Here is a 144,179-nt window from a genome sequence, read left to right as displayed (position 1 = left end):
AGGCAAAAATTGTATTACTTCCCATTTCTATAGTACTTTTTTTTTTTAATAGTATGTAAAGCACTTTCATGCCCACATCCCATTCAATCTTGACAACTCCTCTATGTTTATAGTGCCATTATTCCATTTTACAAACAATAAAACTAATGCCCATGGGGTTAAATAACATCTAAAACCAAGCAACTAGTGAGTATTGTCTTCAGAATTCAATCAGCCCTTGGACTCCAGGTCTGGTACTAAATCTCCCCCAAATCTAAACTCTACAAAGCCCCTGCTTAAAGACCACATGGCATTTAAGGGCAGGAAGGATGAGTGGAGAATGAGGCAGTGTTTATTGTGTTTGCCTATATTCATTACAGCTGGCAACTTTTGGGCATATTAAAGATCACTGCAGCTGCTGTGGGTTCAGACAGAAATCTGTGATCCTATTAATCTAAAATTCATGAAAGTTAGAAAAAGTTGCAATGTCTTGGTTTCCAAACAAGGTGAATTTGGTGTGACCCACTATAGTCCACTTCTCTCCATGGTGGAGAAATTAGCTGCCTTCAATTATATACAAGTCTGGATGAGCCGAGGAGCCAGAGGTAAAGGAAGCTCCTCTGTCCCAGAAGCAGGTTATTTGTTGGAGCCAGCTGCTGACTTTTTTTTTTTAACACCACAATCAGCTCCATGTCTTGGAAGATAAGAGCAAGCAGTCTCTGCTCTAGGACTGGGTGTCATGGTCCTATTCTTTTTTCCCTTACAGGTCTGAGACCACGCCTGGATCCCTCCAACTGTGCCTTCCTCCCTCCTCTTGCTGATGTAGACCTCAGACTCTGGTTTCCACCTGGCCTCGTGTTTCCCTTGGTGTCTGCATATGGCTCCTGTGGATCCAGCGTCTCCCATGGCAGATGCCTAGGTGTGTCCATGTGCACTGTTGCACATGGTCCTCACAGTGGTCCTGAGAGGAGGGTGTTGTTATGCAGAGTGGCAAGTTAAGGTTCATAGGGTTTTAATTTGCACACATCAATCCCACAGCTCATAAGTGGAAGAAGCACAAATTGAACTCTGGGTTGGCTGCCTGCAGGTTTGTTGCTCTCCCTAGCACACTATGTCAATAGATCCCGTCATCTTACGCCCTTCCTGGGCTTGAACCAAGGGAGCTCTGGCCCTTCTGGCTCATCCAGACTTCTGGTCTGGCCTTCTCCTGCCCTGCTGGGCCTTTGGTATCCACCTCTTGGTATGATCCCAGATCATATATTTCTATCCTAACTAAGGAGACTCCTCTTGCTAAGTAATAACTCCTTAGAACACTCTCTGCTCATTCTCAGATGCAGAAATTTCAGTGATTTGTCTGCTTTTCCCTGGCTTTCTTTGGCATCTATACGTGGAAGGAATAATGAGGGAAAAAAGTTCCATCAGTCAAGTTCATGGCCAAGCCATAGATACCTGTATGGAGGCCTGAAAGAATATGAGATGATCTGGGCCCCTTTACCCCCATGCCAAGAATGGATTCCTCATTGCATGTGTTAAGGGTAGAATCACAGGCTTCTCAGAAACCACTAAAAGGACCCACAATATCCTGAAGTCACTTTGAACACAGGCCAAAGATTTAGTGCAAGATGCTTCCTTGCCCAGCGAACCTCTTGTGGCTCTCTCTTGCCTGCAGAGAAGAGTCCCAGCTCAGCCTGGCAGTGAAGACCCTTCCTGATCTGATTCCTCCCACACACTCTGATCAGCAGAACTGTTGCCCCAATCCCCCTCCCACCCCCATGTCTAGCCCTCCTCCTTCATGGCCTCTCTTCTCTTCTCCATTTCCCCAAATCTTACCCATCTTTCCAGGCCCAATTCAAATGTTGCCTCATAAGTGAAGCTTTTCCTTTTGACTCTATTTTGCAGATGAGGAAACTGAGGATCAGAGGGATTAGGCAATTTGCCTAAAGTTGCACAGCTAGACTGGTGAAAACAGATTTGAAACCAGGACTGTCAGACTCCAAAATCAAAGATCTTTCCACTAAACCCTAAACCCTTGTGAGGAACACACGGTATGGCATATCTAATGCACTGACAAGTACTAGGTGCTGAAGCTCTATTAGTTTCCCTTTCCCCATCTGATTGCAGGTAGGAAGCATAGGATGTGCATCTCCATATCACCAAGAAGACGGCTGTGCACGTACAAGGTGTTCACGTCATCCCCTCCAGAAAAACCACAGTAGCTGGTAACATCCCATTTAAATGCGTTGTTTTAGTTTGCTAGGCTGCTTAAAGCAAATACCATGAAATGGTTTGGCCTGAACAATGGGAATTTATGTGCTTATGATTAGAGTACGAGAAAACGTCCAAATCAAGGCATCATCAAGGCATCATCAACGCAATGCTTTCTTCCGGAAGACTGGCTGCCGGTGATCCTTGGCTCCTTTGTCACATGGCAAGGCACCCGGCAGTGTGTGCTGCTCTCTCCCTTCTCTTCCGGAGTTATGTTGCTTTCAGCTTCTTGCTTTCGCAGCTCTCTCTCTCTGTATTTAACCCATTGATAAAGGACTCCAGTAAGAAGATTAAGACCCACCCCGGACCATGCTTTAACTGAAATAACCTCACGAAAACCTACTTACAATAGGTTTACACCCACAGGAATAGATTAGCTTTAAGAACATGATTTTCTGGGGTACATAAATTCCAAACCACCACATGCATTGCTCCATTTAATCCTCACCACCACCTCACAGGTTGGGTAAAATTATCTCCACTTTCAGAAGAAGACTGTGCTCAGAAAGCCCACTTGAGCTAGGCATTTTTCCTACATTACTGCCAGCTTTTGAACAACCATGTGAGGTATGGCTGGTTATTTCTATATTAAAGATGGCAAAATTGAGGCTAAAAGAATTGAAGTCACTGATCATTGTGGGATTAGAACCCAGATCTGACTATTTCCACATGGCCACACTGCTGCCAATGATTGTGTTATGAGATTTGAAACCCTCCAGATTGGGGCTCTGCTGACCAACGGCATCAATCACCCATGACCTCTGTGTGACCTGAGTAGGTTTATGGTGTTTCCCCCAGTGGTGGAATGAGGGAGGGGCTGGGAAAGGAGCAGCCCCCATTCTTAAGGAAGACTGTGCGAGGAGCAGCGGCTACAGAAGAGTCTGTCCGTGTAGACTCAGGGACCCAGACTCTGGGCTCTGTGGGGTGGGCTGGGGTGGAGACGGAGAAGCTGGTGGAGAAGGGGTCATGCCCTCAGCCAGGAACCTTCACCAATTCACTCCTACCATCCCGGAACGTAAAAGGCAGGGGCCCTGACTGGACCCCAGCAAACAATTTCCGGTTTCCACTCCGTGGAAAGATAAACAACAGGGAAAGGAAGGCTTCTCTCTGCACTTCCCTTTGGAGCAAGCATTCACTCAGAAAATGGGGAACGTTGTTGTCTAGGGAAACAGGCCCAGGGCGAGACCAGCAGGGGCCCTTCTGCACAAGGAGCCTACAAGGGTGGGGTGCAGGGACACCAGTGAAGGGAGCAGATGATCCGGTTCAATTCTACAATTACTGGGCAGTGCTCTGGGAACCCAGGGGTGGGGGTGAGTGAGACACAGACCCTGCCCTAAGGTGCTGACAGTCAGGGGTGGTCAGTGAAACTATCCAGTACTCCATTCATGTACGTTGACCTTCAATAAACATTGATGGAGTTGAATTGCGAAGCAGAGAGGAAAATAAGATGGCATTGGTGGTATAAACTAAGCCACAAGGACAGTGCCACCTCTTTAGAGCCAGGAGAGCTGAGAGAGCTTCTAAGAGGAGAAGGCAACCCTCTCGACTTGTCACGGCTTTGTGGGCAATGAGGCAAGTCCCATATGATTTACGAAATGATGAATCCACCAGGAATCCCAAGACCCAGGAAGGAGTCTTGCCTTGTTACTAGCTGTGTGTCACGGGGAGCCTCCATTTCCTTTAACTATAAATTGGGGATAATGGTAACAAGGATTTATTAATTATCATTTATTCTTCATTCAACAACTCATTTTGTGTGCCACATGGTACCTTCTAGGCTCTGGGAATACAATATTGGGCAAGACAATATTGTCTAGTCTCTCTTTCAAATGAGAAGAAGCAGAATGTAAAACAGCAAACAAATAATAAACAAGATAGTTTCAAGTAGTGATAACTGTTATGGAGAATGTAAACAAGGTAAGGAAAAAGATATACATATATAGAGAAAGACAGAGAGACAGAGATAGATAGAGACAGAGAGAGAGAGAGAGAGAAGGGGGGTGGTGATGTGAACCTGCCCCTACTGACTGTCCCCCACCCCTGCCCTGGCAGGAGACAGGACAGAATTCTCTCTCCCTTGGCCATATATATTTAATGGGTTATTTGCCCTTTCCACTCTGCTGGGCATGAAAGTCTCCCTCCCGGTGTTTTTTCTGGCTGTCTCTACCCTTTTCCCCTCCCCTAGCCCCAAAGGCACAAAGCAGCTGTCTTGTGGTAGTCATAGCTTGGCTTCCTTCCACCAGGGCTGTTGTCCCTCCTTCCAAGGGGACTAGGTCACTGTACAGACAGAATTCCCAGTGCTGGGATGGCTGCTCTGTTACGGAGTCACCCATCTCATAGCCCTGGCTGTAACCATTACTCAAGTCAAAACTCAGGAGCAACCTCCACAAAACCATCGTGATCCCAGTCTGGCCAGTTCTCCCAAGCCTCCCTCCCCACTCTTAAACCAATGCCCTCCCATCTGTACCCTTCCAAGAAGCACGAGAAGCAAAAAGAAATCTATGGCCACCGTGGCTGTGAGTTCTTGGCCAAGTGGAGTATTGGAGGGACAGAGGGTGGTGTGGAGGGTGGGGCTGATCTGGTTTATGCCCATGGAGGCTTTCTGGAAAGTGAGAATCTGAGCTTGGTTTAGAAATTGCAAAATTGCAAATGATATGCTTTGGTGGTGGAAGAGTGAAGGAGGATGGTGCCCTGGAGATAGGAGAAAGAGCTGGGAAGCACAGAGGGGTTCCCCTGTGCTGCAGCAGAGCCCAGGTGGGACATAGGTAGGAGGGGAAAGGCAAAGCAATAGCTCCTGGAATTTGCTGTTTTGCAGCAGGGTCTTGATCTGAAGGGTGGCGGGGGTTTGGATAGCTAGAGCAGATGGGAAAAGCCTTCTGGCTCGAAGGCAGCAGCTGCTCCCTGCTCCTGATTTTTCTCTTCCTAAGGAGATGGCATCACAGCAGCCTCTACTGGGTGGGCTTCCAGAGGGTACAAGTGGACGTCAAAGGGTGGAGGCCAGCAGGAGGCCAGCAGGGGCTGGAGCCATATTAGAATCACTCAGTAATAGAACTGGAAGAAAAACAAAAGAACATCTAATTCAGTTCCCTCACATTCCAGGTTAGGAAGCTGAGGGCCAAAGAGGAAGGTTCCCCTCTAAGATCACACCAGCTTCCAAGGGGCTCAGTTGCAACTTAACCCAGGCTCTTGGCATCGAGCTTGGTGTGTTTCCCTCCACGCCTCTCATCTACTTTGCACCTGGCAGTCCGGAACCCAGCGTGTGTGTGCAGACTGAAGGACAGAGAAGGGGCTTTGTCACCATTCTTCAATGTCTGGCAGAGGCCCTGGGCCCACGTGGTTTCTCAAGGAGTTGGAGGAGGATCAAGACTTCCCATATTTGTTGTAAGAGAAACTAAAGTCATCCAGTCCTTGTGGTGTTTCAGAGCTCAGCAAATTTTCCGAATGTGGACAATAATACTCAGCCCACCTAGCATCTTAGGGGTGGTGCTGCTGAGGTAGACAGTGCTTTGCAGACCTGACTTTCTTGGCTGAGAAAGCAAAAGATTGTCTGCCCCTCCCACCTATATCCCACCTGGGCTCAATCTTTATGTGAGTCTTCTGAAACACACATACTTCTATAAGCCTCATTTTTCTTACCTGTATAGTAATAAATACCCTTCTTACACAATTTAGTTACTAGAACAAAAATAAAATGTATAATATGAAAACTACATAGTTCTTCCTTAACTCTGAAGCTGTTTATCCAGGTAAGGTATCATCATTGTCATCAATTACCATTATCATCATCATCATCATTGCCCAGGGGAACTGAGGATGTACATTGTCTTGGATGTCATTATGCCTAACTCTGCCAATTACCAAAGGCCTTAAGCTACTAATAAAGATGCCGATCAGACACCTGGACTGTCCACAGTCAGAACTTGCACTCCAAACAGTTTAACCAAGATGACTGCCCTGCAACCAGTACATTCTTAGTAAATAGTTATTGCTTGGCTGACTAACCTCTCCTGAAGAAAGGACCAAGAGTAGCTAAGGGTAGAAGTGCTAGGATTTAGGGTTCACAGTTAGAGGGTCTTGTACCCACCACAGGGATCCTGCAACAGTGGGAGGGTCCCAGGTAATATGCTCCTTGTGAATATGGAGATCAGCTATTCATATATACAAGGTCATTATCAACCCAAGGGGGCCAGAGTTCAGAGAAGCCAGTGCTCACCAGGGCTGGGGCAGTCAAGACAGCTTTCTGAAGGGGGTGGCCTTCTTACTTGTAATGGCAGGTGTGCCTGATGCCCTGTGGTAGATTGAATTATGTGCCCCAATTTAGACACGTTCTTAAGTTTAATCCATATCCCTGAGGGTGTGAACCCATTGTAAACAGGCCCTTCTGAAAATGTTAATTTTAGTTAACGTGTGGCCCAACAGAATGAGGGTGGGTCTTATTCTGGATTATTGGAGTCCTTTATAAGCAAAAGAAGCTCAGACATAGTAAGAGAAAGCCATGGGGGAAGAGCCAGAAGCTGCCCAGAAGAGAAAGGAGAGAACATCAAAAGGTGAGGATTTTGCCATGTGACATGAGACAGAGACGCAAGCCAAAGGACTCTAAGGATTGCTGGCAGCCAGCACCAGGATGTTACAGACTTTGGGGAGAAAGCATCGCCTTGCCAACACCTTGATTTTGGACTACTACTAGCCTCAAAATCAGGAGTCAATAAATTCCTGTTGTTTAAGTCAACTGATTGTATGGTATTTGTCGTAGCAGCCTGGTAAACTAATACATCTCCTAAGCAGGAACAGAGCCACAGTCTTCCCAAGATTCCTTGTCCATTCAGCTAATGTGTGATGTAAACCATCTATTGCATAAAAAGCCAAGTAATTTATGATATATTTTCCATCTCAATAGAATAAATCCCACATTTCTGAAAAATGAAGCTTTACTTGGCCGTGGCTGCAAGTCTGCATAAAGGTGCAAGCAGCCTTTCTGTGACAGTGAATCTGCTCAATTAAAACGTTTAAAACACAAGATGGGCATCCCAGTGGCTTCCTCAGCAAATGATGATAAGAAGGCTGACCTAGCAGGGCCCGTAACTAGGCAGCCGGCAGGGCAGCCATTGGTGGACAATCACATGAGCAGAATGAGGAAGGCTGAGAAGTCAGGGACTCCCCCCTAGTGCCAGGCTTGGGTGAAGGATGTGATGTGAAGTCATCAGTCCAGACTCTGGTGCTCCTTGATGGAGGGTGCGGCGGGACTGGAGACGCTGAAAGCAGCATTGGACACTCAGCATTTTCCAAACCTCAGACCTCAGACTCAGCAACTGTGCTGGATGAGTTTGCAAAGAGGATCGGGAGACTCACTTTTGGATAGGAAAGGAAACGCGACCAATTTTTAGAGCAGTGAAGCCCTGCTTCCCTCTGACCCTCTCACTTATTTTCACTTATTAGATGTGCTCTTCTAGTCACATGGCTTTAGACCCAGAGGCTCCTCAGATTGAAGAGTTCTTCCTTTCATTGCATGTTTGAACCAACAGGCCTGTCTGAGCATCAGAGAGCTCTGAGGCTGGGAAAGAACCCTGGGCAGCAGGTATGGAGACCTGGGTTCCAGCTGGTTATAGTAGAGACTGCCAGCTGTTCACCAACTCTACTTCCCCATCCTGGGCCTCAGGAAGATCTCATCTCCCTTGTGATGGATTTGAATTATGTCTCCTAAAAAGATATGTTCCAGTCCTAAGCCCTGGTACCTATGAGCGTCAGCTTATTTGGAAATAGGGTCATTGCAGATGAAATTAGGTAAGTTAAAATGAGGTCATACTGGAGTAGGGTGGCCTCTTAATCCAATATGACTTGAGTCCTTATCAGAAGGAGAGAAGGGACATAGACAAACACGGAGAAGGTGGCCAGGTGACAACAGAAGCAGAGACTGAAGTGCTGTGGCTGCAAGTCATGGAATGCCATGGGCGGCTGGCAGGCCATCACAAGCCAAGAACACTTTCTCCCCTACGGACTTCAGAGAGAGCGTGCCCTGCTGACACCTTGGTTTCAGATTTCTAACCTTCGGAACTGTGAGATAGTACATTTCTGCTGTTTTCAACCATCTGGTTTGTGGTCCTTTGTTATGGCAACCCAGCAAACTAAGACACACACTCTTGGGTCAGGGCCCTGTGGCTCCTGGCCAGTGTAATATGGGGGAAGCCATGAGCCTCACTTCCAGGCTTGGCCATTCAATGGCCCTTGTGACCCCCATAGCTCTCTAGAGTTCTTGCTTGTCCGTCAGTGGGATGCAAAGGATGGCAGTGCCAACCCCTGGAGGCAGCAGATCCTGCTGATCACCTGATCCACCAGGGCTGTGGGGGAGAACTACTTGTTCTGTTAGGCCACTAGGATCTTGGGTCATTGGTTGCAACAGCATCTAGCGTTGATCGCCCTGCTCTTGTCTTTACTCACTTCAGCCTGGATTTGAATCCGGATTCTATCACTTATTAGCTGGGTCACCTTGGACAACAAACCAAAGCCTCTGCTTCTCTATCTCCAAATTAAATATTACAGTTCTTATCTGGTAGGATTACTGTGGAAATCAACATGAATGGCAGTTAACACGACTGGGCCTACAGAAGTTCACAGTAAATGCTAGGTCCTCCCCTTCTGCTCCACCACTCACTGTGTGACCCAGGCTGGGTGCGTAACCCTTGTGTTTCAGTGTTTCCTCACCTGGAAAGTGAGATAATTTTTGCCATGCCTCCATCTAGGGCTCTTGTGAGAATCTAACAAAATACTGTCTGTGAAAGGACTTCAAAATAAACTAAGAAGTGCTGTTTGAATATGAGGGTTTATTACCATTTTTTAAAAAAAGGCTTGGGGGAGACCTCATTTCCCCAGTAGTGGGGACATCACCGTGAGGCATAGGGATGTAGTCATCACTACGTTGAGTTTATAAATCTGGTAGCTACAGCCTTGAAGTTTGCGTGTTGGCTGAGACGGAATTGATTTGTGGAAGTCTCTAAGTGTCTAGACACCCCACACTTAAAACAGCTGAAACGACAGCTTCTTATTCCCCACAGTCACCAGGAAAGGCCTGCTGCTCTCTATCAGTTTGTTTTGATGTGCTTCTTTCCTCACAGATGTGTGGTCCTTCTCAGTGTCTAACCCCAGTCCTCCCTGCTGCCGGGCAAGCCTAAGCCTTAGACGTCCCGGCTCCTGGCCTGAGTCCTGGCCGTGTCCCTGTCATTGCTCATGACTGTCTGTCTCCAGGTGCACCTGGATCCCTTCTCGTGAGCTTCTCCCACTGAAACAGAGTGGGGGATGCAGACATTTGGGGGGAGTGGTACTCTTGTGATTTTTATTACAAATTCCACAGAGTTCAGGCCACAGGGGTCAGAAAATCCCTATCACAGGGTCGCAGGAGCTCCAGGACCAAAGTGGGCCCTAATGATGCGGTGGGATCAGGGGCCGAGGGGTCAGGGGGTGGGGGAAGATCTGGCAGCACTGGCAATCCCCAAGCCTGAATGAATGGAAATCCCGGCGGAAACACCTGGTGGTAACGGAAATCCAGGACAACTTTTATTATCCCTTTTCACAGGTCCATTCCGACTGCATTGGGGGCTTCCTATTTCCTCTGCTGGCACTTCACACTCATTCATAACAAGAAAAGCCATTGTGCTCCTGAGTTATGGGCCGAGGATCCCAGTGGAGCTGGCATTAAAACACACGGGCCCCAAGGCTTATTTTTAAAATTGTATTCCCCGCTGAATTACAGGTTCTTATTTTTTCCTCCCACAAAGAAAACTTCACAGGATAGATTTCTCCCAACTGGGAGGGTGCAAAGTAACCGTTAAACCTGTTTCTGTCTCCCTTCTTTGACTCTCATCATCCTCAGGGATCCCAATAATTGGAAAGGGAGCTCCCATTGGCTTCAGTTCTAGGTTCTCAAGCTGGCTTTACCTCCACATTAGCTAACTGGTTTTGCGTGAGGTGTTTAACCCAATGGTTCAGTTCTCATCTTCCTCAAGTGCTCTAGGGTTTCCTCAGAGCTCTAGGGTCGCTCTTAGTTCCCAAATGCTATGAACATGAAGACTGCACACTGAAGACTCTTCTTCTCAGATATGGCTCAGGGAGAGGGGCCTCTGCTTAGAGAAAGCAACACCAGCCCTGCAGACGCAGGAGTCGGCCAGAGCTCCAGGAATCAGAGTTTCCCACACAGATCCCTCATCAGGCCGCCATGATGAGAGGAAACCTTCAAGAGTGAGAGTGGCTGGAACTCAGGCTCCATTTTTGAGTCAGATCCTCAGTGAAAAGGTATCCTGTCTTTGGTAACAACCAACAGATCCACAGCCCCCATTGTGCCAGTGGATCAGCTCCAGGGCTGTCCGTATCCTAGACTCTTCTCCCTTGAGAAAGACTCCAACAGCCCTGGGTGTTCCACATGGCCATGACTCAGTACATGGCCGACAGTCCTCATGACTGTTCCTTAAATCAATTTGCCAGCTAGGCAGCTCATAAGACTCACATGCAAAAATCTATATTCAGCAGAGCTCTCCATGGCCAACCTAACTAGAGCAGATATTTGTATATTTACGTGTTTGTTTGTTAGTAACATCTCTCCTGCCCCAAACATGAGGAAATGAATTTGCCAAGGGAAACCCATGGCCTTCTTTTCTGGGTTTCAACGATCCTGTCTTCCGGATCTCACTCACACTCACTAAGTTCTTCTCTCCTATTTTCCCATGGGAGGGAGAAAGGGTCCCTGCCTTGGGTGGGCGATCCTCACTCAGTTGCCTTCCAAGTCTGATTCCATGATTGGAGAGTCCCTTGGGAATGATGCAGCAGGCTCCATGACTTCTGGGTTCCCCTGTAATCCCCCTTAACCCAAGCAGCCAGCAGGGGACTTACATGGGAATCTTATGGTAACTTGACATTTCTTACTTTTCTTTGTCTCTTTTTCTTCTCACTCACTGAGTTGCTGGTAGCTAAGGGAGGGGGCGGGGCACATGGACTGTAAACTCTGGAAGTGCTGAGCTGGGTCTTATTCCCACTGTGTGCCCAGGGCCTAGCAGCCTGTATACTGTCAAGGTCTCAGTAAATATTGAATGAATGAATGAGTGAGTGAATATGTGAGAGAATGAATGAGGGGCAGTCGTGTAGGGATAGAGAAAGTAGGAAGAAGTTGGGGGTGGTGGGCCCTCCATCGTCTATGCATCACTGTTTGGCAGATCACTGGAGAGGAGCAGCTCTGTGTGGCTGTGGGACCTGGACTCACCACAGGTTCTGAGAAGGGCCCAGGTTCTCCTGTCTCTGTCTTGTTAGTTCTGATCTGGGGGTTTGCTAGTTGGGGGAGCACTGGAAGTGAAAAGTGGAAAAGAAAATAGACTGGTTGCTGCAGCCTTTGTCCTAGAGCTCCAGCAGATCTGCTTAGAGCCAGCCTCAAGGTGGGAAAGCTGGGCAAAGAGTATTCTTGTAGCCAGGCAGGAGTGAGATGGGGAGAACAGGGCCTGAGTCTGGGTTCCAGCTCTGGTTTCTGTGACCTCTTTGAAGGGGAGGAGGGTCTGACATAACTTCTATGAATTGTGCTTCATATTTTACCCACTTTATTTTGTCATTTTGTCAACCAAAGGATGAAAGTCCTCCTATAGATATTAATATTCCCATTTACTTAGAAGGAAATTGAGGCTCTGAGAGGTTGACTTGGCTCTAGGTCACACACACACACATTTAGGAGCTGAGCCAAAATCCCAGTCCTAGTCACTCTAGCTTCAAGGCCCCAGGGCCAGCATTTCCCCCAATGCCAAGCTGCAAATGGGGACACTACTATGGCTCTGCTTTCAGTATAATTGTAAGAATCAAATAAAGTCACTCATGCGAGCATGTCTCGTGAGCTGCAGAGCAGTGCTCTGGGTGCAAGGGTATCTTAGGGTGAGTCCCATCTCAGTCTACTCATCCGACTCCCACTCTTGCAAATCCTGATCGTCCTCCTCACTATGAAACAAAGGCCTCCTGGGGAAAAGCAAACCAACCAAAAAGGAGCCTGGAGGTGGCTTTGAGAGAAGGGATGGGATTGTGGGAGGAAACAGGTGCATGCCCCTGCCTGGTCCTGGGTACAACTTGGGGCTGTAGCTACTTACTTTGGAAAAAAAAACCAGGAGGCTGAATTGTAGCCTCCCTGCCCCTGCTGGGCCCTAGTGCTTTCCTCGCCTCATGTGGGAGCACTCCAGCCACTTGCAAGTGTGGGAGTACACATGCATACACATGAATGTACACACACGGCCACAATGGGAAAGGGAGGCTGCGGCAGACTGGCTCTCCGTCTCTCTCAGGAGTCTTTGCATTCATAGGAAGCCTTTTGTTGACCTTGAGGAGTGGCCTCTGAGGGTCAGGATTAGCAGCCTTTCTGAGAGTCATTAATCCCCAAATATCCCCTACCCCATATGTCCCTCCCCACCCCAGCCAGACCACTTTTTTCAATGCACGATCCCTCTCCCAAACATGGAGTCTACCTTCACTCAGCCAATTTCTGTCATGTCACAGATACCATTACCCTTGTCCTCAGGCCCGAGACATCAGCCAAGGTCTATGGATGGTCAAGGCTGTTCATGGATGGCTTCAGGCAACCCACAATACCAACAAGCTGTACCTTGAAGAGAGGGGTAAGGTGGCAGGATGGACTTTACCAGTGAATGTTCCAGGGCTCTCTTTGGAGGTCCAGACTTTAGACCTCAGCCATTCTTCAATTTCAGAACCCACTGCCATTCCTTTGTGTTCGTTTGCTCTACTTCTTGGGCCACTGGAATATTCACAGAATCAGATATCTCCTGGAGATGATCTTAGAGAAAAAAACAGACAAAATGCTCCCAACCCATGGACAACTCAGGATGGACAGCCCAGCATGTGAGGGAACAGGGCTGCTGAGCTGTGTGCTGAGCACTTACTGGATGCTGTGGGGAGCATGGAGGATTCTATTGAGTTGTGGGCTCTGTCAGGGCAGGGATGTCATCTCTCTTGAATCCTGGCATACACTCAGAATGCATGAATGGAAGCTGTATTTTGAAAACTTTCACTCCAGCTATGGAATGGAAACCTAAATGTCAGAGGTAGCTCAGAAACACTTGGGGTATGACACATCTGTTGGGGGGGGGGGGTAATGGATTGCAAAGGGGAGGGGGTGTTTCTGATTGCTGCAGAGTGCAGAAGAAAGAATTTTTCAAACCCTTTAGGACCCATCACAGAAGGTTCCTTGGGGGGAGTGAGCGGAAGCCTGGCCAGGAAAAAAGTTAGACAGGTGGGCCAATGGTGGCCCGGGGAGTGGGAGTGCGATGGGGCAGGGAGAGAGCAGAAAGCTCCAGGGAAGGTATGTGGCTCCAGAGAAGGAGCAAGTTTTGGCTGGAAGCCCCAGGCAGCCCGTGGATATACCGGTCTGGAGCCAGGGGTCCAAGGAGAGGAGGTATGAGGTATAGGAGGATCAGCTTAGGGAAGAAATGAATCAAAGTACGCAGGGTTTTAGGGAAGAAGAGCAAGGAAAGCAGGAGGAATAGTGAGGAAAGTGAGAGAGTGAAACTGAAGAGTCCTTGAATCTTTGTGTCTTGTTTTCAGGATGCTGAAGTTCTCCCTGGATTGCCCCTTCCGTCTTGCAGACTTGCCTCCAGTAGCACCCTGGCAGGTGGTCAGCCAGCCTCTGTTTGGACATAAGAGTGGCAGAGCACTACCCCAGGAGTCCAGAGTCCTGGGTTCTACCCCTGGCTCTGCATGAGCTCCCTGCCAGGCCCTGAGCTGGTCACAGGTGAACCCCAGCTTCCCGGCCCTGTGATACCTGGTCTCGATGGTACCTAGGTACCCCCTGGCTCCGACATGCGAGGAGTGAGGCTCTGCTGCCAGTGATGGGGGCTCCCTGCTTTCCTCAAGCTGCACACCCCACTGCTGATATGGGGGAGCATCTCTATATTGACCTGAAATAGGTCCCCCAGAAGTTTCTCCCCTGCTCCTAGTTCTGCCCTTTAAGTTACTCAGAGTAAACCCGACCCTTTGCTCCATGACAGCCCATGATATATTAGGAAACCCCATCATCTGTGGGGGGTTGGGGTATGTGTGTGTGATAGCCCCACGGTCTTCTCCAGGCACTTAACTGCTGTGCTTCTGACCCAACTTCCAGACCTCGCATCAGCACGTAGCTCACTTCTGCACTTGCCCTGGTTTCTCCATGCTTGAAAATGTTTGTGCTTCATCTGGGCAGCTTCCTGTGGTTGGCAAGATGTTAGCCCTTTTTCAGAACAGCCCCAGTCCCTAACATTCCAGCCTCTCTCCCACCCCTACTGCTCACCACATCCCGGAAATCTCACACTCCAGCATCCAAATCAGAGCTCCCAACTGCTGCTTCTTGCCCACACCCTTCCTAGGACCGTGTGTTTCTGTCCCCAGAGAACACGTGAAGCTGGGCCAGGTCTGGGGCCTGCCTGGCTGCAGGCTGGTGGCCTCTGCTCCTGCCGTTCTCGCACTGATGCCAAGGGTTAATGGAGGACCGAGCCAGGGAGGCCGGGTAGGAAGCTGGCTCCAGGGAAAGGGGAAGGATATCTTGCCATTTTATCCGGGTGACAATGCTGAAAGTGAGCCAGTTGGGGGAGGGGGCTGGAGGCCAAAAAACAACCATCCCCAAATAAAATTATGAATGGGCCGAATCCACAATAGTGAAGGGTGTGGGGGGAGGGGAGGGAACTCATTCCGCATGTTGACAAGCAGCAAGGTCACGGGCCTCCGTGGCCGCCGTAAACAGGGGCTCACAATACCCTCCTTTCCTCCGAGAGGCAGCTCCTCTCCCGGCCCCGGGTCCCCTGGGTCCCCGGCCGCCCCTGCCTCTCATCCTTGCGGGAGTCTGTCACTGAAAAGCCGCTGCTACTTCCTCAGGGAAAAGTCCGGCCTTTTGTGCGCCTTTATTTCCTCCCCCTGTGGGAACCACTCTGGGTCTATCCACATCTGCTCCAAGGCGTGTTTCTCAGGGGGCCCAAGGTGGGAAAAGAGGAGGGGTGCTGGTTGCAGGGGAGGGGGCCGTAGCCCGTCCCGGGGCTGGGATTGTCATCACGAGGCCTGAGGAGGGAGAACAATGAGGGGACCCCGCCCCCTCCCCCATCCCCCAGCCCACAGAGGTGCCTCCGCCACCTCCGGACGGGCAGATGCTGGTGCGAGCTTCCTCTTCCCACAAGCCTGCTCTTTTGTGTGTATGTTTATTGGGGGGTCAGGGGAATTCTTTTGTTTGCTTTTGCTTCCCTTTTTTTTTTTTTAATTTTTTTTTTTTTTTTTTTTTGGTTTGGCCTTGGGCTTGCCCCAGGCTCAGGAGTCTGGAGAGGGCAGTGCTGCCAGCAGGGACAGAGCCTAGGACTTTCCGAAGTGGCCAATGGGGTGTTGGCGTGCGACAGGCTGTGTGCAGAGGGATCGGGTCTGGGTGAAGAGGGAACTCTGTGAGGGCATGTTTTGGGGGCTTTATGAGAGGAGGGGAATAAGACGCCGGGACTTGGTCACCAGACACTTTATCATTGGGTAGAACCCAGCCTTGGAAATGCATGTGCTCTCATCGGAGCAGTGCAGCTATGAACCCAAGCCAGCGCCACACAGATGACAGGTGCCCGATAAATATCCGACATGTGGGCGGGCAGGGACTGGGCCCAGCTCTATCTGGGGGGAGATCGAGAAACAGCTGGGATACCTTGCAGTCAGGTGGATACCGAGTGACTCAGTTGCTCCTTGCTTTCATGTTTGCATTCCAGGAAATGGGCTGCAAGGAAGCGCTGCCAACTTTCTTGGCTGTAAATGCTACGCTATCTGCTCCCGATGACTGCAACAGGCTTGTTAGATTTGCCTCAGAATAATTAAGGGAACCCAGAGAAGTTGCACACCTCAGAAAGAAATGCCTTGAATTTGGTGGTTTATGATCTCTGAGTGCAATTCTAAGTGCCTGGTCCCAGGTGAGGCTCAGGGCACAGGGAGACCCAGATATGAATAGAGAGAGCTCCATTCTCTAGGAAAGCCCCTGGGCCCCCAACAGAGGGCTATCGGGGTCAGAAGGACAACGGTCCCTGGTCACAAAGGCCAGCCTGATTCCCCACCTGAATTTAGGGCATTTTTTCTACCCCTAACTGAAACTGGGTGGAAGCCCATATGGAGACTGATGTTTTCTTGAGCTCATAACCAAAAAGACCATGAATTAGCACGTTAGGAAGGCAGAGGAAAAGGCAAGCTTCCATACTGGGCAATGTTTCAGAGAAAATTCTCAGGAATTACCCTTGAAAGAATTGGGTATCACATGTGGATGAAATGAAGGCCTCAACTCCGTTAGCTGAAGTTCCTCCAGCTACTGAGAACGCCTCAATTCTTCTTCTAGGGCGGCGATTCTTAGCCCTGGCTGCACAGTAGAGTCAGGTGGGAGTTTAAAAACAATGCCAGATGGTCACTCTGGAAAATAGTTCGTCAGTTTCTTATAAAACTAAATATGCACTTGCTATCCAACCCAGCAATCATACTCTTGCACATTTTTTCCCAGAGAAATGAAAACTGTTCACCCAAAACCTGCACTTGAATGGCCATAGCAGCTTTATTCATAATAGTCCCAAACTGGAAACAGCCCAGATTCCTTCAACATGTAAATGGTTAAACAAACCGTGCTACAGTCATACCACAGGCTACTATTCAGCAATAAAAACAAGGAATTATTGATTTGTGCAACAACTTGGAGGGATCTCAAAGTTGAGAGTGGGAAAAGCCAATCTCACTCATACTTCATGATTTCATTTATATAAACATTCTTGAAATAACGATATGATAGGGATGGAGAACAGATCGGTGGTTGTGAGGCATGAGGAACAGTGGTGGGTAGGCATGGCTTAAAGGGTAACCTTGTGGTGGTGGTTACACAGCTCTACATCGGTGATAAAATTGCATACACACACACACATGAGTGTGTGTAAAATGGTGGAATCTGAATAAATTCTGTGGGTTGTACTAATACCAGTTTCTTGGTTTTGATATTGTACTATTGCTATATAAGATGTCACCAGCAGGGAAAACTGGATGAAGGGTACACAGGATGTCCTGTACATTATTTTGTAACTTTCTGTGAATCTATAATTATTTCCAAATAAAAATTTAAAAAACACAAAAATGAAACATGCCAGGCTTCATTCCTACCATTAAGTCAAGCACATCCAAGACAAAAAACAAGGCCAAGCCTGGAGGATATAAGCCACTCTTAGATTTCAACTGTTTCTTATTTATACAGACATGGAAAAGAAGAAGCCAAAGGTGCCAGCTCTAAATGAACCTCTTCTCAAACACCAGAAAGGACGACACCAAAACCAAAGGGGCTGCGCAACTGCAACGTGAGTTGTGGGGTGCCCTGTTGGTGAGGGGCCAGTTCTAGCTAGCAGCTAAGAGCTTTTATAGTCCATAGCTCTATTCTGAGGGCACAGGGCACAGAGCCACATGCTCATCAGTACCTGAGAGAGGAGGAGAAACTCAGCCTCAGATACCTGGGGGCAGCTCCTCCCAGGCCTCCCATCCTCTCGTGCTCTGGAGGGTCAAAAGGTCAAAAGGTGTCCTGCCCAGACTCAGACCAGGGGTGTTTCTAGCCTTTGCTGTGAAGACCTTGGCTCCTTCGGCTGCAGGGCCTCCAGCCCTGGGGAACGCCTCAAGTCTGCTTCTAGAGCAGTGACGGGCGGAGATGTGCAAGGTCGCCAGGGAGCCATGGGGAGCCGTTCCGCCTACAACTCTCTGGGATCTAGTCTGGGCATCCGTATTTTTAAAAGCCTCTGACAGGAACCTGGGGTTGAGGCCCCCGGCTCTAGATCCCAGCTCTAGATTGGCATGAGGATTTGTGTTCTGTTTCTGCCTCTAGCCAGCGGCACACGCTCAGACGAGTCAGTCACCCTGGAGGGACCTCAGTTTCCTCATCTATGAAAGAGTGGGAATGCAGAGCCTTAAAAGAAAAACCATTGGCTCTAGGATTCCAGACTTGCTTCCTGGGCCACGTGAGCACCTGCTGTTATCAGACACCTCTCCTGAGCTTTGGCACAGTCCCAATAGTGGCAGTGCTTGGGACATACAAAAGGCACATTTGATCACCATGGGTCCTCAGGAAGCTTCCTCCCAGATGTGAGATGGAAAATGAAAACGTATTAAGAGAGGAAGTGCTTTGGAGGGAAAAGAACACCTGCTAAAATGTGCCTCAGCTGTGTGTCTGCTTATAGCAATTTCTAGAGTAACTCTCTCAGAATGAGAGAGTCTTTTGCATATACACATCCACAGATCTAAGGGAAGAATACCACATGGTTTTCATCTGTACATGGGAATAAATTAGAATGGTGTCACAGATACTAGCTTATAAGCTTTCTCATTCATTCATTCAGTTTATTCATTTGTTCATTTATCATTCATTTATTGAAACCACAGATGCTTAAGATGTGTCTCATCCTAATTTGGTCCTCCTTCAATCAACTTTCAATTTCTTATTTGAAACTGCATGTTCATTTTGAACTCTTGGTCCTCCAGAAAGTGTACATGTTGGTCTGATATTAATTATCAGAGCTTGAAATAATAAGGAAATAACCAAGAACAAAAAAAGTAAGGCTAGGAGCTCAGTGGTGGGAGGCAGGGAGCTGGGCCAGCAGTATTTATGAGGAAAAGAGTCAGGGCATGTGCCTGTAGTCAGCATCTCTGGAGCTGACGAGAGCAGGCGATGTCTTCTGAATGCCTCTGTCAAACAGCTGCATTTGCCCATGCCATTGTGGGATATTTATACACGTTACATGAAGAAAGGCCTTCCAGGGTAATGAAAATTTAGGGAAAGTCATATTCTACCTAGTTGAACAGAAGCATTTTCTATAGAACTTTCTGGAAACTTTACATGCTAATGTGCATTATGAATCTCCAAGATGGGAATGTGGTCAGGAGTTTTCTAAACGTATATGAACACGGAGCACCTCAGGGGAGCCGTGGTCTGTGGTACCCACTTTGGAAAGAGCTGCCGGACGCTAACAACAGGGTCTGTTGGAAAACAAGAGGGCTGACCCTCCCTGGAAGAAGTCAGGCCCATGCCAAGAGCAGACAGGGGTAGGGGACAGGTAAAGAGGAAAGGGGACCATCTGGGAGGTCTTTGTAGGATTTGGAACCAGGAGAGCCCTGAAAGCAAATGGGGGACATTCCGTCAACCCTAGAGGAAGAGGCCGCTGCTGCTCCCAGGCTCCTGGGGGCAGCCCAGCTTAGGGTGAAGATGGACTCAGGGGGACCGGAAGAAGAGTGCAGAAAGAGCCTGACGAGAGAAGGGGCAGGTCTGGGTGACAGCAGAGACATCCCCAGCTGAGGACTCGTCTAGACTCATCACAGGCAGGACGAGCCCTGGTTTTCCAGATGGAACCAGACAGAACATCAGTCACCTCAGCAGTCAAAATAAACCATGGACATCTGCCCCCTAGTGGCAGAGAAAAATGTTACGTGACCCTGGATTTGAGTACTGCAAATCAACATTTTCACATAGTTTAATTTAATCTTATTTCATGTAAGACATTTGCTGCTTAATTACGAAAGAGTTTTTGGTCTATTACAATTTACCACACCAGTATTTTTTTTTTTCACACCAGTATTTTCTGAAATAGTGGCACTTGTTCCCAGAAATCCACCTCCCTGTTCTAGGACCTATAATCCTTCCTCATTTAGTTCATTGGAATCCCCGGAGTCCAAAAAACCCATGGACCCAAGTTCTCGTGCCTCTTGTGGGGTACACCCACTGGTGTTCTTCTTCTCATTCAAAGCCTTCCTGGTGGATAAATATATGTTCCTAAAACAGATGTCTGAATTAGGGGAAGCCCTTCTCGGGTCCTTTTATCTCCTTGAAAATTGCCAAATTGTAGTGGAATTGTCAAAATATATTTTTACTGCAGAATGCTGGGAGTTTTTGGTTCTTCAGATTTTAGTTTTAGTCCTTTGCCAGCACGCTGGGAGCCATTGCATGCGGTTGGCCACTAAAAGATATAGTTTTCCTCCTTGGTTTTGCCACAACACGAAACTCTAGCCAATGATGGGGAACTTGCTCTTTACCCAGCCTTGCTGAATCTCAAAGAGCCACCTCCTACTCCAAGTCCCTATCACTGAGCTTTAACTAATAATCATTCATTAATGCGTTTATTCAGTGTTTTAACTGCAAGCTTACCAGGGGTCAGCTACAGTGTTAGGTGCTGGAGAAAGGCCAGTGTTTTCTAAAGGAGGACAATCTGGTAGCAAATGCAAACAAGTTCACAGGTAGTTACAACTTGTATCTTAGAAGCCATGCTAGAGGTGTACATAACTATGGAGGCTCATAGAAAATGCAACCAACAGGTCTGGGGGCTCGATAAAAGTTTTCCAAAGGAAGTGACATCTCAGCTGACAATTAAAAATGAATAGCAAAGCATGCAAAGATCTGGGGAAGAAGAGGAGAGAACGCTCCCGGCAGGGAGATCCTGCAAAGACCCATAGTTGAAAGGAAACCTGAGCTACCTGGGGACCTGAAATCATGGGTTGGAGAGACTAGAGGCTGACCTTGAGTGGCATCTTATGTTCTCCGTGAAAATGCAGGCAACTTATGGGGTAGGTTTGAGTGAAACTTAGAGAGGTCCTACCTGTATTGGCCAAAGTCTTCAGGGTGGACTTCATTTGACCATACCTCCTAAAAATCTTTTGGTCCAGGGGTAACATGGGACTTGGTAGGCCACATAGGACTTCCCCAGACTGTACTTCTGAAATGGGAGATTTGGGAGGGTTGACATCGATGGACTCTCTAGATGCAGTCTAGACGGATAGACCAAACACACAGTCCTACAGATGGGCAAGCCAAAAACATCCTTGGAGAAATATGTGCATGTCTGTGGAAGTAAGAAGTGTGGAGTAAAAACATCGGGTTTGGGATCTAAGACACTAACTCTCCTATACCAGCTTCCTCCCCTAAAATTCCATGACTTTTTCCCTTTGTGGGCCTTGGTTTCCTCATCCATAAAATATGAGAGTTGGACAGATAATCTTAAGGACACCTCCAGTCCAAACATTCCAGAATTATGAATCAACCTCTTATCAACATGCTCTTTCCTCTCTTCCCTTCCTCAGCACAGCAGAAGGGCTGGCACTGGGTTTCTGTCATATTCAACCTGCCTCCTGCACAGTGTCTCTGACATCCATGTCCTTGCCAAGAACTTTCTGTAATGAGCAGGGTGATGACAGCCTGCTGGGGGCTGTGTTTTCAGGAGCTGCAACTGAGAAGCTGATATCTCTCTGACATACACATTGCACTTTGAGCTGCTGCTGTTCTCATTCTACTGCAGGCTGGGAGAACAGAGAACCAGTCCCAACCTTCCTGTAGGCTCTTTGGGACAGTACCATGGAAAAAGGAACTAGACTCCTGGCAGGTAGGATCCTAGGCACAGCACTGGGATCGCAGAGCTGCCCCAGGTGGGGCCCACAGGCTCTTCCACACCAGCCTGCCATCTGGCTCCATCCTTCTGGCTCTCTGTGGGGCTGGTATGTGCCCCAGTGGGGGCTTGTCATGCCTCATGCCATGCAGAAGCTCACTACCAAGGGCCAAACCAATCTGCGAAGAGGATTCCTATAACTTGATCGACTTCCTGAGGCTAAGTGGGAGTGGTATGGTGGTGGGGTATCTCCAGCTTATTAGAGAAAGGTCAGTAAGATAGGTGGATGCTATCTGCAAAATACCAGGTAGGCATTTGGGCAGTTCGGGCAGTTTGTCCAGGAGGGACTGGGAGGCCCCTCTGTGAGTGGTTGTGTGAAGCACCAGCACATCTGCAGAAGGCTATATCTAGAGGCAATTTGGACCTCAGTTTCCTCATTTGTAAAATGAGGATAATAATTGGACAATAATGGGGAGAATAACTGTGAAGTGGGATAGGAATTAAATGCCCATGAAAGTATCTGTTAAAGGGGTATATTAGTTTCCCGTGACTGCTGTAACAAATTACCACGACTTGGTGACTTGAAGCAACATACATTTATTCTCTCACAGTTCTGGAGGCAAGAGTCCAAAATCAGTATCACTGGGCTGAAATCAAGGTGTCAGCAGAGCCTCACTCCCTCAGAGGCTCTGTTCACTGCCTCTTCCAGTTCGTGGCCCTGTCACTCCAGTCTTCAAGGCCAGCATCTTTATCTCACTCTCTGCTTGGCCTTCACAGTGCCTTCTCTGTGTGTGCTTAAATCTCCCCCTGCCTCCCTCTGTAAGGTTTCATGTGATTGTGTTTAGGAGATAATCCAGGATAACCTCCCCATCTCAAGATCCTTGGCTTAATCATCTCTGCAAAGACCCTTTTTCCAAATAAGGTAACAGTCACAGGTTACCAGGGTTAGGAACTGATATCTTTGGGGGTCATTATTCTGCCTACCACAGTGAGGATACTATTACCACCTGCTTCCCAGAGTTGTTGTGAGTGTTAAATGAGGTCCTTGAAAGTACCTGGCACTGTGCCTTAGGCACTCAGGAATCATTCTTTGGCTGTAAGGTGCAGGCTGGAAGGTGTAGGGCCTGAGCTGCACCCCTCACCCCCTTTTAGCAAACAGGGAGGCCAAGAGCGAGCCAGTTCTGGGATTAGGTCTGTCCATGGAGCGACATAGGGGCTGAAGAAACTGAGCCCATAGTTGGTCCTGGCCTAGGAGGCCCAGTGAAATGGTCCAACCAGTGGGGAACAGACAGGGACCAAGGAGAAGACAGGGACCTTATAAGTCCCTGCACAATGGCCCTGCCTGGCCCTCAAGTTTCATTTCCCAACTGGGGTTTAAGCTAAGCAAGTGACCCCTTCTCTACAACAATTTCAGAGCTGTCAGGATTTCATGTAAAATCTGGGTGCAGAGAACACTTTGAGTTAGGTCCTAGATGACAAAGTTGAAAATTCTGGGCCTCCACTGGCAGCCAGCATGCAGTGCCTGGGGGATCAGCTGGTCAGACCTTCTTACAGTGGTGATGAAGGGGCCGAGTTCTGCCATCAGGGCCCTTCACAGTAGGGTTGGCCTCATCAGACTGGGTCCCAGTCCACTGGCTCAGATCCTGGTGAGGCTGCTGAGCTGAGCAGGGGACATGCATCTTCAGGGGCTCTGACTCAGGGTTGGGTGGTTGCTGGTTGCTGTTCCATGGTTAATGTGGGAGGGTTGGGGAAAGGCCCTATATCCAGGGATATTCTGTGGCCTCTGGGATCCTGCTTTGGGTAAGGGGTTTTCTTAAGGACATAGTTGCCTACAGGTGATTCAGTATCAAAAGATCAGGAGTGGTGGCTCTTGGTTCCAGGACTCTCTCTGAACATTTGGGCATCTAGGAAGATCTAAGAAGCTGCTGGGATTCTTTGTTCATCTGGAAGTGGCTCACAAGCCAAGATAATCCATTCTGGAAGTTGCACAGACCCCTTGCTATGCTGGGCATGGGGTGCTCCAACCCCAGGGAAATTCCAGCATTTGGGAATTTTCCTATAGTTGGGTGGACAGCAACTGCTTGCTCTTGTGGGCCCTGCTCTGGTTTCTCTGGGTTCAGGAGTGCTATGGGGTCTGTGACGCCAGCCTGCAGGTGTGTTCTGACCACACTGGGGTGGGAGCCCCATGCTGAGGGAGGCCAGCAGAGGTAACTCTCTGGGCTTAGGGTACCCTGTAGAGGTCAAACCTGCTGAACTGGGGTAACAAGGGCCCTGGACTTAGAGGCTCCGGTCAGTGAACAGGGAGCTCAGGAGGTTGAGGAGCAAAGCTTGCCTTAGCTTAGGTCCTCTCTAGGTAAGGACAGAAGACTTTTTTTGACCAGTTGCCTTGACCCTAAGAGACAATAAGACCTGATTTTTTTTCAGGCCTATAGGCAAAGGCTCATGGACTATTTTGGGAAAACCCCAGTACAATTTATCATTAGTGAGTTGGGGAATCAGACTGGCCCCGTGGCAGGGCTCCATGGAACTTGAGGTTAACTGGGACCTCACCCTTCAGTCCTGGTGGAGACCCTGGAATCTGGCTTGAAGCTCTAAGGCCTTGGGAAACATTAGGGCTCCTGGAGACAGGTGAGTCCAGGGTGTTGGGTTCATTGGGACAGAAGATCTTCCTTAAGAAAGGTTAAATCTCAGCCAGGAAAATGTCCACGGCCACTCACAGGGGATGCCAATCACCCAGCTTGGGTTCTGCAAATTCTTGGTCTTTCCTTTCAACCTTGAGAGAGCCTGGAGTGTTGGGATTTTAGATGAATTTAGAATTTCTAAAGAATTTGATAGGAGTTCAGTAATTTTCTAAAAATGTAAGCTTTTCTGGTCATGGGATCTGCCTTTTTTTGGTATTTATTATTTAACCTATGTATATTAACATACCACTTACCTTTTGAAAGAGTTGTGGTGGAAGGTGGGTTGGCTAGGAGTAAAGAGATGATTTTAATGGCCAAGAAGGCAGACTGAAAAGCCAGAGATGGAATCGTCAGCAGTCCAGGGCCTTTTCCAGGGTGGGTAGCATTGCTTCTTTAAAGCACTGATGAAGGACTCAGAACACAGACCTGTGAGAGTTGATTACCACTGACCATCCTCCGAGAATGGTGGAACAGGCCAGCAGGTCAACTTGCCCTTGCCTCAGTGTGCATCCTGTCTGCTCTTGGCTACCTCGGAAAGCTAGAGGCAGCCTGGCTGACTCTCCTTCTCCCCTCCCTCAAGGCATAGCTTTCTCACCCATCCAGGTGCAGATGCCTGAAATCCAGATTCTTCCTTGACATTCCCCTCTCCCTCAGGAGGCGTTTACAGTCCATCACTAAGTCTCATCAGTTTTACCTCCTAACTAGCTCTTGACTCTATTAACTTCTGTCCACCACCCTAACTGTTCCACTCTGCACCCCCCCACCCCCACCCCACCACAATCCAAGCCACCATCATCTCTCCTGGACCACATCACAGGCCCTTGACTGAGCCACACACATCCACTCTCAATCCACTCCAAAATCTTCTCCCTACAGAGCCTGAGGGGTCTTTTCCAAATGCAAATGTGATCATCTCACCCCCCTGCTTAACCTCTTCAGTGGCTTCGCAAAACTTATAAAAGAAAAGCAAAACTCTTTTTGCCATGGCGTCCTGGGCCCCCATGGTCCACCCTGCGCAGCCCTCCAGCCGCATCCCACCACACCTGACCGCCCTCATTTCCTCTCTGCTCCGGCTGCTCTGTCTTCCAGTTCCTTGGATTTGCCATGATCACCTTTGCTAGGAGGACTTTGCACATACCATTCCCTTGGCTTGGAAGGCTCCTCCCTTCACTGCTCTCCTTCTTAGCTCAGCCTAAATGTCACTTTCACAGGATGCCTTCCAGGATATTCCACTCAAACCAGATCACCTCTTGTCTACTCTCGTCATCCCAGCTCTCTCTCCAGCATCACAGCAGCATGCTTCTCAAGCTGCAATAGTACCTACATCTGTGTGATTGTTTCATAGATGTCTGGTTCCTCCATAGTCTATATAAGCTCCACAAAACCAGGACCACTTCCTTTGGCTGACTGCTCCATTACCCAACACCTAGCCACAGAAGGTTTTTGTATGAAGCACTATTGTTTAGTGTAGGCAGGGGTGAAAATGTTAGGGGAAAGGGCAAAGGGATTAGGTTAATTAGAACTCAACTCTGTCTTGGATTCATCTTTTAAAATAATTGCTGGTTTCCTTTCCTGATGATAGGGTAATATGTGTTAATTATAGAAAATGTGGCAACCTCAGTTGGAGTAGCTGAAGGCCTAGAGGGCAGCCCTAGTTGAAAAGACCATTGAGCAAGGGCAAAAGGAGACCTCAGAGCCCAGGGCCCTAGGGTGGGAGACCACATGCAACTTGGGACCAAAGCTTGGGTAGCTACACAGGACTTGCATTTTCCTGGGCAACTCTCAGCAATTTTATGGGTTTGCAAATGGCCCAGGAGGCAGAAAGCCCATCACTGGCTACTGTGTGACCTTGGACAGGTTATTTAAATCCCTTTGTGTCTCAGTTTCTTCATTTGTCAAATGGGGATAAATACTAGTGTCCATTTCATTGCGTCATGGTGAGGATTAAATGAGGTTTTATACATAGTGTTTAACAGTGCTCATTCTGTGTTCAATATTTATTATTTATTATTATTATGTAAATTATTATCCAAGGGTTCATTGCAGCAGAATCCTGAATCCCTCTCTTGCCGTGAAATATAACCAGTCTAGTCATAATCATGAAGAAGCCTAGTTTTCCTCATCAGGGCATCTTTTCCTTTTGCTAGTAATCACCTGAATTGTCATTATTAGGAAGGGAAAAGGAACCCTTTAGCAATAACTTAAGGCTACTCTTATCATAAAGCACGGACATTACCAAAATGGAGGAGCTTTATTTGATTTTCCCATTCATCAGCACAGAAAAAGGCCTTAAAGATTTTGAACTTGTGACTATGTCTTAGGAATGTGTTTTATGCCTGAAAAAAAAAAAAAAGATTCATATAGAAGAAAAAGAAAAGCACAGATTTTGCAGATGTAAGGCATGGGATCTACGTGGCCCTCATTTGATAGCTTTCTGAGTTCCTTCCTTGTAAAGTGGGACAGTATCTTTGCTCTTTCAACCAAATGCTCAGTAGATTAGAGTAGGAAGGTGTTTTCTGGAGCCCCTCCACCATCTCCCAGCTTTGCCCATGACTTCACTGTCTCAAAGAAAGGGGGCTTTCCCAGAAGGTCCAACCTTGAGGACATTAGTAACTGAGAAATGGGCTCCCTGGTTTAAATCAAATAGTCCCCACTCTTTATAGTAGGAGGGAGATGAGGAGCTTCTTCAAAACCAGGAGCTCCCAATACCTTTTCTTGTAGTGCTTGAAGATATTCCCTTTTGCACAGTTCACATTAATGCTCACTGAGGCAAGGCAGGAAAATGAGCCCTTTCCCCCAGTATTCTCCAGCCGTTTTCTGCAGTGCTTCTCACCACTCAGTCACTCCATACTTCTCATCACTCAGACGCTCCACACTTCTATCATCCAAACATGCAATCGTTTCTGTCATTTAACAGATCCTTTGGGCAGGAACATTTGAAGGCAGGGATTTTGCAAAGGTTCTGTTTTTGGAAGTGGCTTGTGAGCTGCCATCAAATAGACAAGTGGGTTCCCAAAGCAAAGGGGAGCTAGAAGTGCTTTATAGTGAGGATAGGATGGGGACTTCACACAGGACAAGTCAATAGTGCAATTGCTTTGGGGTGGGGACATCTTCCTGGTCACAGAGAGTCCTCCAGGCCGGGGCAGGGTGAAGAGTCAGTTCCATCATTCTTAACTGTACACGCCAGCATCTCTCATCGGTACGTCCATCCGGTCGATCAGCATTGGGAACTGAAGCCCCTCCATGAAGTTCCCCCGTTTTGAACAAGATGACGGGCAACCACACAGTCATGGGAAAGCCTCTTCTCCATCCTCTGGACACCCCTGGCTCTTGGTTCAAGCCTCCACTGTGACACTTATGTCGCAGTGCTGCCACCTTCTGCCTGGGGTGCTGCTGTCAGCGATTCTGCTCCCCCAGTGGCCTTTGAGCCCCTCCAGTACGGCAGAGCAGCTGTACACAGTGCACTTTGTGTCCCTGTGTTTCCCAGCAAGCAGAAAGGCACATAACACTCTGATTCAATAACAGAATAAATGAATGAAGGTGTGAGTGAATGAGTGCATTGTAAAGCCAAGGGTGGTTGTACCTCCTGAGTTCATTGTCTCGTAAGGAGTCCAGTGTGCTGGATTGCTTCCTCTGCCTTTTGACCTTCAGCTCTGAAGCGTGACCTTTGTGACTGGTTGAGCACAGACTGCTTTTAAAGGATATCCTTCCAGTGCCCTTGGAGACCAAGGAAGGGGCAATTGGACTGGTGCTCAGAGCCCCCATTTTCAGGACCCTGTGAACTTGATCTGAAATCACTAGATGGTAAAGGGAAGGTGATAGCAGTAGGGAATTTCATAGTGGTGCTGGAGGGAGGCTGGGCCCTTTTTGGCTGATGGGGCAGGAAAAAGTCTAAGTGGGAGGAATTGGGATTGTTGGTTGCAAGTCATCTGAGTGTGAAAGAAGACAGGAAAATGGAGCCAACACCTTTCCTGCACTCCCCACCCCTTCCATAAACACACAGATGCATGCGTACTGATCTGCACAAACCCTGTCTTCTGGGAAGAGGATCATGTGATAGACAGGCTAAATGGAAAACTGTTTCTGCAGAAGAGGTTAAGACAGTAGAACTTAAGATAACATATCCTGGGGTAACCGGAATTTAGATCTAACACAGTTGGCATTAAATAGTCTTATGGGGAACAGGCAGGGAAGAAAATGCAAAGCTGGGTGGGGAAGCTGCAGGTAACATGACTCAGGAAGTGGAGAGGTAGAAGTTGGGTCCCCGTGCCCCAATTTTCTCCAATAAGGCCTAAAAATGGTGTCAACTGGGAGAGTGCTGGAATCTGCATCTGTTTGGGAAATCCCAGCTATAAAATCCCAGGACCCAGAATCATCCTTGATGTTTAAGCTGAGGAGAAGCAGCCACCAGGTGGCACCAAACCAGAGCCAGGACTGGGACAGAGCTTCACAGTGCAGCCACCCAGGGAGCTCGCTGCCTGCTGGCTGCCCAGGCTCACTCTACTTGTTTCATGGCCTTTGCAATAACCTAACCGTGCATTTTATAAGCTTGGCTTTCTCAGACCACACTACAGCATTATGGCAGGGTTTTGCTGTAGCGAGATAGTATTGAATCTTTATGGGTAAGGATGATCCTTCAGATATCTAAAATGCCTGCAGTTTTGCAAGTGCTTCCCTATGTGTATATCACTGCAGCAAGACTGAGGGAGAACCTGGGAAGGGATCATTACCTCCATCTTGCAGGTAAGAAAGTTTTAGCTTAGAGAAATCACAGAGAGAAGGGGCAGTTGGTTGTGCTTTTGCTTTGTCTTGCCCCCGTATTCTTTCTTCTCCTTATTTATCTCCCTGCTCCCTCCTTTCTCCCCCTCCTAGACTATTGCTATGGTCGGTTTCTTAACTGTGCTCTGTGGCTCTGCTGTTCCTTCCTCCCTCCATCCACTTTCCAAACAACAGAAGGATGTGATCATGTCACTCCTACTCAGACCCCTCCAATGGCTCCCTAGGGCTGCTCCCCGTGCCTTTCGGAGTCCTAAATGATAGGCTCACCTGGACCTGCTCTGTCCTTCGGCCCAGCTTTGTTGCTCTTGTCCCATCACTTCCAACATAGCAGTTATTGTTGTTAAATCTATATATTACACAAGGTATTAATTGCGGGTGTTTATTTGAGCAGTTTATTATTCACACATTGGGCAGCATCCAAAGCACAAGCGGAAAGGAGCTCCACTTAGAGGGTGGAAAGTCAGAGCTTACATAGGGCAAACACGGAAGCAAGTGAGGAAGTGCTCTGATTGGTTGATGTTAAGTTTCCATTTTACTGGGCGGGGGGGAGATCTTACAAAGTGAGGAGCAGCTATACACTAATGAGTATGGTATGCTGTCCATTCTGGTAAGCTATCTCCCTGAACCCAAACAGGCTTGTCATCAGGTGTTGCTTATCTGAGATCCTGTAGAGTGCATTCCATTGTTCCACTTTATGGGAAAGCCCCTGCAAGTCAATTGTTCTTTTCTTCTGGAAAATACTTTCTCTGAAAGGGGTCCCTCCTGGCAATGCTTAATGCAGGTGACCATTTTATTTTACTTAACATTATGGTCATGTAATTATCTGTCTATTTCCCTGTCTCCCCCTCTAGACCAGGGGCCAGCCATGTTCCATAAAAGGGTAAAGGGCCAGATAGTAAATATTTTCAGTCTCTGTTGCAACTACTCAACCCTGCCTGTATAGCACTACTTTATAGCAGGACTTACATGAATGGGCATGACTACATTCCAGTAAAACTGTATTTCAAAAACAGGCAGTGTCGAGCCCTCTATCATGGGACTTGCCCTTATGAGGCTCATTACTGCAAAGGAGAGGCTAAACCTCCTTATAATTGTGCCTAAAAGTCTCCCCCTCAGTACCTCTTATTGCTCAGATGTGACCCCTGTCTCTAGCCAAGGCAACTCAGCAGCTGAACTCACTGCCCTCCCCACTATGTTGGACCTGACTCCCAGGGGTGTAAATCTCCCTGGCAATGCAGGATATGACTCCCAGGGATGAATCTGGACCTGGCATCATGGGATTGAGAACATCTTCTTGACCAAAAAGGGGATGAGAAATGAAATGAAATAAAGCTTCAGTGGCTGAGAGATTCCAAATGGAGTCGAGAGGTCACTCTGGTGAGCACTCTTACACACTATATAGATAATCTTTTTAGGTTTTAATGCATTGGAATAGCCAGAAATAAATACCCGAAACGATCAAACTGCAACCCAGTAGCCTTGACTCATGAAGACAATTGTATAACAGTGTAGTTTACAAGGGGTGGCAATGTGATTATGAAAGCCTTGTGGATTGTACTCCCTTTATCCAGTGTATGGATGGATGAGTAGAAAAATGTGGACAAAAACTAAATGAAAAAATAGGGTGTGTGTATGGGAGGGGGATGATTTGTGTGTTCTTTTTTACTTTTATTTTTTATTCTTATTTTCACTTTTTCTAGTGCAAGGAAAATGTTCAAAAAATAGATTGGGGGGATGAATGCACAACTATATGATGGTACTGTGAAAAATTGATTGTGCACTTTGGATGACTGTACGGTATGTGAATATATCTCAATAAAATAAAATTAAAAAACAGGCAGTGGGCTGGATTGAGTCTGTGGGCGGTAGTGAGCTGACCCTTTTCAAGACTTTGGGCTCTGTGACGACACGAGGACAGTCTCATTGACCACTGAGTACCCAGCACAGGGCCTGGCACATAGTAGGTGCTTAATAAAAAGTCGTTGACCAGGAGGGCTGTCTGGAGTGGGGCTCAGGACACTAGTCCCACTCTGTTTTGCCAAAATCAGGATTTTGACCTTCAGATGCACCCTCCTTGTGCTTCCTGACTTTGAGGCATCCACATTAGGGCGAGCTGTAGGGCTGCACTCCTGGCTCACGAGAGGGAAGGGAAGGCCCCAAATGAGCCAGCCCCAGAGCAAGGAAAACTCTTTGTCACCTCCCACTGTCTGAGTGGAGCCCCAGCACCAGGCTCCCTCATGAGCGTCCATCAGCTACAATGGGGACCCCAAGCCCCACCTGCGAGGACAATTCTGGGATGGCAGCCATTGGGAGGGTGGGATCCAGTAGCTGCTGGACAGCTCTAGTCAGGTGTCAGGTAAGGAACCTCTTCTTCTCACTGTTCAAGGCCATGTCTGTCTGCTCCGTCTCCAAGCACTCCTCACTTGGAGAAAAAATTTTCATCCCAGGCACCTGGAAGACTTCCTGTATGAAGTCACTCTGCCACCTCGTGGCTACATCTGGGAATTGCAACTTGCTGGAGCCAATCCCACATAAACTGCATTTTCCCCTCCTTAAAAAAAGGTCTCCCCAGCTGCCTAACCAAACTCTATTCATTCTGCAAAGCTCTGTGAAGCTCTATTTTGTAAAAGTTTACTGATACCATCTGGAATGCTCTTTTCCCACTTAGTGGCATAGTTCTGTCTTCACTTCCTACCCTCGACCTCCTTACACACCCAGCCTTCTTTCCCAGTCTTACCCTTCTTTCCTGTCTCCAGTGCACTGTCCCCACCTGTCATATTCGGTAGCATCTGTTTGTTTATTGTCTGTCTCCCAGTAAATTGTAAGCTTTCTGAGGACAGACAGTTTTGTTCACTGCTGTTTCTCCATGCCCAGAACATACAAGGATCTCAAATATGATGTTTGATGAATGAATGAGCAACATCAAATACACACCAGCAATCTTTATCTTCTTGAAACACTTCATTCCTGTTTCAGGTAACTGTATTTCATCATGTGCCATCTTGTACATAGCTTCATGTGGGTAAATCCCATACTCCCACCTGGTTTGCAAATCCCGGAGAGGATTATGCATGCATTTTTGTACTGAAACAGAAGCTCAGTAAATAAATATTTCTTTATTATGAATACTATAATATTAATATTATTGACAGCAATCCCTCACATTTATATGGTTTATAGCTTCTATCAATTTTCACACTTGGTTCTATGAAAGATTAAAAGCAGGAATTACTAAACCCATTTTTATATAAGGAACAGGGCTCAGTAAGGTAAATGATTGCTCAAGATCACACAGCTCCTGAGTGGAAGTGCCGTAAACTTTTGATTCCAAACTGAGCATTCTGTTTGCTGATCTCTATGATTAGTATCCAGATGGGGAGACTGTCCTATGGATGAGTTTGGGGAAAGGTGACATTATACTGTGTAGGAGGGGATCTGGGCAAAGCCTCCCATGGCCCCTATCAGGCAAATGTCACCTCCTTTCTCCATGGACCTATGGACTCCTCTGAGGTCCTGGGTGCCCTTCCGCCTGCTCGGAATTGCCAGTGTCTCTCTGAGCCACAGGTGCCAGCTGGTTGCACATGACTGGCATAGGAAAGGGCAAGGTCCCAGGACAGTGACGCCCAGACTCCCAGCAGCCTGAGAAGTTCCTACAGGCACAGCAGCTCACTGCATACTGCACTGCTTTGGCGGCAGAAAATTAAAATCCAGAGCAAGAGGCAGGGGCTTCCCTTGTAAAAGGAATGATTTAGGGCCAACATCTAGAGAACTTTCTGTACACATGGACAGAGGAGACAAGCACCCACAGAATTCCATTTCAGAGGAATAAGACGTTCTCCAAATTTGTCCCAATTTACTGATGTCCGACACTCATTCAATTCACTTTGGGGCAAGTGTCTTCCCAACCCTGGACCAGGACTTGGACCAGATCCAAGAGTAAGATTTCACAGGAGGGTTCTCTGGGATTTAGTGTCCCCATCTCATGAATAAATAGATCAGGTAATCTCTAATAGGTCCAAGAGCTTTTTAATTCTCTTCAGGTTAAGATGTTTTTTTCTACAAACAAGGACATTGTCTTACATATCCACAACACAACCATCAAAATTAGGAGATTAATATTGATACACTACTCTCACCTAATCCTCATACCCCATTCAGGTTTCACCAACTAGCTCAACAGCATCTTTTATGGCAAAAGGATCCACGTGGCATGGCACGTTGCCAAAAGTTGCCACTTCTCTTTAGTCTTCTTCAGTCTGGAACAATTACTCTATCTTTCCTTGACTTTCTTGACCTTGACTTTCATTCTTAAACAGTACAGTCTAGTTCTTTTGTAGAATGGTCCTCCATGTAGGAACTCTGATTTCCCACATCTGCTCGTCCCACGGCCTAGACCCACCCAGCCTCGGACTCCCGCTCTGCCTGCACGCTTTCCTCACTCTTCTGGGCTCCGAGACCCCACACTGGCCATTCTTCCTCAAGGGTGTCCTCCTCATCCTGCACAGACTGTGGTCCCTGTGAAAGTCCTGCTCACCCCTCTTGGGTTCTGATACCCAGATCTGGGACAGTACGGCTTCCCCCCACTCTCCAACTGAGGCCACCTCCTTTGCTCCACCCCACACAATGGTTTTAGGAGTGAATTGTTCAGGAAGGGAAGGGAAGGGAAAGGAAGGAGGGGAGGGGAGGGGAAGGGAGGGGAAGGTGGTGGCTTAAGATTTGGATCCCTGAGGAAATACAAGTCCTCCTGAAAACTGTCTACTTAACTGGGGATGAAATGCCTGCTGAATGGCTGTCAATAAGGAGGAATAGAGGCACCAGGAGGTGTCAGGAATCCGGAGGCGGCGGCGGTGGTGTTGGAAGAGGAAACAAGGGACTGAGGGCCCTGGGGACAAGTCCCATGCATTGCAGCATTCAGCAGAATCTGGTGTAGGGTCCAGCCTTGGACTCCAAAGGTAACCACACAAGGGCAGGATGGGGATGGATTCAGAAGCAACTCGACAAAACAATGCAGGCTTTAATGCACAGGAAGTCCACAGGAATTAAAACAAGGGTGTGGGGCTGTAGGGGCATTGTCAGAAGCCCAGTCTTTAGGTGAAGGGATGAGGGCTGTGCTCCAGGGTGCACAGCCCAGAGAGTGCCCGGACCACCGCTCCTATCTCCTGGTGTCCCACACTGGGAAACCATCCTGCACTGGGCCGTGTTCTGAGGCAAGTAACCAGGACGGCAGCAATTGTAAAATTATAAATAGGAGACATAACTGAAGGTGCTGGGGATGGTTAGTTTGGAGATGTCAAGGCTCAGCAAAGACAGAAGTGTTGTCTTCAAACACTCACCCCACTGCATGGCTCCCAGGACCAGCGCCTGGGGAGCATGTGGGATCTACAGGGAAGCTGATGAGGCTCAGCATAAGGACTTTGTTCTATTGGCCAAAGTAGCGCAAAGACGAGACAGATGGTGAGTTCCCTGTCACTCGGGGTATTCAAGTTGGACAATTAGTTGCACAGAGGTTGACGTTGAGAGTTTCAAGGGGATCCGATCACAGGCAGGGATGGGGGTCCAAGGAAACAGCGAGAATTCGGTAACACTGCAGGTCCTTCCTAAAGCTGAGGTCTTGTAGTTCAGTTTTGCCTGTGATGGTCATTTAGTTCTCCTGGGTGTTTACCATGTGCCAGTCTTTTTTTTTTTTTTTTTTTTTTCTTTTAATTAAATTCAGTTTTATTGAGATATATTCACATACCACACCACCATCTATGGTGTACATCAACTGTTTACAGCACCATCACATAGTTATGCCTTCATCACCTCAATCCATCTTCAACCACTTTCCCTACACCAGAAAGAATCAGAATCAGAATAAGAAAAAAAAGTAAAAAGGAACACTCAAATCATCCCCCCATCCCACCCTATTTTTCATTCAGTCCCTGTTCCCATTCTTCCACCCATCCATCCATACACCGGACAAAGGGAGTGTGATCCACAAGATTTTCATAATCACACTGTCACCCCTTATAAGTTACACTGTTATACAATCATCTTCAAGAGTCAAGGCTACTGGGTTGGAGTTTGATAATTTCAGGCATTTACTTCTAGCTATTCCAATACATTAAAACCTAAAAAGTGCATACAAGTGTCCATCATAGGGACCTCTTGACTCCATCTGAAATCTCTCAGCCACTGAAGCTTTATTTTGCTTCATTTCACATCCCCCTTTTGGTCAAGAAGATGTTCTCAATCTCATGATGCCAGGTCCAGATTCATCCCTGGGAGTCATATCCCATGCTGCCAGGGAGACTTACACCCCTCAGAGTCAGGTCCCATGCAGAGGGGAGGGCAGTGAGAGCACCTGCCTAGGTGACTTAGCTAGAGTAACTTAGCTAGAAAGAGGCCACATCTGAGCAACAAAGAGGCACTCAGGGGGAGACTCCTAGTGTGCCAGTCTTTCGCTCATTGCTTTATCTGCATCATAAAAGCCTCACAAAATCTTTAGCAGCTCATGCTATTAGTATCTTTATTTTACAGGTAAGGAACCTGGCACTTAGATGTTCACGTACTTAGGGCTAAGACTTGAACCCTGGCCAGTCCACTTCTGGCCCTGACCTCTTAGCTCATGACCACTGCTCTCCCCAGCTCTCAAGGCTAACTCAGGACAGGGGGTTCTGGGGCTTGCCCAGCTCCCCTGCGTGTAGATGACACTGAGGCTTGGCTCTGCAAGCTCAGGGGACAGCCTCACCCCTCTCTGTGCTGGGCAGCTGCTCAACACAGCACCTGGGCCCTTGGGTGATCTGGGGACAGCACTCTGGCAGGATGCTTGGCACGGAGGTGCCACCCATTCATGCACAAAAGCAGAGAGTCATAAGTCAGGGACTAAAGATAGAAATGCCTCCTACTGGGCCTGCTCTGATGTAAAAATGCAGAATTCCAAATTAAGCAGGCACTTTACATTGAAGAGCAATAGTGTCCAATTAAGATATTCTGGGGCCCCTGGTAACTTAGGAGTTTTGTGAGTTTACACTGCCAAAGACAATGAATAATACATAAGTCTGTACAGTTTCAATTCAAATGATGACTCATGAGTCAAACCAAGGACTTCATTCCAATGCAGTACATATTCTAATGCATTCCTCCTATACATTATAAAGTCTGGGCTCAGCAGCCAATGGCCCCTTGTCTCTTGGTGACTAAAGTTTTTATCTTTTAGGGAAATACTTCTCACAGTGTGGACCAGTGACCATGGCTGGTCTGCAGACTGCTTATTACCAGTTCATGAAGAGGTAGGTGCAGAAATGGAGAGTAAATGCTGAGAAACCTATATAGCAATTTAACACAGTGATCAGTGTCAGTTGAATCTAATAATAAAAGTTTGGGCTGGCATTCCATAGCTTCATTTTTTATTTCATTTTTAAATAATTCATTTGTATTATGTTTTACAAAAACATTGGTTTACAATAAGTTAGAAATTTTAGAAAAAGGCACTGTTTCTTCCCCACCGATAGTCTGGGAAGCACTGGTTTTGTACTCTTTGAGTCTGAGTCTGCAGGGCATACGGTCAGTTAGGAACAGTTACTGCAGGGTGCAGCCAGTGGTCCCAGCACTTGGTGAGCAAGAACACACACTTCGTTCACTGCAGGGGTCTCTGTGACAGGCACTGTGCTAGGGTCCGGGAGTGTGACCTCTTAGCTCGTGACCATGGTTAATGCCTGGGAGCCACTCCTGGGGCTTACAGACCAGTGAAGGAGTCAGGACAGCGAGTTCAAACCCCAGCCCTGCCCTGAAGTAGCTGGGTGGCCTTGGACAAGTCACTTCCCTCTTTGGCTTTCAGGTTTCTCTTTTATAAAATGAAAAAGTTGGCCTAGATCCTTTCTAGGGGTCCTGCCAGTTATTTCATTCTGTGCCTCCAACACTGGATCTGGTAATCACTGAAGAGCCCATTTTAAAACAAGATCAAGGCCAGATTTCTAAATAAGGTCTCATAGCTCCATGGAGATAATTTCTTAATCTAGAGCACAGGAAAGTCACTGCTATTCAAACTTAATTTTTTTTTTTACAACTTTTAAGGTTTAATATATTAATATATTTATACATTTAAGGTTTAATATATTAATATATTAACTGTATTTGAAGTGTATAATGAAATAAGTTTTGCCATATGCATTTATCTGCAAAGCCATCATCTCAATAAAAATACTGAACATTTCCATCACTCCCCAAAATTTTCCTGTGTCCCTTGGCAATCCCCTCCTTCCTCTACCTCTGGCCTCCAGGCAACCACTGATCTGCTTTCTATCACTTTGAGTTACTTTTCATTTTCTAGGATTTTATATAAATAGAATCATTCATTGTGCACTCTTTTTTTCGGGAGGGGGGGATATGTGTGACTTTTTTCACTCAGCATAGTGATTTTGAAATTCATCCATGTGGTTGTCTGTATCAGTAGCCAGTAGTTTGTTCTATTTTTATTGCTGAATGGTATTCCGTTTCAATGGATATACCATATCTATTTATATTTATAATTGTTATGTCTTCTTGTTGAATCAAACCTTTATCAGTATAGACTGACCTTTTTTATCCCTCATAACTGTTTTTGACTTAAAGTCTATTTTATCTGACATGAGTTTAGCTACCCAGATCTCTTTTGATTACTACTTGCATGGTATATTTTTTCCTTCCATTCACTTTCAATCCACTTATATCTTTGAATTTAAGGTGAGTCTTTCTTAAACAGCATATAGTTGGGTCATGCCTTTTTATCCATTCTGCCAATCTCTTCCTTTTGCCTGGAGATTTTAATCCATTTAACTTTAAAGTAACTATCAATAATACAGTACTTTCTTCTGCCGTTTTGCCATTTTATCTTTGTAAGTCTTAAACCTTAATTGACCCTCAGTTCTTCTGTTAAGGCTTACTTCTGTATTAATTTGGTTTTGTATTAAAACATTTTGAGTCCCTTATCATTTCTTTCTGATAATATTTTTGATCTATTTTCTTTGTGGTTATGAAGGGGTTAAAATTTAACATCCTAAATCTATAACAATCATACTTGATTTGATACCAACTTATCTTCACTAGAATACATATACACTGTTTCTGTTACCCTCTATCCCCCCTACCCTTTTTGTGCTTGTTACAAATTATATCTTTCTACATTGTATATCCCCAAAGCATAGATTTATTATTACTTTTTATGTATTTGCATTTCTGCATCTGTAACAAGAATTAGAATTACATAACAAAAAATACAGTACAATAGTACTGGCATTTACAATTATCTATTTGGTTACTGTTATCAGAAGTCTTTATTTCTTTGGCTGTGTTGATCCTCTGTCTAGTGTCCTTTTCTTTTGGTCTGAAGGAGTCCCTTTAGCACTGCTTGTAGGGCAGGTCAAGCAGTGATGAACTTCCTCAGTTTTTGTTTATCTGAGTATGTCTTAACCTCTGCCTCATATTTGAAGAAACTCTTACTAGGTGTTCCGTTTGCTAATGCTGCCATTAAGCAAAATACCAGAAATGGATTGGCTTTCATAAAGGCGGTTTATTTTGTTAAAAAGTTACAGCTGAAGGCCATAAACTGCCCAAGGTAAAGCGTCAACAATCAGGTACCTTCACTGAAGGAAGGCCACTGGCATCCGGAAAACCTCTGTTAGCTGGGAAGGCACATGGCTGGTGTCTGCTTGCTCCCAGGTGGCATTTCAAAATGGCGTTCTCCAAAATGTTGCTCTTGGGTGTTTTGTCCTTTTAGCTGCAGCTGCTCTTCAAAATGTCTCTCTTAGCTGCTCTGAGCTCATTCTGTTTGTCAGCTCATTTATATGGCTCCAGTGATTTAATTCAGACCTGCCCTGAATAGGTGGGGTAACACCTCCATGGCAATTATCCAATCAAGGTCTCACTCACAGTTGTTTGAGTCCCATCTCCATGGAAACACTCAATCAAAGGATTCCAATCTTATCAACACTAATACGTTTGCCTCCACAAGGCTGCATCAAAGATAATGGCGTTTTGGGGGCCATAATACATCCAAACCGGCACACTAGGTATAAAATTCTTGGTTGTCAACTGTTTTCTTCCAACCTTTATAGTTTTTGTACCATTGCCTTCTTGCCTCCATGGTTTCTCATAAAAATATGCACTTAATCCTACATGGATTTCCTTTTACATAGCTTGTTGTTTTTCTTTTGCAGTTTTCACAACTCTCTCCTTGTCCTTGGCATTGGATAATTTGACTACTATATGCCTAAGTGTGGTTTTCTTTGCGGTTATCCTGTTTGAGGCTCCTTGGGCTTCTTGAACGTGTATATTCATGTCTTTTGTTAAATTTGGGGAGTTTTCTGTCATTATGTCTTTGAATATTCGTTCTGCCCCTTTCTCTCTTTCTTTTCCTTCTGGGACTCCCATAATGCATGTATTGGTATGCTTGATGATTTTCCACAGGTCTTTTAGGCACTGTTCCTTCTTTATTAATTTTTCTTTCTGCTCCTCAGCTTGAAACATTTCAGCCGTCTTGTCTTCGAGATCACTGATTATTTCTTCTGCCACCTGCAATCTGCTGTTGAGGCCATCTAGGGAATTTTTCATTTCAGTGATTGTGTTCTTCAACTCCAGTATTCCTCTGGAGAGATCCCCATATTTTTCAGTCATTGTTTTCCTCATATCCTTTAGTTTTTTCTCTTTTTCTTTATCTCCTTTCTAAAGTTTTTGTTCAGTATGTCCAAATTCTGGTCCTCTTTGTTGATGGCTTCTAGATTTTTATCTTGTTCCTTTGATTGGCCTATCATTTCCTGTTTCTTTATCTGTCTTGTAATTTTTTATTGCATTCTGTACATTTTAATATTTTAAAGCGTTAACTCTGGGATTTAGTCCTTGAGCTGTCTATTCGTTAAGTTTGTGCCCAACCAGCAGTATGTCAGAGGGTTTTTGAATGCTAGGAATTAATCAAAACAAACAAGCCAGGGCAAAAAGCACCTTTCACAGTCTTTGCAAATTGGCTCTGCTTTGGCTGGCAGTCTCCTTTAGAGCTTAGCCCTCCTATGAAGAAGATCAGCCCAAGACAAACGGAAAGCGCAGGGTCTTCTCTGTCTTATCTGAGGCTGGGTTGAGTGGAGCCATGGAGTTTCCTTATTTTCCTGGGCTTGTGCTTGCTAGAGGCCTTAGGAAATTTCCCATTTACAGTTTACAGGAGTTTGAGTGACTTCCCCCTCTATTCCCCTTGAAATAGACCTCCTATCCTCCTGGTTTCTCTCTTGAGTGACTTAATGCAGGTGGTCCATTGCCCCAAGTCACTTCAAGTTAATTGTTTCTCACACTGTCCCAGCTGCTTCTCTGCCCTCAGGACAAACTCTGGGAGGGTGAGCCTGAGACGTGCTCCTCGGCTCAGTCCCTCAGACCTCCACCCGATAGGCTGGCAGGGACATACATGCATCTCTTGATGCACACAGGGGCCACCCTTCACAAGGTTTACAAATTGGCTCTGCCTTTGTTAGTGCTCTCCATCAGAGTTTAGCCCTCCTATCAAGTTCAGGCCAAGGTGAATGTGAAGTGCAGGGTCCTCTCCATCTTTTCTGAGCCTGTATTTTGTCCTGGGCTTGTGGCTGCTTATGGCCTTATGAATTCCCCCATCTATAGGAATTTGAATGCCCCATCACCTCTCTATGAAATAGATTTTCTCTCCTTCCCTGGTGCAGTTGTATGACTTAAAGTAAGTAATCCTTTGCTACAGGCTGGCAATTGACTCATTGCAAGCTGTTTTTGCCTGCAAGGCTAGTTTTGGGAGGGCCAGCCAGAGATGAGTTTCATGGTTCAGTCTTTCAGACTGATACTGAAATACAGGTACCCCAATATGCACATACAGGTTACTATGCTCCCTCCAGAACAGGGCCAGGGTCCACAATGGGAGCCCAGGCTGGCTCCACACTTTGCCAGCAGGTGGGGAAGGGGCCAGCAAGGTTTCCATAAACTTCTCCTACCCTTTTAAAGGCATTCAAGCAGTTACTGCCATCCTTTAACTGTTTTCCAGAGTTTTGAGGAAAGTGGTTCTGCCAGTTTTTGGCAGTTGTTCAAGATGGTTGACCATCTTGGTAGATCAGAAAAACTCCAATTCTTAACTATGTTCTGGAGATGACCGAGGATTGCAAACAGACTTAACGTACAGAAACTTCTGGAGTGCTATAAGAATTTTAGTATGTTAGCACAGGAAGTTCATTGGTCTGAAGAACAGCATGTGTGATTTATGGCAGGGCAGGGCTCTTATGAAGGCAACCTATCTTGCTACTTCATTTCCTTGGGTTTATCTCCCCTAACCCTAGACTAGGTTAAATCTGTTGTAGAACACTCTTCAGTGAGACTCGTCATTCTGGTCATTATCTGTTTAATGCTCAGTTCAATGTTCAGTCTTCTCTACCAAAATGCAAGATTCACTACATCTACTTTGTTCATGGTTATTCCCCAGCACCTAGGGATACCATAGGCACTTAATAAATGTATTGATTGAATGGCTGATTGACTCCGATGCCTTTTATGTTCCCAGTGGAAGAGCCACCATCTGGGAAGGAATAAGGAGACTCCTCCCCTGTCCCAGTGCTCTTTGAGGGATATCAAAGAGGGCACCCCACCAGTTAAAAAGCCGAGGTGCTGCCTCAAATTTTTTGCATATGTAAAATCATTGATTTTTTTTTTTTTTAAATCTCTGTAAGGGTCCTTAGAGCTTCTCTAGAAATTCCTTTCATCAAAGAAGATGCAGAAATCTTGAACAACTTGACCAAATCATTCAGAAAATGAGTACAAACCAAGCCCTTTAACCCAAGTTTTGGACTCACAGGCCAGTGTCCCAGCCAGAGGACAGCTCAAGAAGCCGTGCTGCTGAGTGGTGACATGCACAGACCCTAGGACCAGCAAGGCTAGTGTGTGACCTTGGACAAGTTACTTAACCACTTTAGGATTTGGTTTCCTTAATCTGTGAAAAAGGGATGATTATAATGCCGATCTCATAGGGTTGCTCTGAGGATTATGGGGATTTTAACACACATGAAAGTATTTAGAACAGTGTTTGGCATATGGGAAGCACCATGCAAATAAGGGTTGTTACTAATATTAATATTTCTTACCTGTGATTAGAGAGAACTGCAACAGCAAGTGAGTGGCTGAATTTGGACTCTTATCGCAGAGGCTCAGGGGGTGCTGTAGGGTCTTCAGCTGTGCCTGCCCCACCCCTAATCCTGGTCCTCCCGCTTCCTACTGGTGTGGGACTTTGAGTGAGTCCCTTCCTTCTCTGAGCCTCAGTTTCCTCAACTGTGCACTGGAGCTGGTAATGTCTGCCCTGCGGTGAGAACCTAGTTTTAAACGGTAATGCCCTGGAGGTATATAACAGTTCACAATTACTTTCTAAGCAAGTGAGTTATTAGGGGGAAGTTTTGAGTCAGAAATATTTCTCCTGCAAGAAATTGCTCAGAAATTTGCCTTCTTAGGAAACCAAGTGACCTCGAGTGGCGCGCAAACAGTTCATTTCATCCTCTCCATCTGTGCCCACGCTGGGCGCTGCCAGCGGCGGGTGGCACCGTGCCCAGGCCGGCTGCCCGGGCCGGTGCTGTGTACCGCGGCTTGGGGCAGCCGGGGAGAGGCGGGAGACATCTGCGCGGGGGTGGAAGCGGATGCGGCATTTATAGTCGGAAAACAATATGCATTTGTCAGGGTTTTGCTATTTCTTTTCTAAATTCAGAACATTTGGGGAAAGAACAAGAGGGAGGAATACTGATTTCCCCTCTAGGAGAGGATGATGGATGGGCAGGAGATGGAAAACGTCAACACTTTTCCCTCCCCGCACCTGCCCCCATCCATCTCTCTCACCAGCCCTCAGTCTCTTCCCCGCACCCATCGCCTGCTCTTTAACGCTCTCCTTCCTCCTCCACTGCCTCCTCCTCCTCCCTCCTGCTCCTCCTCTTTCCCTTTCCTCCTTCCCTGACCAAAACGAAGGGCTGCCTGGATTAATTATTACAGCACATTTCTCAGAATGAGCTGTCACGGGAAGAGTTTTCCCTTCATGTGATGCAAATCTGGGATGAGCAAGGGGCAGTTACCACCACCGCTTTTTGAAGGCCTGGACGCAGGGTGGGGTCTTCACAGGAGGTCCAACAGATGCATGCGTGTGTGTGAGGTGGGAGAAGGGGGAGGAACAGAGGTGGGGGCAGGGTGGTATGCAGCTCTCCCGTGCCAGCTCACGGCTGAAATGCTGCTTAGCGGAAGAAAATGTAAAATTTGGAGCCCTATGAGTGTGATAGTCCAACATATTGGGGGGTAGTGTAAAGACAGAGAAGAATGAGAAAGGGAAGGAGAGGGGAAGGAATGGTAGAGGAGGAGGGGAGGAGGAGCCCTTCAAAGCTGTCAGGGGCCCTAGAACAAAGGGGCCTGGCCTGCGTATCAGGAGACCAGGGCTCTGAAATCCCAGCTCTGACCGCACCTGCCTGAACTTGGTGAGCCACACCACCTCACTGGCCCCTAGAGGAGGGAGGGAGAGTCTATGGCAGGGTTTCTCAGTCTTGGCATGATTGGCAATTTGGGATGGATAATTCTTTGTTTTGGGGCTGCCTTATGTGTCGTAAGATGTTTAGCAGCATCCTTGGTCTCTACCTCCTGGATGTCAGTAGTGCACCAAAAGTGTCTCCAGGGGTTGCCAAATGTCCCCTGGGGGCAAAGATAGCCCCTGGTTGAGAATCACTCATCTACTTGGTTTTGTTTGGAAGTTATTCCCAGTGGGACAAATGAGAATTTGGTTTGGGCCTTTGGCATTTTATCAGCAGGTCTCCAAGCCCTGATTCTGTGAGGGACGAGTCTGAGATTTCTTCTGATCTTTATTCTGCAGGTAAGAAGCAAAATGGAGAGACCGGGCAACGTAGCCAGTTTATCAGAGAAGAAGATGGGGCAGGAGGGTGTCCACTGGACACAATGACACATGGTTAAATCCACAGAACAATGGGTTGGACTGGTTAGATTTTGATTATTTATTTATTGTCATTATATTGAATAATATTTTGGAAATAATGGAGACAATCCACCACAAAACTCAAGTAGAGAGGGTGTCAATTCTGGTAAACTGAGGCACACAGAGAGAAAGCCCTTAAGTAATCCTAGTGAGAACCAGTCTTGGGTTTCTGCCACAGATCTCAGCTCATGTGCTGGTCCTTGATGTGGCCACAGGCTCTGTACCCTGGCCAGTGTGTATATGGTGAGCTCTTGGGAGGTGGAAGCCATATGCAGGGGCTAAGCCTGTTCCTCTATCAGCTACTAGGGTGAAGTACAGCATGTGCCCTTGCAGCCTCCTGCAATGAAAGAGAAAGCCAGGATGTAGGGAGGGAGGGTTGCAGAGAAGGGATTTTTCTCAGAGCCCTGTGTCACACAGTCACACAGAGCCAGAAACCTGATCTATTACAGTCAAGATGACGGAGTAGGAAAAGAGAGACTCTGGACTACTGCCTCCAAACTACAGTTACCTGAAAGAATAAACCCTTGTGTGTTTTGAACTGCTTTTCAGCCTCCTTTTTTCTCTGACAATTCTGGGTTAACTGATAGTCACCGAAGCTCAGGTCATGCACTTGTCCTGGATGCTGGTGCTCCAGATGCTGCTCAAATGTTAACCTTCATTCTTCAAAGCTTCCCTTGATCCTTGCAGCCTGAGGCAATCTTGCTGTCCTCTAACCAATCTCTTACTTTTGTCAGGTCCTCTCTCACAGCACTTCTCCCCCATTGCCCTGTTACCAATATCTACAATTCTCTTGTCCCATTTTCTTTCCATCTTATCTGCTCAGCAAAACCCCAGCTCTGTAATAAGCCAACTGTCTTCTTCCTTCTTTTCTTCCCTCACTCTGTCCCTTCCTCTTTTCCTTCCTTCCTTCCTTCCTTCCTTCCTTCCTTCCTTCCTTCCTTCCTTCCTTCCTATCTCTTCCCCCTCCTTGTTTAGTCATTTATTCAACAAGTATTATTGAGTGCTTGTTCTGTTAAATATTAGGATGGGCTCTAAGTATCTAAAGGTGAAAAAAAAAACAAAAAACATGGTCTTTGCTCTCATGCTCTCACGGAGCCTATACTTTAGTGGGGGAGATAGTCAATAAATAAATATAGTGCTATTGCAACCACAAGAATGATGTTGAGATGAAGAGTATTAAGGGGAACCAAGTTAGATAAGTGGGTTAGTGATATTTTCTAAGAGTAAGCAACATCTCAAAGCTGAAGGGTGAGAAGGGGCCAGTGATACAAGACAGGCACGTGGAGGACCCTCCAGGTAGAGGGTGCAATATTTTCAGACTCTGAGTTGGGAAAGAGCTGACGTGTTCAAGGAATGAAAAGGCACATGTGGCTGGAGAAGTGTGAGTGAGATGGGGAGATGAGCTGGTGACAGATCAGGCAAGGAAATGATAGATAACCACGGAAATGAGTTTGGATTATATGCTGAGAGCATTGAGAAGTCATAATGTTTTTAGCAGGGAAGTGGCATGATTTGATTTACATTTTTAAAAACATAACTCTGAAACTTCTTGAAAGGTGGTGGGAGGAGCATGTTAAAACCCCTCCCCTAGCAAAATAATCATTTGACTTCTAAAACTTATTGTAAAAAAAAAACATTTAAAATCTCTGGAAATTTCCCCAAGGTATTACTACAAATGTAGAAATATTTTATTCAGTAAAATTTACTAAGTGTTGGTAAAAACAGTGAGAATTGGTGGCATTTGAACCATGAGCACACATAGCTCCCACTCAGGGCAGACTTGTTCTCCAGGTATAGCAGACTGAGAATACTCATAAACAGGGGTGTCACTAGGGGAGAAGTGGGCCTCTGTCTCCACCCCTAGCTCCTGCACAGAGGTTCTGCTCAGGGGAAGAGACAGGCCTTACAACAACTCTTCCTAAGGGGAATGACTTACTTGGAACAGAGTGTGAGGAATCTCATGCCAAAGAACATTGTTGAAAACAATGGAGATATCAATTGTAAGCAATTAAGAGGAGGCTGCAGCTCCGTAATTCTCATAGCAACAAGGAAACTGGTAGACCAGCTAGAAGTTTAAAAGACAAGCAGGGAAAGAGAAGCTAAGAAGAGTCTTCCTGGGGTCAGAGTAGCCTCTGACACTGGCAACACTCTGCTCCTGCAAAGGGTCTACTTTAATCAGATCAGACCGTGGAGCAATTTATGCTCCAGGGTCTTGTGAAAGACAATAAGGAAATCTGCTAGTAATTGGTGGAAGCTAGCATCTAAGTGTAATAAAAATAGATGCAAACCAGCTCAGGGAGATTGCACTCTCTCTGTTCCCTGAGAAAGGACATAAGAGGCTACATTCTATGGGAAAAAAAGACTTCACTGAACAAGTCCAGGCATGTAACTAAACAAATAAGCAAGCAAATTGGAAGCAATAAACAAATAAGCCAGGGGGAGGGGAGACAAGGAATCAGTGCCCAGAGATGCTGCAATGTTATCTGAAATGCCCAGTTTTCAAGAAAAAATTTTGAGACATGCAAAGAAACAGGAAATTGCCTCCCATAAGCAAGAACAAAAGTAGGCAAAAAAACTGAAGGAGGTCAAGATGTTAGACTTGACAGATAAAGACTTCAAAGCAGCTATTATAAATATATTCAGAAAGCTAAAGGAAACCATGTCTAAAGAATTAAAGGAAGGTGCAAAGACAGTGTCTTATCAAAGAGAGAAAATCAACAGATGTAGAAATTATTGAAAAAGAACCAAATCGAGATTCTAGAGTTGAAAAGTACAATAAACAAAACAGAAAATTCACTAGTATGGCTCAACGGTAGATTTGAGTGGACAGAAGAATCAGAGAACTGGAATATAGATTGATAAAGATTGTTCAGTCTGAGAAACTAAGATAAAAGAATGAAGAAAAATGAGCAGAACCTCAGAGAAATGTGGGATATCGTTAAGCACATCAACAAGCACATCAATGTATGCATAATGCAGAAGGAGAAAAATAGAGAAAGGATCAGATAAAAGAATATATGGAGAAATAAGGGCTTAAAATTCCCCAAATCTGATGAAAAATATGAATCTATATATCCAAGAAGCTCAACAGACTCATGTTAGCTGCCAGGTAACAAGGTAGTTAATTAAGACAAGCCAAACTGAGAGTCACAGTCAAGTCTTTATTCACTTATGGTGATAGTATAAGCAGGTGATTACAAAGGAAAGGGTACTGGCTTCCTCAGTGTTCCATTCTCCCCCATGAATGGCACTGGGCAAGGGACAGATGACATGTAGCACAGGTGAGGAGATATCTCACTGCTGAGAGAGCCCTAAACAAAAGTCTCCTGCAATTTTATGGACCTGGGCACTGTGAACAGGGGAAGGGGAAGGCAAAGGGCTAGAATTGGAAAAGTACTGGAAAAATACTGAGTCAGAGTGGAGAAAAGTATTTTCAAGGCCCCCAATAATAAGGTCTCAGTAGAGGCAATTGAACAGTGTCTCTGCCAAGGCCTCCCCCTTAAGGCCTTCTAATGGAGGCACCTCGGTTAGGAATGCAGCTGTGCATCAGAGCCTGCTTGGGGGAGCCTGAGTCCTTGACTATAACTCCCTGCAGAGAGTGCAGTGCACTGGCTGTGCAGCATGTTTGGTGTGGGGAGGGCAGCTTTTCTACTGAGGCCTGTCAGGTAAAGTTGTGTGATTGCCTGTGGTAAGAGCTGAAAAATCACACAGGATTTTGGCCTGGAGCCAGACTCCTTAACTCCAAGTAGGATAAACACAAAGAGATCCACACCCCAATGCCTCATAGTCAAAATGTTGAATATCAAAGACAAAGAGCAAGAAAGCAGCAAGAAAAAGAATGACTCATAACATACAAGAGAAACCCAAAAGATTAATGACTGACTTCTCATCAGAAACAACACAGGCAAGAAGGCAATGGGATGACATGTTCAAAGTGTGGGAAAAAGAAAAAACTGTCAACCAAGAGTCTTATCTCCAGCAAAAGTATCTTTCAAAAATTAAGCAAAAATAAATAAAGGCTTCCCAGATAAATGAAAACTGAGAGAATTCACTGTTAGCAGATTTGCCTTACAAGAAACTCTAAAGAAAGTTCTTCAGACTGAAAACAATGACAACAGATAGCAATTGAAATCCCAATGAATTAACAAGTGCCAGTAAATGTAATTATGCTGGTAATTACAAAAGATGGTATAATTGCATATATCTTCTCTTAATTGACTTAAAAAGCAGTTGCATGAAAAATGTATATAATTGTATTGTTGGGTCTACATCATATAAAAAATAATAACAAGTATATAATAAGAATAGCTGTATTGGAGCAAAGAAATGACACCAGATGGTAGCTCCAATCCACAGGAGGAAGTGAAGAGAACCAGAAATGGCAAATAGGGAGGCTTAAATAACAAACTATACAAATATTTCCGTGTTCTTCTTTCTTCTCTTAATGTCTATAAAAGACAAAATTATATAAAGTAATAATTGTAATCATGTACTGTTGTGTTTGTAACATATTTAGATGTAGTATGTATAAATATAATAACAAAGAAAAGGAGAGGAGGCAATAGAACTATATAAAAGTAAAGTTTCTATATCTCATTAGAAATAAGTTAGTGTAAACCTGAAGTAGATTCTGCTAAGTTGAGACATTTATTGTAGGCCCTAGAGCACCTACTAAGAAAATAAGTTTAAAAATATAGTTAAAATCATTAAAGGAATGAAAATGTTACATTAGAAAATATTCTTTTAATGCAAACAGCATTGAAAGAACAGAGGAACAAAAAGACATAAGACATACAGAAAACAGATAAATGACAGGTATGTATCCAAACCTATCAAAAACATTAAATGTGAATGGATTAAAAATCCAATCAAAAGGTGGAGATGTTAGAATGGATAAACAAACAAGCTCCAACTATATGCTGTCTAAAGGAAACACACTTTAGATTCAAAGATACAAATAGGTTGAAAGCAAAGGGATGGAAAAAGATGTACTACACAAATAATAATCACAAAAGAACAGGAGTGGGTATATTAATATCAAAAAATACACTTTAAAACAGTAAGGGCAACAAAAAACCTGAGAGAGAATGTGGGGAATTTTATAATGATAAAATGGTCAACTCATTAGGAAGATATGACTATTATCTACATATTTGCATCTAATAATAGAATCCCAAAATATATGAAGCAAAAATGACAGAAATGAAGAAATAGACAACTCAACAATAATAGTTGGGGACTTCAATACCTCATGCTCAATAATGGATGGAACAACTGGACAAAAGATTAACAAGGATGTAGAAGACTTTAACAACACCATAAACCAACTAGACTCAACAGAAATCTATAGAACACCTATAGAATACTCTACCCAACAAAAGCAGAATACACATTCCTTTCTAGGGTACATGAAAAATTCTCTGGGATAGATTGTATGCTAGATAAAACAGTCATCAAAAATTGAAAATGATTAAGGTCCTATAAAGTATGTTCTCTGACTACAATTGAATTGCATTAGAAATCAGTAAGAGAAGGAAATTTAGAAATATGGAACAGAAGGAAATTTAGAAATATGGGGAAGTTAAACAACCCACTCCTAAATACTAAATGGGTCAAAGAAGAAATCACAAAATAAACAAAAAATACTTTGAAGTAAATGAGAATAAAGACACAACATACCAAAACATATGGTTCGTAGCAAAAGCAATGCTTAAAGTGGGATTCATAATTGCAAATGCCTATATAGAGAAAGAAGAAAGATCTCAAGCCAATCATCTAAATTTCCACCTTTAGAAACTTGAAAAAGTAGTGCAAACTAAGCCCAAATCAAGTAAAAGGAAGGAAATAATAAAGATTAGATTAGAAATAAATGAAATAGAGACTAGAAAAACAATAGAGAAATTAATAAAACAGAAGGTCAGTTCTTTGAAAAGTTCTTTTTAAAGCTTGACAAACCTTTAGCTATACTGACCAAGGGAAAAAAAGAGGAGACTCAAATTACTAAACTCAACAGTGAAAGAGGTCACGTAACTATTGACCTTACAGAAAAAGGAATATAAGAATATATAACAACTGTATGCCATACAAACAACTATATGCCAACAAATCAGACAACTTAGATAAATTGGGAAAATTCCTAGAAAGACATAGACCACAGAAAACTACTCAAGAAGATATAGGTACTTTGAGTAGACCTACAGCAGGTAAAGAGATTGAATTAGTAATTTTAAAACTGCCCACAAAGAAAATCCCAGGCCCAGAAGCCTTCCCTGGTGAATTTTACGAGACATTTAAAGAATAAGTAATACCAATCATTGACAAACTCCCAATATGAATATAGTCACAAAAGTCCCTCATAAAATACTAGCAAACTGAATGAAAGAACATATAGAAAGAATTTTACACCATGACAAATAGGATTTATCCCAGGAATGCAAAAAATGGTTTAACATCTGAATATCAATCATCACAGTACACCATATTAACAGAATAAAGGACAAAAACTAAATGATCATCTCATAGACTCAGAAAAAGCATCTGACAAAATTCAATACCTTCTCATGATAAAAACACTAACAAACTAGGACTAGCAGGAAACTTCCTCAACCTGACAAGGGGCATCTAAATATCTAACATCACATTTAATGGTGAAAGATGAGATTTCTCACTAAAATCATGAAAAGGGCAATGATGTCTATTTTTGCCACTCTATACCCTAGTTCTAGCCAGGGCAATTAGGAAAGAAAAAGAAATAAAAGCCATTTATATTGGAAAGGAAGAAATATAACTATCTTTTTGCAGGTGACACAACCTTGTCTATATAGAAAATCCTAAGAACACCAAAAACTATGAGAACCAATAAACTCAGCAAGTTTGAAGGATACATGATCAATATGCAAAAGTCACTTGCATTTCTAGATACTAGAACTGAAAAATCTGAAAATGAAATTAAGAAAATCCCATTTACAACAGCACCAAAAAAACACACACACACAAAATGCTTAGGGTTAAATTTAACAAAAGAAATGCAAGACTTGTACATTGAAAACTACCAAACATTGTTGAAAGGAATTAAAGTTCTAAATAAATGGAGAGACATTCTATGTTCATGGGCAGAAGACCATATTGTTAAGATGGTAACTCTACCACAAATTCAGCACAATCCCTATCAAAATCCCAGCTGGCTATTCTTCACAGGAAAGCAAGGGACCAGACAGACAAAACAGAACAACAAAGTTCTTGAAAAAGAACAACAAATTTGGAGGACTCACACTTCCTGATTTCAAAACATACTACAAAGCTACAAGAATTAATACAGTGTGATACTGGTATAAGGATAAATATATAGATCAATAGAATAGAATTGAGAATCCAGAGATAAATGTTAATGTTTATGGTCAACTGATTTTGACAAGAGTGCCAAGACAATTCAATGCAAAAAGAATAATCTTTTCAACAATCTGGGATGACAACATGGAAAAGAATGAAGTTAGACTCTTTCCTCACATCATATACAAAAATCGACTTAAAATTGATCATAGGTCTAAAGGTAGTTGCTAAACATGTAAAACTCCTAAAAGAAAACATAGGAGTAAATCTTTGTGACCTTGGGTAAGGCAATGGTTTCTTTGATACAACATCAAAAACACAAGAGACAAATAAACAAACAAACAAATAAATAAATAAATAAATTAGAAGTCATCAAAATTTAAAACCTTTGTGCTGAAATTGATAACTCAAAAAAATTGCAAAGATAAACTATAGTATAGGAGAAAATATTTTCAAATCATGCTTCTGACAAGCGACTTTTATCTAGAATATGTAAAAGACTCTTATATCTTGATAATAAAAAGATAAATAACCCAATTAAAAATGGCAAGGCTCTGAAAAGACATTTCTCCAAGGAAGACATACAAATGGCCAATAAGCAGGTGAAAAGATGCCCAGCATTATTAGTCATCAGGAAAATGAAAATCAAAACCATAATGAGATACCATTTCACACTCACTAGGATGGCTATAATAAAAAAGATGGATAACAGCAAGTACAGGGCATTGCTGGTAGGAATATAAAAGGATGCAGCCACCTTGGAAAAGTTTGGCAGTTTCTCAAAAAGTTAAACAGAGTTACCTTATTGTTTATTTCCACTCCCAGATATATACCCAAGAGAAATGAAAATATACAACCACACAAAAACTTGTACATGAATGTCCATAGTAGCATTATTCACAAGAGCCAAAAAGTGGAAACAACCCAAATGTCATCAACTTACGAAAGGATAAAAAAATGTGATATATTGATACAGTGAAATATTCAGCAATAAAAAGGAATGGAGGTAGAAAGCCAGGAACTGTGTGGACTGGACACCACAGAGCAATCTGACTTTGGGCATACTTCATACAACACTCATGAAAACGTGGAACTGCTGAGATCAGCGAAATCTGTAAGTTTTTGCAGCCAGTGGGCCCGCGCCCCTCCCTGCCAGGCTCAGTCCCATGGGAGGAGGGGCTGTCAGCTCCAGGAAGGAGAAGGGAGAACTGCAGTGGCAGCCCTTATCAGAAACTCATTCTACTGATCCAAACTCCAACCATAGATAGACTGAGACCAGACACCAGAGAATCTGAGAGCAGCCAGCCCCAGAGAGGAGACAGGCATAGAAAAAAAAAAAAAAAACACGAAAAACTCCAAAATAAAAGCAGAGGATTTTTGGAGTTCTGGTGAACACAGAAAGGGGAAGGGCAGAGCCCAGGCCCTGAGGGGCATATGCAAATCCCAAAGAAAAGCTGATCTCTCTGCCCTGTGGACCTTTCCTTAATGGCCCTGGTTGCTTTGTCTCTTAGCATTTCAATAACCCATTAGATGTCTGAGGAGGGCCCTTTTTTTTTTTTTTTTTTTTTTTTTTAAATCCATTTTTCTTTTTCTAAAACAACTACTCTAAGAAGCCCAATACAGAAAGCTTCAAAGACTTTCAATTTGGGCACGTCAAGTCAAGAGCAGAACTAAGAGAGCTCTGAGACAAAACGCAATAATCCAGTGGCTGAGAAAATTCACTAAACACCACAACTTCCCAAGAAAAGGGGGGTGTCCACTCACAGCCATCATCCTGGTGCACAGGAAACACTCCTGCCCATCGCCAGCCCCATAGCCCAGAGCTGCCCCAGACAACCCAGTGTGACGGAAGTGCTTCAAATAACAGGCACACACCACAAAACTGGGCGTGGACATTAGCCTTCCCTGCAACCTCAGCTGATTGTCTCAGAGTTGGGAAGGTGGAGCAGTGTGAATTAACAAAGCCCCACTCAGCCATCATTTGAGCAGACTGGGAGCCTCCCTACACAGCCCAGCAGCCCAGAACCGCCCTGGGGGGACGGCACTCACCTGTGACATAGCACAGTCATCCCTCAACAGAGGACCCGGGGTGCACAGCCTGGAAGAGGGGCCCACTTGCAAGTCTCAGGAGCCATACGCCAATACCAAGGACTTGTGGGTCAGTGGCAGAGACAAACTGTGGCAGGACTGAACTGAAGGATTAGACTATTGCAGCAGCTTTAAAACTCTAGGATCACCAGGGAGATTTGATTGTTAGGGCCACCCCCCCCTCCCCGACTGCCCAGAAACACGCCCCACATACAGGGCAGGCAACACCAACTACACACGCAAGCTTGGTACACCAATTGGGCCCTACAAGACTCACTCCCCCACTCACCAAAAAGGCTAAGCAGGGGAGAACTGGCTTGTGGAGAACAGGTGGCTCGTGGACGCCACCTGCTGGTTAGTTAGAGAAAGTGTACTCCATGAAGCTGTAGATCTGATAAATTAGAGATAAGGACTTCAATAGGTCTACAAACCCTAAAAGAACCCTATCAAGTTCAGCAAATGCCACGAGGCCAAAAACAACAGAAAATTCTAAAGCATATGAAAAAACCAGACGATATGGATAACCCAAGCCCAAGCACCCAAATCAAAAGACCAGAAGAGACACAGCACCTAGAGCAGCTACTCAAAGAACTAAAGATGAACAATGAGACCATAGTACAGGATATAAAGGAAATCAAGAAGACTCTAGAAGAGCATAAAGAAGACATTGCAAGACTAAATAAAAAAATGGATGATCTTATGGAAATTAAAGAAACTGTTGACCAAATTAAAAAGACTCTGGACACTCATAGTACAACACTCGAGGAAGTTGAACAACGAATCAGTGACTTGGAAGATGACAGAATGGAAAATGAAAGCATAAAAGAAAGAATGGGGAAAAAAATTGAAAAAATTGAAATGGACCTCAGGGATATGATAGATAATATGAAACGTCCAAATATAAGACTCATTGGTGTCCCAGAAGGGGAAGAAAAAGGTAAAGGTCTAGGAAGAGTATTCAAAGAAATTGTTGGGGAAAACTTCCCAAATCTTCAAAACAACATAAATACACAAATCATAAATGCTCAGCGAACTCCAAATAGAATAAATCCAAATAAACCCACTCCGAGACATATACTGATCACACTGTCAAACACAGAAGAGAAGGAGCAAGTTCTGAAAGCAGCAAGAGAAAAGCAATTCACCACATACAAAGGAAACAGCATAAGACTAAGTAGTGACTACTCAGCAGCCACCATGGAGGCGAGAAGGCAGTGGCACGATATATTTAAAATTCTGAGTGAGAAAAATTTCCAGCCAAGAATACTTTATCCAGCAAAGCTCTCCTTCAAATTTGAGGGTGAGCTTAAATTTTTCACAGACAAAGAAATGCTGAGAGAATTTGCTAACAAGAGACCTGCCCTACTGGAGATACTAAAGGGAGCCCTGCACACAGAGAAACAAAGACAGGACAGAGAGACTTGGAGAAAGGTTCAGTACTAAAGAGATTCGGTATGGGTACAATAAAGGATATTAATAGAGAGAGGGAAAAATATGGCAAACATAAACCAAAGGATAAGATGGCCGATTCAAGAAATGCCTTCACGGTTATAACGTTGAATGTAAATGGATTAAACTCCCCAATTAAAAGATATAGATTCACAGAATGGATCAAAAAAAAATGAACCATCAATATGTTGCATACAAGAGACTCATCTTAGACACAGGGACACAAAGAAACTGAAAGTGAAAGGATGGAAAAAAATATTTCATGCAAGCTACAGCCAAAAGAAAGCAGGTGTAGCAATATTAATCTCAGATAAAATAGACTTCAAATGCAGGGATGTTTTGAGAGACAAAGAAGGCCACTACATACTAATAAAAGGGGCAATTCAGCAAGAAGAAATAACAATCGTAAATGTCTATGCACCCAATCAAGGTGCCACAAAATACATGAGAGAAACACTGGAAAAACTAAAGGAAGCAATTGATGTTTCCACAATAATTGTGGGAGACTTCAACACATCACTCTCTCCTATAGATAGATCAACCAGACACAAGACCAATAAGGAAATTGAAAACCTAAACAATCTGATAAATGAATTAGATTTAACAGACATATACAGGACATTACATCCCAAATCACCAGGATACACATACTTTTCTAGTGCTCATGGAACTTTCTCCAGAATAGATCATATGCTGGGACATAAAACAAGCCTCAATAAATTTAAAAAGATTGAAATTATTCAAAGCACATTCTCTGACCACAATGGAATACAATTAGAAGTCAATAACCATCAGAGACTTAGAAAATTCACAAATACCTGGAGGTTAAACAACACACTCCTAAACAATCAGTGGGTTAAAGAAGAAATAGCAAGAGAAATTGCTAAATATATAGAGACGAATGAAAATGAGAACACAACATACCAAAATCTATGGGATGCAGCAAAAGCAGTGCTAAGGGGGAAATTTATAGCACTAAACGCATATATTAAAAAGGAAGAAAGAGCCAAAATCAAAGAACTAATGGATCAACTGAAGGAGCTAGAAAATGAAAAGCAAACCAATCCTAAACCAAGTACAAGAAAAGAAATAACAAGGATTAAAGCAGAAATAAATGACATAGAGAACAAAAAAACAATAGAGAGGATAAATATCACCAAAAGTTGGTTCTTTGAGAAGATCAACAAGATTGACAAGCCCCTAGCTAGACTGACAAAATCAAAAAGAGAGAAGACCCATATAAACAAAATAATGAATGAAAAAGGTGACATAACTGCAGATCCTGAAGAAATTAAAAAAATTATAAGAGGATATTATGAACAACTGTATGGCAACAAACTGGACAATGTAGAAGAAATGGACAATTTCCTGGAAACATATGAACAACCTAGACTGACCAGAGAAGAAATAGAAGACCTCAACCAACCCATCACAAGCAAAGAGATCCAATCAGTCATCAAAAATCTTCCCACAAATAAATGCCCAGGGCCAGATGGCTTCACAGGGGAATTCTACCAAACTTTCCAGAAAGAACTGACACCAATCTTACTCAAACTCTTTCAAAACATTGAAGAAAAGGGAACACTACCTAACTCATTTTATGAAGCTAACATCAATCTAATACCAAAACCAGGCAAAGATGCTACAAAAAAGGAAAACTACCGGCCAATCTCCCTAATGAATATAGATGCAAAAATCCTCAACAAAATACTTGCAAATCGAATCCAAAGACACATTAAAAAAATCATACACCATGACCAAGTGGGGTTCATTCCAGGCATGCAAGGATGGTTCAACATAAGAAAAACAATCAATGTATTACAACACATTAAAAACTCGAAAGGGAAAAATCAATTGATCATCTCAATAGATGCTGAAAAAACATTTGACAAAATCCAACATCCGTTTTTGATAAAAACACTTCAAAAGGTAGGAATTGAAGGAAACTTCCTCAACATGATAAAGAGCATATATGAAAAACCCACAGCCAGCATAGTACTCAATGGTGAGAGACTGAAAGCCTTCCCTCTAAGATCAGGAACAAGACAAGGATGCCCGCTGTCACTACTGTTATTCAGCATTGTGCTGGAAGTGCTAGCCAGGGCAATCCGGCAAGACAAAGAAATAAAAGGCATCCAAATTGGAAAAGAAGAAGTAAAACTGTCATTGTTTGCAGATGATATGATCTTATATCTAGAAAACCCTGAGAAATCAACGATACACCTACTAGAGCTAAGAAACAAATTTAGCAAAGTAGCGGGATACAAGATTAATGCACATAAGTCAGTAATGTTTCTATATGCTAGAAATGAACAAACTGAAGAGACACTCAAGAAAAAGATACCATTTTCAATAGCAACTAAAAAAATCAAGTACCTAGGAATAAACTTAACCAAAGATGTAAAAGACCTATACAAAGAAAACTACATAACTCTACTAAAAGAAATAGAAGGGGACCTTAAAAGATGGAACAATATTCCATGTTCATGGATAGGAAGGCTAAATGTCATTAAGATGTCAATTCTACCCAAACTCATCTACAGATTCAGTGCAATCCCAATCAAAATTCCAACAACCTACTTTGCAGACTTGGAAAAGCTAGTTATCAAATTTATTTGGAAAGGGAAGATGCCTCGAATTGCTAAAGACACTCTAAAAAAGAAAAACGAAGTGGGAGGACTTACACTCCCTGACTTTGAAGCTTATTATAAAGCCACAGTTGCCAAAACAGCATGGTACTGGCACAAAGACAGACATATAGATCAATGGAATCGAATTGAGAATTCAGAGATAGACCCTCAGATCTATGGCCGACTGATCTTTGATAAGGCCCCCAAAGTCACTGAACTGAGCCATAACGGTCTTTTCAACAAATGGGGCTGGGAGAGTTGGATATCCATATCCAAAAGAATGAAAGAGGACCCCTACCTCACCCCCTACACAAAAATTAACTCAAAATGGACCAAAGATCTCAATATAAAAGAAAGTACCATAAAACTCCTAGAAGATAATGTAGGAAAACATCTTCAAGACCTTGTATTAGGAGGCCACTTCCTAGACTTTACACCCAAAGCACAAGCAACAAAAGAGAAAATAGATAAATGGGAACTCCTCAAGCTTAGAAGTTTCTGCACCTCAAAGGAATTTCTCAAAAAGGTAAAGAGGCAGCCAACTCAATGGGAAAAAATTTTTGGAAACCATGTATCTGACAAAAGACTGATATCTTGCATATATAAAGAAATCCTACAACTCAATGACAATAGTACAGTCGGCCCAATTATAAAATGGGCAAAAGATATGAAAAGACAGTTCTCTGAAGAGGAAATACAAATGGCCAAGAAACACATGAAAAAATGTTCAGCTTCACTAGCCATTAGAGAGATGCAAATTAAAACCACAATGAGATACCATCTAACACCGGTTAGAATGGCTGCCATTAAACAAACAGGAAACTACAAATGCTGGAGGGGATGTGGAGAAATTGGAACTCTTAATCATTGTTGGTGGGACTGTATAATGGTTCAGCCACTCTGGAAGTCAGTCTGGCAGTTCCTTAGAAAACTAGATATAGAGTTACCATTCGATCCAGCGATTGCACTTCTCGGTATATACCCGGAAGATCGGAAAGCAGTGACACGAACAGATATCTGCACGCCAATGTTCATAGCAGCATTATTCACAATTGCCAAGAGATGGAAACAACCCAAATGTCTTTCAACAGATGAGTGGATAAATAAAATGTGGTATATACACACGATGGAATACTACGCGGCAGTAAGAAGGAATGATCTGGTGAAACATATGACAACATGGATGAACCTTGAAGACATAATGCTGAGTGAAATAAGCCAGGCACAAAAAGAGAAATATTATATGCTACCACTAATGTGAACTTTGAAAAATGTAAAACAAATGGTTTATAATGTAGAATGTAGGGTAACTAACAGTAGAGAGCAATTAAGGAAGGGGGAACAATAATCCAAGAAGAACAGATAAGCTATTTAATGTTCTGGGGATGCCCAGGAATGACTATGGTCTGTTAAATTCTGATGGATATAGTAGGAACAAGTTCACAGAAATGTTGCTATATTATGTAACTTTCTTGGGGTAAAGTAGGAACATGTTGGAAAGTTAAGCAGTTATCTTAGGTTAGTTGTCTTTTTCTTACTCCCTTGTTATGGTCTCTTTGAAATGTTCTTTTATTGTATGTTTGTTTTCTTTTTAACTTTTTTTTTCATACAGTTGATTTAAAAAAGAAGGGAAAGTTAAAAAAAAATAAAAAAGAAAGAAAAACAAGGAAAAAAAAAAAGATGTAGTGCCCCCTTGAGGAGCCTGTGGAGAGTGCAGGGGTATTCGCCTAACCCACCTCCATGGTTGCTAACATGACCACAGACATAGGGGACTGGTGGTTTGATGGGTTGAGCCCTCTACCATAAGTTTTACCCTTGGGAAGACGGTTGCTGCAAAGGAGAGGCTAGGCCTCCCTATATTTGTGCCTAAGAGTCTCCTCCTGAATGCCTCTTTGTTGCTCAGATGTGGCCCTCTCTCTCTGGCTAAGCCAACTTGAAAGGTGAAATCACTGCCCTCCCCCCTACGTGGGATCAGACACCCAGGGGAGTGAATCTCCCTGGCAACGTAGAATATGACTCCCGGGGAGGAATGTAGACCCGGCATCATGGGACGGAGAACATCTTCTTGACCAAAAGGGGGATGTGAAAGGAAATGAAATAAGCTTCAGTGGCAGAGAGATTCCAAAACGAGCCGAGAGGTCACTCTGGAGGGCACTCTTACGCACACTTTAGACAACCCTTTTTAGGTTCTAAAGAATTGGGGTAGCTGGTGGTGGATACCTGAAACTATCAAACTACAACCCAGAACCCATGAATCTTGAAGACAGTTGTATAAAAATGTAGCTTATGAGGGGTGACAATGGGATTGGGAAAGCCATAAGGACCACACTCCACTTTGTCTAGTTTATGGATGGATGAGTAGAAAAATAGGGGAAGGAAACAAACAGAGAAAGGTACCCAGTGTTCTTTTTTACTTCAATTGCTCTTTTTCACTCTAATTATTATTCTTGTTATTTTTGTGTGTGTGCTAATGAAGGTGTCAGGGATTGATTTAGGTGATGAATGTACAACTATGTAATGGTACTGTAAACAATCGAAAGTACGATTTGTTTTGTATGACTGCGTGGTATGTGAATATATCTCAATAAAATGATGATTAAAAAAAAAAAAAAAAGGAATGGAGCTCTGATATATGCCACAACATGAATAAACCATGAATACATACTAAGTAAAAGAACCCAGCCACAAAAGACCACACGTTGTATGATTCCATTTACATGTAATGGCCATAATGGGAAAATCTCTGATTAGCCATCAGACTGATGGGGGCATGGGAGTGGGCGGAATGGGGAGTGATCTTGCCAAAGTCATCAGCGGCCTTCTTTTGAAATCCAGTGGACATTTTACAGTCCTTATTTTCTCTGACCTCTCAGCAGTATTTGATGTAGCTGACCACTCCCTCCATCTAGCTTCTGGGACACTAACTATTCTGGCTTTCCTCCCATCTCCCCGGCTGCCTCTCCTCAGTCTCCTTTGACAGATTTTGTCCCTCTGCCAGTCTCTTAGGTGTTAGTGTTTCTCTGGGGATTTGCTCCCCCCCCCCATTTCTTTTCATTTACACTCTCCCTTGGCAATATCTTTCACTCCTATGAAGGGAAGGGTCTGAAATCCATTCTCTCCCTTTTCCAGGGACACATAGGAAAGAAGTATGACTAGTTCAAATTCTCTAATACAGTAATGCCAGACCTATTGGAAAACACACAGATATTTTCTAGTGAGAGTATCCTTTTATATGGAATGCTTTAAGCAGGATGTACCTGGTCTATCTAGTATTGCTTATGGTATACAAACCTGGTATCTATAGATTTATGGGCATGATGATTTGGAAAATAGCATGTAAATCATGTACCAAATTGAATATAAAATGGAGATGTTTCTTACTGAAATTTAAGTACTTCTTGCATAAGTGATACCCCCACAGTCATCACTTAGAGATCTTATATGTTAAATACAGGCCAGAATTTGTCACATTACAGCTGGAAAAGAGGCAGATCTGACTCACCACAAGACATGGATCTTGGGAGAAGTGTGATCATAAACTGAGAATGGTGAAGGGAACTCCTCAAAAGAAACTAAGGTACTGGGTACAAAGCAGACCAAAAAAACAGTGTCCACCACAGCTTTGGCTTTGTGTCCCTGATGGAGGGAGATAATCTCTGAGGAGGTGTTTGGGCTATTCCTGTAATATGCCACCACAAAATTACCATAACCACCCATGCCTTATTCTTAAATGCAGATTACGGAGAATATCAGCAGTTTTTTGCTAGGTCAGAGGTTCCCAAAATTTCTCAGTTCATGGGCCCTAAGTGTCTCAGTAATTTTTTCGCAGTGCTTCTAGGCCAAAAGAAATACCTAATGGTTGCACTTATTAAGTCATTAGGTCCGAACGGCTTAATATTGGTTTACTCAATGTCCAAAAAGTTGCTGTTTCCCTCAATGTCCAACAGATGTCTCTGTGTATCCATAGTGTCTCTATGAATTTGCTGTAGTGTCCTGGGGCATCTCTGTGCGCTGTTGAAGAACTATGACTCTAGGTATTAAAATCCTGATGGGATATATATGATAATCACGTAGCATGACAAGTCACAAAAAAGTTGACTAGATAATACTTAAACTTACAAGTATGATAAAGCACTACATTGGTTGGTTAAATGTTATAATGGCAACAATGCTTTCATCTCACTATCTTAGCAGCCTCTTCCCTGTACTGAAGACATTTCTCCACCAGGGACCCTTCACATGGTATTTTATGTTACTCCTACATGTTAAAAATAAGGATGTGCTCATGAGTAGACTTACGTTGAGGACAATTACTTATTCAGCCTTCTCTTTTTACTCTTATATTGAGCAATTTAAATTTTTTCTCAGTACTCCATTTTCTATCATCTTTTTTCATTCCTCACCTTGAGAGTCCTCTCCTTTGGAACAGAAGGGTAGGCTCTCTTTTCCCACAGCTCTCAGCTTGCTACCAGTTCTCTCTTCTGGTTTATTCTTGAACCAAACTGATGGTGCTCATCTCCACCTGACACATGTTCTCCTACGTTTGTTCTCCATGCTTAGAAAGTTCCTACTTCTCCCTTCAATTGCCTTCTTCCAAGTTTCAGCTCCTCTGAAGAGCCTTCTGGGTTCCACCAGCTGTGGTGATGTCTCCCTGTACATCGTGCAGTGCTCACAGGTGGTCCACACTCTCTGGCACTCAATTGGATGGGTTGGCTGTGGGATGTTTAACCATTTGTCAAGAAACTCCGTGAGGACAGTGTCCTGCCTTCTGTTCAATCTCCCACAGTGCCTGCCACCGTGAGTTCTCAATAGAAGACTGAATGATTGAGTGCCACCATGTGCCTCTTTCCTCTGGGTTTGGATTTCCTATTGGATTCCCTGGGCCCCCACTAAGAATGCAGTGACAATTTAGGGAATGCAAAGCTTTAAATGGAAGTTTGGCCTTTTCCCATGACCCACAGCATGGCTGACACTTCTTCAGAAAATGATTGTGAGAGAAAATGCTTTCAAACTCTCACTTTTCCACCACTCCATTCTTGATCTGTCAATGCTTTTAAAGCACCAGTCTCTGGAAGTCATTTCTTCAGAAGCTCACAGGATCCTGGGATTTGGCTGCCGATCCGAATTAGCCAGGCAGGTTCCGTGGAGTTCATCCAGCCAAGAATTTCTACAATTAAAGGGCATCTCCAATATCCATTTGGCTTTATGCATTCAGAACAGCTTGATTTTTGTTTGGGGGACCACCTTTGATCCACTGTCAGTGCACACGTTTCTGAATGGTTGGCCCTTTGCTGGATCTGAGGTGGGCATGTGTCTCAGGACCAGCTTAGAGAAGTACCACTTTTGGGCACAGTGATTGATGTAGCAATTGGTTTGTGGGTTTATGGTTCATGAGTTCTACACCACGGACATTTGGCAAGAGTTATTGGGAAAAAGGCTGCTTTTTCTCCTGGGGCTGCTAAGCTTGTAGGATGTAAATTGGAAATACTGGTGGTCCTTATGGCTACCACTCAGAATCCCTTCTTGAGGGTGATGACCACAAAAAAGAAAGTCTCTGTTAACCTCTCTTGAGCCCCTAGCTTCAGCCATGCCTAAATCCATCAAACCATCCCTGGTTTCCATTATGTACAAAAATAAATACTCCTTTTTGGCTTAAGCTAGTTTGAGTTGGGTTACTGTCACTTGTAAGGTAAAGAGTCCTAACTAATGCAGGGAGCCAAAGCCAGTCCCAAAACAGAGCTCCAGCCTCTTTTTCTGGTCCTACCCTGGATTCTCCCTTTCTGCTATCAGCCCCAGTTCCTAGACCTTGGCTTTCACCTGTAGCAAGTCTGTCTGCTTATGGCACATTCTCACACACCATCCTTTGGTTAATGAATACACGTGTTTTATTATCAGTGGAAAACATTCCAGAACAGCAGGTAGTGCAGAAGATAGAGCAGGAGCCAGAACCTGGGACTTGGCTCTGAGAATTCTGAGGCCAGGGATTTCATCACTTCCTCTTTGGGAGGGGCTTCACTTTGCTCATAATTAAAAGGCCTTCCTTCCAACTGAGTCACATTCTTGATCCAGAGGTTGTAATTAACTAATAAGGTGTATATTCCTGGGACATTTATCTGTCCACAGCTTTTCCCCCAGCTGATGATGCCTACTTGGTACCACTTCTCTCCGGGATCTTGGGTGCAGACTAGAGGCCCCCCGCTGTCACCCTGTGGACAGAGAACACAGTTCAGGAGTGAGTTACATGCTAAACTGTCCATCTGAGGTAGACCACAGCTTATTAATGGAAGAGGACTCAGGTACCTCCCCTACTCCAGGTTGCTGAAGGAAAACTTGTAATTACCAACCAATTCCCTCTCCCATCATGGCCCTATGAGAGGAATGTGCTTCTGGCAGGCTGGCTCCCGGAGCTGTGAGGCAGAGAATTAGAATATGGGTGGTGGATAGGGCAGGACTCAAGAGGAAGAAGGAGAAGAGATAAAATGATCTACAGAATAGCGGGGAACAGGAAGACAGAGTGAATATATGCACAGGTTGAGGGAAAAGCAGAAAGTAATTTTGTGGACATTATTGAAAGAGAAGCTCTGGAAAGGTCTGTGAAAGGATTGGGGAGGAAAGAAAAAGGAATGCAAGAGGTGTTGCTAGATTTAAGAACTGGATCTCCTTTGATGTTCTTCTAGAGACATGGGGAAGAATGAAGTTCTTTTTAATTCCTTGCTGTAGGTTTTTGGGGGTGGGGGGCAAGTGAGCTAAGCTTTTCTGAATGTGAGGTCTCTCCATAATGGAATCAACGTGGATTTATGACTTCAATAGTTACCCATTTACATAGAGAATATATACCGAGTACCCACTGTGTACCATGCACATATATGGCATCTTTCATTCATTTTAATAGAAGGGTAATGAGACTCAAGGAGGATAAAAGGCTTGCTCAAAGTTATATAGTAGCCAGGAATCCAGGATTTTCTGATGCCAAAGCCCATGCTCTTTCCACCTTGCTATATTGCCTTTCATTGAAGGAGCTGAATGGCTACAACCTCTCAAGCAGTGTTTCTTCGGTGGAGAGATTGTCTCCCTTTCCGTGATTGTAAAAAGATGACCAGAATGAATGGAGTATTATAATGAATTCTAACAAGAGGTGGAGGGTTAACAGTTCCTGGACATGATATGGAAGGTGCAGTGTTAGCTCCTTCTATTTTCTCATTCAACCCCACCACCTCACAACTCTGAAGTAGGTATTTTGATTCTCATTTTGTAACTAGAAAATTGAGGCTCAGAAGAGGTTAGATAGTTTCCATTTACCAAATTTTTATTGAGGTAAAACTAATTGTTAGGCATTTGGGTTATAGAACCTTTTGGCCTAGCGAGGGAGAAACAAAGGTAAACAAATAGGATCAATGTGTTATATGCATCAGGAGAAGTATGAATGAGACACGGAAGAACAGAGTGAGGGAGAGATTGATTCTGTTGGGGAAAGGTCTTTCAGGAAAGGCTTCAAAGCACTTAGTTTGAAGGATGAAAGGAATTTGATAGGCAGAGTGTGTATGGAGGACTGATTGGAAGGGAGCCAGGCAGGTGGTAGAGAGCCTAGTTAAGAGGAGAAAGGTGATGAGGTCTGAACCAGGGCACAAGAAGGTCAGGATGGAGAGTGAGATGGAGTGACAGTAAAACCAACATGACCTGGTCACTGGTCATGGATGGATATGGACATAGATGGAGAGGGGGGAAGAACCGACAGGGACTCTTTCCACATTTTCCAGGTAAGACTGGGTACAGGTAAAGGAGACAAAGTTCAGGAGCAAGATCATGAGTAAATTTTGTTTGGGTAGAGTTTGGGTTGACTGGAATGCATCATCAAGCAGAGTGATTTACAGATCTACACTGTGAATCTGCAGAAAGATCAGGGTTTGAGACAGCTCAAGGATACTCAGTAAATGTCACAGAAAACCAAAATTACCATTTCCGGTAGACACCCATCTATTTTTTGTAGGTGCATTTGTTTTCTTTGTGCTAGTTCTGTAGCAAAGTCATGAGGCAAGAACCAAACCAGCAGGATTTCCACTCAAATAGCTCCTTCCATGACAGTTGTTTTTATAACTGTCTTCATTTTATGAAGGAATGAATGTTATAAAAATCTCATAAGAATGTTGCATTGGATATTGGTGATTTGTGTACATAACAGGGAGAGAATTGTCCTTGGGCAAGTAACCTAACTTTTCTAAGCCTGTTTCCTCACCTTTAAAAGAGATAACAACAACCACTTTCTCAGATTGTTGGCAGATGAAATGAAAAAATCTATAAAGCATTTGGCACAGGGTTTGGCACATAGCAAATACTCTAGAAATGGTGGTCGACATTATTTTACTCTTATGCGTTAAAACATTGTTTGTATATTAAGAAACAGAAAATCCCTTCATGGACAACTGGGACCCAGAGGGACATCAGCAAATACATGTCTTCATGCTTTTAATTTTTTTTCTCTTCCTTTTGGAAAGAAGGCAAGGAGTATGTCAAGGAGGGTTTTGTCTTAGCCAGTAAGGAATCTAGTGCTGATGACAGCCTGCCTAAGAGGGATTTTCCTCCCAAGGACTAAGGCTGGTAGCTAGCAACTTGTCTGTTGAGAAACACACTGACTGCAAGAGCCTCCCAAGCTCACCAGTATGAGATAATTGCACCACATGATCACTGCTATCCTTTTTGTGGGTACAAGAGGCAGATGCCCTGGCTTCTAGGCCTGGTCTTAGCTCTTACATTCTGAAACCTGTTTCTTCATCTGTTAAATGGAGAGCATGAGACCTGCACAGGCCCATCTTACAGGGTAGTGAAGAGGGCAAAATTATTTAGTACATGTGAAAGGGCCACAGAATTATTATACTGCTTCTGATCCATTCAGACATCAAAGGAAATGGTTGATCAAAATAACTATATAAGTTATTTGGGTTTGTTTTCTCATCTGCTAAACAGAGTTTTTTATTTTTATTTTTTTTTCTGTTTATATGCTCACACACATATTTTAACATTCGTTTAACATGGATATTATGTGTTTTATAACAGTCAGTTTATAGTCAAGGTAGTTTATACTGTATGTATTGAAAACAACCTAAAAATGAAAAATAATGGTGGAAGGCTTATGGAAAAATATTGCCCCTTGCCTCTGTGTGTTAAGTTCCATCATTTATTTCAACAAATATATAGTTTAGTATTAGAATTCTTAGCAATACTCTTTACACAACTGTGCTCTCATTCACTAATATTTGTAGGAGTCTGACCTCATTAATTAACATTTAGAATCAAGATTCCTTTAACAGTTCCTTCACTGATTGAGTCCTTTGTGGTCTCTGAAAAATACAAATCCACTTTGCTCCTAACATGTTATATGACAAAATTCAACTGTAGTTGCTCAACTGTGTTCTAATATTTTAAAGGGTTTTTAATCAGTATGATTTCTCTGATGATTAATAATCTGAGAGCTCAAATGGAAGGTTTTTTCACATAGTTTACATACATAGGGTCTCTCTCCAGTACAAATTCTCAAACTTTGACTAAGGGTTGAGCAATAACTGAAGGTTTTCCCACATTCATTAAAACCATAAGGCTTTTCTCCAGTGTGAAATCTCAAGCATTGAGAAAGGCATGCTTTGTAAATAAAGGATTTCCCACATTGATTACTTTCATATGGTTTCTCTCCAGGATGAATTCTTTGATGTTCATCAAGTGACTGGTTCCAGTTAAAGACTTTTCTACATTTGCTACAGCCATAGCTTTTTTCACCTGTGTGAGTTCTTTGATGATTACAAAAGCTAGAACTCTGGCTAAAGGATTTGCCACACTGATTACATTCATAGGTTTCTCTCCGTGTGAGTTCTCCTAGGCTGTTTAAGGGACATATAATAATTGAAGACTTATTATTATTAACCACATTTATAAGTTTTTTCTCCAGTGTGAATTTTCTTATGTTGATTACGGGATGAATCATAACTGAAGACTTTTCCACAATCATTACATTCATTGGTTTCTCTTTAGTATGAACATACATGTTGAGTAAGTTTTGTACTATAAGTGAAGGCTTTTCCACATTTATTATATTCAAGTGGCTTCTTTTTAATATGAATCAGTTGGTCTTCATTGACCATTGAGTTTCCAGTTTAAGTCTTTCCATAATTGTTATACTCATATAGCTTCTCTCCTGTATGAATTCTGTTATGAACTGTAAGCACTGTATTATGATCAAAGAAGTTTCCATTTAGAATACACAATTAGGGTTTCTGTCCTTTAGGATTCTTTTCAGATTGAATAAACATCATGGTCTAATAGAAGAGAGCTTTGCCAGCATTGTTACTCTTATGGGATCTTATGGGATTTCTGACTGATTCTGAATCATGTTTCGAACCTTTAACATAAGGGCCATAGTTATGGTTTGTGCTCAGATTATTATTTTTATTCTGATTCATAATATTCACAGTCTTTCTCCTGAGACATTATATTCTCTTGGATGATGGTCACTTGTCTTGAATATCTTGTCTGTGATCTGGGGAGATCTTCTAAGTTATAACATTTGTGGACCTCCCATAATGTGGGGGACTAGCAATAATCCCTTAGGAGTTATACCATTGTAGTGCCAAAGGATGGTTCTTGCATCAAAATATCTTGCTAACAAGTTTCCTCTTTCTTTTTTTTTTTTTTTTTTTTTTTAATCATCATTTTATTGAGATATATTCACATACCACGCAGTCATACAAAACAAATTGTACTTTCGATTGTTTACAGTACCATTACATAGTTGTACATTCATCACCTAAATCAATCCCTGACACCTTCATTAGCACACACACAAAAATAACAAGAATAATAATTAGAGTGAAAAAAGAGCAATTGAAGTAAAAAAGAACACTAGGTACCTTTGTCTGTTTGTTTGCTTCCCCTACTTTTCTACACATCGATCCATAAACTAGACAAAGTGGAGTTTGGTCCTTATGGCATTCCCAATCCCACTGTCACCCCTCATAAGCTACATTTTTATACAACTGTCTTCGAGATTCATGGGTTCTGGGTTGTGGTTTAATAGTTTCAGGTATCCACCACCAGCTACCAAAATTCTTTAGAACCTAAAAAAGGTTGTCTGAAGTGTGCGTAAGAGTGCCCACCAGAGTGATCTCTCGGCTCGTTTTGGAATCTCTCTGCCACTGAAGCTTATTTCATTTCCTTTCACATCCCCCTTTTGGTCAAGAAGATGTTCTCCATCCCACGATGCCGGGTCTACATTCCTCCCCGGGAGTCATATTCCACGTTGCCAGGGAGATTCACTTCCCTGGGTGTCTGATCCCACGTAGGGGGGAGGGCAGTGATTTCACCTTTCAAGTTGGCTTAGCCAGAGAGAGAGGGCCACATCTGAGCAACAAAGAGGCATTCAGGAGGAGACTCTTAGGCACAAATACAGGGAGGCCTAGCCTCTCCTTTGCAGCAACCGTCTTCCCAAGGGTAAAACTTATGGTAGAGGGCTCAACCCATCAAACCACCAGTCCCCTATGTCTGTGGTCATGTTAGCAACCATGGAGGTGGGGTAGGCGAATACCCCTGCATTCTCCACAGGCTCCTCAAGGGGGCACTACATCGTTTTTTGTTTTTTTTTTTTTTTCCTTGTTTGTCTTTTTTCTTTTTTCTTTTTTTTTTTTTTAACTTTCCCTTCTTTTTTCAAATCAACTGTATGAAAAAAAAAGTTAAAAAGAAAACAAACATACAATAAAAGAACATTTCAAAGAGACCATAGCAAGGGAGTAAGAAAAAGACAACTAACCTAAGATAACTGCTTAACTTCCAACATGTTCCTACTTTACCCCAAGAAAGTTACATACTATAGCAACATTTCAGTGAACTTGTTCCTACTACATCCATCAGAAATTAACAGACCATAGTCATTTCTGGGCATCCCCAGAACGTTAAATAGCTTATCTGTTCTTCTTGGATTATTGTTCCCCCTTCCTTAATTGCTCTCTACTGCTAGTTCCCCTACATTCTACATTATAAACCATTTGTTTTACATTTTTCAAAGTTCACATTAGTGGTAGCATATAATATTTCTCTTTTTGTGCCTGGCTTATTTCGCTCAGCATTATGTCTTCAAGGTTCATCCATGTTGTCATATGTTTCACCAGATCGTTCCTTCTTACTGCCGCGTAGTATTCCATCGTGTGTATATACCACATTTTATGTATCCACTCATCTGTTAATGGACATTTGGGTTGTTTCCATCTCTTGGCAATTGTGAATAATGCTGCTATGAACATTGGCGTGCAGATATCTGTTCGTGTCACTGCTTTCCGATCTTCCGGGTATATCCCGAGAAGTGCAATCGCTGGATCGAATGGTAGCTCTATCTCTAGTTTTCTAAGGAACTGCCAGACTGACTTCCAGAGTGGCTGAACCATTATACAGTCCCACCAACAATGAATAAGAGTTCCAATTTCTCCACATCCCCTCCAGCATTTGTAGTTTCCTGTTTGTTTAATGGCAGCCATTCTAACCGGTGTTAGATGGTATCTCATTGTGGTCTTAATTTGCATCTCTCTAATAGCTAGTGAAGCTGAACATTTTTTCATGTGTTTCTTGGCCATTTGTATTTCCTCTTCAGAGAACTGTCTTTTCATATCTTTTGCCCATTTTATAATTGGGCTCTCTGTACTATTGTCATTGAGTTGTAGGATTTCTTTGTATATGCAAGATATCAGTCTTTTGTCAGATACATGGTTTCCAAAAATTTTTTCCCATTGAGTTGGCTGCCTCTTTACCTTTTTGAGAAATTCCTTTGAGGTGCAGAAACTTCTAAGCTTGAGGAGTTCCCATTTATCTATTTTCTCTTTTGTTGCTTGTGCTTTGGGTGTAAAGTCTAGGAAGTGGCCGCCTAATACAAGGTCTTGAAGATGTTTTCCTACATTATCTTCTAGGAGTTTAATGGTACTTTCTTTTATATTGAGATCTTTGGTCCATTTTGAGTTAATTTTTGTGTAGGGGGTGAGGTAGGGGTCCTCTTTCATTCTTTTGGATATGGATATCCAACTCTCCCAGCCCCATTTGTTGAAAAGACCATTATGGCTCAGTTCAGTGACTTTGGGGGCCTTATCAAAGATCAGTCGGCCATAGATCTGAGGGTCTATCTCTGAATTCTCAATTCGATTCCATTGATCTATATGTCTATCTTTGTGCCAGTACCATGCTGTTTTGGCAACTGTGGCTTTATAATAAGCTTCAAAGTCAGGGATTGTAAGTCCTCCCACTTCGTTTTTCTTTTTTAAAGTGTCTTTAGCAATTTGAGGCATCTTCCCTTTCCAAATAAATTTGATAACTAGCTTTTCCAAGTCTGCAAAGTAGGTTGTTGGAATTTTGATTGGGATTGCACTGAATCTGTAGATGAGTTTGGGTAGAATTGACATCTTAATGACATTTAGCCTTCCTATCCATGAACATGGAATATTTTTCCATCTTTTAAGGTCCCCTTCTATTTCTTTTAGTAGAGTTATGTAGTTTTCTTTGTATAGGTCTTTTACATCTTTGGTTAAGTTTATTCCTAGGTACTTGATTTTTTTAGTTGCTATTGAAAATGGTATCTTTTTCTTGAGTGTCTCTTCAGTTTGTTCATTTCTAGCATATAGAAACATTACTGACTTATGTGCATTAATCTTGTATCCCGCTACTTTGCTAAATTTGTTTATTAGCTCTAGTAGGTGTATCGTTGATTTCTCAGGGTTTTCTAGATATAAGATCATATCATCTGCAAACAATGACAGTTTTACTTCTTCTTTTCCAATTTGGATGCCTTTTATTTCTTTGTCTTGCCGGATTGCCCTGGCTAGCACTTCCAGCACAATGTTGAATAACAGTGGTGACAGCGGGCATCCTTGTCTTGTTCCTGATCTTAGAGGGAAGGCTTTCAGTCTCTCACCATTGAGTACTATGCTGGCTGTGGGTTTTTCATATATGCTCTTTATCATGTTGAGGAAGTTTCCTTCAATTCCTACCTTTTGAAGTGTTTTTATCAAAAAGGGATGTTGGATTTTGTCAAATGCTTTTTCAGCATCTATTGAGATGATCAATTGATTTTTCCCTTTCGAGTTTTTAATGTGTTGTAATACATTGATTGTTTTTCTTATGTTGAACCATCCTTGCATGCCTGGAATGAACCCCACTTGGTCATGGTGTATGATTTTTTTAATGTGTCTTTGGATTCGATTTGCAAGTATTTTGTTGAGGATTTTTGCATCTATATTCATTAGGGAGATTGGCCGGTAGTTTTCCTTTTTTGTAGCATCTTTGCCTGGTTTTGGTATTAGATTGATGTTAGCTTCATAAAATGAGTTAGGTAGTGTTCCATTTTTTTCAATGTTTTGAAAGAGTTTGAGTAAGATTGGTGTCAGTTCTTTCTGGAAAGTTTGGTAGAATTCCCCTGTGAAGCCATCTGGCCCTGGGCATTTATTTGTGGGAAGATTTTTGATGACTGATTGGATCTCTTTGCTTGTGATGGGTTGGTTGAGGTCTTCTATTTCTTCTCTGGTCAGTCTAGGTTGTTCATATGTTTCCAGGAAATTGTCCATTTCTTCTACATTATCCAGTTTGTTGCCATACAGTTGTTCATAATATCCTCTTATAATTTTTTTAATTTCTTCAGGATCTGCAGTTATGTCACCTTTTTCATTCATTATTTTGTTTATATGGGTCTTCTCTCTTTTTGATTTTGTCAGTCTAGCTAGGGGCTTGTCAATCTTGTTGATCTTCTCAAAGAACCAACTTTTGGTGATATTTATCCTTTCTATTGTTTTTTTGTTCTCTATGTCATTTATTTCTGCTTAAATCCTTGTTATTTCTTTTCTTGTACTTGGTTTAGGATTGGTTTGCTGTTCATTTTCTAGCTTCTTCAGTTGATCCATTAGTTCTTTGATTTTGGCTCTTTCTTCCTTTTTAATATATGCGTTTAGTGCTATAAATTTCCCCCTTAGCACTGCTTTTGCTGCATCCCATAGGTTTTGGTATGTTGTGTTCTCATTTTCATTCGTCTCTATATATTTAGCAATTTCTCTTGCTATTTCTTCTTTAACCCACTGATTGTTTAGGAGTGTGTTGTTTAACCTCCAGGTATTTGTGAATTTTCTAAGTCTCTGATGGTTATTGACTTCTAATTGTATTCCATTGTGATCAGAGAATGTGCTTTGAATAATTTCAATCTTTTTAAATTTATTGAGGCTTGTTTTATGTCCCAGCATATGATCTATTCTGGAGAAAGTTCCGTGAGCACTAGAAAAGTATGTGTATCCTGTTGATTTGGGATGTAATGTCCTGTAGATGTCTGTTAAATCTAATTCATTTATCAGATTGTTTAGGTTTTCAATTTCCTTATTGGTATTCTGTCTGGTTGATCTATCTATAGGAGAGAGTGATGTGTTGAAGTCTCCCACAATTATTGTGGAAACATCAATTGCTTCCTTTAGTTTTGCCAATGTTTCTCTCATGTATTTTGTGGCACCTTGATTGGGTGCATAGACATTTACGATTGTTATTTCTTCTTGCTGAATTGCCCCTTTTATTAGTATGTAGTGGCCTTCTTTGTCTCTCAAAACATCCCTGCATTTGAAGTCTATTTTATCTGAGATTAATATTGCTACACCTGCTTTCTTTTGGCTGTAGCTTGCATGAAATATTTTTTTCCATCCTTTCACTTTCAGTTTCTTTGTGTCCCTGTGTCTAAGATGAGTCTCTTGTATGCAACATATTGATGGTTCATTTTTTTGATCCATTCTGCGAATCTATATCTTTTAATTGGGGAGTTTAATCCATTTACATTCAACGTTAAAACCGTGAAGGCATTTCTTGAATCGGCCATCTTATCCTTTGGATTATGTTTGCCATATTTTTCCCTCTCTCTATTAATATCCTTTATTGTACCCATACCGAATCTCTTTAGTACTGAACCTTTCTCCAAGTCTCTCTGTCCTGTCTTTGTTTCTCTGTCTGTAGGGCTCCCTTTAGTATCTCCAGTAGGGCAGGTCTCTTGTTAGCAAATTCTCTCAGCATTTCTTTGTCTGTGAAAAATTTAAGCTCTCCCTCAAATTTGAAGGAGAGCTTTGCTGGATAAAGTATTCTTGGCTGGAAATTCCTCTCACTCAGAATTTTAAATATATCGTGCCACTGCCTTCTCGCCTCCATGGTGGCTGCTGAGTAGTCACTACTTAGTCTTATGCTGTTTCCTTTGTATGTGGTGAATTGCTTTTCTCTTGCTGCTTTCAGAACTTGCTCCTTCTCTTCTATGTTTGACAGTGTGATCAGTATATGTCTCGGAGTGGGTTTTTTTGGATTTATTCTATTTGGAGTTCGCTGAGCATTTATGATTTGTGTATTTATGTTGTTTAGAAGATTTGGGAAGTTTTCCCCAACAATTTCTTTGAATACTCTTCCTAGACCTTTACCCTTTTCTTCCCCTTCTGGGACACCAATGAGTCTTATATTCGGACGTTTCATATTATCTATCATATCCCTGAGGTCCATTTCGAGTTTTTCAATTTTTTTCCCCATTCTTTCCTTTATGTTTTCATTTTCCATTCTGTCATCTTCCAGGTCACTGATTCGTTGTTCAACTTCCTCTAGTCTTGTACTATGAGTGTCCAGAATCTTTTTAATTTGGTCAACAGTTTCTTTAATTTCCATAAGATCATCCATTTTTTTATTTAGTCTTGCAATGTCTTCTTTATGCTCTTCTAGGGTCTTCTTGATTTCCTTCATATCCCGTACTAGGGTCTCATTGTTCATCTTTAGTTCTTTGAGTAGCTGCTCTAGGTGTGTCTCTTCTGGTCTTTTGATTTGGGTGCTTGGGCTTGGGTTATCCATATCGTCTGGTTTTTTCATATGCTTTATAATTTTCTGTTGTTTTTGGCCTCGTGGCATTTGCTGACCTTGATAGGGTTCTTTTAGGGTTTGTAGACCAGTTGAAGTCCTTATCTCTAATTTATCAGATCTACAGCTTCGTGGAGTACACTTTCTCTAACTAACCAGCAGGTGGCGTCCACGAGCCACCTGTTCTCCACAAGCCAGATCTCCCCTGCTTAGCCTTTTTGGTGAGTGGGGGAGTGAGTCTTGTGGGGCCCAATTGGTGTCCCAAGCTTGCGTGTGTAGTTGGTGTTGCCTGCCCTGTATGTGGGGCGTGTTTCTGGGCAGTCGGGGAGGGGGGGTGGCCCTAACAATCAAATCTCCCTGATGATCCTAGAGTTTTAAAGCTACTGCAATAGTCTAATCCTTCAGTTCAGTCCTGCCACAGTTTGTCTCTGCCACTGACCCACAAGTCTTTGGTATTGGCGTATGGCTCCTGAGACTTGCAAGTGGGCCCCTCTTCCAGGCTGTGCACCCCGGGTCCTCTGTTGAGGGATGACTGTGCTATGTCACAGGTGAGTGCCGTCCCCCCAGGGCGGTTCTGGGCTGCTGGGCTGTGTTGGGAGGCTCTCAGTCTGCTCAAATGATGGCTGAATGGGGCTCTGTTAATTCACACTGCTCCCCCTTCCCAGCTCTGGGACATTCAGCTGAGGTTGCAGGGAAGGCTAATGTCCACGCCCAGTTTTGTGGTGTGTGTCTGTTATTTGAAGCACTTCCGTCACACTGGGTTGTCTGGGGCAGCTCTGGGCTATGGGGCTGGCGATGGGCAGGAGTGTTTCCTGTCCACCAGGATGGTGGCTGTGAGCGGACACCCCCCTTTTCTTGGGAAGTTGTGTTGTTTAGTGAATTTTCTCAGCCACTGGATTATTGCCTTTTGTCTCAGAGCTCTCTTAGTTCTGCTCTTGACTTGACGTGCTCAAATTTCAATTCTTTGAAGCTTTCTGTATTGAGCTTCTTAGAGTAATTGTTTTAGAAAAAGCAAAAAGGATTTAAAAAAAAAAAAAAAAAAAAAAAAAAAAAACCGGCCCTCCTCAGAGATCTAATGGGTTATTGAAATGCTAATAGACAAAGCAACCAGGGCCATTAAGGAAAGGTGCCCAGGGCAGAGAGATCAGCCTTGCTTCGGGATTTGCATATGCGCCTCAAGGCCTGATCTCCGCCCTTCCCCTTTCTGTGTTCACCAGAACTCCAAAAATCCTCTGCTTTTATTTTGGAGTTTTTCGTGTTGTTTTTTTTCTATGCCTGTCTCCTCTCTGCTGGGCTGGCTGCTCTCAGAGTCTCTGGTGTCTGGCCTCAGTCTATCTATGGTTGGAGTTTGAATCAGTAGAATGAGTTTCCGGTAAGAGCAGCCACTGCAATTCTCCCTTCTCCTTCCTGGAGCTGACAGCCCCTCCTCCCCCGGGACTGAGCCTGGCAGGGAGGGGTGCGGGTCCCCTGGCCGCAAAAACTTACAGATTTCGCTGATCTCAGCAGTTCCACGTTTTCATGAGTGTTGTATGAAGTATGCCCAAAGACAGATTGCTCTGTGGTGTCCAGTCCACGCAGTTCCTGGCTTTCTACCTACTTTCCTGGAGGAGTAACTAAAACATACAGCTCACCAGTCTGCCATCTTGCCCCGCCCTCTCCTCTTTCTTTTTAAGTCCAGTCTCCCAGCCCACTAAGATGAGGTTTCTGAGTTACTCCAGCATCACATCTCTGTTGAGGTTTCTCTGGGCAGAGTCCATCAGTGCCCAGTTTTCTTGGGTGAAGTCCCAACCACATCCTTAAAGCTTACAGGATCCTGAGACAAGGTTGTTATGGACCTGGTGACCATTCTTTCATCCTCAGTGTTCCTCTCTGTGTCACAGGTACAGTATTGAACAGAGTGAGCAAAACAGGAAGGAATGGGCAAGATACCAAGCTGAGTGGTAGGGAGTTTTGTGATTAACATCCTTCCCTAATAGTGAATTTTTTTCCTTGTAATTATATTGAGATATAATCACATACCATACAATCATCCAAAGTATACAATCAATTGTTCACCGTATCATCATATAGTTGTACATTCACCACAATCAATTTTTGAACATTTTCATTACTCCAAAAAAATAATAAAAATAAAAGTAAAAAAAGAACACCCAAAACAACCCATTCCCCCATCTCCCCCTATTAATCATTTACTTTTTTGTCCCCATGTTTCTACTCATCTGTCTATATACTGGACAAAGGGAATGTGAGCCACAAGGTTTTCACAATCACACGGTCACACTGCATAAGCTATGTAGTTAAACACTGGTCTTCAAGAAACAAGACTACTGGATTGCAGGTCAACAACAGTTTCAGGTATTTCCTTCTAGTAATATACGAAAGACTAAAAAGGGATATTTATATAACGCGTAAGAATAACCTCCAGAATGACCCCTTGACTCCATTTAAAATCTCTCAGACACTAAAACTTTATTTTGTTTCATTTCTCTCCCCGCTTTTGGTCAAGAAGGCTTTCTCAATCCCATGATACTGGGTCCAGACTCATCCCTGGGTGTCATGTCCCACATAGGGGGAGAGCAGCCAGTCCACCTGCCAAGTTGGCTTAGAGAGAGAGGTCACACTTGAGCAACGAAAGAGGTTCTCTGGGGTGACTCTTAGGCACAATTGTAAGTAGGTTTAGCCTCTCCTTTGCAGTAACAGGCTTCATAAGGGCAAGCCCTAAGAGTGAGGGCTTGGCTTACTAAATTGGTAGTCCCCGATGTTTGTGAGAATATAAGGAATTCACCAGGAGGGTAAATTTAATATTTCCACATTTCTCCCCAGTCCCTCAAGGGAGCTTTTCAAATACTTTTTTAATCCTCTGCCCAATTTACTCTGGGATTATCTGGGCTTAGCTCTAACCTGTGCAAACAAAACATCTCACTCCCTGTTCAAGTTTCCATAATTATGGTGCCTAAAGCTGAATTTTGATTAACTATTTTGGTACATTCTTTTCTGGCTCTAAAAGTCTGTGATTCTAAGATTCCATGTAGCAAAATAAGACTTCCTTGAAACTGTTGTGGGTGATGTGTTCAAGTTATTTAATACTCTGGAGTGCAGCCCAGTTTGAAACCAAGTCAGCTTGGCAGCCCAATAACCAAACTCCCCACCAGCCCAGCTGGCTGCTGGTTCTTAATCCCCACCTCCACCTGAAGACTCTTATGCACATCCTTTGGGGCCTCTCTCAGATGCTGCCTCCTCTGTGGTTACTTTACTGACAAGTAGTTGCTGGATTCTGTGGTTCACTTATTTGGCAAATATTTGTCAAGCATTTTTCACCAGCCAAGCATTGTGCAAGGCGCTGAAAATTCACACATGAATGAGACTTGTCTGCTTGAGCTTGGGGAGACAGATAAGATAGATAGCTGCAGTTTCTTGTGATAACTGTTGCCCCAGAAAGTTGCCAGATCCTTCAAAAACTGGTAATACTATTGCATTACCAGTTGCAGTATGTTTGATTTTACATTTTGCTTAACTGTGCCACTGAAAGATTATTTCTTTGAAATTAAACGTTTTATTTTGAGATAATTGTAGATGCATATGCAGTTGGAAGAAATAATAGAGATAACCGCTGTGCTCTTTACCCAGTTTTCCCCAATAATAACATCTTGCAAAATTATAGTACAATATCAGTCAGGATATTAACTTTAATATAGTCAAGATACAGAACCTGTCACCACAAATATCTCCTGTGTTATACTTTCATAACCACACATTCAGTTTTTCTCTGGAGATCCATAGAGATTGCTGTGTATCGATAGTGTGTCCTTTTTAATTGCTGAGCGGTATTCCATGTTACGGATATACCACAGATTGCTTAACAATTACTTGTTGAAGGACATCTAGATTTTTTCCAGTTTTTGGCTATTATCAATAAGGCTTCTGTAAGCATTGGTGTACAACATTTGGCATGAATAGAAGTCTTTATTTCTCTGAGATAAATGCCCAGGAGTGCAACTGGTGTGTCTCATGGGAGTTGCACTTCTAGTTCTTTAAGAAACTGCCAAACTGTTTTCCAGAATGGCTATGCCATTTTATAATTCCCACCAGGAATGTAGAGTGATTTCATTTCTCTGCATCTCCACCAGCATTTGGTGTTATCACTATTTTCTTTCTTAATTTTAGCCATTTTGATAGGTGTGTAGTGATCACTTATTCTGGTTTTCATTTGCACATCCCTAATGGTAATCCTGTTTCTCATATTTTCATGTGGTTATTTCCTATCCGTTTATCATCTCCAAATGAATTGTCTATTCATGTCTTTTGTCCATTTTCTAATTGGATTTCTTTCCACTGTGGGGTTTTATTCCTTATATATTCTAGATACAATTCTTTTGTTGGATATGTGGTTTTCAAGACTTTTCTCCTGCTCTGGAGCTTATCTTTTCATCCTCTTAACAGGGTCTTTCACAGAACAAATTTTAAATTTGAATGGATTCCAATTTATCATTTTTCCCTTTTACAGTTCATGTTTTTGATGTCAAATCTAAGAATTCTCTACCTAGCCCCAAGTCCCAAGATTTTCTCTTATTTTTTTCTAAACATTTATAGTTTTACATTTCCCATACAAGTCCATTTCCATTTTGAATTGAGTTTTATACACTGTATGAGACTTGCTTATGAATATCCAATTGCTCCAGCACCATTTGTGGAAAAGCCATCTTCCCTCCATTGAATTGCTTTTGTACCTTTGTCAAAAATCTGTTGGGCATATTTGTGTCAATCTATTTCTGAATTCTATGTTTTGTTCCGTTGATCTACGGGCCTAGCTGTCAATACCACATAGTCTTGGTTATTGTAGCTATATATATAATAAATCTTGAAATCAGGTGGATTGATTTCTCCCACTTTATTCGTTTTTTCCAAAATTATTTTAGCTATTCTAGTTCATTTGCCTTTCCATATAAATTTTAAAATAGTATTTCTACATCTATAAAACATTCTCACTGAGATTTTGATAGGAATTGTGCCAAACCTGTATATCAATTTCAGAAGAATTGATATCTACATTATGTTGAGTTTTCCAATCCATTAGCAAGGTATATTTTTCCATTTATTTATATCTTTGATTTCTTTCATCAATATTATGTAATTTTCACAAAGTCCTATAAATGTTTTGCTATGTTTATGTCTATTTCATTCTTCTGGGTGATTCTGTACTTTTAATATCTGTGTTCCGCATGTTTATTGCTAGTATATAGAAATACTATCGATTTTTGTTTATCTGTATCCTACAACCTTGTTGAACTCACTTATAAGTTCTGAGTTTTAAAAAATAGATTCCTACATGTTCTATGTAGACACTCATGTCATCTGCAAATAGTAACAGTTTTATTTCTTCCTTTTCATACTATATGCCTTTTATTTCCTTTTCATGCCTAATTTCAGTAACTAGAACTTCCAGCACTGTGTTGAACAAGAGTGGTAAGAGTGGAAATCTTTGCCTTGATCTCAATTTCAGGGGAAAAGCATTCACTCTTTCATCATTAAGTTTAATGTTAGCTGTAGGTTTTTTGTAGATGCTCTTTATCAAGCTGAGAAAGTTCCCTTTTATTCCTATATTTTTCTGAGAATTTTAATCGTGAATGGCTGTTGAATTTTGTCAGATGATTTTTCTGCATCAATTGATATGATCATATGACTTTTCTTTCGTCTTAGTATGATGGATTACAAGGATTGATTTTTGAATATTGAACCGGGCTTGCATCCCTGGAATAAACCCTGATTGGTCATGGTGTATAATTATTACATATTGCTGAATTTTAGTTGCTAATATTTTGTTAAGGATTTTTTCCTTCATATAATGAGGGATGTTTGTCTGTAGTTTTCTCTTTTTTTGCACTGAATTTGTCTGGTTTGGTATCAGGGTAAAACTAGCTTCATAAAATGATTTTTTAAGTGTTCCCATACTTCTATTTTCTGGAGGAGACTGTATAGAATTTGTGTTAATTCTTTAAATGTTTGTAGAATTCTCCAGTGAAACCACCTGGACCTGGAGATTCCTATTTTTGGAAGATTTTTACATTATAAATTCAATTTCCTTAATAGATACAGTTACCTGTTAGGTTTATTTTTCTTGTTTGAATTCACTTACACTAGCATGACTATTCTAGGCACGACAGTTTCCGAACATTTTGGGTTTTGCGTTATGATACTTGGGTCATTAAGATTTTTAACATACATACTCTGAACTTGGGCAGGGGAAAGGGGAGCACCAACTCTTAACACTGGATGGGGGTGACAGTCCAGGCTCCACACTCAGGTCTTTACTGACACCAGGGAGGGGTAGGGACGCCCTGTTGGGGCTGGGTGGGATGGAGGCCCCCATGAACGCTGTGAGGGCAGGGGTGGCTTACTAACGCTGGGTGGTGGTCAAAGTCCCGGCTTTGCACTTGGCCTCCTAGGACACGGCCCTGACAGGTAGAGCGAGGAGTACCTCGTGAGGGCCGGAAGGTAGAAGTCTTGGCTCTCCACTTGCCCTTTGTGGATGGTAGGAAGGGGACTGTGATTTTTTTTCCAGATGGTTTGCTCAAATAGAATGTTTACTATAAAAACAAAACAAAACAAAAACTTTCCTTTCTTGCTAGGCTGCCCCTTCCTGATCCTTTGGCAAGAGACAGCAGACTTTGTTTTTAGTTATTGTCAGTGCCCATTGGGTTATGGGATGCTACAGCATCATCCAGGATATACAAGAGGCAAAAGGAAAACCCAAGTAACTCACCACTGTTGTTCCCCAAGTGCCAGAGTCTCCAGCCAGTCCACCTTCTTCTCTTTATCTTTCCAAGTCTCTATATGTTTGTTTTATGTATAATGTTCAGAGTTTTTAGCTGTACTTAGTGGGAACGATAGGAAGAAATGGACCTACTCTGTCTTGTCAAGAACTAGCAGTGCAATGCTCTGATTTTTTTCTTTTTTTAATGTTTCTAAATATCCAGAATGTGAAGAAAACACAAGGTTCATATGATGTTGACTCTGTCTCTCCCTTTGTCCCTCACATCGTTTGCCACACAGGGGACTCTTTCTAGGCCTGGTGCCATGTTGCTGGGGTCGATTCCTTCTTACCTCAGAGCTCCTTCTCCATTCTCTTCACCCTCGCTGTCCTCAACCCCTGTCCCAGCACCCCTCTTCCCAATGCCCTATCTCCCAGTCCACCAAGGATAACCACCAATCTCCTCACATTAAACAAAGAGATTTTTGTGGATAAATACCCCCTCCCCTTCCATGTGGCAGCCTTTTACATAACTCTTCAGAATATTTAACATCTCAGTGAAACATCTGCATTTGTCATTTTCTACCAATGACCAAATCAACTGCCTGAGCCATGAGTAGGCAACTAACTTGAGCTGGGACTAAGTGGAGTCATTGAATGGCCCCTCCCAAGACAAAAAGAACATCTTTGAGCTTTAAAGACAAATCCCATCAATCATCCTTAGAGCCAGAGGAAGGTGATTTCTGAGTTTTTATCTCCTCTACTCATCAATCAAAAATTTTCTTTTAAAATTTTTATGTTCATTTCATTAAACAGAAGCTAAAATACCAGATTGTTGGTTCAATGAAACCCAAATGCATCATATTATTGTTGTTGTTGATGTCGTTACCCAACTTCATGCCCAGGAGCTGTGGGATCCCTCAGGAGAGGAGCCACATCTCGTTCGTGGCTGGATCCCCAGGGCCTAGTATGCTGTAGATGCTCAAGAAAGTTTGCTAAATGAATGAATTAAAATGACCCTTGGTATAGATCTCAAATACTTCTTGGATTTTTGTTTTTTTAAGAATTCCCAGATGTGGGGAAAGCCCTGGAGCCCTATTTACCTAGTCCTCCTGGAGAAGACCAGAAACAATTGTGCAGGGTTGCTGCATATTGACTCCCAGGTGGTGCACAGATAGCTCCAAGGGTGCTGTTCACATAACAAGTATTCAGAGGATTTGTCATCTATGTTCCCATTCTCATGGTCCAAGGCCCTGATTCACAGATATTTTCCAGACTCTTAATTATCTATTCCTAGCAAAGGTAAGATACCCTAGCATTTGGTGGCCCTGAAACAGGGGAGGCTGTAGGGCGAGGGATGGAAACACCCTAGTTACCTGGCAGGCATCATAGTTCTCATTCTTGTAGCCAGCACACAGCATATTTTTGGTAACTTTTGGAAATATCTTTGAACATTCCTCCCAATCCATGATGATAATTGGCACCTTCAACAAGTCAGTGTTCCCAGAGTTTTCATCACCTGGTCCACAGAGAAAGCACATTAGAAAAGCCACCATGCAGAGGGTCCCAGTGCTGCTAATGCTACAGCACGTCCTACCATCCCACCAGCCTCCCTGTCCATCTTCCAGGCTGCACCCTTATTCTACAATCCCTTACTCTCCACTTCTTTCAGGTAATTCCTTGTACATTTTACCCTCTTCGTCACCCACTCCCCAGGCTGTTCAGACAATTCCTACTTAAATTCTTGCTCTCCATTCAAAACCTTATTTCTATTTCCACATCTACTTCTAGATTCATTCTAACCAGGCCTACTGACTTGAATTCTCCTTAGAACTGGCTATTGACCATTTCTCAGCACAATCCTGCTTTTTCACATATATTTGCCTGTTGCTATTTTTATTATGTGAGTATGACATTTCCCTCACACAAAGTCACTGAAAATGAGTATGAACCCCCCAGAGGAAAAATTTCCAGGTACCCCAGCAAGGGTGATTTGGTGAAAATTCTTTAGAGGGAATTTCCCCCAGACCCTTTCTGGACTGCCAGGCTCCAGTCATTTGTATGGGCTTCTCTCTATCTCATTAACTCTGACCATACAGAGATTTCTCAGTTCTTCCCCTTCTTGGATGTTTCTACTCTTATGAGCACTTCACCTGCCTAGTCCTCCACTTCTAACTTTCTGGTAGTGCCTGGAATCTAGAATCTTGTTCTACCAGTTTCCCTCTCTCTGGTTGCTAAGCTCCAGGAGTATCTACCATCTTCAAGGACCAGCTTGTTGTGAAGCATCCCTCTGGATCCAGAGTCTTACTCAGGCCCATTTCCTCCCCTACCTATTGGATGTTTTGTCATGTTTCCTGGGGGGGGGGGGGGGGGTGCGGGGGGGGGGCAAGGGAAGTCCAGCTGGGACTTCATCATACCTTTCTGTCCTAATAGGCTTTCTCCCACTTTGTTCAAGTAACAATGTAACAACAAATAGCATGTAACCAGTAACAACAGAAACATTTCTAAGAATTCTGGACAACACTCCAGGACAGTCAAGAGTCTGAGCTGGGGCTAGCAACTCAAATACCTGTAGGAACCAGGTAGGAAACATCAATGTGTGATAGAACTAGAGTGGGTCCACTGCAGAAAGGTATTTAAATCCAATTAAACAGACAAGGCTACTCTGCCCTGGCTGAAGAAAAGCACACCTGGGAAATGTAGCCGACTTGGCATTTCAGTTTGCAGCCTCTGGGAGATGCTTCCTTGGCACTTGGAAGACGCTGAGATTAGGGATCCAGGAGCTCCTACTGTGCAGGGATTTGCTCTAATGAAGGGCCCTTTCTTCCTCCCTCCTTCTGTTTCATCCCCTGGCCCTTCTCCTTCAGATTCAATGGCTTATCCTCAGACACCCAAGATCTGGCTTCTCCCCAGCAGCCACATCACGTACCAGCCTTGGTCCACCCCCATCCTGCCACCCAGCATTCGTGCCAGATGTCGTGTCTGGATTCTTCAGGCAGGCAGATGGGTACTTTCAAGTCACTGAAGATGATGGGTGTGTCTACCAGGAGCAAGGCGATATCATTGTCCATGTTGTCTTTATCAAAATCCTTGTGGAGAATTATGCTGGTGACCCCCTTCATTTCTATGGACGGACTTTTTAGGTCATTGGTCCCAAGCACAATAATCAGCTCTGCTGGACTGGTGGCAGAGAACCAGAGAGGCAGTGGAAAGTCACAAAGTGGACAGAATTTGCCATGCCCCCAAAACGTAAGTTCCAGATAATTCTTGGGACCTTTGGGACTGGTCCTACTGGGGCTGTTACCCAGAAAATGTGAGGATTTGAGAGAGGTAGAGGAGGAGGATATAATAGCCAGTGCAGCAGACTACAGCCACACCACTGCTCCATCACGGGCCCAGAAATATCAGTGAAATACTCCTGTCTAATAAAGTTAAGGCAGAGCTGAACTTAGGGCACTTTGAAGAGCCCACAAAAGACCAGTTGGCCCGGACCAAACCAGCCTTCAGATAGGTACAGTATTATTATATCTATTTTATACTAATTGGTCTACCAACAATTTAGAGATCCAGGAATAGAATTTAGTCTAAACCTGCCACTGATTAAGCAGAAAGGATCTTCAATAATAACATCAACATTCAGGCTCCACCTTCGGGCAGAATGACCAGAAACTTTCCGAGCCAATCCTTAAATATCCCATGAGAGGAGATGGCACAAGAATCCTTGGTTATGCCATTTTGAAACTCTTTCCCCATGTTTTTAATTAACACTTTGAAGTTGATCTTTCTGCACATCTTTAAACTTTCTTGAAGTGGTGTACTGGAAAGCACAAGCTCTGGAGTCAGAATTTAAATCCTGTCTGTCTACTAGTTGTGTACCTTGGGTGACTTACTTAACCTTTTGGACTTAAGTTTCCTCATCTATAAAGTGAGATTTAAAATTCTACCTGCTTTAGAGGGTGTTGGAAGATTAGATGAATGGATACAGGTAAAGTTCCTTAGCAGAGTCCCTGACACATGGTTAGTAATCGGTAAATGCTAGATAGCCCCACAATTTCCTGGGGTACAGAGAAAACTCTACAAAGGGCAGGGAAATAGGGTTTCAGACGACCCGGGAAACCAGACTTCCAGAATTCAGAAGAGAATTTTCTCCCAGAAGAACCTGAATGTCCTCCCGGAGCTCGATGGACTAAGCCCTTTGACCCCACCAAGCCACAGGTTTTCCTGCAGAGGACAGCATGTAACATCAAGGAAAGCTATGGCCTTCCCTGAGGTTCCCGGCCCAGGATACCACTGAGGAGGGCACAGCTGAGTGGACAGTCTCAGGCTCACAGCCTCTGGTCCTCAGGGCTAGAGGGAATGCGTGGGAATCATCAGAACTTCATGAACAGCCATAGCATTCCCCCTCAACCGTCATGTCTGGCTGAGCCTGAGAGTAATGTGGGAGTAGACACTGACAGAAGTAAACAAGGATGAGCTCTTGGGTACTTACGAGACTTTGTTTATCACAAAGCAATGAGCAGCTGTTAGAATCCACCAGTTGTTCAGGATTGCACCACCACAGAAATGGTCATTATTTGCTTGAATGCTCACCTGCCATGGAAACTCACCCACCTTGGCCTCCGTCCCCCCAATGATTCTGGAATACTGAGCAACTCCCTCGAACAGGGGTCTCTTACCACATCCTGTCAGAAAAGGAAATAGAAAGCGTAAGTTCTGGATCCTGCCAAGAGTTGGCAGAGAATTCACTGCCTCTGAACTTCCCAGGGGAGTGGAAAGGAAAAGATTCAACACTAGTCAACACCTAATATGGGCCAGGCACTGTGCTAGGAAGAGGTGGCTCAGAGTGATATGATCACACCCATTCTATAGATGAGGAGACTGAGGCTGCCCCCATGAGGCAGTCTAGAAGCATAAGCAAGCTGACAGATGGGTCGGGGCATGGGTCAGAAATGAAGGCTCTGTCCCTTCCTGGCATTGGGATCTCAGGCAAGTCACTTCACGAAGCTTGTCTCTACTTTCATTGAAGAAAAATAGGAAGAAAACACTTGGCCAAAGCCCAGCCTGGTGCGGCAGGCAGAATAATGGACCCCTACAGGTGTCCATATCCCAATCCCTAGAACCTAGGAATATGGTACTTTACAAAGCAAAGGGGTCTTTTCAGATGGAATTAATGCTCCTAATCAGCTGACCTTAAAATGGGGAATTATCTGAGTAGGCCCAGTGTAACCAAAAGGGTCCTTAAAAGTAGAAGGAGGAGGCAGAATAGAGTTAGTCGAGGAATATGCGAGCACAAAGAAGAAAGTCACGGAGAGATGCAACCTTGATGGGTTGGAAGATAGAGAAAGGGGATCACGAGCCAAGGAGTGTGAAAAGCCCCTAGAAGCTGAAAAAAGTCAAGGAAATGAACTCTCCTTTAGAGCCTCAAGGAAGGAACGCAGCCCAGCAAGATCCATTTCAAGCTTCTAGCCTAGGGAACTGTAAGATAATAAATGTGCATTGTTTAAATCACTAAGTCTGTGGTCATTTGTTACAGCAGCAGTAGAAAATTAATACATCTGGGAAACCAGAAGGGCAGCATGGAAAAGACTGAATTTACTGGAAGCCCTGAACTGAGCTAGGCTAGCCCAGCAGAGGAGCTCTATTTACTGGAAAGCTGGGAAGAAATGGTGCAGCTGCCTCTACCGAGGAGAGAATTCACCTTCGGGCCAAGTCCAGCCCAGCTCTTCTCCCCCAGCCAAGAGGAGACACTCCTCTAACATACGCTGACTCGACTGTCCATCTTGTGTTCTGGAAGAAGGAATGAATTTGACTGTAAAGAACCCAAAACCCCACCTTCTCTCTTTTCCAATGCTAGTTTTCCAACTGTCAGCTCCACAGAGCCTTTGAGGAGTTTGTAGTGCATGCTTGAATAACCCGGTGGTGGCCATTTTTTTTAATTTTAAAAAACCTGGAATATGAACTTAGCAATATGTATCAATAGCCTTAAACTGTGTGGAATATACAAAGGTTCTCTTTGGGACTTTTTGATCTGTATTTTCTTTTTCCTTTTATTTACTGAACCATATAGTGCTTACTATGTGTCAGGCACAGTGAGACGCACTTTAGGAAGACATTCACTTAATCTTCCTAGTAACCCTGTGAGGGTGGCATGATTATTATCATCACCCTCATTTTACATTTGGGACAGCTGAGGCACAGAGAAGTTAAATAATTTGCCCACGACCACACAAGTCGTAAATGACTGAATCAAAATTTGAATCCAGGCAATCTGGCTTCAGGGTTTGTGTTCTTAACCACTACCCAATGCCTCTCTCTCCTCAGAATGTTCTTCTCTCAGATGGTTGCACAGTTCATTTGTTTACTTCGTTCAGGTCTCTGCTTGAGAGTCATTTCTTCAGAGAGGCCACCCTTGGCTTATGTCTAAAACAGTCCCTCCTATCCACATTATGTTTCTTCATTGCATCACTATGTTAAATCATATGCTATTGGTCTGTCTTTGCCTGACCCTGACACCAGAATGTAAGCTCCAAGAGAGCAGGAAACATGCTGTCTGGTCAGCCTGGTGCCCTAGTGCCTGGAGCCACACCTGGCTTGGAGGAGACCCTCAACAGTGAGGAGTGATCCACTCGTGGAAACCTATCCTAAGGGAAAAATCTCAGATGCGGCAAATACAAATGCTGAAAGATGTTTGCTGCAGTGCTATTTATAATAGTAACAAATTGAAAACAACCTAAATGTTATGATTAATTAAATGAAGGTAAGTCCACATCATGAGCATTTCAGCTATGAAAATTACACTTATGGAAAGTTCTTGTCCATGTGGGGAAATGCTTATGATACAATGTTGTGTGAAAGAATCAGAATAAAAATTACGTATGAACTTGTGAGTTCAGTCATGTTAAACTTTTGCACTGATGGCTGTGAAAGGAAATATGTCAAAATACTAAGAGTGATTATGGGCTTGTAGGGTGGCAGGTGACTGTTATGGGTGCTCTCTCAGAGACACAGAATATGGCATTTGCTAGGAGCACAGTCTCTGGATTCAGATAGTCTACATCTGAATCCTGGCTCTGCGGCTTATTGGCTAAGTTTATCCTCAGTTTCATTTCTAAAAATGGGCATAACATAACACCTACCCTATAAGACTGCTATTAGGATTAAATGAGATAATGGATGTTAATGTGCCCATCACAGTTCTTGGCACAGAATAAGTTCTCATGCCACAATAGCTATCAGAATATCTAATATCTATTTTGGACCAAAGTCCTCATGGAACTGGCAGCTAGCTCCCATTCCCCATTTTCTTAGTTCTGAGAATCACCCATAACACCAGTTTAGAATCTTGTAGACCTTCAGATTAAAGCCAGAGCACAGTCTCTAAACAGTGATTAAGGCACTGCATAAATAGGTGAGAAAAATGACCTGAACAAGCATTTTTTTAGGTTCCCTTGCTATTGGGCACACTTGCAGAGGGGGTACCTGATGTTCTGCTGATTCCCTCCCCATACTACATGCCACCTCCATCCCCACCCAATGTATTTTGTGAGGCCACAAACCAGAGAAGCTATGAATTCCTAGATAAGGCAAACATGCACCCCCATATGTGTATCTTAAAGCACTCGTGCACATTCCTAAGCATGATAGCTATCTGTACTAGAACCACTCCTGCTACATATTAGTAACTTCAAAGAGACGTGTTTATGATCTTGTAAATCCCAACTTGGCTCTGTGCCATCTTGTTCTTACCTGATATGACCTGCCCCCCTCCCTGTAGCTCCCTGGGTGGTGTGGATGCTACTCTGAATGTTCTGCAGCCATGCAAGGATATCTCCTGGTCTGTAAGTTCCTTAATAAACTGTTACTATTTTGCTATATGGAGTGACTTGCTTCATTTTTTGGTTTTAAGTGCCCATCAAACTTTGGTGGAACCTAATCTGTAGGTTCATGGCTAGACAACTGGCAAGCCAGCCAGGAGACTGAAAACAAAACAAGCCCAAGGAAACAGGAAGCCGCAGGTGAAATCCCATGGTGCCCAACTTCCAGTATGTGGGTGGAGGTAGCCTGTTTTTTAGAACAGTTTGGTCTATTGCATGAGTACAGGACACTCCAGAAATGCCAGGCGGAGCATTATTTGTCCTGCAGGAGAATCTGGGGGAGGGGAGGGGGGCAAATGGAAATCACAAGGAAAAGAAGTGATTGAAGCCACCACATGGCAGTTGTTATAGGCAGTTAGATATGCTAACAAAGCCCAATTAAAAGCAGGAACTGAAGTAAGGAGATTAGAAGAGGCTTTAACTCTAGAAAAGGATATCAGGTTAGCAGTTCCAGCAACACTAATGTATTAGCAAAAAAGGTAAAAACCCACGAGGGACAATTAGAAGTAATGGCATGTAAAGTAGCAAAAATGCACAGATGAAGGATGCCAGGCAGTAGGTCTGAATGCTTATCCAGAGGGAAGGCTGGGATCTGAAGGTGTGGGATCCCTGGAAGAGTGCAAAAGAGGGAGAAGGGGAGGAGGAAATTGAAATTGAAGATGAGCCTAAACAAGCAAGACCATTAACTGCAAAAATGAAAGCAATCAGGGATCCAATGACCCTCAGGAAGAGAGCTCTGCTCAGGAGAGAGCAATAAGGGAATCTACCCCCAAAGAATTAGTCGAATTAACAGAAAAATTTAAACAAAAGGACCAAGAGAGCATAGCTGCTTGGTTACTAAGATTATGGGACTTAGGGAGAGAGAGTATTATGCTTTCAGGAGTGGAAATGGCAAAAATAGTGAGCATAACTACACATCACCCTCTTCATCAGCATCTTTACCAGGCATGGCAAAGACAAGATGCCATTCAGACTTATTAATATGGTGCATTTTAGCAGCAGAATTGACCCAGCCTGATGAGGGGATATGCCGTCTACATCAGGCAGATGGTCTTCTATGGAAGAGTTATAGGATATAGTCAGAGATTTGGGAATGAAGCAAAATATGCTGAGCACTTTCATGGACCTGATGATGATATAATCCTCCAAACTGTGCCTCCAGCCTGGTATGGGACATTAGTAGCTATTATAAGTCAACTAGTCGGCCAGGCCATTCAACAGGTGGCACAGACAATAGCAGAATTTTGTGAAACAGAAGAATACAGTCAAAAGTGGTAAGGAAAGTAAACAAAGAGACCTTGAAGGGAAGGGCCAGAGGGGGCCTGTACGTGTAACCTGTAAACAATTATGGACTGATTTAATTGCTGCATGCACCCTAATAAAAAAATAGATGATCACCTAATGCTATATTAGTAGGATCTCTGGCAAAAGCTGCCTCAGGAGAAAAAATATCAGCCTCTGCCTATGCCTAAATCTGTGCCACCAGTTATCACTCCCACAGCACCCCTCAAAGAAAGTAAGTCTGGTATTAGGGGGTAGATATCCCCACCCCTGAAGACTAGGGATAGGGTCATGGTCACCTGCAAATACGAGCAACAGCAGGTAATTGGAGGTTTCGTGTAGAGCTAGTTATCCACTGGTATCCAACAAACCATTTGCACATTGTTGCCCTTATTGATGCTGGAGCAGAGTGCACCCTCATCTATGGGAGCCCCAGGCAATTTAACAGGCCCCTAAGGGTGATAGATGCATATGGGGGGAAAGCCATATGAATAGTGCAAACTACCCTAACATTGCAAATCGGGCACCTCACCCCCCAAAAGCATGTTGTACATCTCTCTCCCATTCATGAATATATTTTAGGGGTGGATGTGTTACAAGACATAGATCTTACCACCACTACCAGTGAATTTTGCCTTCACGTTCACACAGTGGAATCAGTTATATGGGGTGCTGCTTGATGGTCCCCCGTACACCTGCCCCCACCCAGGAGAGTCACCCACACCAAACAGTATCACCTTCCAGGGAGACATGCAGAGATTAGTGAAAACCCTACAAAAACTGGCCAGAGTGGGGATCATATGACAAGCACAGAGCCCATTTAATAGTCCCATATGGCCAGTGAAAAAAATTGATGGTAGTGAAGAAGGACAGTTGATTACTGAGAATTAAATAAAGTTGTTCCTCCTATTGACACAGCAGGGCCTAATACTGCAATGCTTTTTGATAACTTATCAGTCCAGTTGGGAGATTTCCATTATGCATTAGGCTTAGCTAACTACTTTTTCAGAATCCTGCATGCTAAAGACAGCCAAGATCAATTTGCATTTATGTGGGGAAGGTGGCAGTGGGCTTTCCAGGTTTTGCCGCAAGGGTACCTACATAGCCCCACATAGTCATGGAATGGTGGCAGCTGATCTAGCAAGATTGGAAAAGCCACAGAATGTTGCTGTGTTTCACTATATTGACAATATTATGCTTACTTCTGATTGTATTACATCCCTAGAAAGAGCAGCCCTGCCATTACAGCACCTTTTAATAAGCCGAGAATGGGCCATCACCAATGCCAAGATCCAGGGGCCCAGACAGTCTGTAAAATTCCTAGGGGTGGTTTGGTCGGGTAAGACAAAGGTCACTCCAGCTGCAGTCATCAAGTACAAATGTGTCCAACTCCCCACACCATAAAGGAACTGTGAGCCTTTATAGGCTTATTAAGTTACTAGAGACCCTTTATACCCCATCTAGTTCAAATATTTCAACCCTTATATAGATTGATAAAAAAGGGAGCTCACTAGTATTGGGACACTGAGGCCAGGCAAACATTCCCATAGGCAAAAATAGCCGTAAAACAGACCCAGTCTCTAGGTACTTTAATAGAAGTGCAAGCTTGTGAAATGGATGTTGCCAGCTACCCAGAGGTGTTCAGGTGGGGCCTATTGCCAAAACAAAGTGGCAAGCAAGTACCACTCTGGTTTTGGTCCCAGTTATGGAAAGGAACAGAACAACAATATGGTCCTATTGAAAAATAATGATTAGTAGTACATCTTCCTCTTATGGAAACTGAGCCTATAACAATGATTTTGCCAATAACTGTGCAAATGTCTTTACCAGTAAGTGGAGGGGCCAAAGACACTTGTATTTGACCCCAAAGAGCTTGTGCATAGGCTAGCGTGCTACAAAAATGGCATGCTTATTTACAACAATGGAGTTCTCCCCATACTAGCCCACTATCTGAGGAGCTACATAAATTACTGGGGCCAGTTATGGATGTAGAGAATCTGAACTTCCCTACACCACCGATGCCAGCAACAGAGAAATTAGCATCAATAATAGAGGGTAGATGAGCCCCATTGGAAGATGCTGGTATATTGATGGTTCCTGCAGAGGACAGCCCCCACCCCCGATGGCAAGTGATAGCAGTTCAAATAACTACACCACATGGATGGATGAAGGAGAACATCAGAGCAGTCTATGAGCTATGGGCTGTCTGGATGGTTACAGTCCACAAGCCTATGCCGATCTCCATGTGCACTGACAGCTGGTCACGTACCGTGGTCTGACTCTCTGGATGGGACAGTGGCAACAGGAGAAAGGGACATATGGGGTAAAGCCCTGTGGGAAGGTATCTGGGTTAGGGCACAAAACCCCAATGTCAAAATAACAAAATAGCAATCTGGCACATTCCAGCCCATCCTTCATGCATGCCTCTGGGAAAAGTGGGAGCCAGCACGTTGGCTAAAATTAGATGGGTTGATGAAAACCATGACCAAGCAGATTGGCTACATTGTAAATCAGGACATAAGGGTCCTAAGACTGTATGGGAGTTATGTAAAAGGTTACATCTCCCTTTGAAATACTGCAATGTGCTTATGGTCTGTGAGTCCTGCCCAACAGGTGCTCAGTGGAGGTGCCTCCATAATAGAGGGCAAATACCACAGGGAACGGAGGCTGGGCAGTGCCGGCAGATAGACTCTGTAGGACCCCTTCCTCTGTCGGATGGACAGAAGTGTGCACTAACCTGTGTGGATACTGCTTCAGGTGTTCTGCAGGCTTTTGGACATCAATGAGTAACTGAAGCTTCGATAATACAAGGACTCAAAAAATTTTCCTGTATATACGAGTACCCTCAACACATTGACAGTAACCAAGGCACCCATTTTACAGGTCACCAAGTCCAGGACTAGGTGCAGGAAAAAGAAATTGCCCGGCATTTTCACCTACCAACAACCTGCAGGCCGCTGGCCTGATAGAAAGGAAAAATGGTATTTTGAAACGATAGCTACAGCAATTATCTCCCAACCACTCATTGCATGGGTGGGAACCTTATTTACAGGACTCAATTAGGGTAATAAATAGTGCATCAACAACTGGACAAACCTCAGCATATGAATATTTCAGGACCCTGATGTCCACTCCACCGGCAATAAAAATAGAAATAACATCAGAACAAGATATTCCTCCAACTATACCAGAACAGGGACTCGTGTTAAGATTGCCAAAGGTCAGACCCAAAGGCAACCACCAAATTTGGTGGGGCTTATTCTGGAAAACACCACCCAATTGTATAGGTATTCTTATTCCTTGAGGCAGGGAAAAGAATTAGCAATAACTCTGACTCCTATCAGATATGTAGAGGGTCCCTGTTGCTCTGGTTGACAGACAGCCTCCCCTGTGGAAGCCGGGGCAGAAGTCACACTCTTTCCATGGCTTAATACACAGGCTCCTTTATGTAATATCCCTCCCGATGCCATAAGACCCTTGGGGCTAAAGTTTGGGACAACTCCCCGGGGAAGAAACCCATCCTGGGAACTGTCTTGTCAGGAGACAGGCCCGTAACTTGCATATTACAGAACACAACCATGTTACTTCCTACTCAACATTTTGTATTTCTTCCTGAGGTTAACGTTTCTAATCTGTACAACAGAAGGAAATGAATTCCTGCAACGGGTAAGCAGAGTGGCTGCAACTCATAAGTGGACTGACAGCTGGGGGTGTGGACAGTTGCCAACCTCTACCAGAGATGGGACGCCTTGGACAGTATCGCCTTTTAACCCAACAGGGTGGGGATCCTGGGTCCTCTGGCAAACAGTCTCTTGATGACTGGAATTTACCATAAACTAACCTATCTTTAATCACACACACACACACCATCAAACAACTAAAGTTATACATACAACATAGAAACAAATTGAACACAAGCCACTCCAAGGGTACTCAGTATGGGACAGACTAGGATGCATCACAGCAGAACAAAGCATCTTAGAGGAGACAGCACCCCTATGCTTAGAGTGAGATGAAACTACAAGTAATAACACCCCTATACATTTAGGATGGACTCCCACACCAGCCCGCTTGAACGTATATTGTGTCTGATACACAGTGCACAGGACATAGGCACAAAAACTATACCCATGGGGTTTCCTCAGCCCCTAGCCAGGGCATATGGGCCTGTGACAACCATCTATGGCCATATTTACCCAGTGGCTGGACAGGTTGATGCACATGAGGACAGTCTCTCCTACTGGGGCAAATATTAAAAACTTTACCAGAGACACTCCATAACTTTCCAGCCCTGAAGACCTGCTGGGTACGTGGTAGAGCTTGGTGGGAATAACCCCTGGCCATACTCCTCCCATCAGCGGGCACCCTTGATGCTCATTTACAAGTAGATGTTCTTGCTTGTTATACTGCCAAAGCTTAAAATGATAGTAAAAAAAGTATTCAGTTCCTAACAGAAGAAACCACCCAGATGCGCAAGGTAATCCTCCAAGACTGTACGGCCTTAGATATTCTCACAGCAGCACAGGGAGGAACTTGTGCCTTAACTAAAACTAGCTGTTGCACATATAGACCTGATACTGAAGCTAATATCACTGATCTTCTGTCGCATATTAAGAATGAAATACCAGCTCTCACTGATATGGGGGTTCCTGATACCTTCACCACGCAGCTGCATCCGTTACCGGGGGTTTGGGGATCTGCTTTACTAATTTTTCCTCTTGACATTAGCAGGCATAGGTATTGGCCTATGTGTCTCATATCGTTGTTGTGGATTCTGCCTCCGGAAGTGCCCCTCAGAGATGTTCATGGAAGAGGGGCATGTAGAATGTAAGAATGGTTTTTTGAGGGGCAGGATGTGAAGTCACAAACCAGAGAGGCTATAAATTCCTAGATAAGGCAAAACCCCCTCCCCACTGTAGGTGCATCTTAAAGCACACATGCACATCCCTGAGCACGAAAGCTATCTGTACTAGGATCACTCCTGCTACATGTTAGTAAAATTCAAAGAAACATGGTTATGATCTTGCAAATCCCAATTTGGCTCTGTGCCTTCCTTGCTCTTACCTGATCCACCCCTCATAGCCCCCTGGGTGGCGTGGAGCACTACTCTGAACATCCTGCAGCCACCCAGGACCATCTCCTGGTCCGTAAGTTCCTAATAAACTGTTACTAGTTTGCTATATGGAGTGGCCTGCTTCTTTTTTTGGTGTTAAATGCCCATCAAACTTCGGTGGAACCTATTCTGTAGGTTCATGGCCAGACACACACATAGTGTGATGAGCCCCAGGCCAGTTGAACAGACTGGATCCTTTACAGGAGGAAGTGTGCAGGGTGAGGAAAACATGTGCTTTTGGAGTCAGAGCTCATGCAAATCCTCGCTCTACCTTTTTCTGACTGTGAGAGTTGGAAAAAGTCCTCAGCCTCTAAAAGCTCAGAGTTCCTCACCCCTAACATGGAGCTAATAGCAGAGACCCCACACTCGGTGTTGTGAGCATCAAATGTGGGAAAGTCCCCGGCCATAACCCCTGCAGAATAACCCAGCTTCCTCCTGGCCACTGCCACCCCCTTGGAGAGAGAAATGACCCTTCAGGAGACTGTAAGGAGCTGGCTGTTGAGAACAGAAGCCCAGTCCTTCCCCTGCACACGCCCGTGACTGCCCCGAGTGAGGTTTTGGGTCTGAGTCTCCAGTTGCAGGAAGCTTTGCCAGGGCAACCAACCTCCACACTCCGCCCTCTGGGTCACCCGGCAGATACCCAGCTAATTCTGGACGCATGCTCCTGGGCACTCCACGACTCATCCAGGGATAAAGCCTCACGTGTCAAAACCAGAACTCAAAGTCAGACAGGTCAAACCTTGGTTTGGGGAATGGAGGAGAAGGAAGAGAAGTGGTTTAAAGAGGAGTATGTGGAGGAACGCAAAGCTGCCGTTCTTGTTCTCTTGCGAGTTGGCCTTGTAGTGACTGATCATCTGGTTCCCACGCCAGCTAAGAGACTCTTCCTTTGCCCCTGCTGCTAACCACTGACAGGAGGGAGGGAGGCGAGGAGGCTGGTCGGGTGGTTGCCCCTGACACTGTGCCCTGCTCTGGCCCCTGGGAGAGGCGTCCACCTACCGATGCTTTTGCCCTCGGCCTGGGACATGAGCAGCAAAACTGGTAACAGGAGCATGTGCTTGACTTTGCTCATGGGCCTGGAGGTGACGGAGGCTGGGGTGGAGGGAGTGATGCTGATGGAGCCTTCCTCCTTACAACTACATTCTGACAGGCGACCTCACAAAGGGCTATGGGTTTGAGAACTCAGACTGAGCTCACGCCAACTCATTTTCCTTCCACTTTGTTTCTAAGATGGTTGCAGAAAGGGACCTCATCCTTAAAGCTCTTCTTACCAGAACTTGCCTTCCCGTGGACCTGGCCGTGGCCTGCCCTTCGCTGGGCCCTGTGTGGATACTTTGCTTTTGGTTCCTTCACATCCAGCCTCGTGATGCCCTTTTTTAAAGCACAAATGCCTCCTCTTCCAGGGGGTCTTTCTGCCTACCCCCACCCCCCATAATCCCCAACCCCCAATCTTGCTCCCAGCTCACTTCCCAAGAAGTGTTTCTACTTGAGCATATAACTTACTGGAGAATATTTTTTATTATCTTAACTGCTGGTCCTAGAATTCTTCTTAAGGAGATTATTAACTTGGTGTTAAAAACATAGACCCTGATAAACTCTTGGTGACTGAAAGTAAAATTTCTACAGCTTGATGTTGGCACTAAGGCAGCAGGGAAGAGGCGTTGAGGAGAGGAATGTGCATTTCCAGAGAGGGGCAGGGGGTGGAGAGGAGAGAGGCTGGAGCTCTGCTGGGAGCACAGGAAGGTGCAGGGAGAAGAGCCCCGGACAGGGTGCCTGGGAAGCCTCTGGAGAGGGGGCTGCCCCAAGGGGATTGCTAGAGCATTTTACAAGAAGTGGGGTTCACCCCAGATTGGCACTGACATTCTACTGTGCCCACACATGCTGTGGCAAGAGCTTGTTTTTGTTTTGCATGAGCAACTAGGGCAGAATAATGAAGGAGCTGAATTTTGTGTTTGGAATCCAGATAGTCCGTGGAGGAAGGTAGAGACACAGGGGATTGAGAGGAAACGATCCTCCTGGCAATTCTCAGAAATACTGGGGCATCTTTTGGATTTCACATGCCATGAAATTGGGAGGTTCGAGGTAAGTTTTAAACACAAGCACATATCCAGAGCTTTCCTGGCTTTTGAGCTGTAGATAAAAATCTACCTATATAAATGCATTTTTTTTTACCTGCCTCCCCCCTACTCGCTCCCCTTTCTCCCCGCCCTGCATCTTCTCCTCCCCTCTCCCCCTTTTTATCCCCCCATCCCCCTCCCACCCTCATGATAGTGTGTAGTGGTTCAGAGTTCAGGCTCTGGAGTCAAGTCCACAGGCTCCCATCTCATCTCTACCATCACTTAGCTACGTGATTTTGGGCAAATCACTCCAAGCCTTACTACTGTCATCCATAAAAATGGGGTAATAATAGTATCTACTTCCTAGGATTGTGGTGAGGATTAAATGGATTAATATATATGAAGCTCTTGGAATTGTGTCTGGTAGGAAGTGCATACGCATTCTGATTACAACACCCAGGTAAGCAGCCACTCTGGGCTGAGCGAAGTCTTTTAGCAAGGACCAACTGTCTCATCTTTGTGTTCCCCAGAGCACCTAGCACAGCTCCTAGCACCTAGCAGTAATCAAGACATCGCTGACCAATGGAAGAATAAATAAATAAAATGCCTTTGTGATCTGTCCAACCTTTTTTTTATTAGTTTTATTGAGATATATTCACATACCCTATGATCACCCACAGTGTACACTTATTCACAGCACCAACATATAGTTGTGCATTCATCACCAGAATCAATTTTTGAACATTTTCCTTATTCCAAAAGAAATAAAAATAATAGTAAAAAAAAAAAAAAAACACTTAAACACTCCATCCCCCCCACCCCACCCCATTCTTCATTTATGTTTTGTCCCCATTTTTCTACTCATCTGTCCACACACTGGATAAAGGGAGTGGGAACCACCAGGTTTTCACAATCACACAGTCTCACCATGTAAGCTATGAGTCATACAATTGCCTTCAAGAATCAAGGCTACTGGGTTGCAGTTAGACAGTTTCAGGTATTTCCTTCTAGCTATTCCAATACACCAAAAACTAAAAATGGATATCTAATATAACACATAAAAACAACCTCCAGAATGATCTCTTTACTCCATTTAAAATCTCTCAACCACTGAAACTTTATTTTGTTTCATTTCTCTTCCCTCTTTTGGTCCAAGAAGGCTTTCTCAATCCCACCGAGCTCATCACCGCGAGTCATGCCCCACATTGCCAGGGAGATTTACACCCCAGGGAGTCACGTCCCACATAGGGAGGAGGGCAGTGAGTTCATCTGCTGTGTGCTGCCCAACCTTTTAATTTTTGGTCCAAATCCCCCTTCTTGTTCTCACCAGAACACCCTATGCTCCAGCCACCCTGAAACTCTCACTCTGCCTCAACACACTGAGAAAGCCTCCTCTGCACCCCGGCTTTAGTGCCTGCTCTTCTCTCTGTCAAAAAGTGCCCTCCTGCTCTACCAGCTTCTTTACCTGGTGAGCAACAATCATCCTTTGTGGCCCGGAGCAAAGGTCACATCTTTGGAGGAAGTTGTCCCTGGAAAGCTTCGGCCCACCTCCTGCTCTCTCTTGTGGTGCTCAGGCCACACTTGGGGCCTAGCCCTGCTCATTTGGTGTTATTTGTTCACAGGTCCTGCCCTCTCATTAGAACAAGCACTGGCCTTGTCTCATTTTGCTCTGTGCCCCCAGGGCACCGGCATGTCAGAGTGCTCCCTGAAAGCGGGTGTAAGGCCTCAGCGAGGGGCTGCCAGGCTGGGCCCTGGAGAATAGGGAGGGGAGCTCCCGCAGTCCTCAGTCCCCCACCCCTCCCCACCAGCCCTAACGCCTGCAGGCTGTACTTCACCAGGACTCGGACCTGGGCCCCAGGCGTGGACTTCCCAGGTTGGGTTCAGAAGCCGTGGCCTCCCCTTGCTCCCTGCTCAGCAGGTGACCATTCCTACTCCCACCACTTTCTTAGTTTATTCCACGTGGCCCCCAAATCACCGGATAGGCCCTTGTCCAGTCCTAAGGATAGAAACACCAGATTCAGAGATGGAAATGCCTCACTCACGACTTCACTGTATGTCTGGGACTCAGTTATGGGATTTGTACCTTTTTATTTTATTTTTTTTAACTTCCCAGGGCACTGGCTTGGGTGGATTTTACCTACACATCCTCAGGACTGCCTTGCTGACCACTGGCCAGGCCCAGTGCTTGGAAGTGAATTATGTGCTAATTTCAGTTCCCAAAGTGACCTCAGGTAATCGTCCGGGCAGCCAAGTCAACCCTGACCAGCCCTGCTCTTTCGGAATTCTCATCTATAAAATAGGGACAGGAATGCTCAGTTCAGGAAAGGCTGCTGTGAGGCTCAAAACCAGAGCCCTGTGACTGGGAGGGGGATCCCTCCTCCCGGCACTCAGGGTGTGTCTCTACTTTCTGGGGAGGAGATCTACCAGGACACTTACTTACCCTTTTCCCGTTGGGAGTCCAGGAGTCCGCGGGAGGGCTGGGCCGATGCCCACCTGCTCTGAATAAAACCTCATCTACCTCCTCAAACAGAACATGGCCTGGCCCCGAGGAAGGCCTTTCTTTGCTGGAATCTGGGTGAATGTCCCCAAGTGCCCAGGGCCATCCTGGCCCTGGTCCCACCACTTAACCTTTGCTGCCTTGACTTCAAGGCTGACACACTGGGAAGTTCCCTGACTTTCCCTCTGCCCTCTTTGTACTCAGTTCTTGCCCTTGAAATGTTTCTCCCTCAGGTGCCTCTGTTTGCCCTCCATTGGGTCTGCAACCCACGCCCCACCTGCTGAATGCAAATGACTTTCTCCTTTGCTCGGTTTTGTGGGTTCTTGGATGGGGGCGTGGAAGGGAGGAGAAGCCCAGGTTCTGAGTCTGACTGTTCCCCGGAGTTGGGAATTGGTGGATGGAGAATGATAGCTAATCTCACTGACGGGGAGGCAGGGATGATGGGAGCATCCACTTTAAGTGGCTGCTGATTTTCTACAAAGGTATCTGAACAAAATCACAGCTCACCACCAGATTCACTTCCTTCTGAAGACCACCCCTTCCTCCCATTGAGTCTGTATTTCGCCTATTAACAAGGCTTGGCCTCTATTTCTCAACATTCACTGTCCAGTATTTGTTTGCAAATCTTCTTCACAATAACAATGAATTGCACCAGGCCCTGACTGGAGGAGAGCCAGTATGCCCAGCCACACAGACTATGCACAACTCCAGGGGTGCTACTCAGTCAGGCTACGACGGGAATGGCTACCTCTAGACACGGGCAAACATGGAGACCTGGAGTGGGGAGAGAAATTTCAGTATACCCTACTCGATAATCAATCTGTTGAAATTCAAAGTGGAAAGAAGACAGATGATACCGTAGGAGTGGTCATGGTGTCCCAGGGACTGCTGCCTGGCTGTTTCTCAGGAGGCCTCCAGTGTGACACTGGTGTCTTGACCAGTCCTGGCCAGTGGTTCTCTAACTTCAGTGTGTAGCCTTGAGAGCTTGTTTGGTGCAGATTAGGGTTACCAGATTTATCAAATAAAAATATGGGATAATTTTTTAGTGTAATTATGTCTCAAATATTGCATAGGGCATGCTTACACTAAAAATTATTCATTGTTTTTCTGAAATTCCAATGTAACTGGGCACCTGTATTTTAGCTGGCTATAGTACAGATTTCCAGGCTTAGCCCTTTGATCCAGGGGATAGGATGGGGCCACGTCTAAGCACGTTTAACAACTCTCCCAGATGATTGCAATGTGGATCCTCTTTGGACAACTTTGAGAAATCAGGCCTAGTGTAGAGAGCTTTGCTAGGGTTGCTCAGAAGCTGTGGACTGGATTATGACTCTCACCTGGGAAATCTAGAGGCCCAGAGCATGGTTGACCAAGGGCTTTGGTTCTGGGAGGGACGTTGCTGTGTAGAGACTGGCCTTTAACTCCCACCGTTTGTCCTTGGACTCAGTGTGGGTGACAGAGGGGAAGAGGTGCTGTAGGTGGTCTTGGGATCTATCCCACAGGGCTTCCTGGGGGGACAACAAAACTTCAGAAGAAAGAGGCTGGGGATGTACCACCAGATGCTCAGGGGCTGGGAAAGAGCAGAAAGTGATCTCTTGGGATAGAGATAATCCCACCTGAGTCAGGAACTGCAGAAGAATGCAGCAGACCATCCAAGAGCTCTTGGAACCACCACAAGAGTCAGCTTTAAATTCCTGCCAGGCCCAGAGAACAGTAAACCAAGTCTGGGCTTTCTCACCTTTACCTGCACCCTGCCCCCAGCCTAGGTCCCCAGCAGGAACGAAACAGCAGCTCAAGTTGAGGGGAAGGTGGGCAAAGCCAGAGTGGAGAGAAAGTTCACCCCTTGTTTTAGTTTTCTAGGCTGCTTAAGCAAATACCATGAAATGGATTGGTTAAACAATGGGAATTTATTAGCTTATGGTTTTGAGGCCGGGAAAATGTCCAAATCAAGGCATCATCGAGGTGATGCTTTCTCTCCAAGACTGTGGCTTTTCTGGGGCTGGCTGCTGGGGACCTATGTTCCTTAACTTGTCACATGGCAACGCACATGGTGGCATCTTCTAGTCTCTTCCTTCTCTTCCGGGTTTCGTTTAAGCTTCTTGCTTCCTGTGGCTTTCTCTCTCTCTGCCTGAATTTCATTCTCTTATAAAGGACTCTAGTAATAGTATTAAGACCCATCCTGATTGAGGTGGATCACATTTTAACTGAAGTATCCTCATCAAAAAGTCCTACTTATAATGGATTTACACCCACAGGAATAGATTAATTTAAGAACATGTTTTTCTGGGATACATACAGCTTCAAATCCTTCCCTGCTGCTGGCTGCTCACCTACTCAGACCTGGGCTGGAAGAGGAGATTTAATGTTGAGTCAGATTCCAAGTTTGGAGTGTTACCAGGGTTTGGATATTCTAATACCTAAATTGAAACTCAGTTTGTGACTTCAGTGACTGTAGGACTATAGGACTGTATTCTTTATTACCTAAGAATAATCAGAAAATCATGGGCCCAGCTGGAGTTTTGGGGGGCAGGGCAGAGGTGGTGGGGGACAGGGTGAATTATCCCCACTGAATGGCGTTAAAAAGGATGGTGGGGAACAGAAATGAAGTTGTGTTTTGGTCATAATCCATGTGTTGTACTTGTTCCAACATAGCAGCTGCATTACCCTTCCGTTCCTCATTGCCTTTGCTGCAAGGTTTTTCTTTACATCTGGTGGGAAAGGCCTAATTGAAGCTTCTTGACTTTTATATTTACATATAGCGTGTTTGGAAAATTTACTAAATTGTCCAAGCCTGGGAAAGTCCAATGTAAGGCAGTTATCTAGAATAGGGGGACAAATATCTTGTTCAACCACCACGATTCCTCTCCCCACCCCAGCTCTAGTGACAGATATGGCTAATTAATCATAACTCCTTCCAGCTGAACTGAAAATTGGACTCAATCTTTTCCAGTGTAGCAAGTGAAGGAATCATTACTGCTGATCCCACGACACTCATTTGTCATTCTTGGACTTCGTTTGGCAAGGGCCTTCCCAAAATCCGGGAAGGACAAAGGCCAGTGACTTTGGAAGGATGCAACTGGTCTCTTCTACATTGTTCACTCTGGAACTTGGTACTGCTAAGGGTTGTCATTCTGTTTCTATAGTATTGTATCCTTTAGGAGGTGGTTTGCATTTTAGTAGGGCATGAGTTCTGGAGTCAGACATACCTAGCTTCAAATCCTGGCTCTCCCACTTCCCTGCTAGGGATGTACCCTAGACAGTTTATTTAACCTCTCAGAGGTTCACTTTGCTTCTCTCTACAAAAGAGATAATAACAGGACCTCCCTCTTAGCGCTGATGTGAGGGTCAGCTGTGATCATGGTGACTGCTGCATAGTAAGCAATCCAAAAAATGTTTGCTGTGATGGTAGCAATAATGTTATGCTGCCTAGTTTACAACTTAAACTACAAAGTTTGCATTTTAAGCCACTAACAGATCAGTCACAGGTTTGTCTCAAGTGTACAGAATCTTGGAGATCATCTTCCCTCTAATCCTCTTGGGTTCCAAGTCAGGCACTTGGGGTGCTGGGAAGAGGGGTGCCGAGAAGGGAGGGGGCTGGTTTGTTCTGATGCTTTACTGGGTGCTGAGGTTTTTGCATTTGCCTTCACATTGAATCCTCAGAACAACCGTGTGAACTAGATCAAGTTAGCCCCATTTCTCGTTTTATGGAGAAGGAAATGGGCTCAGACAAGTTAAGGTACTGGGCCAAGATCACACAATTACTGATTATATTGGAACCCAAGTGTGCCTGGCTCCAGAGGCCATGCTGCTCCTGAAATGTGCTTTTAGACATACAATCATATTTAATCCTCACATTAGTTGGCTTAATCCTCTCAAAAACCCTGTGAGAGCAGAGGAAACTTCCAAAATTTAAATGACTTGTTCAAGATAATACAGCTGCTCAGGGGCAGAGCCAGGAGTAGAACACAGGTCTGCTTCACCTCTTGGACATGAACAGCTCAACCTCCAACTTGGGTGGGAGGTAAGTCACTTCTCTTCTCAAGATCTTCTTTCATTCATTCATCCATTCCTACTATTTATAAAGTGCCTCATATGTGCTAGGCACTGTTCTAAGAACTGGGCATACAGCAATAAAAAATAAAAAGTCCTTACCCTCACTGAGGTTACACTCTAGTGGGAGAGATAGAGAGTACATACTGAAGACATGTAACTATGTCAAGTGGTGATAAGTGCTATGGAAAAAAGGTAAAGCAGGGAAAGGTGTTTTGGTTTGCTAAAGCAGATGGAATGTAATATACCAGAATTGGGTTGGCTTTTTCAGTGGGGATTTATTAGGTTGCAGATTTGCAGTTCTAAGCTCATGAAAATGTCCAAATTAAGGCATCAACGGGTAGATACCTTCTCTGAGGAAAGGCCAATGGCATTTAGGGTTCCTCTGTCACATGGGAAGGCACATGGCAACAACTGCTGGTCCCTCTTCTCCTGGGTTCTGGTTTCAAAATGGCTGTCTCCAAAATATCTCTGGGTTTCTATCTCTCACCTTCTCTGAGCTCTCTCTCTCCATGAGCTGTCTTAACGGATTCCAGTAAAGGATTAAGACCCACCTTGAACGGGCAGGGTCTCATCTCCACGGAAACAACCTATTCAAAAGGTCCCACCCACAGTAGATCTGTCTCCACAAGATTGAAGGAAAAGAGCATTGGCTTTTCTAGGGTACATAACAGATTCAAACCAGCACAAAAGGGTATAGGAAATGCAGGCTGGAGAAGGGGGCAATTGTTTTCAATCGGGTATTGGGAGAGCCTAACTGACAAGGTGACATTTGAGAAGAGACCTAAAAAAAGAAGGGAGCCATCCTTGTAGATAACTGATGTTTCAGGCAAAGGTTACTTCATTCATTCAATTATCCATTCATTCATTCTTTGAATGAGTAGGACTGCGGTATGAACGAGAGGAGATAGGGTGGTGTTGGAGGGTAATACAAGATAGAAGAATTTGGGGGCTTTTTACTTGTTTATTTTGAAGGTTTTAGGACGGGGATGACTAGAGCATCTTTAAGTGCTATTGAGAAGGATGTGGAAGAGAACCAAAGGCTGAAGATGAGGGAGAGAGAGAATATATAATCGAAAGCTTCAGATTCCTGTGGAAGTGGGAGGGGTGGGATTCAGAACACACATGAAGGGATTTTCCTCAAAGAGGAGGCATCTCTGCTCCTTGCAACACTCCCATCTCCTCTGACAATCGCCAGCCTCCCTTCCCAGCTCTTCCTGCCCTATGTGATCTGTAATTGTTGTGAGTTCCTCAGAGCTCAGTCCTAAACCCTCTTTGCTTCTCAGGCTACATGGCTATCTCACACATCTCCATAACTCCAACTTATCCTATACCCCCAAATTTTCCCCTCGTTTCAGAGCTGTATTTGCATCTGCTTGCCCATCCCAGCAATCCAATCAATTCCTAATACCATGATATTCAATCTCTTTAGTATCTCTCAACTCCAACTACTCTCTGCATCCCCACCCTCTCTTCCCTACTTTAGGCCACCATCATCTTTCATCTGTATTATTGCCCACTTCCTAAATGATCTTCCTTTTTCTAGTTTCATCCTCCCTAAAATAATCTCCATGTTATACCTAGAGTAATCTTTTAATGGAAATGTGATCATGTGACCCATTTAATTCCACTCCCATCCTCCCTGCCATTAACCTCATGATGAAGTCCAAATCTCCCAACAAGGCTTATTGATATCTGGTTCTGGATGTCCAAAGACCCAAAGTTCTTTAATGCCAACAAAGACACTAAAATGAACAGCTCCTTAAATTGCTAAGAGTTGAGGGTGGGAGGTGAGTGTGCAGACAAATGTTTGTGCTGAAATGTTAGACCACTCCCTAGATAAGCCTAACATGGCCCTTCGGGAGTGTCCCTTTAGCAACCACCACAGAGTGAACACAAGGTAGTGAGGGACTGGGCTGTGCAGATCGGCTAAGCTGGCTGACCTGCATGCTCTGCTTCCTCCCTATGCCCAGGGCTTACTGTGATGTCACCCAGGACCAGCTGGGCCAGGCATTTGTGACGGCCCCATCTGAAGCAGCTGCAGCTGGCCTTTCACCAGTTTGGGCTAGAGGCAAAGGTTGGGCAATTCTGGACTGGGATGAAAAGAAGATGCTCCAGCTTCTAATTCCACTGCTCATGGCACTCAAGGGACATACCCAAGAAGATCCAGGTCTGTGCCAGGCTAATGCAGAGCAGAGGTTGAGAAAGCCCTGCAACCTCTTACTCGGCTTGTACAGAGTTGATTAGAGATGTGATGGGGGCCAAGTTAGAGCAAATAGCTCAGAAAATGAGTACACAGGAATCTGAAGAGGTTTTAATTGATTAATCAAAGTAGGTGTACTGGGGTTAGTGAAAGCGCTATTTAAAATGATCCCCCGGGGTCTGGACCCAGAGTTCTGGAAGTACTGAGGAATTGGAGCTGCAATTTAGCACACATTTCCTTTTTTTACACATGCCTTATTTGATCTCTCTTTAGGGCTGATGTTGGTAATTTATAAGTTCTGTTTGGTCTGCCTGAGGAGAGTACAAAGGAAATAGGGACCATGGTCTTCTCAAAACCCTGGGAATGTTTCACCAGAATACTGTCCTTTTGAAGGGAGCCAGGGCAGGGGAGAAGGTCTATCCAGTTGGATAAAATCCTTTTGCATGTAAGAGTATCCTTGGATCTCAGTTGGATTCCTCCTCCTTTGTGGTAATCTTCTCAGAATTCAAAGCCTTTTTTAATTCCTGAGTCTGCATACATTTTTCCTGCAAAGATGTTCTAGTATCTGCTGTGAAGTTTAGTTGCATCCTCTTCTTGCCACATCAGAGGGGAAAAGGCACTGTGTGGTGAGGCTGCTCTTCTCTAACCTGCTCTAAGAGAGTCAAAGGGGCTCCAAAGGAAAAGCTTCCTGTCCTTCCCACAGCTGCCCAGGCCACTGGTTCTTTTTTTTTTACGCAATTTTACTGAGATATATTCACATAACATACAATCCTCCAAAGTGTACAATCAGTTGTTCACAGTATCGTCATATAGCTGTGCATTTATTACCACAATCTTTGAACATTTTCGTTACTCCAAAAAAATTAAAATAAAAAAGAACATCCAAAACATCCCATTCCCCTCCTCCCCCCATTGTTCATTTACTTTTTTTAAAATACAGTTTTATTGAGATATATTCACACACCCTACAGTAGTCCACAGTGTACAATTATTCTCAGCACCATCATACAGTTGTGCATTCATCACCAGAATCAATTTTTGAACCTTTTCTTTACTCCAAAATAATTACAAAAGCAAAAAATAACACATGAAACTTTCTATCCCCTCCATCCCACCCTATTCTTCATCTAATTTTTTTCCCCATTTTTTCACTCATCTGTCCATACCCTGGATAAAGGGAGTACAAGCCACAGGGTATTCATAGTCACTTAGTCACACTGTGCAAGCTACATAGTTATACAACAGTCTTCAAGAATCAGGGTCACTGGGTTGCAGTTCGACAGCTTCAGGATTCCCCTTTAGCTATTCCAATACACCAAAAACTAAAAATTGATATCTATATAGCACATAAGAATATCCTCCAGAGTGACCTCTCAACTCCATTTGACATCTCTAAGCCATTGGAACCTTATTTTGTTTCATCTCTCTTCCCCCTTTTGGTCAAGAAGATTTCACAATGCTGGGTGCACGCTCATCCCCAGGAGTCATTTGTCATGTTGCCGAGGGATTCACGCCCCTGGAGTCAGGTCCCTTATAGGGGGGAGGGTAGTGAGTTCACCTGCCGAATGGGCTTAGAGAGAGAGGGCCACATCTGAGCAGCAAAGAGGCTCTCTGGGCGAGACTCTTAGGCACAGTTATAAGCTCTTTGGACTGAGGGCTTGGCCCACCAAATTAGCAGTCCTCAATGTTTGTGAGAAAATCAGCAATACCGCAGGTGGGGAAATCCCACACTACCACATTTCTCCCCATTTCCTCTGGGTGGGGGTATGTGTGTGTGCAAATACACTTATACTCTCTGCCCATTTCACTCTGGGATGGACGGGGATTTCACCCCAGCCTGAACAAACTCTCTAAATCCCACTTCCCATTCAAAGCTCCATGCACTTGTTTGTTCAAACAAACTGATCATACAAGCTATATTATCTAGTGTGCTACGGAAAATATAGACCCTGCACCAAATAAACATCCCCTTCCTTGGTCTTGCACAAAAGTTGTAGTTTTAAAACCAAGTCAGTATTGTCTTTTCCCCTTTGGCCTGATTTGCCTTAGTCCTATCCAGATCCTCTTCATTCATACCTCTAATTAAAGTCTGAGTTCTTTTTCAGCTCTTTCAACAGTTGCTGTACGCGCTAATACTGACATTCGTAGATGTCAAGGTCTAGCTCCGAGTCTCAGGAGTCACACAGGTACCCAAAGTTCCAGAGACCGACCAGGTTATACGTAAGGAGCTCAGCATCACAGGATTTAGAGATAACGATTACAACTCAGGAATAGATGTGACTGCTCTAAGAGCTTACAATCTAGGGACTATTACAATAATCATCCCCCTGATAAGCTGTGCTCTAAGATTCGTTCCTCAGAGTTTACATATTACCGTTAGTCCATATTAGAGAGGCATTATAATGTTTGTCTTCTTGCTTCTGGTGTACTTCGCTTGAAATGCTGTACTCAAGATTCATTCACCTAGTTGCATGTCTCACAGCTTCATTTCTTCTCATAGTTGCTCAGTATTCCATTGTATGCACACACCACAGTTCACCATTCTGTTCATCAGTCGATGTACCCTTAGGCCACCTCCATCCACTGCAAATCATGAATACTTCCATGTGGCTTGAGTTTTAATATATAATTTTCCTATCACTTTGTTGGGAATTGTAAAATAACTTTAAAGACTTTGAGGAGAGATAGTTTATAAATACACTCACAATCACGCAATATACAGAGACGCTCTCCTTGATACATATTGAAATTGACCAAAATAAATTTTACAAAACAGAAAAATATCATCATGCTGAAATTAGAAGAACCAAACTCATGCTTCAAACTTTGAGGATTTTCAGCCAAAGACATTATAATTTTACCAGACTGAAAGAAGACACTGAGAATCAACATGCAGTAACTCTGTTCTAGAATAACTTCCAGTATGATGTACTGAAAACAAAATGAAAAAAAGAAGTCCATATGGTCTCTCTCCTAATGTCAAGAACCAGTGACCTGATGATACTGTAAACAACTGATGGTACACTGTAGATGACTGTATGGCATTTGAATATATCCCTATGAAATTGCAGGGAAAAAAATAAACAGAGGGACACAAGTGCTGGAGAGAACTTGGAGGGAGAGATGTACGTATTCACTGTTGGTGGGGAAGTAGAATGGTGTAGCCTTTCTACTTATGCTATCGTTTTTGGAGTAAGGAAAATGTTCAAAAATTGATTGTGGTGATGAATGCACAACCATATGATGGTACTGTGAATGACTGTACACCGTGGATGATTATATGGTATGTGAATATATCTCAGTAAAACTGAATTTTTTTTAAAAAAGGAAAACATTAAAAAAAACTCAACCCACAAACCCAATTTTGTTTTAAAACTACTGAGTTTTATTGAAACTGCCTAAGTATATTAACAAAGGGCAAGAACAACTCAATGGAATATAGCATACATTCCAGGATCTGAGAACAATTAGGAAAAAAATTCAGGCTGGTGCATCCATGGAAAATGCCCAGCTAATGGAAATCCTTGATGGGACAGTCTCTAAGGATTTTCTGCTCACAAGGCAGAAAGGTGACAATGAGTTCCCATGAGCGCTAATATAAATAAGGTATAGAAAGTATATGAAGGAAAATGGAAGTTGTTTCTTTCACCAAGATGGGAATGTGTCCTGAGAAGTGACCCTAAATACATTAATCCTCAGTGTTGCAATGGCCAGAAGGGACAACAAAGCCTGAGTAGCACAACTGTGTGTTGAAGGTGGTTCAGTGCCAACTTCAGTGTCTCTAGAGCCAGACTTCCTGGTTTCAAATCCTGCTTGTAGCACTTACTCGCTGTGTGGCCATAAGGAAGCCATTTTACCTCTCTGTGAAATGGAGATAATTACAGAACCTGTCTCATAAGTAAGGAATAAAAGGGTCAATCTGCACAACATAAAGAACTTAGAGCAGTGCCTAGTCCATAATGAGTACTGGTTCCCTGAGGATGGGACTGTGGATTTTTTCCCATGGAAGGAAGAACACTGAATCAGGAATGTGCAAAACTCGGTTTGAATCCCAAATTTACTAGTAGGTCACACACTACCCTAAACCTGGTAGATCTTCAACAAATATTTCTAAATGAAGGAATAACTGATAGATCTTTATCACTACCCATGTTTAACTAGTAAAAGGAGTTTTCTGAGATTTCATGTCTGCAAAACGAAGACTTTCTGATTCAGTCTCCTAAACTAAATTTCTAGAGCACAATTTGAAGATCTGATAAGCTAAACCTGGGATAAATAAAATCATGAGTAATAAACCTTTATAAATGATTACTCCAAAATTTCGTATAAGCTGAAATTATAAAGTTTTCAAAACATTCAGAAAAAGTATAGCTTTTTTGTTTACTGATTAATTCCACACACCTTTATTGAATACTTACATGTTTAAAGATGATGAGATATGGTTTCTATCCTGAAGAAATTTATGGTCTAGTCAGGGAGACAGGCAGGTTAACAAATAATAGACGTAGTGCTCTGTTGAAGTGTTTTCAAGGTTCTTTGGGACTGCAGAGCTACAAATAACTGCCTTGGGTGATCCAGGAGGTCTTCACATAAAAGGTGAGTTCTTGAAACCTATGTAGTTTCCCAGGTGAGTGAGGGATGTACCTAAGGCAGACAGAACAGAATTGGTCAGAAGACAAAGGGGAGGATGTGCCCCCAGATCTGAAGGTAATTATGGATGATTTGCAGCACGGTGAAGTGTTACTGAGCAGTCGGAAGTGATGCTGCAAGGTAGGCAGGGGCCAGATCGTGGAGAGTCTATAAATCTTGCTGGGGAATGTGGCTTTGCCCTTTTTGGGGTCATGCAGAGGGGCCAACCAAAGGTTTTGAGAAGAAAATTAACAAAACATATTAACATGGTGGAAAGAGAACTGAGATGCTGAGGGGCTGAACTGTCGCCGAGGCAGAGGAGGAAAGATGCAAGGACTGTGTGTCTGTGTGTCAGGTCCGTGGGGGGAGTGGCAGAATGGGAAGGACCTTGGGGAAGAAGTGACCGTCTCAATGGGGAAGAAAATATCTCCAGCAGGATGGGGCGATCGATGCTCATTTATGTTCTGTATACACTGCACGATTTCACATGGAGGATGAACAGAACGGGGCATAGCAGTATTGAGAACAACTACTCAGAGTGACTGCAATATTCCATCAGGGGAAGACAGTGGGGTAGGAGCTTAAAAAGTGACTGCCAATTTCTGGAAAATGACATCTCCTAAAATAAATATATCTACCACTTTATTGTTCATAAACTTGGTGTCCTTGGTAATCTATATTCATTTGGTTTATGCATTTTGTCAGCCTAAAATATTAGTGGAATGCTCATTATTTGTTTAAATGTTACTAGCTGTGGAGTTTTCATTAGTGCTATGACTAAGTCTGTTAAATGATTCAACCACTGCAACCAGTTTTCTAGATTGAAATATTCTCTGGATGAAGAATTCAAGTTCTGAATTCAGATTTAGTTTAAAATTCCCAATATAAGAACAAGCCTTTGTCTCAGATATATTTGAAGCAGCAAGGGCATGTAGAGGGATGCCTACAACTGAGGTTTTTTAAAGCAGTTTTATTGAGATATATTCACATACCATACAATCCATCCAAAGTGTAAAAACAATGGCTTTTAGTATAATCACAGTTGTACATTCATCAATGCAATCAATTTTAGAACATTTTCATTACTCAAAAAAAACCCCACTCCCATCCCAGCCCGACCTAACCACTAATCTAATTCTGTATCTATAAATTTATTTATATTTACTTTTATAAATGGAATCTTTCAATATGTAGAACTTTACTATCTGGTTTATTTCACTTAGCATAATGTTTTTCTTTAAAAAAATTATTGGTATGGTCCTTTTTTAATTAGAGAGGTTGTAAGTTTACAGAAAAGTCATGTAAAATACAACATTCCCATATGCCCCCCTATTGTTGACACTTTGCATTAGTGTGGTGTCTTTGTTACAATGATGAAAGTATTACTGTTAAAGTATTACGATTAACTATAGTCCATAGTTTACATTAGGTGCATTTTTCCCATACACTACCCTATTATTAACACCTTGTAATAGTGTTGTACATTTGTTATAATTCATGAAAGAACATTCTTTTATTTGTACTATTAACCCCAGTCCATCATCCACAACAGGGTTCACTGTGTTACACAGATCCACGTTTTATTTCTAACTTTTCTTGTAGCAACACACAAGACCTCAGCCTTCCCCTTTCGACCACATTCACCAACATAATTCAGTGCTGTTAATTACACTCATAATAATTTGCTATCACTACTATCCATTTCCAAACATTTATAATCAAATACAAATTCTACACAAACTAAGCATGAGCACCCCTTTCTCTACCCCCAGTCTATCCCCTGATAACCTATATTCTAGATTCTAACTCTGTGAGTTTGCTTAATATAATTAGTTCATTTCAGTGAGATCATACAAAATTTGTCCTTTTGTGTCTGGCTTATTTCACTCAACATTATGTCCTCAAGGTTCATCCAGTTGTCACATGGATCAGGACTTCATTCCTTCTTATAGCTGAATAATATTCACATTTTGTTTATCCGTTCATTGGTTCGTGGACACTTGGGTTGCTTCCACCTTTTGGCAATTGTGAGAAATGCCACTATGAACATCAGTGTGCAAATGCTTGAAGTCCCTGCTTTCAGTTTTTCTGGGTATATACCTAGCAGTGGAATTGATAGATCATATGGCAATTCTATACTTAGCTTTCTGAGGAATACCCAGACTGTCTTTCACAGTGGCTGCACCATTTTGCATTCCTACCAGCAGTGAATTAGTGTCCCGCTTTCTCCAAATCCTCTCCAACACTTGTAGTTTACTGTCTTTTTAAAATAGCAGCCATTCTAGTAGATGCGAAATGATATCTCATGGTTTTGATTTGCATTTCCCTAATGCCTAGTGATTTTGAACATCTGTTCATGTGCTTTTTAGCCATTTGTATTTCCTCTTTGGAAAAATACCTATTCAAGTCTTCTGTCCATTTTTTAATTGGGTTGTCTTTTTATTGTTCAATTGTAGGATTTCTTTATATACTCTGGATACTAAACCCTTATCAGATACACGGTTTCCAAATATTTTCTCCCATTGAGTAGATTGCCTTTTCACTTTCTTGACATAGTCCTTTGAAACATGGAAGTTTTTAATTTTTAGGAGGTCCCATTTATCTATTTCTTCTTTTGTTGCTTGCGCTTTGGGTGTAAAATCTAAGAAACCATTGTCTACCACAAGAGCTTGAAGATGCTTCCCTACATTTTCTTCCAGGAGTTTTATGGTCTTGGTTCTTATAGTTACGTTTTTTATCCATTTTGAGTTACTTTTTTGGATAAAGTATGAGAAAAGGGTCTTTCATTCTTTTGCATATGGATATCCAGTTCTCCTTGTTGAAGAGACTATTCTGTCCTAGTTAGTGGACTTGACAGCCTTGTTTGAGTATCAATTATCCACAGATGTGATGGTCTATTTCTGAACTCTCAATTTTATTCCATTGGTCAATATATCTATCTTTATGCCAGTACCATGGTGTTTTGACCACTGTAGCTTTGTAACATGCTGTAAAGTCAGGAAGTGTGAGTCCTCCAACTTTGTTCTTCTTTTTCAAGATGGTTTTGGTTATTTGGAGCTGCTTACCTTTCCAAATAAATTTGATAAGTGGCTTTTCCAATTGTGCAAAGTAGGTTTTTGGAATTTTGATTTGGATTGCATTGAATCTGTAAATCAATTTGGGTAGAATTGACATCTGAACAATATTTAGTCTTCTAATCCATGAACACGGAATGTCCTTCCATTTATTTAGGTCTTCTTTTATTCTTTAATCAATGTTTTGTAGTTTTCTGTGTACAAGGCCTTTATATCTTTGGTTAAATTTATTCCTAGATATTTGATTCTTTTAGTTGCTATTGTAAATGGAATTTTTTCTTGATTTCCTCCTCAGTTTGCTAATTACTAGTGTATACAAAACACTACTGATTTTTGCACATTGATCTTGTACCCTGCCACTTTGCTGAATTTGTTTATTAGCTCTAGTAGCTTTGTTGTAGAGTTATGGGGACTTTCTCTATGTAGGATCATGTCATCCGCAAATAATGAAAGTTTTACTTCTTCCTTTCCAATTTCAATGCCTTTTATTTCTATTTCTTGCTTAACTGCTCTAGCAAGAATGTCTAGCACAATGTTGAATAACAATGGTGACAGTAGGCATCCTTGTCTTGTTCCAGATCTTAGAGAGAAAGCTTTCAGTCTCTCCCCATTGAGTATGATATTAGCTGTGGGTTTTTCATATCTGCCCATTACCATGTTGAGGAAATTTCCTTCTATTCCTATGTTTCTAAGTGTTTTTATCAAGAAACGATGCTGGATTTTCTCAAATTCCTTTTCTCCATTGAGATAATCATGTGTTTTTTCCCCTTTAATTTGTTAATGTAGTATATTATATTAATTGATTTTCTTTAATCAGCCTTGCATACCTGGGATAAATCCACTTGATCATGGTGTTTAATTCTTTTAATGGGCTGTTGGATTTGATTTGCAAGTATTTTGTTGAGCATTTTTGCATCTATATTCACTAAAGAAATTGGTCTGTAATTTTCTTTTCTTGTAGTTTCATTATGTGGCTTTGGTATTAGAGTGATTTTGGCTTCATAGAATTAGTTAGGTAGTGTTCCCTCCTCTTCATTTTTTTCAGAAGATTTTGAACAGAATTGGTATTAATTCCTCTTGGAATTCTTGGTAGAATTCACCTGTGAAACCATGTGTCCTTGGCTTTTCTTTCTTGGGAAGTTTCTGATGACTAATTCAATCTTTTTACTTGTAATTGTTCTTTTGAGGTTTCTCTTTCTTCTAGAGTCAGTGTAGGTTGTTCACGTGTTTCTAGGAATTTGTCCATTTCATCTAAGTTGTCTAATTGGCTGGCATACAGTTGTCATAGTATCCTCTTATGATCCTTTGTCTTTCTGTCCCCCCTCTCATTTCTGATTTTATTTGCATCTTCTGTCATTTTTTGTCAGTCTACCTAAGAGTTTGTTGTTTTTCTTGATCCTCTCAGAGCACCAACTTTTGGTTTTGTTAATTCTCTCTATTTTTTCAATTTAATTTATTTCTGCTTTCATCTTTGTTATTTCTTTCCTTCTGCTTGCTTTGGGAGTAGTTTGCTGTTCTTTTTCTAGTTCCTCCAGGTGTACAGTTAGATCTTTAATTTGAGCTCTTTCCTCTTTTTTAATTTTTGCATTTAGGGCTATAAATTTTCCTCTCAGCATTACACCCATTAGTGTTGATATGTTGTGCTCTCATTTTCACTCATCTTGAGATATTTACTGATTTCTCTTGCAATTTCTTCTTAGACCCACTGATCAAGAGTGTGTTGTTTAACCTCCATATACTTGTGGATTTTCCAGTTCTCTGACTGTTATAATTTCCAGCTTCATAACATTATGGTCAGAGAAGATGCTTTGTATGATTTCAATCTTTTTGAATTTATTGAGACTTGTTTGTGACCCCACATGTAGTCTATCCTGCAGAGTGATACATTCCTTGAGAGGAATGTATAGCCTGCTGTTTGGGGTTGCAACGTTCTGTATATGTCAGTTAGGTCTAGATCATTTATCATATTATTCAAGTTCTCTGTTTCCTTATTGAACGTCTGTCTAGATGTTCTATCTATTGATGTGAATGGTGTATTGAAGTCTCCAACTATTATTGTAGAGATGTCTATTTCTCCCTTCAGTTTTGCCAGTGTTTGCCTCATGTATTTTGGGGCACCCTGGTTAGGTGCATATTTATAATTGCTATTTCTTCTTAGTTAGATTGCCTAGAACAGTTTTGCATTTAAAGTCTATTTTTTCCAATATTACTATAGCTACCCTAGCACTTTTTTGGTTACTGTTTACATAGAATATGTTTTTTCCAACCTTTCACTTTCAACCTATTTGTGTCCTTGGGCCTAAAGTAAGTATCTTGTATGCAGCATATATATGGATCATTCTTTGCTATCCTTTTTGCCAATCTGTGTCTTTTGATTGGGGAGTTTAATACATTAACATTCAATGTTATTACTGCAAAGGGAGTACTTACTGCAACCATTTTATCCTTTGGTTTTTATATGTCATATCTTATTATTGTCTCTCTTTTTACCCTTTTAGTTACTCTTACTAATAATCTTCATTTCTAAACTCTCCTGCAAGCTTCTCTCTCCTGTTTCTTTCAGCCTGAAGAACTCCCTTTAGTATTTCTTGTAGGACTGGTCTCTTATTGATGAGCTCTCTCAGTTTCTGTTTATCTGGAATATTTTAAACTCTTCCTCATTTTTGAAGGACAGATTTTCAATCAAAGAATCTTGGCTGGCAGTTTTTCTCTTTCAATACCTTAAATATATCATACCACTGCCTTCTGGCATCCATGGTTTCTGATGAGAAATCGGCACTTACTCTTACTGCAGTTTCCTTGTATGTTATGAACACTTTTCTCTTGCTGCTTTCAGGATTCTTTCTTTATCTTTGGCATCTGACATTCTTATATTAGTATGTGCCCTAGAGTAGGTCTATTAGGATTGGTTCTGTTTGGAGAATATTGCACTTCTTCGACATGTTTATGTCTTTCATAAGAGTTGGGAAATTTTAGGCCATTATTTCTTAAGATATTCTTTCTGCCCCCTTTCCCTTCTCTTTCCTTCTGGGACACCCATGATATGTATGTTTGTGCGCTTTATGCTGTTCACTCAAATCTTTGAGACCCTGGTCAGTTTTTTCCATTCTTTTTTCTATCTGTTCTTCTTTCTGTAATATTTTGATTGTCCTATCTTCTAATTCACTGATTCTTTGTTCTGCCTGTTCAAATCTGCTGTTGTATGCATGTACTGTATTTTTAAAAATTCTCCTATTGTGACTTTCATTGCCATAAATTCTGTCATGTTTCTTTACATACTTTCAAATTGTTCTTTATGCTCACCTAATATCTTCATTACTTGCTCTATCAAAAACATAACTGGACCCTGTAAACAATTTTCCTTTGCAGCAAATACAACATTAAACTTTGTCAGTAGAAGGGGATGGAGAGACCTGCGAAGGAAGGAGGTTTATTCCCGGTTCTGCCTGGTATGCTTCTGTTTGCTTCTTCTTGCTCCTACTGCACAATTAGTTGCCAGAGGTGAATGTTGGACATTCAGGGGTGCTCTGCCTCAGTCATATGTCTATGCCTAGAGCATGCAGTCCTTCAGTGAGCTTGCAGCCTCAGTAACCGTCTCACTGCTCAGTAACCTTCTCACTGCTCACTTACCTTCTCATTTCAGCCATTCAATGCAGATACTGCATATCCCAGGCTTCACACCACCCGGTCAATGAGCAGGCTCCTATACTCACTCAGTGTGCCACTTACCAACATCAGCCTATCTGCACCAGCCCCCAGCATGGTTTCCTGCCTACTCGCACTGTAGAAGGTTGTTCCGGGAAGGGGTTTCCTACTTGTCCAGTGACATGACTCAGCTTAGGCCAGGGGCAACTCAGCAACCTTCTCTGCCGTCCACTGGGATGCAAACATACATCTACCAATGAGTTATGAACCCCAGCTTTTGGAAGGGGGCCCCTTCCAAGTTTGCTCCTTCCTTAGGAATTCTCCACTAGCCCTAGGATATTCTTAGTGTCCTCCTTGCCCTTTGTAGTTGCTCCCATGTTATGATTTATAAGTCTTATTATGAAACTTTGCCCATTCAAATTACTGCATGGTTTCTGACTCCTGATTGATCTTTGAATATCTTTGATGCTTCCCCACTGCTACCCTATACCCCTACATAGCTTCTAATGGAACTCTACCCTGACTACCTGGACCTCACACCTATTTTTGAAGTGAGGGATGTACACCAAAGGAGATACATTTTGCTGATGTTTTCTCAGATCTGTATCCCAGGCCTGCTCAATTTACTTCACTCAGCTTCAGCATTTAATTTAGTTGGGAAGATTCTGGGAATATGGGATATGAAGGCTTTCTCCATGCTTCTCATGTACAGGTGGCACTTTCTTTTCTTTTTCAGAAAATGTTAAATGTGGCTACAGACCTGCCTTTTCAAACTTTTCATGGTTTCAATTTCATGAACTAATTGAGGTCCAGAAAGGCGAGTTTCCATGGCAAGTGAGTATCCAGATCTCTCAGAGACACCTGTGTGGAGGCTCAATCATACACCGGTGGTGGGTTCTGACAGCTGCCCATTGCTTCCAAAGAACACTGTAAGTTTCTGGGGCATTGTTTTAATTTATGATAAGTCTCCTCATTGTATTGTCTGGGCTGGGTTGCTTAATTGGTTGATGCACAAGGCTTATGAAGCATGACTCTATACCCAGTATGTTCCAAATGGCTTTGTACCAAAAAGTCTCTGCTCTAAACCCACTGTCTCCCCTTTACTTACTTAACCATATCCAAGTTGGACTGAAGCTATGCAGTCAGTATTGGAAAACTGGTAAAAGGCTTCTCTCCTCCTGCCTGTCATCTGTATATGTAGACAATACATTGTGCTCACTCATTCTGTTCATACTCACTGAACACCTACTATGTGCCACCAGATGCTGTTCTAAGAGCCGGGGTATATAGCAGTAGTGAGACAGCCAAGCTCCCTGTCATCAAGGACCTTGCATCCTGTTCTCTCAGATGGATTTGTTCCACTTCCTTTGATAATGGAAAACTCCCTGGGCTGAGAGTTCACTGGCTCAGAGATTCTCCTGAGTTTTGACCCCTGACTTCTGCCTATTTGATCTCCAGCTACTCTCTGGATCACCACACTCTCACTACTTTGAACTTCTCAGTATTTATTTATAAACTCTATTGTTTAAAAATGTATCTACAAATGTGAAATACAGTACAACTATTATTGGCATTGGTGTTATTATATTTATTCTTTAGATTAGAAATGGCAATGGGAAATGTGACGGTGGTCATGGGAACCAGAAAATTCAGCGATATCCACTTGGAGAGAAAGCAAGTGCAGAAGATAATTATCCACAAAGATTACAAACCACCCCACATTGACAGCGACCTCTCTCTGCTCCTGCTTGCCACACCAGTACAGTTCAGTAACTTCAAAATGCCCATCTGCCTGCAAGAGAAGGAGGGGGCCTGGGACCGGTGCTGGATGTCAGAGTGGGTAACAACATACGACCATGGTAGGTGCCTTCCCTTGGGAACCCACAGAAGGCCCTGTCTAGGTTTCCCTGGGCCAGACAGAATGATGCTTTGGATGCAGGAATGCTTGGTTCTGAATTTTGGCTTCATTACTCTTTAGCTCTGTGATCTTGGGAGAGCTATTTAACCTTCCTGAGCCTCAGTTTTCTCATCTGTAGAATCACAATAGTGTCTCCTCCAATAAGTTATGTCAATTAAATGAAATGCAATTATACATGTAAGGTCCCAGTAACATATATGAATCCCAAGACATGAGAGCAATAATAATTTTTAGGAGGCCCAGAAGCATTGTAGAATGCCAGTTTGAATTCTTCCTTTGTGGGCTGTTTTACAATGCCCATATCCCCATTTGGTTATCACCTGATGAAGCTCATGAAGACCTGAGATACCTTTAAGCAGGTGATTCCGCAACCCAGCTTGGTCACCAATGATTCCACCCCTTTCCCTGCAAGGCACCAGGCTGGCCAGTAGTGAGAACCTCTGGGAGGGTGGGAGTGGGATGGGGTGAGGCCCTGAACTCCCCTAGGTTTGAGGGCATTTCCTTTCCACAGTATGACATTTCCAGGTGAGTAAATTTCCTAGTTTCTCCATTGGGCCTGACTGAGATACAGGACGCCACTGATTCAGGGGTCGAACTGTTCTCAACCACTGCACACGGACAGAGCATTCCTATGGAGAGATGATGGGGCCATGGAAAAATCTCATTCCAGGCTCTCCTGGCAGGGGTTAGGGTTGGGAGTTTCGTAGGCTGCTTCCTGAGGGAGGGATCTTCCCATTAGTGGGACACATATAAGCAGAGTTGAAGGAACCAGTTATTTGGATCCTGGAAAAGAGATTGAGTGGGGCCTTGCATTAAGTAAACTCTAAAGCCCTTCCTTCCTGTGAGTCCATGATTTACTGAAACCTTGCAGCCTTCCAGGGCCTCAAACTTGATCCTGTGGGAGCCCATCACTCTCGGTGGCTGATGCAGTGCTCCGTCTCACACCGGCTTCCTCACTTTGCCAGACAAATATGACGGCTTAAACACATACCTGCAAAAGCTGAGAGTGGTGCAGATTAACTAGAAAGAGTGCAGCACGAGGGTGGACCAGCTCTCCAGGAACATGCTTTGTGCCTGGCAGGAACCAGGCACCAAAGGCAACTGCCAGGTACTCAGTCCCTGCTCCAGCCCCTCCCTCACACCCACCCCACCACTTTCTGGTTCCCAGGAGAGAGCCCAGGAGGGAGGCCCCTACCCCACACCACACCTTCCTCCCTCCCCTTCTCCGCCCTCTTGTCCTCTTGCTCACGGTACTGTTGATTGTTTGCCTACTGCTCCTCCTTCCTTCTCATTCCCAGGGAGACAGTGGGGCACCTATGGTCTGTACCATCCATGGAACCCAGAGGCTCTTCCAAGTGGGTGTCTTCAGTTGGGGCATAAGGTCTGGCTCCAGGGGGAGGCCTGGTATGTTTGTGTCTGTGGCTCGATTTATTCCGTGGATCCAGGAGGAAACTGAAAAGGAAGGGAAAGCCTACACCATCTCAGGAGCCCTGAGAAGCCCCCCGATGCATGCTCCACGGTACCCCTTATTGCTAGGCTTGGTGTCTCAAATGCTGCTTATGGCCATGTGTACCTGTGATAAATCAGATTGCTAAGCTTTGGGCTCGTTCTTTCCTCTTTGCTTCCTGTGCTCTCCTTTCCTTCTTCCCATCTTTATACAAACTTTTATGGAGCATCTACTCTGGGTTAGCCTCTAAGCCAGAGCCTGGAAGTTAGACTGTTAGCTCTCCCAAATCTCACAGTCTAATGAAGGAAGATCAAACACAGTGCTAAAAAGAGGTACAAGCAGTGCATGGGGCATTCCAGAGGAAGAAACAATGACCTTCAGCTAGGAAGTCAGGGAAGACTTTGGGAAAGCATTGGAAAACCAACCTTAGGGTATCACTTCATGATTCTAGACTTCATCTCTTCTGTGAACAGGGGGATACAGCCAGATTAACTTTAAGGTCTTTCAACATTCTGACATTCTGGTTAATAACATAGTTTCTTTCTCTCATGAAATACAACATTAGCTAACTAAGGACCAGCTTTAGTTCTGTCAGTGCATCTACAAATCTGCGCATCTTTTCGCAGGGTCTCCAGACATCATTAGTTTCATGGGATATTACTGCTTTATTTTTATAGTGCCATCTCTTGGAACCCCTGGGGATTATATGAAATCCAGGCATGCCCTCTTTAGAGTTTAATAAAATACAAAACACATCAAACATTTGGCAAAAGGAAGGCAAAATTCCCCCATGCCACTAAAACGCCACTCTTTTTGATGCCCATTATTCCACAGATGGAGAAACTTGTGGGTTCTTTTCTCTCATGCCTCTGAGATAGTCTTCCTTGGTCTCTTTCTAGACTTCCCAGACCTCCAAACAGTTCTGCTTTCCTTGACCAGTCCTCATGGCTTGCTTCACACCCAGCTTACTGTAAATCCTGCTGCTCACATTTTAGGACAATGTTTCAAATGTGCATTAGAATTACCTGGATGCTTGTTTAAAATGCAGATTCCTGGGCTCTATCTGTAAGTAACTGAATTCAGAACTCTGGCAGCGAGGCCTAGTACATCTGTATTAAGAAGTTCCCTAGGTCATCCATTTTTTTTTTTTTTTAAATTGTTAACAGGTCTATTGGGTATAATTGACACAATAAATTGTACACATTTAAATAGAAAATTAGATGTTTTGACATATTATACACCCATGAAATGGTCACCACAATCAAGATATTGAATTTATCTATTGACTCAAAAGTTTCCTTGTGACTTCTGAAGTGCAGAAGTTTTTAATTTTGATAAAGTCCAATTTATCATGTCTTTCTTTTATGGTTTCTGCTTTTGCTGCTGTAACTAAGAAATTTTTGCCTAACCCAAGATCACAAAGATTAATCATTGCATATTAAACCAACCTTACATTCCTGGGATAAACCCCATGTGGCCATGATGGATTTTCCATCTCATATATTGAAAGGAATTCAATTTACTAAAATTTTGTTTAAATTTTTTACATGTATGTTTTTGAAAGGTATTGATCTGAACTTTTCTTTTAATGTCTTTGTCTAAGTTTGATACCAGGCCTTACAGAATGAGTTGGAAATTAGTCCCTCCTATTCAATTTTCTAGAAGAATTTGTGTAGAGCTGGTATTATTTATTCCTTAAATGTTTGGTAGAATTCACCAGCAAGGACATGTGGGTCTGGGTTTTTCTTTGATGGGAGATGTTTAACTATAAATTGAATTTCTTTAATAGATATTGAGCTATTTAGATTATCTATTCTTGAGTGAACTTTGTTGTCTTTCGAGGAGTATGTCTATCTCATCCAAGTTGTCAATTTTTTTAGCATAAGGTATGTTCATAATGTTCTCTTGTTAACTTTTTAATACTTGTGTTATCTGTAGTGATACTACCTCTCACATTCCTGATATTGACAACTTGTGTCTTCTCTCAATTTTTCCTAATCTGTCTGCCTAGAGGTTTGTAAATTTTATTGATCTTCTCAGAGAACCAGCTTTTGGTTTATTGTAGTTCTCTATTATTTTTCCATTTTCTATTTCATTGATTTTTGCTCTGATATTTATTATTTTACACCTTCTGCTTAATTGGGGTTTCATTTGCTCTTTCTCAAATTTCCTAAGTTGGAAACTGACATAACCGAATTGAGACCTTTGTTATTTTCTTATACAGGCATTAGTGCCATAAATTTTCTCTAAATCCTGTTTTGGTGGCATTCCACAAATTATTTGTGTGTTTTCATTTTCATTCAGCTCAACTAATTTATTTTCCCCTTTGATTTTTTTTTTAACCCATGGGCTATAAGGAAGTATATTATTTAGTTCCTAAATATTTGGGGATTTTCCAGATATCTTTGTTACTGATTTCTAATTTAATTCACTGTGGTCAGAGCACATACTTTATAACTTGAGTCATTTTAAATTTATTAAGACGTCTTTTTTTTTTTTTTTGTCCCAGAATATGGTTTATCTTGCTAAATGCTCTGTGTACACTTGAAAAAAATATGTTTTCTTGTTTTTGGATGTAACGTCCAAGTTGGTGATCATATTGTTAAAGTCTTTTATACGCTTACTAATTTTCTGTTTACTTATTTTTATCAATTATTGAGACATGACTATCAAAGTCTCTGGCAAGAACTATTTCTCCTTGCAATTCTGTCAGTTTTTACTTCATGGCTTTTAACATTATTAGGTGCACAAAAGTTTAGGATTGTTTACCTCTCTTAATGAACTGACCACTTTATCATTATGAAATGACTTTCTTTATCCTTGATAATTGTCTTTGCTTTGAAAACTACTTTGTCTGATATTAATATAGCACTCCAGATGTATTTTAGCTAGTTTTAGCATGGGATATCTTTTTACATCCTTTTACTTTTAATTAATTTGTGCCTTTACATTTAAAGTGAGTTTCTTGTAGGCAGCATATAGTTGGATATTGCTGTTTTATCCAACCTGACAAAATCTGCCTTTTAATTGGTGTATTTAAGCCATTTATATTTAATGTATGTAATGATACAATTAGGTTTAAGCCTATCATCTTGCTCTTTGTTTTCTAATCTGTTTTTTCTTCATTTTGCCCTCTTTTTATGCTTTTTTTTTGATTAATTATATTTTATGACTGAATTTTATCTCCTTTCTTGGCTTATAACTGTTTATTTGGTACAGGATCTATATTTTCTAAACAATTTAACTTGTACAGTGTGTTCAAATACCATAATTACATAGAACTTTGACTAGGAAGTGAGACCCGATAGGTTTGTATAGGTTAATGTGAAATAGTGACACATCCCAGAGTAATTTGGGCAGATAATAAAAAATACATTTACAGCCTCCCCCTCCCCAGCCCCGAGGATCTGGGGGAAGGTGTGGATGTGTTGGACATCCTCACCTGGACTGGTGTTGATGTTGTCACAAACATTGGGACTGGCGGTTTGATGTGCTGAGCCCTCGAGCATGGGACTTGCCCTTATGACGCTCATTACCACAAAGGAGAGTCTAAAGTTGTATGTAATGGTGCCTAAGAGTCTCCCCCTGAGTACCTCTTTGTTGCTCAGATGTGGCCCTCTCTCTCTCTAACTGAGCCATCTTGACAGGTGAACTCGCTGCCCTCCCCCCTACGTGGGACCCGACTCCCAGGGGTGTAAATCTCCCTGGCAACGCAGAGTATGACTCCCGGGGATGAATGTGGACCCGGCATTGTGGGACTGAGAGTATCTTCTTGACCAAAAGGGGGATGCAAAATGAGACAAAATAGTTTCAGTGGCTGAGAGATTCCAAATGGAGTCGAGAGGTCACTCTGGTGGACATTCTTATGCACTATATAGATAACACCTCTTAGGCTTTAATGTATTGGAATAGCTAGAAGTAAATACCTGAAACTACCAAACTCCAACCCAGCAGTCTGGACTCCTGAAGACAATTGTATAATAATGTAGATTACAAGGGGTGACAGTGTGATTGTGAAGACCTTGTGGATCACACCCCCTTTATCTAGTGTATGGATGAGTGGAGGAATGGGGATAAAAACTAAAGGACAAATGGGGTGGGATGGGGGGATGATTTGGGTGTTTTTTTTTTTCACTTTTATTTTTTATTCTTGTTCTGGTTCTTTCTGATGTAAGGAAAATGTTCAGAGATAGATTGTGGTGAAGAACGCATAACTATGTTATCATACTGTGGACAGTGGATTGTATATCATGGATGATTGTATGGTGTGTGAATGTATTTCAATAAAACTGAATTTAATAAAAAAAATTATATTAGTGGCTGATTTACGGTTAATAACAGGTATTGGCAAATTACAGCCTATGGGGCAGCTGCCTGCTTTTGGAAATAAACTTTTATTAGAAGACAGCCACACCCATTCATTTACGTATTACCTATTGCTGCCTTTGAGCTACGACAGCAGAGATGACTAGCTGTGACAGAGACTCTCTTGTCTGAAAGACTAAAATATTTACTATCTGGCCCTTTAAGAAAATGTTGGCTACTCCTAGTTTACAGTGTACATCTTTAATTATCTCAATCTATGTTCAAGTGATATAGCAATTCTTGTTTACTATAAGGAACTCATAGTAGTATATTACCCATCTTTCCCTTTTCAGGCCTTTTTGCTATGATTTTCACATAATCTGCTTATATACGTTTCTATTCTTTGTTTAAACAATTAACTATCTTTTAAAGAGATACCAATAATAAAAATTTATATATATCACTATTATATCATATTCTTATATAATGTAAGATCTATTTTCTAGCTATATATTCTAGATTGCCAGATTTTTTCTTTTAATACTATAAAAATGTTGTTCCACTGTCTTCTTGCTTGCAGTTTCTGATAAGAAATATATTGTTATTCCTATCTTTATTCCTCTGTAAATAATGTCTTTTTTTTAAAATTCAGTTTTATTGAGATATATTCACATCCACAGTGTACAATCACTTGTCCACAGCACCATTATATAGTTGTGCATTCATCACCAAACTTTTGAGCATTTTCATCACTCCAAAAAAATTCAAAAATTAAAAAAATAAAAACAAGAATAGAAATACAAGTAAAGCAGAACACCCAAACATCTTGTCCTCCTTCCCCATTATTCATTACCTTCTATTCCCATTTTTCTACTTATCTGTCCATACACTGGATAAAGGTAGTGTGAGCCACAAGGTTTTCACAATCACAAGGTCACACTATGTAAGCTACATAGTTATGCAATCATCTTCAAGAATCAAGGCTACTGGGTTGCAGTTCAACAGTTTCAGGTATTTCATTTTAGCTATTCCAATACACTAATAACTAAAAAGAGCTATCTATATAATACATAAGAATAACCTTCAGAAATGACCTCTCGACTCTATTTGAAATCTCAGCCCCTGAAACTTTATATTGTTTCATTTCTCTTCCCCCTTTTGGTCAAGAAGTCTTTCTTAATCCCATGATGCTGGGTCCAGGTTCATCCCCAGGAGTTATGTCTCACATTTCCAGGGAGATTTACACCCCTTTGAGTCATATCCCATGTAGTGGGGAGGGCAGTGAATTTACCTGCCAAGCTGGCTTAGAGAGAGAGAGGCCATATCTGAGCAACAAAAGAGGTTCTCTGGGGGTGACTCTTAGGCACAAGTATAAGTAGGCTTATCCTCTCCTTTCCAGTAACAAGCTTCATAAGGCAAGCCCCAAGATTGTGGGCTCAGCCTTCTAAATTGGTAGTCCCCAGTGTTTGTGAGAATATCAGTAATTCCCAGGTGGGGCAGTTTAATATTTTCATATTTTCCACCAGTCCCTAGGAGGGACTTTGCAAATACATTTTTATTCTCTGCCCAAATTATTTTGGGATGCATGGGAGTCTCACACTAACCTCTACAAATCAACTAGATCTCCTCCCCTATTCCAAGTTCCACGTATTTATGGTGTTTGAGTAAACTGACCATACAAGTTAAATTATCTGGTGTGCTACAGAAAATATAGATTTTTGCACCTTATGAACATATCTTCCTTTGGCCTCATACAAAATTTGAAGTTTTAAATTTTAAACTTTACCCTTTAGTCTGACTTACCTTAGTCCTAACCAGATCTGTTTCTTTTGTATCTCTAATTGGATTCTGGACTCTTTTTCAGCTTTTTTTTAATAGTTACTGTATAGGATAATACTGACATTCATAGCTGCCAAACTCTAGCTCTGAGTCTCAGATGTCACACAGATACTTAAAGTTCTAGGGACAGACAAGGTTATACACAAAGAGCTCAGCATCTCAGAATTTAGAGATAACCATTATAACCCAGGAATAGGTGGGACTGCTGTAAGAGCTTACAATCTAGGGACCTTTACAGTAATAAGCTGATAAGCTGTGCTCTAAGAATCAATTCTCAGAGTTTGCACATTATAGTTAGTCCATAATAGTGAGGTGTTATAATGTTTGTCTTTTCATTTCTGTTGTCTTTCACTCAAAATGTTGTCTTCAAGATTCACCCAGTTAGTTGTACATCTCCCAACTTCATTTCTTCTTGCAGCCACTCATTATTCTATTGTATGAATACACCACAGTTCACCATTCTGTTCATCAGTCAATGTACCCTTAGGCCACCTCCATCCATTGCAAATCATGAATACTGCCACCATAAATACAAATGTCCATTCATGTCCCTGCTCTATCAAGTAGAAAACCAATAATGATGTAGGATTTTATGGCAACCCTATACTTAGTTTCTTGTGGAAGCACCACACTGCCATCCAGATGAGCTGTACCATTCTACTTCCGCAGCAACAGTGAATAGGTACCACCCTCTCTCCAGGTTTTCTCTAGCACCTGTACCCCTCTGTTTATTTTCCCCCCCTGCAATTTTATAAAGATATATTCACATACCGTACAATCATCCATGGTGTAAAATCAATTTTTCAGAGTATCATCATATAGTTGTGAATTCATCCCACAATCAGCCCTTGAACACATTACTCCAAAAATTAAAATAATAATAAAAAGGATAAAAGAAATAAAATAAAATAAAATAAAATAAAATAAAAAGGTCAGATACCACCACCACCACCAAAAATCCCATACCCCTCCCTTATATCCCTCTTTGATAGACATTTAGCTTGGGTATATTGCCTTTGTTACAATTAATGGAAGCTTATTACAATGATACTGTTAACTATATACTCTAGTTTTCCTTGGGTATTTTTTCCCCATACCATCCCATTCTCAACACTTGCAAAGCTGACATTCATTTGTTCCCCAACATGTTTTTTTATATTTGTATTTAACCACCATCATTGACCACTCTAGATTTCACTAAGTTATACAGTCCCAGTCTTTATCTTCTATCTTTCCTTCTGTTGGCATACATGTCCCTAGCCTTCATCTTTCAATGTTACTCACAGTCATCTTTGTTCAGTGTACTTACAATGTTGTGCTACCATCACACAGTATTGTGCTATCAATTTTCTGGATCTATACAATCAATCCCATTGGCATTCTATACCTCTTCAGCATCAAATGCCTGATCTTTACCCTCTTTCTATCTCCTGGTAACCTGTGTTCTCAGCTTTAACTCTCAAAGTTTTCTCATTAATGTTAATTCATATCAGTGAGACCATACAGTATTTGTCCTTTTGTTTTGGCTAATTTTGTTCAACATAATGTCTTCAAGGTTTGTCCATGTTGTTATATGCTCTTGACTTTATTCTGTCTTACAGCTGCATAGTACTCCATTGTATGTATATACCACAGTTTGTTTATCCATTTATCCATTGATGGATGTTGGGGCTGTTTCCATCTCTTGGCAATTGTGAATATGCCACTATAAACATTGGTTTACAAATGTCTGTTTGTCTGCCCTGCTTTCAGTTCCTCTGAGTATATACATAGTAATGGAATTGCTGGATCATATGGCAATTCTATACTTAGTTTCCTGAGGAACCTCCACACTGCCTTCCAGAGTGGCTGCACCATTCTACATTCCCACCAACAGTCAATAAGTGTGCAGCTTTCTCCACATTCTCTCCAGCCCTTGTAATGTTCTGTTTTCTTTTTTTTAAAATGGCCATTCTAGTAGGTGTGAGATGATATCTCATTGTGGTTTTGATTTGCATTTCCCTAATAGCCAATGAAGTTGAGCATCGTTTCATGTGTTTCTGAGCCATTTGTATTTCCTCTTCAGAAAAGCATCTATCCATTTTTTAATTGGGTTGTTTGTCTTTTTGTTGTGGAGTTGTAGGATCTCTTTATATATTCTGGATATTAAACCTTTATCTGATATGTGGTTTCCAAATATTGTCTCCCATTGCATAGGTTGCCTTTTTACTTTTCTGACAAAGTCCTTAGATGTACAAAAGTGTTTAATTTTGAGGATATCCCATTTATCTATTCCTTCTTTCATTGTTCACACTTTGGATGTAAGATCTAGGAAACCACCTCCTATCACAAAATCTTTAAGATATTTTTTTACATTTTCTTCTAGAAGCCTTATGGTCTTAGCTCTAACATTTAACTCAACCTCCATGGCTCCATCTTTGAAAAAATTTTTCCTTCAATTTGTTCCTCGTCTGTCTCTTCCAGTCCAGACCAGCAGCGGCTCTGTCTACAATGATCTCACAAAAATTCTTTTGGCTTCGCATGAAGCACACAGGGGTCAAAGCCGTCAGACAATAGGACTTTCCACAAATCCTTTCTCGATAACTCCATCTCCAATCCTGGCTTTTATTGAAATGGTGGCTGGTTTCCATGTTTGGTTAAATCTTCACGTTGGGCTGTAGCTTCTGGAGTCTCACTTTTTGGAAATCCAGAATTCTCCAAATTATCAGTTTCTGGTTTCTTTGTACCCAAGAGTTCAGTTCTAAGTTTATCTCTGTCCTGTCGCATGTTACTACAAGCTGCTAGTAGAAGCCAGGCTACTGCTTCTATATTTTGCTTGGAGATCTCATCAGCTAAATATTCCAGGTTGTCACTTTCAAGTTCTGCCTTCCATCCAACACCAGGACTGAATTTTGCCAAATTCTCTGCCACTTTAAAACAAGGATCGCCTTCCTTCCAGTTTGCAACAACATATTTATCATTTTTGCTCAAGGCCTTTTCAAAAGTATCTTTAGAGTCCACAAACAGTCTCTTCAAAGCAGTTTAGGCCTTTGCTATCAAGCTCCTCACAATTCCTCCAGAATCTTCCCCTTATCCATTTAAAAAGCCGTTTCAATGTGTTCAGTATTTGCAAACTCAGTAGCACCAGCACCCCACTTCCAGTACCAAAATCTATTCTAGTTTGCTAATGCTGCTGGAATTCAAAACAGCAGAAATGGATTGGCTTTTATAAAAGGGGGTTTATTTGGTTACACAGTTACAGTCTTAAGGCCATAAAGTGTCCAAGGTAACGAATCAACAATCAGGTACCTTCACTGGAGGATGGCCAATGGTGTCCGGAAAACCTCTGTTAGCTGGCAAGGCACATGGCTGGTGTCTGCTAGAGAGTTCTAGTTTCAAAATGGCTTTCTCCCAGGATGTTCCTCTCTACGCTGCAGCTCCTGCTCAAAATGTCACTCTCAGTTGCTCTTGGGATGTTTGTCCTCTCTTAGCTTCTCCAGAGCAAAATCTGCTTTCAACGGCCTTCTTCAAACTGTCTCTCATATGTAGCTCTTCTCTCAGCTCCTGTGCATTCTTCAAAGTGTCCCTCTTGGCTGTAGCAAGCTTGTTCCTTCTGCCTGAGCTTACATAGTGCTTTGGTAAACTAATCAAGGCCCATGCTGAATGGGCAGGGCCACACCTCCATGGAAATCATCTAATCAGAGTTACCACCCACAGTTGGGTGGGGCACATTTCCATGGAAACAACCTAATCCAAATGTTCCAACTTAATCCCCACTAATATGTCTGCCCCACAAGACTGTATCAAAGAATATGGCTTTTTCTGGGGGTCATCATACATTCAAAACAGCACAACATGGCATGCAGATATTTATGGCCATAGAAGTATAGTAGCTCACATTTATTGTCTTTCCCCAGGACTATGTTAACTCTCCTGCTCTTTGTCACATTACTATACTAATGACACTATAGTCCACTCTACTAATGACATCATGCCTATCAGACCTGGGAAATAGGAAGTGGCAAGTACTTTGAATAAGACACATGCATACCAGAGCATCAGACATAAATCTCCAGAGATTCAAGGGCCTGAGACATTAGTAAAATTTTTAGGGGTCCAATGGTCTGGACATCCTCAGGACATCCCTTCTATGGTAAAAGACAAATTATTGCACCTCAGAACCTATCACTGAGAAAAAGTCTCAAGCAATTGGTGGGCCCTCCTTGGATTTTGTAGATAGCATATACTATATTTGAAAATGATGCTCCAATTCAATTATCAGGTGACTCAGAAAGTTTCCAGGTTATTGTGGGGCCCAAAGCAAGAGAGGGAGAGCTTTACAGCAGATTCAAGCTGCAGTGCAAGCTATTCTGCCATTTGCATCATATAAGCCAATGGTATTAGAGGCAACTGTGCAAGGAAAAAAACTTTGGATGGCCTAGATACTTCTTTCCTTCCATTTTTAGTAGGTTAATGGAGAGCTGGTTTTGTTCCAAGTTAGCTCAACAGAAGAAGTGGCTAACACTGGTTGTGGGGCTCCTGAGCTCCTGAAGCTCCCTCTTTTTAACAAGGCAATTTTCCCAACCCAGGAAGCTTCTAGTGTTACATAATCTCAGCGATATCCCCTGTTCTTTTCCATCCAATCAATATGCACTGGGGGATCCTCCCTCCTGGAACACTAGCCGCAGTATTTGTAGACCATCTACATCCAGCCTAAACTAATGATAGTGTGTGCTACTATTTCTCTTCAATAACTTCCTCCCAATTAATCTATGTATGCATACTTTGCACAATACAATGCATGGTAGATACAGATGACATTGTATGCAGTCTCTGTCAAGTCAGAATAGGAGAGATGTAGATTGTTAGTGTTCCAGTTTGCTAATGCTGCCTTTTGCAAAACACCAGAGATGGATTGGCTTTTATAAAAAGGGTTTATTTGGTTACATAGTTACAGTCTTAAGGCCATAAAGTGTCCAAGGTAGGGGAACCTTCACTTGAGGATGGCCAATGTGTCTGGAAAACCTCTGTTAGCTGGGAAGGCACATGGCTGGTGTCTGCTCTAGAGTTCTGGTTTCAAACTGGCTTTCTCCCAGGATGTTCCTCTCTAGGCTGCAGTTCCTGAAAAATGTCACTCTTAGTTGCTCTTGGGGCATTTTTCCTCTCTTAGCTTCTCTGGAGCAAAAGTCTGCTTTCAACGGCCATCTTCAAACTGTCTCTCATCTGCAGCTCCTCTCTCAGCTCCTGTGCATTCTTCAAAGTATCCCTCTTGGCTGTAACAAGCTCGTTCCTTCTGTCTGAGCTTATATAGTGCTCCAGTAAACTAATCACCTCCATGGAAATTATCCAATGAAAGATCTCACCCACAACTGAGTGATCACATCTCCATGGAAACATCCAATGAAAAGTCTCCAACCCAATCAACACCAATACATTTCTGCCCACACAAGACTGCATCAAAGATAACGGTGTTTTGGGGGACAAAATACATCCAAACAAGCACAGTCAGGATCTGAAGGCAGCTGCCTTCTGTAGCAGGGAATTACTATTTGTAAAGCAATTCCTACAGATTCCAAGTAGGGAGTGAGTACCTGACCATGGATCCCAAGTGACTATGTGACTAGAGCTGCCTATTATAACCCACCAAACCACCTGGTTCGGTCAGGTAACAACAATACATATTACACTGGAAATTTAAGATTGGGCTCAATCAGGTCTAAGTAAGTTGTATGAACAGGTGGCCGAGGCTCCATGTAACCTACCTCAGTTGCAGCAGAGCCTCAAGAGAGGAGAGGCCCTATGCCAGCTGATGAATCAGGATTGACTCATGCAGAGTCTCCTGAAAATGGACTTCTGCCACAATATAGACCCACTTAAGGCTGACTTTGAATGATGTGGTGAGGGGAAATCTCATGGTCAGAGCTTTGGAAATTGCACTTGATCATTTCCTTTGTATGAAAAAGGGGTGGTGAAAGGTAAGGCCTCTTAGGCAGTGGTGAACAGCTTGGCTGACTGGCCAGTAGCTTGGAAGGAGCAGGATTAAATGATCACAAGCCTGAAGGTTTATAGAAGAGGTGCGTGGATGGACCTGAGACCTCTGTGCTTCACATCAATATCCATTAGGGAGCATTCACTGCAGGGGAGGCTCTGAACAATGAGATTGACCAGTGGCATTTCCAGTGAAGGTCAGCCAGTTTTTGTCCTTAACCACCCCAGTGCTTGCACAATGGGTCCATGCTATGAATGGGCCCCAAAGCATGGACTCACTCTCACCAAGGCTCATCTAAGCAACTGCTGCTGGAGAAGATCTGAACTATCAGCAACAGAGACAAATGCTGACATCTTGATAGTATCATCCTTCAAGAAGACCCACATCATGATGAGTTGATTATATCACACCTTTTCTACCCTGAAGGAAGTTATGATTCCTCCTTATTGGGAATGATGCTTATTCTGGATTTGAAGTATATCTTTGCCTGGAGTACCTTCCTTGCCTCCAGTGCCCATCTGTTCACAGAGTGCCTGATTACTGACATGGGAACCCACATAACCTTGCCTCAATTTAAGGACCCATTTTACAATTGAGGTGTGACAGAGAATACATGATTACGTGAGCTACTGGTTCTACTATATACTGCAATACATGAGAGCTGCTATGTGACAGAATGCTGGAATGACTTTTTAAAAATTATTTAGAGTTTACCAATGACGTCTTGTGGTGTCGATGCACTATTCTCCAGAATGTGATAAATGCATCAAATTGATACCATTATATGGGCTGTGTCTCTGAAAGACAGAATGCATGTGAACTAGGGGGGCTAAAATTGGATTGACCTCTTTCAGCATCATTGTAAGGACTCCAATAAAGAAATTTGTGCTTCCTGTCACTGCAACTTTAGGCTTTGTGGGATTAGAGAAGGGAAGTTTCTACTATGGGACATAGTAAGGGTTTCACTGAACCTTAGGCTAAGGTTCTTCTGCTTGTAGAATAGAAGATCAAAAATAAATTACTTTAGTGTTGGGGTAAGCTATGAGGAACTAGGTTGCTGCTGCTTAATAGAGGCAGAGAGGGTATATGTCTGGAGTTGCAGGGTATTCACTGGGGCAGGGATGGGATTGAGGTTTTGGCATTTTATGCTTGATGATAGCTGTAAATGGGCAATTGCAGCAACAACAGCATGGCAAGGGCAAAATAATGAGGCACTAAGAACCCTTATGGAGGAAGCCCTGAATTACCCCACCATACAAGCAATTTGGGCCAGCAGAAGTGTTGTTGAAGGATGAGAGAAATCTAGGAATTGTGGTAGAAGAAGGAGATGATGAATATTAAATACAGAATCAGAACTAGCTGCAGAAGAAGGGACTATAGCTTGTTCCACCAACCCTCCTGTTGCAAGACATTTTAGAGACTGTGGCTGGCCACCCTCCCGAAAAGACAATGACGGAGTGAATCAACTTGGTGCACACTCAGAGCTGAGTTAAAGATGCTGTTGATGTTTTACCCCGTATCCCCTCTGATCACCCAAGTTCACCTGCAGCTGTGGTATGCAAACAGCTTCCCAACTCAAGATCCTGGATATTTTTTCTTTGACTGAAGGCTTTCAGTGATACCAGGGCAGACTGCTGCAGCACTTGTAGGCAAAACCTGGAAGTACAAGAGAATTAATGCTCTAGGAACAGTCCTCAACAAATGAGAGATGGGAGTCATATATAAATGCTCCAACTTCCCTTCCTGCTGGTGAGACAATTCTGGGGCATGTTCCACACAGTCTGTCGGAGTCAGCAGTGGACTGGGCTCTAGCTGCCCGCTGTGCTAGCCTTCTCCTTGAGGTACCCTCTGTTGGCTCTTCTCTCTCTTGTGTTGCTTGTTTCACTTCCTCACTTACCTTCCTGGAATCACTCCTGAAATAAACTATCCACACTCAAATCATTTTCACAGGGTTTCATTTTAGGGGATCCAAAGATCAGGAGCTTTATCTGATAAACCACAATATCCACATTTTCTAGCCAAAATGCCTGGCACAGAGTACTCACCTGTATTTCTGTGTTCAGTTCATGGGTACCATTCTGGTGTCTTTTCTAACTTCTTATAACTGCAGTGGTTTGGGAAACCACAGGAATTTCCAAGTGGAACCATGAGAAAGCATCTAACTTCTTGAGCTGGGATGGCAAAAACATGGTACCTGGTGCCAGCTTCTTCACTCCTGCACTCATGGGGAAGATCGCTAATTATCACAGCAAATGTGGTCTGTGAATTCCCAACACAGCACGCCAAGTTGCCACTGCCAATGGACTGGAATTGTCAAAAGTAAGGTTCTTCTGATTCTAGAGTAATTTCAATACATATTGCACTGCTACGCATACCCCTTTGTATAGAAAGACCTGTTTTTGCTGCAGATGGGTCACTCAGTGACACTCTCAAATAATCCTCCTTTCATTCACTCCTTCTCATTGCTCTGTGATACCTCAGAAGGAGAGAGAGAGAAAAAAGACATATTCTCCTTAATGAAAAATGAAGAAACCAAAGCATAGAAACAGCAGAGTTGGGGAACAGGCAAAGACTTTTTTATAGCCACATAGATCAGGGTATGAATCCTAGTTCGCCACTTTCTGGCTTTGGGTCCTCAGATAATTTGACTAATTTCTCTGAGCCTTAGTTTCCTAATCTGTATTGGGGCAGTAAAACCTGCTACATAGGGTTTTGGTAAGAATTAATGAGATAATTTATTCAAGGAGCCTAGCACAACACCTGGAAAATCACTGGTGGTCAGTGCATGGTAATTGTTCTTAATATTACAAAATAAGCAGAGACTTATCCACTTGGACAGTGCAGTGGGGTAAGGGGTAGAGAGACGAACTTCTGTCCAGAAGTCATTTGTTAATTTTGACCTTTGGGAACCCTCCCTCACTTCCTCTAGACACTAGGAGGAAAGATAACATTTCTTGAGAATTTATTATGTGCCAGGCACACAGATACATCATCTCGTTGAAACACGATAACATCTTGTATAGCAGGATTATTTTGAGAACAAGAAACCTAAAGCTTAGGGAAATCAGAGCTTGTAAGAGACAGAGCTGGGATTACAACTCATGTTTGCCTGGCTTCATGGCATGTGCTGCTTCACTGCTCTGAGCCTGGAGCCCTGCAATCCCCTCACCCTCTGGAAAACAATCTCCCATGAAATCTCCTCACCACAGGGACGAGCTTCTCTGTTTTTTCAGGGATGCACTCCAAGCTCCTGCTGAGACCCATTCCTCTTCCATGTCCCTCCTGCCTTTATTCCTCCTTTCTCTGTCAAGGTGGTCTCTTGGCCCTGAGGATTCTGGGTGCTGATAGATGCATGGATTAGCATCCTGGGGATGAGCTCCTGCCACCCAGGCACCCCCTCTTCTGGACAGCTAGTCCCAAGGCAAGGGCAGATGCTGGCTGCACTTAGGAAAAGCCAAGGAGAGAGGCCGCTGGAAGAATGGATCCAATCGTCCTGAAAGTGCCTCCAACAATGGTCCAGAGCCCATCTCCCCCCAGGAACTCCAGATGGAGGGCATGGGAGTAAGGAGGGTTGTGTGGGGATTATTTCCTGAGCTAAGTGTTAATATGGGATGGAGAAGGGTTCTCCCACTTTCAAGCTGCAGAAAAATGTTAAGTCTCTAGGTAGGAGGAAGGAAGGCAGAGTCAGGGCTGTACTGGGCAAAGATTGGACAGGAGGATCCCCAGTGCTACTATTAAATTAATCATCCAGGATTAGAACCATTCAGAAGATCAGAGCAACTCCAGAAGACGGAAGAATAATGGATTTTTAGAGTTGATCACATGCTTAGAGGTCATCCATATCAATGTTTCTCATATGTTTTTGAGTATAACTCATAGTAAGAAGTAAAATCTGTATCACAATCTAGTACACAAACACACTCACACACACATACAGAACTAAAGTGTCATGATACAATACATATCATTACTGCATGCTGGATTCAACTCACCAAACTGATATCATGACCCCCAATGTGACATGAATCACCATTTGTAAAACATTGATGGAGATCAAGCCTTACCTTTATTTTATGTTTAAGGAAACCAAGTCTTAAAGAAGGCAAGGTTTTGTTAAAGGTTATTAATAGATCCAGATCTAAAATTCTTATTTCCTGACTCTCAGACCAATTCATTTTCTGATAGTCTTCTCAAACATCTGTTAAAGAAAATAAAAAGGGAATGCTTCTGAGGCAACAAGATATTTTGAAAAATGCTTTCTCTAGAAGAAAACTTAGGCATGAAGGCTAATTTTTTTTTAAAACATACTATAAAATATGCAGCTGAGCCCATAGAAGTAAGGAAACCTCTATGAGTCAAACACAAAAAGGAAGTGGGAGTCCAGAGTTGTTACCCAGAATGATAAGCCAACCAGAGTTATGAATCTAGAGCCTTGGGTTTTAATGGTCCTGGGGGACAAGGACTTGAGCTCTTGGAAGGTGAGTTGTGGGAACTGAGAGGCATTCACAAAGAATGGGCACTTAAAGTGTCACTCCCTCAGAAAAATTGTGGGCTAGAAAAAAAATCCAATCTCTGGCAAAAGGTGACTATAAAGTAGTTTGTTTTAGCTTTAGAACAGTGGAGCAAGAAATCTCCATTGAGAAATAGGAATTACAACACTTACCCTCACAAATGTCCAGAATTCCAATTTAACCTTGTCCAAGGTCTTGGAAGTACCAAACTGAGGAATTAAAGTGGTCCTAGTTGGGTTGTATTCCAGGGAATTCCTCGGAAGCAAGGACAAATCTTCTCTGGAGACATATATCTCCACCACAGTTAGGACTGCCAGATAAAATACAGGACAAAATGTTAAATTTGAATTTCAGATAATAGCAAAAAAATTAGTATAAATATGTCCCATGATATGTTTGGGGGATACTTAAACAAAAAATTATTAGCTGTTTATCTGAAATCCAAATTTAACTGGACATTCTGTTGAATTTTTTCCCCTTCATCCTGGCAACCCTAATTAGAGGCCCCTACAGATTCCCACAGATTAAGTTCAACCAAATATGAACTCAAAACATAAAATTCCTCAATTCATGAATAGGAAACAAACCATCATGAGAAAGAGTCGGCAGGAAAAAAAACCTCACAGAAGATAGACTCCTAAGGACTTCAGATATTTAAATTATTTGATAATGAATATAAATAACATTACATAAAATATTTGAACAAAAAGGAGAAAAATGAAACATGATATATGGAAAATGAAATACTGTCAAAAATGGTCAGGCAGAATTGGAAAAGAACCAAATAGAACTTATGGAAACAAAAAATATAATCAGTAAACCAGTAGATGGATCTGAAAAATAACCAGAATGCTAAAAGACAATATGAGAAAATATGAGACAGAAGTTATGAAACAGAAAAGAAAGTTCTAACATATGACAACTAGAGTTTTAGAAGGAGAGAACAGAAATATGGAGAAAAGACAATGTTCAATGAATCACTGACCAAGAATTTTCCATAATTAATGAAGAATATGAATCCTTCAATTCAGGAAATACAACAAAACCCAAACAGAATTTATAGAAATATATCTCTAAGTGCATTTTGGTGAAATTGCAGAAAAAAATTAGTACAGAGAAGACTTAAAATCAGCAAGTGAGTAAGAAAATTAATTACATATAAAAGAATATCTATAGATGACAGTCACAAGGGGGATTTTCAAGGATGCTGATGCTCTTTTTTGGAAGTGTCTTTTCCCACGCCTCATTTAACAGTGTTCTCAAGTTCTCCTGAGGGGTAGAACTAGGATATGGGTAAATAGTTCACATTTAATAAATTCATTCCAACATTCCTACCTTCCTAAAACTTTTAATTCCTTCTTTTATATTCTACAAAGGCAGTTCACTTAATATTAGGCCATTTTTTGTTCATGGTTTCAGTCTTCCAACAAAATGAACAGAGCTGCTTCCAGCTGCCCAGCTAACCCCTTGAATCCAGAATTTCTCTCAAGTGCAACTATATCAACAAATTTTGTCCAATCAAATTTCACTTTATCTTTCATCTAGAATCCATTCTCACACATAATCCTCATGTTTCTACAAATATACATTGACATAAAGTTGCAGGTTCTTTGATGTGTAATCTATCTTTTCCTGCATCAATTAGAATTCACTCCTTATGAGAGCTATTAAGAAGACTTCACTGATGGCTCTGAAGGTTTTTTTTTTTTTTAATTAAATTCAGTTTTATTGAAATACATTCACACGCCATACAATCATTCATGGTATACAATCCACTGTCCACAGTATGATAACATAGTTATGCGTTCTTCACCACAATCTATCTCTGAACATTTTCCTTACATCAGAAAGAACCACAACAAGAATAAAAAATAAAAGTGAAAAAAGAACACCTAAATCATCCCCCCATCCCACCCACCCCATTTGTCCTTTAGTTTTTATCCCCACTTTTCTACTCATCCATACACTAGATAAAGGGGGTGTGATCCACAAGGTCTTCACAATCACACTGTCACCCCTTGTAATCTACATTATTATATAATTGTCTTCAGGAGTCCAGACTGCTGGGTTGGAGTTTGGTAGTTTCAGGTATTTACTTCTAGCTATTCCAATACATTAAAACCTAAGAGGTGTTATCTATATAGTGCATAAGAATGTCCACCGGAGTGACCTCTCGACTCCATTTGAAATCTCTCAACCACTGAAACTATTTTGTCTCATTTTGCATCCCCCTTTTGGTCAAGAAGATAGTCTCAGTCCCACGATGCTGGGTCCACATTCATCCCCGGGAGTCATATTCTGCATTGCCAGGGAGATTTACACCCCTGGGAGTCGGGTCCCAAGTAGGGGGGAGGGCAGCGAGTTCACCTGTCGAGATGGCTCTGAAGGTTTTTTTAATCGGGGGAGGTCATGGGGAGAATCATAGGCACCCATTGGAGAATGGGAAGATAGTCTAGCATTCCCATAAAAATGGGTGGAGGGGCTGTTTCTTATAGGAAGGGAAGCTTGTGAGATCTGAGGTCTTAAAGTACATGGATTCATCTTAATCCATTCAACTATTCCATTGCAATTCTCTTGGTCACATTCTTTCCCAATTAATCACCTAACTTTCATGTAAGAAATTAAAGAGCTGTGAATTCAAGTTATGTTGTAATTCTGCTACTTGTAGGATCAAACTTTGGGCCTGATTTTGATACAGTACATAAGAGCTTCTTTTAGGGCAGCTGTAGAAGCTCTCTGGCTCTTTTATTACATCTTTGATTTGAAATTTAAAGCCCTGATATAATCAAGGGTTTATTTTGTTTTCTGTAAACTTTCCATTACATTTGGTAACTATAGCTCTTGCACTCATCTCTTCCACCAAAGCATTCTATTACAAAACCACTTGGTCTCTGAAGCATCATTCACAATTTCCAAAATATGAAACCCAAGTGTCCATTAACAGATGAATAGATAAACAAAATGTGGTATATACATACAATGTAGCATTATTCAGCTTTAAAAAAGAATGAAGTTATGATTTATGTGACAATATGGATGAACCTTGAAGACATCATGTTGAAATCAGCCAGACACAAAAGGACAAATATTGTATGATCTCGCTGATATGAAATAATTAGAATAAGCAAACTCATAGAGTCAGAATCTAGAATAGAGGTTACCAGGAGCTGGATTTGGGTAGGGAATGGGGCGTTAATGCTTAAATTGTACAGAATTTCTATTTGATTTCATTGTAAAGTTTTGTAAATGGAATGGATTCCCAACATTGTGAGTGTAATTAACAGCACTGAATTATATATGTGAATGTGGTTAAAAGGGGAAATTTTAGTTCATGTATGTTACTAGAATAAAAATTAAAAGAAAAAACATAGGACTGTACAACCCAGTGAACCCTGTTGTGAGTGGACTACAGTTAACAGTACAATTATTAAAATGTTCTTTCATGAATTATAGCAAATGTACCACACCAATGCAAGGTGTAAATAACAGGATATTGTTTGGGGAAAAATAATACACACTAATGTAAACTATGGACTATAGTTAATAGCACAGTTATAATATTCTTCATCAATTGTAACAAAGGTACCACACTAATGCAAAGTGTTAATAATAGGGGGTTATATGGGAACTGTGTTTTCTGCATAATTTTTCTGTAAACCTACGACTTCTCTAACAAAAAATTAATAAAAAAAATTTTTAAGCCACTTGGTATCTTTTGATAGCTAAGTGATCCAGGAATGATGGGAAATAATTTGAGTAACTGTTTTGACACTGAGTACAATGAACTACCAGAATCCCATTTCCCACCATTGATGAGGTCATTATTCCCTTCAAATCAAACTTGGTCTGACATCCAATTTAGATTCCCATCTTTCAATACCAAAACTTCAAGAGTCAAGATTCTGTCAGGAAAACAGAAAACAGAGTGTATTTCCAGCAGAAAGGGATTTAATACATAGAACTACATGCTTACAGACCCATTAAAAGGAGTTAAGTGCAAAGGTCAGTTGCTTGCTTTCAGGAGCTCAGTAAACTATAGTAATTTTGGGAAACCACTGTTAATGATCTTATTATTCTCTGCAGGATCAAGTTATGATTCGTGGGAGAATATCCAAAGTTAATGTCAAAACCTCACGGCTACCATCTGCTTATATCCACGTGCCTGCACATAAGGGAAAGTGATGTTTCTCCTTTTCCTCTGCTTCCTAAAACTTGGGTAAGAATCTAAATTGGAAGTCTGGTGGAATTCTTAAACACGTAGCTTTTAAGCTTTCAGTCTCTACAACACTTGGGAGAATTTAGAAAGACGAGATGGTGCTGAATATCAACATACAATATCTGGCATATTGACCTACTAAATGTGAAAAATAAGAGTAATTATCAAATTTGTTGCTAGGAGGATTAAATGAAATAACACTTGTAATGTCTTAAGCACATATGAGAGTTGGTTTGATTTTTTTAATCAGCCCTAAAATCAGAATAATTCATGATACTCCATTCTAACCTCTGTGAGGGTACTGGCTGATTCTGAGCAGTTATTTCCCGTTTGTCTCCCATCTTCCCACTACAAATCCATTCACTTTCCTTCCCTGTGCCTTGGTAGGATGACCCCTCGGGACTAAATCACCTGAGACCCTAAGCCACTCAGCTCACCCTCAGCAAATGGAAGGTACTGAGAGAGGGTAAAGGGCAGGAAGGGAGAAGGTTTGGATATTCCTTCCCTGGTCCTTTCCTGTTTAGGTCCTTGTTCTGCCGGTAGCTGTCTTCCTCCTTGACTCAGTTCCTGCTTGATGGTTCCTCCTTCACACTGCAGTCCAGAAACAATATTTTCTCTCCTTGCCCTAAATCTTATTACTGCTGCAAGTCTCTGGAGACCTTATTCTTCTGCGGTCGCGGTTACTACTTCTAGGGGGAGAGGCGGCCGGTAGCCGAGCCCTCAGCTCTCGGGGCTGCTCAAGGGGTACCGGCGGCGGGGGCTCTTTCCCGGAGGCGAGGGCGAGGCGGAGGACGTGGCCGGGGTCCTCGGCGGGAGGCGTGCAAGGTATGGAGGGCGGCGATAGGGACAAGACACTCTTCATCCAGTAGGAGTATGCGCCAAAGAGATTTATTCAGGGGTGATTACAGGTTATATAGGCTGGTAAGAAGGGCAGGGCAAGAAAGGAGGTGAAGTAGCCTTAAATGGCAATATTGAAGGGATAGGGGCTAGGATTGGTTCTGAGAGAACGCCGGAACCGTTGCAGCAGGGCGGGGGTAGTTCTGGCCACGGTGCATGCGCGCTGGCGGTGGCAGGAGTGGCCTTGGCACCAGGGAGTGAGTGGGTAAGATAAGGAAGTGGGGAAAGGGCAGTTGGGAGAAAGGCGGTTTCCTCCGGCAAGCCTCCCCTGCCAGTGGCATTTTGGGTGAGGAAAAGGGAGCTGCCTTGACCTCGCTCCCCAGGCTCGGGGGGGCTGCAGAGGGCACTCACGCCCGTACCTACTACCCTCCCCAGGGGGTGATCAGGTCCCCTGGCCCAGGCCTGGCAAGCCGAGGTACAAGCTCAGACACCCGCAATTCCCCTTTCTTTTCTAATTAGAGGAAGAGGCTTTACCGGAGAGGTCCGCTAAGGGTGAGGGAAGGGGGAGGTTAGGGAAGGGAAAAAGGGGTTGACGGTGGCTCAGCGAGGCTGGAACTCAGTGTTGGTGTGGTGCCTGGGCGCTTGACAATGGCTTCGCTGCAGCGGGCTGGGCGAAGGTGAGGGGTTTAAAGTTCAGGGGTTCAGAGAAGCTGGAACTCGAGGTGAGAGCGATGTTCAGGTGATTGAGAAGGGCCTCGCGGTTGGCGAGTCGACCGGTGGCGTTGAGGTCGCGGAGGGTTGGTTGTCATCTTGGAGTGGGGGGCGTCAGAGGCGGCGAGTCGCTGATACTGGATTTGCACGAACGAGGAAAAAATGGCATCCGTTTGTTTTCTTACAAGCTGGACAATTTTGCGGATGAGGCAGGGTCCTAAGATGAGAGCTAGAATAATTATTAGTAAGGGGCCAAGAAAAGGAAGGATGTATGGGAGGATGGGAGTGAAAAAACTGGACCAATAACTGGTGGCTTCACGATCTCTTTTACGCTTTTCCAGTCCCTCTCGGACCCTTTTCAGGCTATCCTCGACGAGACCTGTGGAATTGGCATAAACACAGCACTCTTCTCCTAGGGCGGCGCAGAGGCCTCCTTCTTTGAGGAGGAGAAGGTCGAGACCTCGGCGGTTTTGGAGCACTACTTCAGAGAGGGAATTGACAGAATTTTTTAGATGGTGATAGCGTTTTGTAAGTGATGAATGTCTTCGTCAACAGCCGCCCTGAGGTGAGTTAGGGCGGAGTCTTGACTGGCTAGTGCAGCGATTCCGGTACCAGCGCCGGCAAGACCTAGGAGGGAGGCAATTGTAAGGACGGTGATGGGCTCTCGCTTTTGCAGTGGGGCAGGAGCCGCAGTTCTTTCTAGACGGAGGAAGAAGTCTTCTTCGCTGTGGTATAAGACCCTAGGGATAAGGACAATTAGGAGGCAAGTTTCTTTATATTCACTGATGATATTTGTGCTGAGACAGGGGGTAAGTCCTGTAGAGG

General features: G+C 42.9%; 1 protein-coding gene, 1 long non-coding RNA gene and 1 pseudogene across 4 annotated transcripts; 1 reads left to right on the top strand and 2 right to left on the bottom strand.

The window, feature by feature from the left end:
* Positions 1–63,453: 63,453 nt before the first annotated feature.
* On the bottom strand, positions 63,454–96,519 carry PRSS55 (serine protease 55). Its single transcript, XM_037812782.1, has 5 exons — positions 96,447–96,519; positions 85,672–85,864; positions 84,112–84,362; positions 82,559–82,701; positions 63,454–63,768 (listed from the first exon to the last, which is right to left on the bottom strand). The coding sequence occupies exons 1-5, from the start codon at positions 96,517–96,519 to the stop codon at positions 63,454–63,456; spliced, it is 975 nt and encodes a 324-aa protein (XP_037668710.1).
* Positions 96,520–109,708: 13,189 nt separating this feature from the next.
* On the bottom strand, positions 109,709–137,896 carry LOC119516871. Of its 3 annotated transcripts, none has more exons than XR_005213391.1 (5): positions 137,743–137,896; positions 135,125–137,277; positions 134,623–134,735; positions 110,673–110,898; positions 109,709–110,115 (listed from the first exon to the last, which is right to left on the bottom strand). It is a non-coding gene; the product is annotated as an uncharacterized LOC119516871 (long non-coding RNA). The 3 variants fall into 3 exon arrangements; XR_005213390.1 differs by lacking the exons at positions 109,709–110,115; positions 110,673–110,898 and adding exons at positions 118,702–119,394; positions 120,512–120,520; positions 120,770–120,972 and having other exon boundaries at positions 134,623–137,277; XR_005213389.1 differs by having other exon boundaries at positions 134,623–137,277.
* LOC119516870 lies at positions 119,227–121,115 on the top strand (annotated as a pseudogene).
* Positions 137,897–144,179: the final 6,283 nt, after the last annotated feature.

The sequence above is a fragment of the Choloepus didactylus genome, chromosome 20, assembly GCF_015220235.1.
Source record: "Choloepus didactylus isolate mChoDid1 chromosome 20, mChoDid1.pri, whole genome shotgun sequence".
In the NCBI taxonomy this organism is placed as follows: domain Eukaryota; kingdom Metazoa; phylum Chordata; class Mammalia; order Pilosa; family Megalonychidae; genus Choloepus; species Choloepus didactylus.
The sequence above is the reverse complement of the archived record's forward strand: the minus strand, read 5'-3'. Positions and strand labels throughout refer to the sequence as shown.

Coding starts and splice junctions, on each gene's coding strand:
- PRSS55 (XM_037812782.1), bottom strand. CDS start 96,519: ATGAGCAAAGTCAAGCACATGCTCCTGTTACCAGTTTTGCTGCTCATG. Junction 82,702..84,111: donor ATGGGGGTGGACCAAGGCTG/GTACGTGATGTG, acceptor TCTGTGGACCAG/GTGATGAAAACTCTGGGAAC. Junction 63,769..82,558: donor AGAACTATGATGCCTGCCAG/GTAACTAGGGTG, acceptor CTCTGTCCACAG/GGTGACAGCGGGGGGCCTCT.